This window comes from Balaenoptera ricei, chromosome 19, assembly GCF_028023285.1.
Source record: "Balaenoptera ricei isolate mBalRic1 chromosome 19, mBalRic1.hap2, whole genome shotgun sequence".
Lineage (NCBI taxonomy): Eukaryota > Metazoa > Chordata > Mammalia > Artiodactyla > Balaenopteridae > Balaenoptera > Balaenoptera ricei.
In genome coordinates this window covers 4,137,643-4,281,821 of record NC_082657.1, presented here as the reverse complement: position 1 = coordinate 4,281,821, position 144,179 = coordinate 4,137,643, and the positions used below count along the sequence as shown (strand labels likewise).

The following is a 144,179-nucleotide window of genomic DNA, read 5'->3' as shown; positions in this document are numbered from 1 at the left end:
AGGCCCGCGCACCGCGATGAAGAGTGGCCCCCGCTTGCCACAACTAGAGAAAGCCCTCGCACAGAAACGAAGACCCAACACAGCCAAAAATAAATAAATAAAGTAAACAATGCCTTAAAAAAAAAAAAAACCTAGAGACAAATGGCAATGAAAACACAACAATCCAAAACCTATGGGATACAGCAAAAGCAGTTCTAAGATGGAAGTTTATAGCAATACAATTTTATCTCAGGAAATAATAAAAATCTCAAGTAAACAACCTAACCTTACACCTAAAGCAACTAGAGAAAGAAGAACAAACAAAACTTAAAGTTAGTAGAAGGAAAGAAATCATAAAGATCAGAGCAGAAATAAATGCAATAGAGATGTAGAAAACAATAGCAAAGATCAATGAAACCAAAAGCTGGTTCTTTGAGAAGATAAACAAAAATGATAAACCTTTAGCCAGATTCAACAAGAAAAAAAGGGGGGCTTCCCTGGTGGTGCAGTGGTTAAGAATCCGCCTGTCAATGGGGACACAGGTTCAAGCTCTGGTCCAGGAAGATCCCACATGCCGCAGAGCAACTAAGCCCATGCTCCACAACTACTGAGCCTGCACTCTAGAGCCTGTGAGCCACAACTACTGAGCCCCCGAGCACAACCACTGAAGCCCACGTGCCTACAGCCCATGCTCTGCAACAAGAGAAGCCACCACAATGAGAAGCCTGCACAGCACAATGAAGAGTAGCCCCCACTTTCCACAACTAGAGAAAACCCACGCACAGCAACAAAGACCCAACACAGCCAAAAATAAATTAAATTAAATTAAAAAGAAAAACAAAAAGGGAGAGGACTCAAATCAATAAAATTAGAAATGAAAAAGGAGAAGTTACAACTGACACCACAGAAATACAAAGGATCATAAGAGACTACTACAAGCAACTATATGCCAATAAAATGGACAACCTAGAAGAAATGGACAAATTCTTAGAAAGCTACAACCTTCTAAGACTGAACCAGAAATAAATAGAAAACATGAACAGACCAATCACAACTACTGAAATTGAAACTGTGATTTTAAAACTTCCAACAAACAAAAGTCCAGGACCAGATGGCTTCACAGGTGAATTCTATCAAACGTTTAGAGAAGAGTTAACATCGATCCTTCTAAAACTATTCCAAAAAATTACAGAGGAAGGCACACTCCCAAGCTCATTCTAAGAGGACACCATCACGCTGATACCAAAACCAGACAAAAATATCACAAAAAAAGAAAATTACAGTCCGATATCTCAGATGAACATAGATGCAAAAATCCTCAACAAAATACTAGCAAACAGAATCCAACAACACATTAAAAGGATCATACACCACGATCAAGAGGGATTTCCCCCAGGGATGCAAGGATTCTTCAACACATGTAAATCAATCAATGTGATACACCACATTAACAAACTGAAGAATAAAAACCATATGATCATCTCAATAGATGCAGAAAATGCTTTTGACAAAATTCAACAAGTATTTATGATAAAAGAAAAAAAACCTATCCAGAAAGTGGGCAACCTCAACAGAATGAAGGCCATACACAACAAAGCCACAGCAAACATCATTCTCAACAGTGAAAAACTGAAAGCATTTCCACTAAGATCAAGAACAAGACAAGGATGTCCACTCTTGCCACTATTATTCAACACAGGTCTGGAAGTCCTAGCTACAGCAATCAGAGAATAAAAAGAAATAAATGGAATCCAAATTGGAAAAGAAGAAGTAAAAGTTTCACTGTTTGCAGATGACATGATACTAGACATAGAAAATCCTAAAGATGCTACCAGAAGACTAGTAGAGCTCATCAGTGAACTTGGTAATATTACAGGATATAAAATTAATACACAGAAATCTCTTGCATTCCTAAACACTAACAATGAAATATGAGAAAGAAAAATTAAGGAAACAATCCCATTTACCATGGCATCAAAAAGAATAAAATACCTAGAAATAAACCTACCTAAGGAAGCAAAAGACCTGTACTCAGAAAACTATAAGATACTGATGAAAGAAATCAAAGATGATGGAAACAGATTGAGACATTACCATGTTCTTGGATTGGAAGAATCAATATATTCAAAACCACTATACTACTCAAAGTAATCTACATATTCAATGCTATCCCTATCAAATTACCAATAGCATTTTCCACAGAATTAGAACAAAAATTTTTACAATTTGTGTGGAAACACCAAGGACCCAGAATAGCCAAGGCAATCTTGAGAAAGAAAAATGGAGCTGGAGGAGTCAGGCTCCCTGACCTCAGACTGCACTACAAGCTACACTAATCAAAATAGTATGGTACTGGCACAAAAACAGAAATATAGATCAATGGAACAGGTTAGAAAGCTCAGAGATAAATCTACACACTTATGGTCAAGTAATCTATGACAAAAGAGGCAAGATATACAATGGAGAAAAGACAGTGTCTTCAATGAGTGGTGCTGGGAAAACTGGACAGCTACGTGTAAAAGAATGAAATTAGAACACTGCTTAACACCATACACAAAAATAAACTCAAAATTGATTAAAGACCTAATGTAAGGTTGGATATTATAAAACTCTTAAAGGAAAACATAGGCAAAACACTCTGACATAAATCATAGCAATATCTTTTTTTATCCACCTCCTAGAATAATGAAAAGAAAAACAAAAATAAATAAATAGGAGTGAAAAGCTTTTGCACAGCAAAGGAAACCATCAATAAAACAATAAGACAATGCACAGAATGGGAGAAAATATTTGCAATGAAGCAACTGACAAAGGATTAATCTCTAAAATATACAAACAGCTCATACAGCTCAATAAAAAAAATAAAAAACCTAATCAAAAAATGGGCAGAAGATCTAAATAGACATTTCTCCTAAGAAGACATACAGACGGCCAAGAGGCACATGAAAATACTCAACATCACTAATTATTAAAGAAATGCAAATCAAGACTACAATGAGGTATCACCTCATACTGGCTAGAATGGCCATCATAAAAAATCTATAAACGATAAATGCTAGAGAGGGTGTGGATAAAGGGGAACCCTCCTACACTGTTGGTGGGAATGTAAATTGGTACAGCCACTCTGGAGAACAGTATGGAGATTTCTTTAAAAACTAAAAATATAGTTACCATATGATCCAGCAATCCCACTCCTGGGCATATACCTGGAGAAAACCATAATTCAAAAGGATACATGCATCCCAGTGTTCATTGCAGCACTATTTACAATAACCATGACAGAGAAGCAACCTAAATGTCCATCGACGGATGAACAGATAAAGAAGATGTGGTACATATATACAATGGAATATTACTCAGCCATATAAAAGAATGAAAGAATGCCATTTGCAGCAACATGGAGGGACCTAGAGATTGTCATACTGAGTGAAGTAAGTCAGACAGAGAAAGACAAATATCATATGATATCACTTATATGTGGAATCTTAAAAAAATGGTACAAGTGAATCTATTTACAAAACAGAAATTGAGTCACAGATATAGAAAACAAACTTATGGTTACCAAGGGGGAAAGGGAGGGAGGGATAAATTGGGTTATTGGGATTGACATATACACACTATTATATATAAAATAGATAACTATTAAGAACCTACTGTATAGCACAGGGAACTCTATTCAATACTCTGTAATGACCTACATGGGAATAAAATCTAAAAAAGAGTGGATATATGTATAACTGACTCACTTTGATGTACAGCAGAAACTAACACAACATTGTAGATCAACTTACTCCAATAAAAAAATAAGACATACAAATGTCAAACAGGCATATGAAAAGGTGCTCAACATCACTGATCAATAAGGAAATGCAAGTTAAAAATCACAATGGGATATCACCTCACACTGGTTAGAAAGGCTATTATCAAAAACACAAAAGATAAATGTTGTCAAAGATGTGGAGGAAAAAAAGGTGCCCTTGTACACTGTTGGTGAGAATGTAAATTGGCACAGCCACTGTGGAAAACAGTATTTATTGACATTCTTCAAAATGTTAAAAATAGAATGACCATTTAATTCAGAAATGAGATCACCTCACACTTGTTAGAATGACTGTGATCAAGGAGACAAGAAATAATAAATTTTGGCAAGAATATGGAGAAAGGAAACTCTTGTGCACTGTTGGTGGGAATGTAAGTTGGTGCAGCCACTATGGAGAACAGTATGGAGGTTTCTCAAACATTTAAAAATAAAATTATCATATGACGAGCAATTCCACATCTGGGTATTTATGCCAAAGTAGTAAAGTCACTATTTCAAATATATATCTATACTCCTGTGTTTATTGCTGCATTCCTTACAATAGACAAGAACACAACCTAAGTACCCATCAATGGATGAATAATTAAAGAAAATCCTACACACACGCACACAGGAATATCATCTGGCCATAAAAAAGAAGGAAATCTTGCCATCTGCAACAACATGGATGGAATTTGAGGACATTATGCTAAGTAAAATAAATCAGACAGAGAAAGACAAATACTGTATCATCTCACTTATTATTGGAATCTTTAAAAAAAAACACACACACAGAACCTGAAATCATAGATAGAGAGAACAGATTGGTGATTGCCAGAGGCAGGTTGTGAGGGGTGAGCAAAATGGAGAAAAGGGGACAAACTGTATAACGCTGTGGTAATCATTTTGCAATATATACATATTTCAAACCTTTATATTTTATGCCTAAAACTAATAAAACATTATGTGTCAATTATCAATTGTTAAAGGTAAATACACTTTGAGAATACTTCAAATATTTACACATAGAAATAAAAAAATACCTCTCCAGAAATGACATATGTGGAATTGTTATATTATTATAGCATAAAATTTATTAATGTAATAGTCATGTATTCATTTGAAGGGGAAAAATATGATTAAATTATTACAGGCAAAATTTAAAAATTTGATAGAGGTAAACACAATTATTGTGAAAGGAAAAGAAAACAAACTGCTAGAATACTATGTATTCCGTCCCTGTAATAAAACCTTATTGAAGACATGAATCTTCATGGTGAAATTTAGTGTTTCTTAAACACAGATAAACATATAAACGAGGGCTTCCTTGGTGGCGCAGTGGTTGAGAATCCGCCTGCCAATGCAGGGGACACGGGTTCAAGCCCTGGTCTGGGAAGATCCCATGTGCCGTGGAGCAACTGGGCCCGTGAGCCACAACTACTGAGCCTGCACGTCTGGAGCCTGTGCTCTGCAACACGAGAGGCCGCGATAGCAAGAGGCCCGTGCACCGCGATGAAGAGTGGCCCCCGCTTGCCACAACTAGAGAAGGCCCTCACACAGAAACGAAGACCCAACACAGCCATAAATAAATAAAAAAACAAAAAAACCCAAATACTTAAAAAACAAAAAACAAACAAAAAAGCATATAAACGAGCCCCAAATCATCATTTCTCATTAATATTGTTCTGGCAGACTCAGCCAATGTTCTGTGGAATAAAAACAGTACAACATGTAATTTTGGAAGTCACAAGCAAGTGCTTTCATTAGTGGCAGATGTGATAGTCTACATGGCAAATCTAAGGAAAAATGATACAAAACCTGTGAGAACAGGATATTTCAACAGAATTGTGGGGTGTAAGATCCATCCATGAAAATCACATATATTTCCAACTCATTAAAATATTATTTAGCATCATATTTAAATGTTTTAAGAATAAACCTCAGAAGAGCTGTGCCAAGCATTATGAAGAAAATTATATTTCTGGAAGACAAAAACATTAAAAAAGTAGAGAGTGACCCAAATCCGTTTAGGAAAAGTGATAAATAATTCTCTCCAAACCAATGTGTGATTCAATCAGTTCCAATCAAACATATCCATGAATTTTTCTGGAAAATGCCCAGATTTTTGAAAAATTAACAAAAGCAGAGGGCCAAAAATAGGAAAGAAAAATTTGAAGAAACAGTATAAGGAACTCACCCTACCATATACTGTGATCTGTTGTAACAAAATAGTAATGAAAAAAAGGTGATGATGGAATAACATTAATCCTAAGATTCATGAAATAGAATACGTAGCCCTTAAACAGGCATTCATATATAATAAATGCTGAAATATATAAAGTGGTTCTAATCAGTAAGGAAAGAATGGAATAGTAAATAATCATGAATGCATAAAACTTTAATATATTCCTACATTAAATTATTTATATAAATGAATGCTAGATGGATCAAATAATAAGAATGAAATTTGAAAACATGAAAATATTCAATGAAAAAATTTAAATGAACACTATGATTTCAGAGCAGGAGAAAATGTATTTAGGAAGATAAAAATACAAACTACAAAGGAGTAGATTAATACTCTGACATATTAAAAATAGTAAATTCTGTCTCAAAATAGTAGTTTAATCTTTAAAACAGAAGGATATATTGTAAATGCCCATCACATAGAACAAAATAAGGTCTGGAATAAATTTTTTTAATAAAATTTTATAAACAATTGAAAATTACTCACAAATAATAGAATTATGACTATGACCAGGCAATTTACAGAGAAGTAACTTCAGGTGGTGGGCAATATATTGCATTATAAACAGCACCATTAGTAATCAAAAATTGCAAATAAAATCAACAATAACATATCACACACATATAATTCATAAAAATGTGGACATTAACGAGAGGGGTGTTGATGTGGGAAAATGGAGACTCTCCTCCAGGGTTAGTGGTGGTGGGATGGATTTAACCATTTTGGAAGACAGACAAAATGGTAAGATGGAGTAAACTTGAAGATGCACAGAAATGATGCAACAGAAATTCTACTCCTCACATTCTATTTATAATGACAAAGAGATGTGCCCAAAATTATTCATAGCAGCATCACAAGGGAAAGGGAAATATTCAGCATTGTATATATGTAAGTAAACAACAATGAGACCCAATGACCTAGAGGTACATGTGTCAAGAGGGTAATTTTTCAGAAACAAATATTCGACTGAAAACAAAAAATGCAGAATTAGATAGTGTATTGACATGTACACAAAATGAGCATTAATTGGGGGAAGGGCAGAAGATTGTGGGGTGTTATTTAGTGGTCAAGTAGTATTCTATCTCATCCCCACATGGAGAAATATGTATATGAAGAACTTTTTTCTCTGAGTCTATATGAAATTTTTGCCTTTTTTCTTCTACTTCAGGAAATCAAATGATCAATGCCTGAAGGAGACTGACCAGAGGCTCAAGGACACAGCAAATATCAAGGTCATCACAAAAATATCAGCCCCACATAACCCCTAAAGCCCAGAACCTGAAGAAGCAACAGACAGGACAATCCGCCTTGCAAAGGACATTAGTCATGTATACTCCCTGCAAGAGTATATCAAAGGGCTTCTTCCCACTGATTTTAACAAGAGATACTACAAAGGCACTTTAAGTTTCCAATATAATGGGGGGTAAAACCTATTACATTGACATTGTAATGTATTTTCCCCTGACCATCATTGAGGTTGGGTGCCTCTTCATATGTAAAATAAACATTTTTATTTATTTTACAGAGAAATTTAATTTCATGTGTTTCAAACATTTTTATTTGGTCACATCTATTTTTTTTCTCTTGATTGAGAGGCAATTCAAATATATTTTATATATGTGGTGTCTTCTCCCACAGTATTCTTCCAAGCCAATTACTGTCCACACATTTAATAAAAAATTTGTCATGGAACTTGTTTTCACAGATCATCCACCACTCAACACACCTGATATGAGGCTGCCTGGCATAGCCTTACATCAAGAGATCTGTATTGATCTCTTTGCTCTCAACTTGTGGACCAGATAAAGGACAGGATAAGGATATCATTATTACCTCACAACCTGCACCCAAGCACATTTGCCAATGCTCAAACATCATTGCCATGCTGGCAGACAACAGGCCTAGTATCTATGATGTTCCCCAGCTTGCGACCAAGACATTTGGTTTGGACCATGTCCTCAACCACAAGGAACAACTCAAGTGTGTTGAAGTAGACTCAATGCTCAGACCAGAGCCTGTCAGACATAAATGTGGCCAGGACTCCAAACTGAGGCACCAGACAAGAGCTCAGCTTGAGTCTCCATCCAGACTTGCTAGAACCTCCCCCAACCTCCCCCCCTCAAGAAAAACTAAGACTCAGGTCATTTTTATCCTCTGAGGATACTCAGAGACCTGATCTGTGGAGTTGTCCATCATCTCCATTCTCTTCCCTGTACAACTGGACTTGGATACAAACAGACACACCAAATGACCATAAGGACACCTGCCCCAATGCTAGGCATTGGCTACCAGCCTCTACTCAACTCACCTCACCTGAGGCCAATCCAGGCCTGCACTGTCCCAGAGCCCCCACCATCTACGCATGTTCCAGACCAACCCTTCAGAATTGTCTTCATGAGATGGGACAAGGATGCAGGGAGGTGCTCCAGGGTCAGAACAACTCTTTCATTTCATCCTCCTGAGAAGCCTACAACTACAAGTCAGATGTTTCACATCTTAGAGGAATCTGATTGACACTGATTCATGCCCCCATCCATGTTCTCCATGAGGACCTCTGGTCTCCTCCTCTGAGGAGAGACCCCCCCGCCCCATGGCAGGGAAGGCAGCCTTTAGTCTAACAAGTCAGCTTCCAGTAAGAGAAAGAAGCAAAGAGCAGAATTTGTCTCATGAATCAATAAATCAGCACTCCCATAGCTGTGGTTTATGCAAAAATTTCAGAACACCAAATAATATTGGAGGTTTCAAAGCCCATTTCATGTAATTTTATGAATTATGTAAATTTAACTTATGTTTTAAATGGAGGTTACCAAACTGTCATATAAACTAATTAGTAAATTAGAAAAAATTTTAATTGTTTGCTAATCCTTTCACAATATATGTCAAGTCATTATGCTGTATACCTCCAACTTCTACAGTACTGTATGTCAACTATATCTCAATAAAACTTAAAGAAAATAAAGAAAAATATTATTAAATTAATAAGAAACTGAGTCAACACATTGGAAAATATTAAACTATAATGTCAGTAGGAAGTTATTAATTAATTAAAATTTATTTTATTCAGCATGCAAGTGACTGGAATTTGGGAAACTCTGCATAAAATAGACACCTGTATTTTTTAAGCTGAGCCTTTCTTGAAACTAGAATTTTTGTGTCTGAGAGTTCTACTGAAAACCATAATGGAGGATATTGTCTTCATCTTACATATTTTGCTTATTAAAAAATCACTGGAAATGATATTTGGTTAGTTTCTTCATGATAATGAGATCCTCTCAATGTCATATATTGTACAGATATTTTCACTTCCAGTCACCTCTTGTAAGATTTTTTTTGTCACCCATTTTTATTTACTTGAGTGTAAAAGAGGACCTTAGTAGTCTCAGTGTAGCCTATGTCCCTGAATTGTGTTCAGATTTCAGACTTTTAGGCATAACTCAGGCCTCCTGAATCAGAAACTGCATTTTAACAATATTTTCAGGGGACTCACATGCACTTTTTTTCCCCACTAAGTAGGGCAAGTGTACTTATTCTCAATCTGACAGCAAATTTGAATAACCTGGAGATCTTTTAAAAATACTGATGCCCAGAAACACTATTTACTGAATCCTTTTTAGTCCTGAGCATGGGAATTTTAAAATGTTTTCCAATTAATAATAATACGAGGCAAAGTATGAGAACTCCTGGAGTTGAAGAGCAAGGGAAACAGCTCCCTGACTTGTTCTTGTCTTCTTCCAGCATGGGAAGAAACTCTGACCTGGGTGAATAAAGTGTGGGTGGTTTTATAGAGAGTGGGATTGTATTAGGAGGGGCAAAGAACCTAATCATTTTTTCATGTGAGAATCTGTCTCAGAGCTTTTTTCTCTCTCTAGGGCTTCTTCCCTTAATGAGTGAGGAATGTGAGATTCCTGGTGACCTCCTGGTTGAGGTTTCAAGAACAATGAATAGATAAAAGCAAAGTAAAGGAAGCTCAGGTTGAGTTACTCAATTTGACTTGAATATATTTCAGTGAGGAGTTACATCAGCATTATGGTTGAATAAGATGTGCTTCATTATGTCCCCCTTCAACAAAAATTTGCCTTCATTCACAGACAAAGGTGTCTTTGTGGGAGCTGTGGGATCCAGCATCATACATCAAGGGGCCCAGGAGGAATCTCACCCATTTTTGCATGGGTTAATAGGCATAGAGGCATAAATCCCACCTCTGGACCTTGTGGTCATCTGTTAACCAGCTCCATACCCTCTTGGCTACAGCACAGGTACACCTGGAAAATACTGTTTTAGACAATCATTCATGAACAAGAGAGTTTTTGTGTGGATATTCAGGTTTCTAGCAGAGAAGTACCAGCACACTGTTGGAGCAATATAGATATATATGAGTTTGGATGCATTGGACAAAGTAAAAGGAATAGTTTCCCTTTCCAACATCATGCCTCCCCCAAGACTGCACAACTTAAGGCCAAGAGAGACCTTCCTGGCCAATGATTTCTCCTGCAGGGGCAAGTGAGAATATGTGAGTTAGCGTGTAGTTTCTCAAACTGTGCAGAGTGCTGCCAAAAAGGCCCGTTGTTTTCTTGCCCCATCCAGAGTGCTGAATTATGAGTTGCATGAGTGGGGGGTGGGAAAAGGTAGCAGATAGGATTCTTGGAAGGCATTAATGTGGTGCAGATTCTATTAGCTGTATCACAGACTCCATCAAGAAGACCAGCCATGAATCAGTAGGGATGCCTCAACCATGGATCCACCCAACTGGCCAGTGGGCACCCTCAGTGCTCTGCACACCTTACCAACACAAATCCCCAAACTGTGGCCAGCTCACTGTGTGTGCTCCCAACCAAGACAGTGAGAGCAAGCTTTGGCAGACAGCTTGGGAACACACACAGAATGTTGGCTCACATCTGCAGGCCAGAGACAGACCATAAATTTCTGTGTTAATACCACCCTTAGGAGAAGAAAAGGGGGACTGTCAGCAACCAGCTTATTGTGTTGCAAGATCAAAAGAGGCATATAATCTCAAGAATTCTTCCAAAAGATGTAATAAGAAGCATGATACAGGTTCATCCATAGAAGGTCTGAGAAAGCCTCAGAATCTCTAATTCTAGAGGGATGAAGAAGGTGTTTCTCTCCTGAAGACAATTAGTAAATGCTGGAGCAGGTGGCTGCTACTTCAAAAGTAAAGAGAGCAACACAAATCCCCAGGAACATTTTTAAAAATCAAAGTAATGTAACACCACTAAAAGATCACCAAAGTCTTGCAGTTATCAATCCCAAAGACTTGGAAATCTGCAATCTACCTAATATATAATTTTAAAATGCCGTTATAAGAAACCTCAGTGAGAGATGGGATCAAGATGGCAAAAGATAGGAATTGGAGCTCACTTTCTCCCATAAAAACATTAAAAATACATCTACAAGTGGAACGATTCACACAGAACATCCACTAAACACCAGCAGAAGAACTCAGACTTCCAAAAGAGCAAGAAAGGAAAAAGAAAAAGAAAGGAATCAGGATGGGACCTAGCCTCAGTGAGGTAGCTGTAAAGGAGGAAAGTTTCCCACACTCTGGAAAGTCCCCTCACTGGCAGATCAGCCTTGATGGATGGGGAGCTTCAGAGCCTAGTAGGAGAGTGCAGCAACCAGTTTGAGGAAGGCAAAATGAACAGTAACCCTCACAGAAGGTCGGCACTGTTGCCCTGTACTCCCCAGCCCGAGATGCTCATCTGTCAGTGTGGGTGGGGACTGGGTACTGAATCTCAGGCTTCAGAAGTCAGACTCAAGGAGAGGACCATGGTTGGCTGTGTGAAGACAGCCTGAAGAGGCTGTCATAATTCAAAAAAACACATGCACCCCAGTGTTCATAGCAGCAATATTTACAATAGCCATGACATGGAAGCAACCTAAATGTCCTTCAACAGAGGAATGAATAAAGAAGATGTGGTACATATATATAATGGAATATTACTCAGCCATAAAAAGGAACAAAATGGAGTCATTTGTAGAGACGTGGATGGACCTATAGAGTGTCATACAGAGAGAGGTAAGTCAGAAAGAGAAAAGGAAATATTGTATAATAACGCATAAATGTGGAATCTAGAAAAATGGTGTAGATGATCTCAGGTGCAAAGCAGAAATAGAGACACAAATGTAGAGAACAAATGTATGGATACCAAGGGGAAAGAGGTGGGATGGGAGGAACTGGCAGACTGGGAGTGACACATATATATTATTGATACTATGTATAAAATGGACGACTGATGGGAACATGCTGTAAAGCACAGGGAACTCATCTAGTGCACTGTGGTGACGTAAATGGGAGGGAAGTCCAAAAGGGAGGGGATATCTGTGTGTGTATGGCTGATTCATTTTGTTGTGCAGTGGAGGCTAACACAATATTGTAAAGCAACCATACTACTATAAAAATTAATTTAAAAATAACAATTACAGGGAAAAAAATTGTAAAGAACACAAACACGTGGAGGTTAAACAATGTTACTGAACAACCAATGGATCATTGAAGAAATCAAAGAGGAAATCAAAAAATACCTAGAGACAAATGAAAATGAAAACACAATGATCCAAAACCTATGGGATAAAGTAAAAGCAGTTCTAAGTGGGAAGTTTATAGCAACACAATCTTACCTCAAGAAACAAGAAAAATCTCAAATAAACAATCTAACCTTACACCTAAAGCAACTAGAGAAATAAGAACAAATAAAACCCAAAGTTAGTAGAAGGGAAAAAATCATAAAGATGAAAGTAGTAATAAATGAAATAGAGACGAAGAAAATAATTACAAAAGTCAATGAATCTAAAAGTTGGTTCTTTGAGAAGATAAACAAAATTGATAAACCTATAGCCAGACTCATCAAGAAAGACAGGGAGAGGGCCCAAAACAATAAAATTAGAAATGAAAAAGGAGAAGAAATAGAAAATATGAAACAGACAAACCACAAGTAATGAAATTGAAACTGTGATATAAAACATTCCAACAAACAAAAGCCTAGGATCAGATGACTTCACAGGCGAATTCTATCAAACATTTAGAGAAGAGTTAACTCCTATCCTTCTGAAACTATTCCAAAAAATTGCAGAGAAAGGAATACTCCCAAACTCATTCCATGAGGCCACCATCACCCTGATACCAAAACAAGACAAATATATGACAGAAAAAGAAAATTACAGGCCAATATCAATGATGAACATAGACGTAAACATTCTCAACAAAATACTAGCAAACCGAATCCAACAATATATAAAAAGGATCATACACCATGATCAAGTGGGATTTATCCCAAGGATGCCAGGATTCTTCAATGTCTGGAAATCAAACAGTGTAACACACCACATTAGCAAACTGAAGAAAACCATACGATCATCTCAATAGATGCAGGAAAAGCTTTTCATAAAATTCAAAACACATTTATGATTTAAAAAAAAAACTCTCCAGAAAGGGGGCATAGAGGGAACTTACCTCAACATAATAAAGACAAAACCATGGCTAACAATCAATTTCCTCTAAGATCAGGAACATGACAAGCATGTCACTCTCACCACTTTTATGCAACATAGTTCTGGAAGTCCTAGCCAGGGCAATCAGAGAAGAAAAAGAAATAAAAGGATCCAAATTGGAAAAGAAGAAGTAAAAGTTTCACTGTTTGCAGATGACATGGTACTATACATAGAAAATCCTAAAGATGCTATCAGAAAACTACTAGAGCTCATCAATCTGGTAAAGTTGCAGCATACAAAATTAATACACAGAAATCTCTTGCATTCCTATATATTAACAATGAAAGATCACAAAGAGAAATTAAGGAAACAATCCCATTTACCATGGCATCAAAAATAATAAAATACCTAGGAATAAACCTACTTAAGGAGACAAAAGACCTGTACTCTGAAAACTATAAGACACTGATGAAAGAAATTGAAGATGATTCAAACAGATGGAGAGATATACCATGTTCTTTGATGAAAGAATCAATACTGTCAAAATGATTATACTACCCAAAGTAATCTACAGATTCAATGCAATCCTTATCAAATTACCAACAGCATTTTTTTCACAGAATTAGAAAAAAAATTACAATTTGTATGGGAACACAAAAGACCCTGAATAACCAAGGCAATCTTGAGAAAGAAAAATGGAGTTGGAGGGATCAGGCTCCTTGACTTCAGACTATACTACAAAGCAACAGTAATCAAAACAGTATGGTACTGGCACAAAAACAGAAATATAGATCAATGGAACAGGATAGAAAGTCCAGTGATAAACCCATGCACCTATGGTCACTTAAGGAGGCAAGAATATGCAATGGAGAAAAGACAGTCTCTTCAATAAGTGGTGTTGGGAAAACTGGACAGCTACATGTAAAAGAATGAAATTAGAACACTCTCTAACACGATACACAAAAACAAACCCCAAACAGATTAAAGATCTAAATGTAAGGCCGGATACTATAAAACTCTTAGAGGAAAACAGAGGCAGACCACTCTTTCACATAAATCGCAGCAAGATCTTTTTTGATCTGCCTCTGAGAGTAATGGAAATAAAAACAAAAATAGGGCTTCCCTGGTGGTGCAGTGGTTGAGAATCTGCCTGCCAATGCAGGGGACACGGGTTCGAGCCCTGGTCTGGGAAGATCCCACATGCCGCGGAGCAACTAAGCCTGTGTGCCACAACTACTGAGCCTGCGCATCTGGAGCCTGTGCTCCGCAACAAGAGAGGCCGCAATAGTGAAGAGCCCCGCGCACCGCGATGAAGAATGACCCCCACTTGCCGCAATTAGAGAAAGCCCTCGCACAGAAACGAACACCCAACACAGCCAAAATATAAATATAAAAATAAATATATAAATAAATAAAGATTACTATTTAAAAAAACAAAACAAAACAAAAAACCCAAAAATAAACATATGGGACCTAGTTAAACTTAAAAGCTTTTGCACAACAAAGGAAACCATGAACAAAAGGAAAAGACAACTCACGAAGTGGGAGAAAATATTTGTAAACAAAACAACAGACAAGGGATTAATCTCCAAAATATACAAACAACTTATGCAGCTCAATATCAAAAAAACAAACAACCCAATCAAAAATGGACAGAAGACCTAAATAGACATTTCTGCAAAGAAGACACACAGATGGCAACAAGCACATGAAAGGATGCTCAACATCACTAATTATCATACAAATGCAAATCAAAACTACAATGAGGTATCACCTCACACTGGTCAGAATGGCCATCATCAAAAGATCTAGAAACAATAAATGTTGAAGAGGGTGTGGAGAAAAGGGAACCCTCCTATACTGTTGGTGGGAATGTAAGTTGGTACAGCCACTATGGAGAACAGTATGGAGGTTCCTTAAAAAACTAAAAGTAGAACTACCATATAATCCAACAATCCCACTCCTGGGCATATATCTGGAGAAAACCATAATTCAAAAAGATACATGCACCCCATTGTTCATTACAGTGCTGTTTACAATAGCCAAGACATGGAAGTAACCTAAAGGTCCATCAACAAGACAAATGGATAAAGAAGATGTTACATATACAATGGAATATTACTCAGCCATAAAAAAGAATAAAATAATGTCATTTGCAGCAACATGGATGGACCCAGAGATTATCATATTAAATAAGTCAGACACAGAAAGACAATTATCATATGATATCACTAATATATAGAATATAATTTGTAAAAAATTATATAATGATCTTATTTACAAAACAGAAACACACAGATATCGAAAACAAACTTACGTTTACCAAAGGGGAAGTGTGGGGTGGGAGGATAAATCAGGAGCTTGGGATTATCATAAACACACTACTATATATAAGATAGATAACCAACAATACCTACTGTATAGCACAGGGAACTCTACTCAATATTCTTTGATAACCTATATGAGAAAAGAAACTAAAAAAGAATGAATATATATATATATATATATATATATATATATATATATATATATATAACTGAATCACTTTGCTGTACACCTGAAACTAACACAACATTGTAAATCAACTATACTCCAATAAAATTTTAAAAAAGAAAATAAAGAATCATCAGTGAGCTACAAGGAAGACAGGAGGACAATGCAATGAAATCATAAAACAAATCATGAAGAAAGGGAAAATATAACAAAGAGACAAAAAAAAGCCATTCTGGAACTTAAGAACACAATAAGTGAGATGAAAAATTCAATAGAGAAAAATCTATGGCTATGATAGCTTTTTAACAAATGTGTGGAATAAAATGAGGTATATTGTGACATCAAAAATATAAAAGGAGGAGTAAAAGAATGGACACATTTATAGGCACACAAAGATAAATTTCTATCAGCATAAAATGGACTGTTTTAACTATGAGATGTCTCATGTATACCTCATGGCAAGCACAAAGCAAAAATTTTTATTAGAATCACGAACATTATAAAAGGAAACAGAGCATACCAACATGGTAAACCACCAATCTAGAAAGGTAGACAGAGACAGAAGGGAAAAAGAAACAATGGAAATACAGAACAATCAAAAAGCAATTAATAGATGGCAGTAATAAGTCCTTTCATATCAAAAATCACTCTAAATGTCTATGGATTAAATTCACAAATTAAAGCCATAGAGTGGCTGGCTGGATTTTTTTTTTAAGCCCAATTATATTCTGCATATAAGACACTCATTTCAGCTTTAAAGCACACATAGGCTCAAAACAAAGAAATGGAAGACTATATTCCATGCAAGTGGAAGCCAAATAATGTGGGGTAGCCATACTTATATCATGCAAAACAGGCTTTAAGCCAAAAACAATAACAAAACATAAAGAACGTCATTACATAATGATACAAAGCTCAATACCTCAAAAGAATATAACAATTGTAAATATATACACACCCAACATCAGAGCACCTAAATATATTAGGCAAATACTAACAGATATGAAGAGAGAAATACACAAGCATATGATAATAGTAGGGGACTTTAATACTCCACTCTCAGCAATGGATAGATCATCCATATAGCAAATCAACAAGAAAACACTGGTCTATACTTTATACCAAATGGACTTAACAGGCATACAGAACATTCCATCCCACAACTTGTTCTCAAGTACACATGGAACATAATCCAGGATAGAACATATGATAGAACACAACCACGTCTTAGCAAATTTAAGATAAAAATCATACCAACTATCTGAACACAATGATATAACTAGAAATCAACAAGAAGATTTCTGAAAAATCTACAAATATGTGGAAACTATAAAGAGTACACTTCTGAAAAATCAATGTGTCAAAAAAGAAATTAAAAGGGAAAATTTTTTAAAATCCCAAAACAAATTAAAAATGGAAAGACAACATACCAACACCTATGGGATGCATAGGTTCAGATAGTGAAGCAGTTCAGACAGGGAAGTTTATAGCAATAAGTGCATATGATAAGAAATTAGAAAACTCTCAAACAATCTAACTCTACTTCTTAAGGAACTAGAAAAAGAATAAATTCATCCCAAAGTTAGCAGAGGGAAGGATATAATAAAGATTAGAGTGGAAATAAATAAAATAGATACAAGAAAATCAATAGAAAGGATCAACAAACTACAAGGTGGATTTTTAAAAACATAAAATTCAAACTTTTAGGTAGACAAGGAAAAAGGAGAGAAGACTCAAATAAAATTAGAAATGAAAGAGGAGACGTTACAACTGACACTACTGAAACACATAGGATCATAAGAGATTACTATGACTAATTATATGCTGTAAATTAAGACATCCTAGAAGAAACAGATAATTCCTCTGTTTTGGTAGAAACACACCACCTACCAAGACTGAATCAGGAAGAAATAGAAAATCTGAACAGACCAATAACAAGGGATTGAATCAGCAATCAAAAAACTTCTAACACAGTAAAACTCAAGGACCAGATGACTTTACTTGTATATTCTACCAAACCTATGGAGAAGAATTAACACCAATAATACTCAAACCCTTCCAAAAAATTAAACAGAAAGGAATACTTCCAAACTTGTTCTATGAGGTCAGCATTTCCATGACACCAAAGTCAGATAAAGACTCTACAAGAAAACTACAGACCAATGAAATATTAATATCGATGCAAAAATCCTGAACAAAATATTAGCAAATCAAATTCAACAATACATTAAAAGGATTATACACTGTGATCAAGTGGGATTTACCACTGCAGTGTAAGAATGTTTCAACATACACAAATAAATATGTGGGATACACCACATTAATAGAGAAAAAATAAAAATCACATGATCATTTCAACAGATTCAGAAAAAAGTATTGGACAAAATACAGTCCTTTTATGATTAAAAACCTGAACAGATTGAGTATAGGGGAACATACTTTAACATAATTAAGGCCATATGTAACAAGTCCACAGCTAACATCATACTTGATGATAAAAAGGTAAAAGCTATATATATTTTTTAAATTTATCTTTGGCTGCGTTAGATCTTCATTGCTGCGCATGGGCTTTCTCTAGTTGCGGCGAGGGGGGGCCACTCTTCGCTGCAGTTCACATGCTTCTCACTGTGGTGGCTTCTCTTGTTGCAGGGCACGGGCTCTAGGCACGCAGACTTCAGTAGTTGTGGCTCGCGGGCTTAGTTGGTCCACAGCATGTGGGCTCTTCCCAGAGCAGGACTCGAACCAGGGCCCCCTGCATTGGGAGCACAGAGCCCAACCCACTGGACCACCCGGGAAGGCCCCTTTCCCCATTTCTTATGTTCTATGACACTCTGTCAGTCTTTCCTTGTTTTTCATGACCTTGATAAATTTGAGGAATACTGATGAGGTACTGCTGAGGATATCCGTAAAGTTGGGTTAGTGTTATGTTTTCTTCATTATTAGATTAAATTAGTTATTTTGGAGAAAAAGTCCATATCTCGTTATGTCATATCTTTTGATAATTGGCATGATCCATCATTAAGATGGTCGATCACTTGTTTAAAGTATTTGCCAGCTTTCTCCACTGTAAAGTAACTATTTTTCTTTCCATACTCTATTCTTTTCCAGGAAATCACTGAGTGCATCTCATATTCAAGGAAGGCCTGGGGTGATGAAATAAGCTTCCCCATTTATTTATTTATTTATTTGGCTGCGTCAGGTCTTAGTTGTGGCACACAAGATCTTCGTTATGGCATGTGGGCTTCTCTAGTTGCAGCGTGCTGGCTTCTCTGTAGTTCTGGCATGCGGGCTCCAGAGCGTGTAGGTTCAGTAGTCGCGGTGCATGAGCTTAGTTGCCCCGTGGCATGTGGGATCTTAGTTCCCCGACCAGGGATCGAACCTGCATCTCCTGCATTGGAAGGTGATTCTTAACCACTGACCACCAGGGAAGTCCCACTTTCCCCACTTTAAAGAGGAGTAATGCCCTATATTATTTATCATTCTTATGTAAGGAATATATTTCTTTTCTTCTTCATTTATTTCTAAAACTATTTTTCTAACATTGGTGTGGAATTCTCTGTATCTATTGAATATTTTGTATTATCATTCAATACTATGCTCTTTATTTTGTTGTTCATGTTTATCTAAATTTGGCCATTGGGTGCTTTTTCAGGTTGGCTTCTCTGTCCCTTTGAGGTGTCACCAAACTTTTGATTTGAGCATTATTTATTGCTTCTATATGATTTCCAGGCTCTTGTGTGTATTTCCAGTTTCTCAAGATCATTTCAGTATTTCCTGCTCCCTCCACATGAGACCCTAACTTTAGGATAAAGTTTTAAAAAAAAGAAAAAAAGGAGTCTCTCAAAACTCTTCAGTGGTCTTCTTGGAAATAACTAGTAGATTGTAGGTGGTTTTGGTAATTGACAACTAGTAAAATTTTTTTCACAGATATCCTCTGTTCCCCAAAACTTTCCTCTCATTGCAACTACAGGTGAAGATACTTGCTGTTCTGAGGGGAGATGAGGTCACAGAATCACAAACCTGTATCTAGGGTTTTGACTGCCCCTTTCCAACATAAGTACTGGCTGTCTTGACCATCACACTGAGCCCACCATCCTGGCGGCAGAAAGGAGTCAGATGACAATTTTTTCTTTCAATCTGAAAGAAGGAATTTGCAAGGAAGGAAGGGTATCAGGAATTTAGGGAAGTGTTCATGTCCGAAAAACTGATTCTTCAATGTTTGATTCAGGTCCAATGCCAAAGCCACAGAGGAAGATGAAATAATTCTGAAGCTTGAGCAGAACTAATAAAGAAAGATTGGGATTATAAATACAACATAAAAAAAAAAGTCCTTAACTCAACGCCACCTGTAGATTCAATGAACTCTCTAAAAAATCCAATGACATTCTCCTCAGAAATAGAAAAATCAGTTCTAAAGCTTTCTATGGAACCAGAAAAGAACTGAGTAGCCAAAACAATCCTGAGAAAGAACAAAACCAGAGGCATAACAGTTCCTAATTTCAAACTCTACTACAATCTATACTAATTAAAACAGTATGGAAGAGATCCAGATGGCAGAGGAGCAGGAAGCAGAGTTCATCTCCTCCCACAGAAACATTGAAAATACATCTACAAGTGGAATGATTCACACAGAACAGACACTGAGCACCGACAGAAGACCTCAGATGTCCGAGAAGACAAGAAAACATCCACGTAACCGGATAGGACAAAAGGAAAAAGAAAAAGAAGGAATCAGGACAGGGCCTGCACCCCAGGGAGGGAGCTGTGAAGGAGAAAATGTTCCCACACGCTGGGAAGTCTCCTCACCAGCGGGGATATCAGCCTGGATGGAGGGGGAGTTTCAGAGCCTAATAGGACAGAGAAGCAATCAGTTTGTGGAAGGCAAAACAGAGAGTAACCTGCACTGAGGGTCAGCACCACCACCTTGCACTCCCCAACCTGAGACACTCCTCTGTTGGTGGGTGGTGGGGGTCTGGTGCTGAAGCTTAGACACTGGAGCTCAGTCCCAGGGAGAAGACCAGAGTGAGGTGTGGAAACAGCCTGAAAAGGTTGGGCTGTGGCAACTGAGGGTGTGATAGGAAGAAGCCTGGGCCCACGAGAGAGGCAAGGCATCATTATTTGGAGGTGCATGAGGAGAGGGGCAGGATCACCATAAGAGCTTCTTTCCCTGTGAGTGCTCCCAGGCAACAGGACACTGCCTACAGGAGATCCATGGGCAGGCAGGAGTTGCTGCTGCCATCTTGGGCTCCATAGGTGGGCAAAGGTTACCTCTTCCAGACCCACAGGCAGCTGCCAGTCACCACCCCGTCTGACACAGAACGGTGTGGATAGCTCCCACCACTATGAATTCCACCAGAAAGCCACAGGACCTGCCCCCATTGACCTGTGAGGGTGCAGATAGGTCCAGCCACTAGGAACTCTGACAGTGGGCCCCATGACAAGCCACATTGTCCTGGGAGGGTGCAGATAGCTTCCACGACTAGGAAATCCAGTAGTGGGTGCCAGAACATGACCTGCTGTCCTAGGAGCGTGCAGATAGCTCCCCCCACTAGGAAATCTGTCAATGGGTCCCAGGACATGCCCCACTGTCCCAGGAGCGTGTGGGTAGCTCTCGCTACTAGGACATCCACCAGTGAGTGCCGGGACCTGCCCTGCGTCCTGGGAGGGCATGGATAGCTCCCCACACAAGGAAGTCCGTCAGCAGGTGCCAGGATCTGACCTGCTGTCCCAGGAGTGCATGGAAAGCTCTCGCTACCGGGAAATCACCAGTGGGTGCCAGGACCCACCCCACTGTCAAGGAGAGCACAGACAGCTCTCCCCACTAGGAAATCTGTCAGCGGGTGCTGGGACATGCCCTGCTGTCCCAGGAGGGTGCGGATAACTCCCCCCAGTAGGAAATCTGTTAGCGAGTGCTGGGAACTACCCTGCTGTCCTGGGAATAGGTGGATAGCTCTTGCTATTAGGAAATCCACCAGTGGGTCCTGGGACCAGCCCCACTACCCAGCAGTGCATAAATAGCTCTCCCTACCAGGAAATCTGTCAGTGGGTGCTGGAACCTGCCTGTGCTGTCCTGAGAGGGCATGGATAGCTCCCCCCACTAGGAAATGCACCCAGAGGAGGAGTTGAAACCACAACTGAGAAAGAAAAATGGAGCCAGAGGAATCAGGTCCCCTGACTTCAGACTATACTACAAAGCTACAGTAATCAAGACAGTATGGTACTGGCACAAAAACAGAAATATAAATCAATGGAATAGGATAGAAAGCGCACAGATAAGCCCACACACCTTTGGTCACCTAATCTATGACAAAGGAGGCAAGAATACATTGATACAATGGAGAAAGCCAGCCTCTTCAATAAGTGGTGCTGGGAAAACTGGACAGCTACATGTAAAAGGATGAAATTAGAATACTCCCTAATACCATACACAAAAATAAACTCAAAATGGATTAAAGACCTAAATGTAAGGTCAGACACTATAAAACTCTTAGAGGAAAACATAGGCAGAACACTCTTTGACATAAATTGCAGCAAGATCTTTTTTAACCCACCTCCTAGAGTAATGAAAATGAAAACAAAAATAAACAAGTGGGACCTAATTAAACTTTAAAGCTATTGCAAAGCAAAGGAAACCATAAACAAGACAAAAAGACAACCCTCAGAATGGGAGAAAATAATTGCAAACAAAGCAACTGACCAAGGATTAATCTCCAAAATATGCAAACAGCTCACACAGTTCAATATCAAAAAAAAAGAAAGAAAGAAAGAAAAAAAAACAAGCAATCCAATCAAAAATTGGGCAGAAGACCTAAATAGGCATTTCTCCAAAGAAAACATACAGATGGCCAACAAACACATGAAAGGATGCTCAACATCACTAACCATTAGAGAAATGCAAATCAAAACCACAATGAGGTATCACCTCACACTGGTCAGAATGGCCATCGTCAATAAATCTACAAACAATAAATGCTGGACAGAGTGTGGAGAAAAGGGAACCCTCTTGCGCTGTTAGTGGGAATGTAAATTGATACAGCCACTATGGAGAACAGTATGGAGTTTCCTTAAAAAACTAAAAATAGAACTACCATATGATGCAGCAATCCCACTACTGGGCATATACCCTGAGAAAACCATAATTCAAAAAGAGACATGTGGGGCTTCCCTGGTCACGCAGTGGTTGAGAACCTGCCTGCCAATTCAGGGGACACGGGTTCGAGCCCTGGTCTGGGAAGATCCCACATGCCACGGAACAGCTGGGCCCGTGAGCCGCAATTACTGAGCCTGCGCGTCTGGAGCCTGTGCTCTGCAACAAGAGAGGCCGCGATAGTGAGAGGCCCGTGCACCGCGATGAAGCGTGGCCCCTGCTTGCCACAACTAGAGAAAGCCCTTGCACAGAAACGAAGACCCAACACAGCCATAAATAAATAAATTTTTTTAAAAAAAGCTAAAAAAAAAAAAAAAGACATGTACCACAATGTTCACTGTAGCACTATTTACAATAGCCAGGACATGGAAGCAACCTAAGTGTCCAGCAACAGATGAATGGATTAAGATGTGGCACATATATACAATGGAATATTACTCAGCCATTAAAAGAAACGAAATTGAGTTATTTGTAGTGAGGTGGATGGAGTTAGAGTCTGTCATACAGAGTGAAGTAAGTCAGAAAGAGAAAAACAAATACAGTATGCTAACACATATATATGGAATCTAAGGGGGAAAAAAAAGTCATGAAGAACCTAGTGGCAAGATGGGAATAAAGACACAGACCTACTAGAGAATGGACTTGAGGATATGGGGAGGGGGAAGGGTAAGATGTGACAAAGAGAGAGAGTGGCATGGACATATATACACTAACAAACGTAAAATAGATAGCTAGTGGGAAGCAACCACATATCACAGGGAGATCAGCTCTGTGCTTTGTGACCACCTAGAGGTGTGGGATAGGGAGGGTGGGAGGGAGGGAGATGCAAGAGGGAAGAGATATGGGAACATATGTATATGTATAACTGATTCACTTTGTTATAAAGCAGAAACTAACACACCATTGTAAAGCAATTATACTCCAATAAAGATGTTAAAAAAAAAAAGAAACAAAATTGAGTTATTTGTTGTGAGGTGGGTTGACCTAGAGTCTGTCATACAGAGTGAAGTAAGTCAGAAAGAGAAAAACAAATACCGTATGCTAACACATATATATGGAATCTAACAATAAAAGGTTCTCAAGAACCTAGGGGCAGGACAGAAATAAAGATGCAGACGTAGAGAATGGACTTGAGGACACGGGGAGGGGGAATGGGAACCTGGGAAGAAGTGAGAGAGTAGCACTGACATATATACAATACCAAATGTAAAATAGATAGCTAGTGGGAAGCAGCTGCATAGCACAGGGAGATCAGCTCGGTGTTTTGTGACCACCTAGAGGAGTGGGATAGAGAGGTGCAAGAGAGAGGGGATATGGGGATATATGTATACATATAGCTGATTCACTTTGTTATACAGCAGAAACTAACACAACATTGTAAAGCAATTACGCTCCAATAAAGATGTAAAAAAAAATCTACAAACAATAAATGCTGGAGAGGGTGTGGAGAAAAAGGAACCCTCTTGCACTGTTGGTGGGAATGTAAATTGATACAGCCACTATGGAGAACAGTATGGAGGTTCTTTAAAAAACTAAAAATAGAACTACCATATCACCCAGCAATCCCACTACTGGGCATATACCCAGAGAAAAACATAATTCAAAATGACACATACACCCCAATGCTCATTGCAGCACAATTTACAATAGCCAGGACATGGAAGCAACCTAAAAGTCCATCAAAAGAAGAATGGATAGAGAAGATATGGTACATATATACAATGGAATATTACTCAGCCATTAAAAAAAGGAATGAATTTGGGTCATTTGTAGAGATGTGGATGGACCTAGAGACTGTCTGTCATACAGAGTGAAGTAAGTCAAAGACAAAAACAAATATCATATATTAATGCATATGTGTGAAATCTAGAAAAATGGTATAGATGATCTTATTTGCAAAGCAGAAACAGAGGTACAGACATAGAGATCAAACATAGGGATACCAAGGGGGAAAGGGGGTGAGATGAATTGGGAGATTGGGATTGACATATATACACTATTGATAATATCTATAAAATAGATAACTAGGACTTCCCTGGTGGTGCAGTGGTTAAGAATCCGCCTGCCAACGCAGGGGACACTGGTTCAAGCCCTGGTCTGGGAAGATCCCACATGCCACAGAGCAGCTAAGCCCATGTGCCACAACAACGAACCCTGTGCTCTGGAGCCCGCGAACCACAACTACTGAGCCCACATGCTGTAACTACTGAAGGCCATGTGCCTAGATCCCATGCTCTGCAACAAGAGCAGCCACTGCAGCGAGAAGCCCATGCACCACAATAAAGAGTAGCCCCCACTCACCGTAACTAGAGAAAGCCCACATGCAGCAACAAAGACCCAAAGCAGTGAGAAAAAAATAAAAAAGATAACTAATGAGAACCTACTGTATAGCACAGGGAACTCTACTCAGTGCTCTGTGGTGACCTAAATGGGAAGGAAATCCAAAAAAGAGGGGATATATGTATACGTATAGCTGATTCACTTTGCTATACAGTAGAAACTAACCCAACATTGTAAAGCAACTATACTCAAATAAAAATTAATTAAAAAAAAAGAAACCACAATTGAGCCCACAGAGCTGTGTAACTAAGGAAGAAGAGTTGAAATCTCTCCTCCTCACAACAGTGCAAACTGCAAAGTTACATCCCCACTGATGGCTTCCTAAATTCACCACCTGCTAAACATCTGAAAGGACAAGTGCTCCTGCCACTGAGACAGGTCTGTCATTAGCATCTGTGGGCTCTGTGGGCACATACATGCAGGGGTTGGGCCAGGTCAGAGACTGAGCTGCCTCCATACCTCCCTAGGTGGGTCCAGGTGCATGACTACTGCAGTCCTGGGAATTGACCTCAATGGATCTGCACCAGTGGCGTGGTGAAAACAACACCTGAGAGTCACCAGGGCCAATTGCCAGCATAACCACAGTTATGGCGGGATTGAGAGCAGTGCCAACAACAGCATACTCTGTGAGTCTGCACAATGGGCAAAAGGGGACACAACAAAGGACATTCATGGGTGAACAGCTCCAGAGGAGGAATATTCAGTAGCTTCTTTCCCAGTTGAGTGCTCCAATCCCACTCACCTTGCACCACAGATCAGAATCACAGCTAAGAAACAGATCTGGGGGCCTCTACTCCAACAACTAGGGAGCAGACCCCACCTCTGACAGGGTAGTCACAACCACAGAACAAAGGGGAGGTCCCACTCAATATCTAGGGCAGGCTCTTGTCACAATAACACCAATCAAACCCCCTATCAAGGGGATAACGGCACAAGCTTCTGGACCAAACTTACCCACCAGGGGGCAGACACCAGAAGCAAGAGGAACTACGATCCTGCAGGCTGTGGAAAAGAGACCACAAACAGTAAATTTGACAAAATGAGATGACAAAGAAATATGTTGTAGACAAGGAGCAAACTAAAACCTACAAGAACAACTAAATGAAGAGGAAATACGCAGTCTACCTGAAAAATAATTCAGAGTAATGATAGTAAAGATGATCCAAGGTCTCAGAAAAAGAATGGAGGCATGGATTGAGATGATACAAGAAAAGTTCAACAAGGACCTATAAGAACTAAAGAACAAGCAAACAGATGAACAACACAATAACTGAAATGAAATATACACTAGAAAGAATCAATAGCAGAATACCTGAGGCAGAAAAATGGATAAGTGACCTAGAAGACAGAATGATGGAAATCTCTGCCATGAAACAGAAGAAAAAGGAATGAAAAGAAATGAGGACAGCATCAGAGACCTCAGGAACAATATTAAATGCACCAACAATCATATTGTAGGGGTCCCAGAAGAAGAAGAAAAAGAGAAAGGGCCTGAGAAAATATTTGAAGAGATTATCATCGAAAACTTCCTTAATATGGGAAAGGAAATAGTCACCCAAGTCCAGAAAGTGCAGCAAGTCCCATACAGGATAAACACAAAAAGTAACACACTGAGACACATATTAAATCAAACTGACAAAAATTAAATACAAAGAAAAAATATTAAAAGCAACAAATAACATACAAGGGAATTCCCATGAGGTTATCAGCTGATTTTCAGCAGAAACTCTGCAGGCCAGAAGAGAGTGCCACAATATATTTAAAGGGATGAAAGGGAAAAACCTACAACCAAAAATACTATACACAGAAAGGCTCTCATTCAGACTTGACAAAGAAATCAAAAGCTTTACAGACAAGAAAAAGCTAAGAGAACTCAGCACCACCAAACCAGCATTACAACAAATGCTAAAGGAACTTCTCTAGGTAGGAAACACAAGAGAACAGAACAAAAGAGGAAGGGAAGAAAAAAGACCTACAAAAATAAACCTGAAAGAATTAAGAAAATGGCAATAAGAACATACATATCGATAATAAGCTTAAATGAAAATGGATTAAATGCTCCAACCAAAAGACATAGACTGGCTGAATGGATACAAAAACAAGACCAATATATATGTTATCTACAAGAAACCAACTTCAGACCTAGGGTCACATACAGACTGAAAGTGAGGGGATGGAAAAAGACATTCCATGCAAATGGAAATCAAAAGAAAGCTGGAGTAGCAATACTCTTATTAGACAAGATAGACTTGAAAATAAAGACTGTTACAAGAGACAAGAAAGGACACTACATAATGATCAAGGGACCAATCGAAAAAGATATAACAATTGTAGATATATATGTACCCAACATAGGAGTACCTCAATACATAAGTAAAATGCTAAAAGTCATAAAAGGGGAAAATGACAGTAACACAATAATAGTAGGAGACTTTAAAACTCCACTTACACCAATGGACAGATCATCCAGACAGAAAATTAAGGAAACACAAGTCCTAAATGACACATTAGACAAGGCAGACTAAACTGATATCTATAGGATATTCCATCCGAAAGCAGCAGAATACACTTTCTTCTCAAGTGCACATGTCACATTTTCCAGGAGAGATCCCTTATTGGGTCACAAATCAAGCCTCAGTAAGTTTAAGATAACTGAAATCATATCAAGCATCTTAATCTGCTGACAAGGCTAATCTATGAGATTAGAAACCAATTACAGGAAAAAGAAAAAGTAAAAAAACACAAACAGATGGAGGCTAAACAATATATTACTAAATAACTAATGGATCACTGAAGAAACCAAGAGGCAATAAAAAAAAAAAAACTACCTAGAGACGAATGACAACAAAAACACAATGACCCAAAACCTATGGGACACAGCAAAAGCAGTTCTAAGAGGGAAGTTTATAGCAATACATTCCTATCTCAAGAAACAAGAAAAATCTCAAACAACCTAACTTTATACCTAAAGCAACTAGAGAAAGAAGAACAAACAAAACCTAAAGTTAGTAGAAGGAAAGAAACCATAAAGATCAGAGGTAAAATAAATGAAATAGAGATGAAGAAAATAATAGCAAAGATCAGTGAAACTAAAAGCTGGTATTTTTAGAAGATAAACAAAATTGATAAACCTGTAGCCAGACTCATCAAGAAAAAAAGGGAGCGGACTCAAATCAATAAAATTAGAAATGAAAAAGGAGAAGTTACAACGGACAACACAGAAATACAAAGACTGAACCAAGAAGAAATAGAAAATATAAACAGACCAATCCAATAATGAAATTGAAACTGTGATTAAAAATCTCCCAACAAACAAAAGTCCAGGACTAGACGGTTTAACGGGTGAATTCTATCACACATTTAGAGAAGAGCTAACACCTATCCTTCTCAAATTCTTCCAAAAAGTAGCAGAGGAAGAAACACTCCCAAGCTCACTCTACAAGGCCACAGTCACCCTGATATCAAAACCAGACAAAGATAACAGACACAAAAAAGAAAATTACAGAACAATATCTCTGATGAACATAGATGCACAAATCCTAGCAAACCAAATCCAACAATACCTTAAAAGGATCCTACACCACAATCAGTGGGATTTATCCCAGGCATGCAAGTATTCTTCAATATACACAAAACAAACAATGTGATACACCATATTAACAAACTGAAGAATAAAAACCATATGATCATTTCAATAGATGCAGAAAAAGTGTTTGACAAAATTCAACACCCATTTATGATAAAAACTCTCCATAAAGTGGGCATAGAGGGAGCCTACCTCAACATAATAATGGCCATATACAACAAACCCACAGCAAACATCATACTCAATGGTGAAAAAAATGATCCTCTAAGATCAGGAAAAAGACAAGGGTGCCCACTCTCACCAGTTATTCAACATAGTTTTGGAAGTCCTAGTCACGGCAATCAGAGAAAAAAGGAATCCAAATTAGAAAAGAAGTAAAACTGTCACTGTTTGCAGATGCCATGATATTATACATAGAAAATCCTAAAGATGCTACCAGAAAACTACTAGAGCTCATCAATGAATTTGGTAAAGTTACAGGAAACAAAATTAATACACAGAAATCTCTTGCATTCCTGTACACTAACAATGAAATATCAGAAAGAGAAATTAAGGAAACACTCCTACTTACCATCGTTACAAAAAGAATACAATACCTAGGAATCAACCTACCAAGAAGGCAAAAGACCTGTGCTCAGAAACCTATAAGATACTGATGAAAGAAATCAAAGAGTACACAAACAGATGGAGAGATATACCATGTTCTTGGATTGGAACAATCTATATTGTTAAAAAGAGTATACTACCCAAAGTAATCTACAGATTCAATGCAATCCCTATCAAATTACCAATGGCATTTTTCATAGAATTAGAAAAAAATCTACAATTAGTATGGAAACACAAAGACCCCAAATAGCCAAGGAAACTTGAGAAAGAAAAACGGAGCTGAAGAAACCAGGCTTCCTGACTTCAGGCTATACTACAAAGGTACAGTCATCAAAACAGTATGGTACTGGCACAAAAACAGAAATATAGATCAATGGAACAGGATAGAAAGTCCAGAGATAAACTCGCGCACCTATGGTCACCTAATCTATGACAAAGGAGGCAAGAATACACAATGGACAAAAGACAGTCTCTTCAATAAGTGGTGCTGGGAAAACTGGACAGCTACATGTAAAAGAATGAAATTAGAACACTCCCTAACACCGTACACAAAAATAAACTCAAAATGCATTAAAGACCTAAATGTAAGGCCAGACACTATAAAACTTTTAGAGGAAAACATAGGTAGACACTCTCTGACATAAATCGCAAGATCTTTTTCGATCTACTTCTAAGAGTAATGAAAATAAAACCAAAAATCTAATTAAACTTAAAAGCTTTTGCACAGCAAAGGAAACCATAAACAAAATGAAAAGACAACTCTCAGAAGGAGAGAAAATATTTCCAAATGAAGCAACCAACAAGGGATTAATCTCCAAAATATACAAAGAACTCGTGCAGCTGAATATCAAAAAACAAGCAAACAAACAAAAAATGGGTGGAATATCTAAATAGACATATCTCCAAAGAAGACATACAGGTGGCCAAAAAGCACTTGAAAAGATGCTCAACATCACTAATTATCAGAGAAATGTAAATCAAAACTACAATGAGGTATCACCTCACACCAGTCAGAATGCCCAGAATTTAAAAATCTACAAACAATAAATGATGGACAGGGTCTGGAGAAAAAGGAACCCTCCTACATTGTTGATGGGAATGTAAATTGGTACAGCCACTAGAGAACAGTATGAAGATCCCTTAAAAAACTAAAACTAAAACTATCATATGACACAGCAGTGCCACTCCTAGGCATATACCCAGAGAAAACCATAATTCAAAAAGATACATGCAGGCCAATGTTGTTTGCAGCACTATTTACAATAGCCAGGACATGGAAGCAACCTAAATGTCCATCAACAGAGGAATGGATAAAGAAGATGTGGTACATATATACAATGGAATGTTACTCAGCCATAAAAAAGAATGAAATAATGCCATTTGCAGCAACCTAGATTGACTTAGAGATTGTCATACTAAGTGAAGTCAGACAGAGAAAGACAAATATCATATGATATTGCTTATATGTGAAGTCTAAAAAAGGGTACAAATGAACTTATCTACAAAACAGAGATAGAGTTACAGATGTAGAAAACAAACTTATGGTTACGAGGGGCTAAGGGGGGGGAATAAATTGGAAAATTAGGATTGACATATACACACCACTATATATAAAATAGATAGCTAATAAGGATCTACTGTATAACACAGAGACCTCTACTGAATACTCTGTAATGGCCTATATGGGAAAAGAATAAAAAATAGTGAATATATGTATATGTATAACAGATTCACTTTGCTGTACCCCTGAAACTAACACAACATGATAAATCAACCACACCCCAGTAAAAATTAAAAAGAAACAACACAAAACAAACAAAAACAGAAAAACAAAAATAATTGTAGGGAGAAAAAGCAATAAAGTAATAGTAGGGTACTTCAATTCCCCACTTTTAAACATAGATAGATCACCCACACAGAATTTTAATGAGAAAACCTTGACTTGTGTATCACTTTAGAAAAGTAAACCTAAGAGATATATACAGAACTTTTCATCCAAGAACACCAGAAAACATATTCTTCTCAAGGTCACATAAAACATTCCCCAGGATGTATCATTCCTGGGCCACAAAGCTAACCTTAATGCATTTAAGATTAAAATCATATCTCATAGCTTTCCAACCACAATGATATGGAGCTAGAAATCAACAGGAAAAATTTTACAAATACATGGAAATAAAACAACACACTCTGGAATAACCAATGGATCAAAGGAGAAATTGAAAGAGAAATTAGACAGTATCTTGAGAAAACAAAAATAAAAATACAGAATACCACAATTTAGGGATACATCAAAAGTAGTTATCATCCATACATTTTAAAAAATAAAAGAAAGTTTTCAAAAAATGAATTAATTTTACATATCAAGGAAGTAGAAAAAAATTATGAACAAAATTAGGAGAAGGAAGGAAACAGCAAAGATTAGAGGATAAATAATAGATAAAGAGATAAGAAAAAAAGAGAAATAAATCAAGCTAAGAATTGGTGTTTTAAAAAAATAAACCAAATTGACAAAGCTTTAGCTAGATTAACCAAGGAAAAAAGAAAGAGAAGTGAAAAAATCTGATAAATGAATGATGAGACAACAAAGAAATACAAAGGACCATAAGAATATATTATTAACAAATTATATACCAACAAATTACATAAATTATAATAAATAAATTCCCAGAAGCACAAAGCCTACCAAGACTGAATCAAGAATAGAAAGTCTGACAGACCAATAATAAATCAGGACATTAAAATAATAAACACAAACGTCCCAACAAAGAAAAGCCCAAGACCAGATGGTTTCCCTGGAGAATTCTACCAAACATTAAAAAATAATTAATACCAATCATTCTAAATGTCTTCCAAAAAAAACATTGAGGATGAGGGAACACTCCCAAGCAATTTTTAGGAGCACAGCATTACTCTGACACCAAAGCCAAATAAGGAAAACTACAAGAAAATCTATAAGCCGATATGCCTAATGAATAGAAATGTAAAAATTCTCAGCAAATGTCTAACTGAATTCAACATCAAATTAAAAAGATCATAAACCATGATCAAGTGGAATTCATCCCTGGGATGGAAGGATGTCACCATATATATGGTGAGATATAGATATAGATAGATAGAGAGAGAGAGAGACAGATATATAGATATATATATAGTGAGATATATATATGGTGACATATATATATATATCAGTAAGTGTGATAAACAATGTTAATAGAATGAAGAATAAATATACAATAGATGCAGAAAAGCAGTTGCCAAAATTCAATACCCTCTTATGACAAAAGCTCTCAACAAATTGGGAACAGAAGGAGCATACCTCAAAATAAGGCCATATAGTACACCCCCACAACTAACATTGTACCCAATGGTGAAAAACTGAAAGTTTTTCCTTTAAACTCAGGAACAGCATAAGGGTATCCACACTACTACTCTTATTAGAGGCAGTGCTGGAAGTCCTACCCAGAGCAATCTGACACACACACACACACACACACACACACACACACACACATCCAAAATGAAGAGGAAGAAGTAAAGCATTCTCTGTTTTCAGAAAACGTAACCTTATATATGACTGCCCCCCAAAATGGTAGAATAAATGAATTCATTAAAGTTCCAGGATACAGAATTGACATACAAAAAATCAGCTGCATTTCTATATACTAAGAACAAAATATCTGAAAGAAATAAAGAAAATAATTCCATTTACAATTGCATGAAAAAAATACCTAGGAATAAATTTAACTGAGAGAGTGAAAGACGTATGTACTGAAAAATACAAGACATTAAGGAAAGAAATTGAAGACAACACAAATAAATGTTTAGATAATCTTTGCTCATGAATTAAAAGAATTAATATTGTTAAAATGTCCATACTGCCTAAAGCAATACACAGGTTCAATGCAATCCCTATCAAAATCTCAATAGCATTGTTCACAGAAATTGAACAAAAAATTCTCAAATTTGCAAGGAACCACAAAAGATCCCTAATAGCAAAAGCAATTATGAAAAAGAAGGAAAAAACTGAAGGCTTCATGCTTTATGATTTCAAACTCTATTTCAAAGCTATGATAATAAAAACAGTATGGTATTGGCATAAAGACAAACACATGGCTCAATGGAAAGAATAGAGAGCACAGAAATAAACCTAAACATAGGTGATCAATTAATTTATGAAAAGGAGCCAAGAATATACAACGGGAAAATATAAAAATCTCTTTAATAAATGTTGTTGGGAAAACTGGGCAGCCACAGACAAAAGAATGAAACTGGACCACTATCTTACCCCATACAAAAAATAACTTAAAAGGGGTTGAAGACTTGAATGGAAGACATAAAACCATAAAACTCATATAAGAAAACATGGATGCCATAAATTCCTTGATTGGTCTTGGAAATGATATTTTGAATCTGACAGCAAAAGCAACAAAAGAAAAAATAAACATATGGGAGAACATCATATTAAAATCTTATGCACATCAAAGGAACCATCAAAAAATTAAAAGGAAACATAATGAATGACAGAAGATATTTGCAGATCATATACAGATAAGGGGTTAATATCTAAAATATATAAAAACTCATACAGCTATGGAAAAACAAGCAATCCTGCTAAATAATGGGCAGAAGATCTAAATATAAGTTATTTTTTCCAAAATAGATGGCCATACAGATGGCCAACAGGCACATGAAAAGATGCAGTAATAATTAGGGACATGCAAATCAAAACCACAATGAGATATCACCTCACATCTGTCAGAATGGCTATTATCAAAGCACAAGAAATAACAAGTGTTGACAAGAATGTGGATAAAAGGGAATCCTAGTGCACTGTTGGTGGGAATGTAAATTGGTGCAGCCACTATGGAAAACAGTATGGAGATCCCTCAAAAATTAAAAATAGAACTACCATACAATCCTGCAATTCTACTTTTGGGTATTTATCTGAAAAAAAAAAAAAAGAAAACACAACTGGAAAATATATATGTACCCCTAGTTTCATTACAGCATTATTTACAATAGCCAAGATATAGAAACTACCTAAGCATCCACTGATAGATGAATCGATAAAGATGTGAGATATATATGTGTGTGTGTGTGTGTGTGTGTAAATATATATCACAAGATTTATATGTGTGTGTGTGAATATGTACATACACATATATACATACAATGGAATACCATTCATCCATAAAAAAGAATAAAATATTGCCATTTGTGACAACATAGGAGGTTCTTGGGGTTATTAGTTTAAATGAAGTAAGGCAGAGAAAGACAAATACTTTCTGATTTCACTAATACATGGAACCTAAAACACAAAATAAAACAAAACTTATAGACATAGAATAGACTGATGGTTGTCAGTGGGGAGGGGTGGTAGGGGGTTGGTGAAATGGGTGAAAGGGGTCAAGAGCTACAAATTTCCAGTTATAAAATGACTGTAGTCAAAATTATTTTATTGCAAATTTGAAATATGCTAAGAAAGTAAATCTTAAAAGCTCTCAATAAAAAATATTAATTTTGTAACTTTATATAGTGACAGGTGGTAACTAGACTAATTATGGTAATCATTTTGCAGTGTATACAAATGTTGAATCATTGTGTTGTATTCCAGAAATTAATATAATTTTGTATATCAATTATACTTCAATTAAAAAACACTCTAGGGGCTTCCCTGGTGGTGCAGTGGTTGAGAATCTGCCTGCCAATGCAGGGGACACGGGTTCAAGTCCTGGTCTGGGAAGATCCTACATGCCGCGGAGCAACTGGGCCCGTGAGCCACAACTACTGAGCCTGTGCATCTGGAGTCTGTGCTCCGCAACAAGAGAGGCCGCGATAGTGAGAGGCCCACGCACCGCGATGAAGAGTGGCCCCCACTCGCTGCAACTAGAGAAAGCCCTCACAGAGAAATGAAGACCCAACACAGCCAAAAATAAATTAAAAAAAAAAAAAAAACACTGTATAACACACCAAGATAATGATGCCACAAAATTAGCTAAAAACTCCCATGTGTTAGGTCATTTCAGAGAAAATTTACAAGTTCAAAGATTAAATCTCTGCCAAAAAAAAAATTCAAAACTACAAGACACTGGAGATCTGGCAGAAAATGGTGGAGTAGGTAAACCCTGATCTCACCTCCTCTCACAGACACAACAAAAGCACAATTATTTGCAGAACAAACATCAGTGAAAAGACTGGAACCTACCAGAAAAGACCTTCTACAACTAAAGATATAAAGAAGGAATGACAAGATGTGTGGTGGTAATGGAGTTTCGATATAGTCAACTCCCATAGCCCCAGCGTGGGCGACCACAAATGGGAGGATAATTACAATTGCAAAGGTTCTCTCAAAAGAGAGAAAGGTCCAAGCCCCACAACGGGCTCCTCAGCCTGGGGATCCTGCACCAAGAAGATGAGCCCCCAGAGACTGTGGCTTTGAAGGCCAGTGGGTTTAATTTCAGGAGTCCCAGAGGGTTGGGGGAAACAGAGACTTCACTCTTAATGGGCACACACAAAAATCGGACACCCTCTGGGACCCAGGATAGAAGCAGTAATTTGATAGAGCCTGGGTCAGACCTACTTGCTAATCTTGGAGAGCCTCCTGGAGCGGCAGGATGCAGCTGCATCTAACCCTGGGGACGTAGATACTGGCAGCAGCCATTTGGGGAGATCATTCTACCACGTGGACACTGGTGCTGGCAAATGCTGTTTTGGAATCCTCCCTCTAGCTTATAGCCTCAGTTCCCAGCCATGCCCCGACCAAACAGCTTATAGGCCCCAGTGCTGGGACACGTCAGGACAAGAAACTAACATGGCATGGACACAGCCCCACCCACTGCCTTAAGAACCTGTGAGCCCACAGTCACCCCTGGACATGGCCCTGCCCATCAGAGGGCCCAGGACCCGACCCCACTCTCCAGTGCACAGGCACTAAACCCAAGACTCTCAGGGCCCTCCAGCCAGAGAACCTGGGACCAAGTTCCAACCAACAGTGGGCAGGCACCATCTCCAGAATCCCATGGGGCTGAGACACACCCTGCAGGGAGCCTGTCTAGCCTCAGGACCAGCCTCCCCATTAGGGAACAGACACCAACCACAAGAAAACCACAGCCCTGCAGTCTGTGGATCTGACCCACCCATCAGGAGGCCAGACCATGCCCTGGAACTGGCTGGGCTCCAATGCCACCAATCAACAAGCCTGCTCTAGCCTTAGGCCCAGCTTCACCCACCAGCAGGCAGACACCAGCTGCAAGAAACTTGTAACCACACAGCCTACAGACATAGCCCACATGCTAGCAGGCCAGATCCATCCCTAGGATCAGCTAGGCCCTTGACCCAAACACTAGCAGTGCAACGGAAGTTTCAATATACCTTAGGCCCTGCAGCCAACTGTGTCAGAAAGCAGCCCCACCACCAGTGATCCAGCACAAGTTCTGGACCTCTGGGCCACATGCAACCAGACTCCAGGACCTGACTTCACCCACAGTGGGTGGGTAACAGCCCTGGAGTTTCCTGGACCCTCACTCCACCCACGAGTAATACAGCACTAGCCCCGCCCAGGGTTCTGCAGTAAGCCACCTCCTGACACAGTCCTAACAACCAGTACCCAGCCAGAAGCCTCTGCACAGGTGGTACCCAGCAACCAACCAGACCAGGGACCAACGAAGTCAACCAGACCACCCACATAGTTAGACCACCACAACAGAAAGACCCATGCAGCCATCATAGGGGAAACCTCTAGAGCATATAGCTCTGGTGACAAGAGGGGAGTGCAGTGCTCAGACACATAGGACATCTCCTGCAAAAGGCCACTTCTCAAACATCAGGAAAAAAACATAACCAACCTATGTGATACACAAAAATATGAACAACAAATTAGGCAAAATGAGGAACAGGTTCCTAACCAAGGAACAAGATAAAACCCCAAAGAAGAATTAAGTGAAGTGGAGATAGGCAGTCTACCCAAGAAAGAGTTCAGGGTAGTGATCATAATGATGGTCAAAGAATTCTTGAGAAGAATGGATGCACAGAGAAGTGAGAAATTTGGGGGGGGGGGGGTTAGTATAATTGCTTTACAATTTTGTGTTAGTTTTTGCTGTACAACAAAGTGAATCAGCTATATGAATACATATATCCCCTCCCTCTTGAGCCTCCCTCCCACCCTCCAATCCCACCCCTCTAGGTCATCACAGAACACTGAGCTGAGCTCCCTGTGCTATACAGAATCTTCCCCCAGCTATCTAATTTACACATGATAGTCTATATATATCAATGCTACTCTCCCATTCGTCCCACCTTCCCCTTCCCCCATGTCCACAAGTCTGTTCTCTATGTCTCTGTCTCTATTCCTGCCCTGCAAATAATAAAAATTTTTTAAATATGAAGAACAACCAGAGATGAAGAATAAAATAACTGAAATGAAAAACACGCTAGAAGGAATCAACAGTAGACTAAGTGATACAGAGGAATGGATTAGTGAGTGGGAAAACAGAATAGTGGAAACCACTGATACTGAAAAGAGAAAAGAAGCAAAAGGAATGAGGACAATTCTTTGTTCTCTGTAACAACATCAAGGACACTAATATTTGCATTATAAAGGACCCAGAAGAAGAAGAGAGAGACAAAGGGCTGAGAACATAATTGAAGACATAAGAGCTAAAAACTTCCCTAACCTGGGATAGGAAACAGACATCCAAATTCAGGAAATGCAGAACATCCCATACAGGACTGCCCACAGAGGAACACTTGAAGACACACTGTAATCAAAATGGCAAAAATTAAAGAGAGAACATTAACAGTAGCAAGGGGAAAGCAACACGTTACTTACAAGGGAACTCCCATAAGGCTATCAGTTTTTAGCATAAATTCTGCAGTCCAGAGGGAGTGGCACAATATATTCAAAGTGATGAAAGGGGAAAAAACTTACAACCAAGAATACTCTAACAAGCAAGGCGCTTGTTCAGATTTGATAGAGAACAAGCAGAAACTGGAAGAGTTCAGAACCACCAAACCACCTTTATAAGAAATGTTAAAGGAAATTCTGTAAGCGAAAAAGAAAAGGCCACACTAGAAACATGAAAATTATGAAAGGAAAAAAAGCTCATTAGTAAAGGCAAACATATAGTAAGGGTAGGAAATCATCCACATAAAAATCTAGTAGGAAGATTAAAAGACAAATATAGTAAAAATCATCTATATGAACAATAAGCAGTTAAGGGATACACAAAACAATTACATATAAAATATGGTATGAAAACAGTAATCGTGAGGGGAGGAGAGTACAAATGCAGTGTTATAAATATGCATTTTAAATTAAGAGATCAGCAACTTAAAATAATCACATATGTATATAGATTGCTAATATATAAACCTGATGGTAACCATAAATCAAAAATCTATAATAGACACATACACAAAAAAGTAAAAGGAATCAAAACATAACACTAAAGATAGTCATCAAATCACAAGAGAACATAAAGAAGGAACTAAAAAGACCTACAAAGCAACCCCAAAACAATTAACAAAATGACAATAAAAACATACATATCAATAATTACTTTAAAATTAAATGGAGTAAACGATCCAATCAAAAGAGAGACTGGCTGAAAGAATACAAAAATAAGACCTGTATATATGCTGTCTATAAGAGACACACCAGATCTGAAGACACACACTGACAAAGTGGGGGGATGGAAAAAGTTAGTCCACACAAATGGAAACCAAAGGAAAGCCAGGGTAGCAATACACATATCAGACAAAATAGACTTTAAAATAGAGACTGTTAAAAGAGACAAAGAAGGACATAACATAATCACCAAAGGGTCAATCCAAGAAGAAGATATAACAATTGTAAGTATATATGCACCCAACATAGGAGCACCTCAATACACAAAGCAAATATTAACTGATATAAAGAGAGAATTAGACAATGACACAATAATAGTAGGGAACTTTAAAACCCCACTTTTATCAATGGACAGTTTATCCAGACAGAAAATCAATAAGGAAACACTGGCCTTAAATGACACATTAGACCAGAGGGATTTAAAATATATGTACATATAACATTCCATCCAAAAGCAACAGAATACACAGCCTTTTCAAGTGCGCATGGAACTTTCTCCAGGATAGATCACATGCTAGGCCTCAAAACAACCCTCAGTAAATTTAAGAAAATTGAAATCACATCAAGTATCTTTTCCAAACACAATACCATGAGACTACAAATCAAGTAAACAATGACACAATATTTTCTTCTCTCCTTTTGGAACACCAGGTGCAAGGTGTCACCACAGAGGGGACATGTGGAAACCACCAGTATGACATAGATTCCGCCTAGCACCTGAATGGTCCTGGAAGTGGATTCTCCCCTGGAGGCAGCAGATAAGAACCCATGTCTCAGGAAACCTTGATTTTTGACCTTGTAAGACTCTAAACAAAAAGCCCAGCCAAGATCACTGGAATTCTAACTTATGAACTTTACAATATTTTTTCAAGTGCTAAATGTGTGGTTATATGTCACAACAATGATAGAAAACTACAATACAGAGGAAAAAAATAAATTATAATAAACGTTACAAAATATAAAATTATAAATTATTTAAATAATGAAGTCAAATTAAAATGCCCATTAATTACCCCCCAAGCAATAAAAATTTTTTCTCCAAATATGACTGTTTTCATTAGTTGCAGGTATATCCTGCAATTTCAATGTGTAACTTAGACTGATTTAAACTGGTATAATGCACATCCACACATACACAACCACTAAAATATTGTGTATATGGTTCAATAGTTACATATATATTGTTGAATCAAAATTTCTGTCAATCAAATTGCTTTCCTTAACCAATGATATATGAAGGTGATAGGTAGTATCACCTTTTCACATAGGTAGTAATGGACCTACTATATTTCCTAACAAACAACATTGTATTCCATGGTAATTATGAATGAAATGAATTCACTTAAATATTCCTTCTGAAACTCTTCCCAAAAATTACAGAGGAAGGAACACTCCCATGCTCATTCTACGAGGCCACCATCACCCTAATACCAAAACCAGATAAAGATATCACAAAAAAAGAAAATTACAGGCCAATATCCCTGATGATCATAGATGCAAAAATCCTGAACAAAATACTAGCAAACCAAATCCAACAACAAATTAAAAGGATCATACACCACAATCAAGCAGAATTTATCCCAGGGATGAAAGGATTTTTCAGTATCCACAAATCAATCAATGTGAGACACCATATTAACAAACTGAAGAATAAAAACCATATGATCACCTCAATAGCTGCAGAAAAAGCTTTAAACAAAATTCAGCACCCATTTATGATAAAAACTCTCCAGAAAATGGGCATAGAGGGAACATACCTCAACATTGTAAAGGTCATACAAGACAAACCCACAGCAAACTTCATTCTAAATGGTGAAAAACTGAAAGCATTTCCTCTATGATCAGGAAAAAGACAAGGATGTCCACTCTCACCAATTTTATTCAGCATAGTTTTGGAAGTCCTAGCCATGGCAATCAGAGAAGAAAAAGAAATAAAAGGAATCCAAGTTGGAAAAGAAGTAAAACTATCACTGTTTGAAGATGACATGATACTACACATAGAAAATCCTAAAGATGCTACCAGGAGACCAGTAGAGCTCATCAATGAACTTGGTAATGTTACAGGATACAAAATTAATACACAGAAATCTCTTGCATTCTTATACACTAACAATGAAAAATCAGAAAGAGAAATTAAGGAAACAAACCCATTTACCATCCATCAAAAATAATAAAATACCTAGGAATAAACCTACCTAAAGAGGCAAAAGACCTGTACTCAGAAAGCTATAAGATACTAATGACAGAAATCAAAGATGATGCAAACAGATGGAGAGATATACCATATTCTTGGATTGGAAGAATCAATATTGCCAAAATGACTATATTACCCAAAGTAATCTATAGATTCAATGCAACTCTTATCAAATTACCAATAGCACTTTTCACAGAATTAAACCAAAAAATTTTACAATTTGTATGGAGAAACAAAAGACCCTGAATAGCCAAAACAATCTTGAGAAAGAAAAAAGGAGGTGGAGGAAGGAGGCGCCCTACCTTCAGACTATACTACAAAGCTACACTAATCAAAACAGTATGGTACTGGCAGAAAAACAGAAATATAGATCAATGGAACAGAATAGAAAGTCGAGAGATAAACCCACGCACCTATGTTCACCTAATCTATGACAAAGGAGGCAAGAATATACAATGGAGAAAAGACAGTCTCTTCAATAAACGGTGCTGGGAAAACTGGACAACTACATGTAAAAGAATAAAATTAGAACATTCTCTAACACCATACACAAAAGTACTCAAAATGGATTAAAGACCCAAATGTAAGGTGAGATAGTATAAAACTCTTAAAGAAAAACATAGGCAGGGACTTTCCTGGTGGCACAGTGGTTAAGAATCCATCTGCCAATGCAGGGAACACAGGTTCAACCCCTCGTCTGGGAAGATCCCACACGCCGCGGAGCAACTAAGCCTGTGGGCCACAACTACTGAGCCTGTGCTCTAGAGCCCATGCATCACAACAAGAGAAGCCACTGCAATGAGAAGCCCGCGTACTGCAACAAAGAGTAGCCCCCACTTGCTACAACTAGAGAAAGCCCGCATACAGCAACAAAGACCCAACGCAGCCAAAAGTAAATAAAATAAATAAATTTTATTAAAAAAACATAGGCAGAACACTCTCTGACATAAATCACAGCAAGATCTTTCTTGATACACTTCCTAGAGTAAAAAAATAAAAACAAAAATAAACAAATGGGACCTAATTAAACTTAAAAGCTTCTGCACAGCACAGGAAATCATCAAGAAAATGAAAATACAACCTTCAGAATGGGAGAATATATTTGCTAACGAAGCAACAAAGGATTAATCTCCAAACTATACAAGCAGCTCATACAGCTCAATATCAAAAAAACAAAAAACCCAATCCAGAAATGGGCAGAAGACCTAAATAGACATTTCTCCAAAGAAGTTACACAGATTGCCAAGAAACACATGAAAGGATGCTCAACATCACTAATCATTAGAGAAATGCATATCAAAACTACAATGAGTTATCACCTCACACTGGTCAGAATGGTCATCATCAAAAAATCTAGAAACAATAAATGCTGGAGAGGGTGTGGAGAAAAGGGAACCCTCTTGCACTGTTGGTGGAAATGTAAATTGATACAGGCACTATGGAGAACAGTATGGAGGTTCCTTAAAAAACTAAAAATAGAACTACCATATGACACATCAATCCCACTACTGGGCATATACCCTGAGAAAACCATAATTCAAAGAGAGGCATGTACCACAATGTTCATTGCAGCACTATTTACAATAGCCAGGACATGGAAGCAACCTAAGTGTCCATCAACAGATGAATGGATAAAGAAGATGTGGCACATACATACAATGGAATATTACTCAACCATAAAAAGAAACGAAATTGAGTTATTTTTAGTGAGGTGGGTGGACCCAGAGTCTGTCATATAAAGTGAAGTGAGTCAGAAAGAGAAAAACAAATACTGCATGCTAACACATATATATGGAACCTAAAAAAAAAATGGTTCTGATGAACCTAGGGGCAGGACAGACATAAAGACGCAGATGTAGAGAATGGACTTGAGGACACGGAGAGGGGGAAGGGTAACCTGGGACGAAGTGAGAGAGTAGCATCGACATATATACACTGCCAAATGTAAAATAGATAGCTAGTGGGAAGCAGCTGCATAGCACAGGGAGATCAGCTTGGTGTTTTGTGACCACCTAGAGGGGTGGGATAGGGAGGGGATATGTGGACATGTGTATACATATTGCTGGTTCACTTTGTTATACAGCAGAAACTAACACAACATTGTAAAGCAATTATACTCCAATAAAGATGTTAAAATAAATAAATAAATAAAATAAAATAAAGCACTTGGGACTCCTTAAATAAATAAATAAATAAATAAATAAATAAATGCACACTAGAAGAATTATGCACCACAAAAAATTAGGAAGTATTTGTACAGTTAAAACCTGTTTAAAAATGTAAATTAAAAAGGTCACATCCACAGAATGAAATTCATACCACATAATTACATAAGGATGCAGATAAATTGATAATATTTAATATTTCATGATAAAAAAACTCAAAATTGGAATTGATGGAATCTACTGGACTGTAATAAAGATCATAAATGCTAAGCCCAGGGTTTCATTACACTCAACAGTGGAAGACTGAAGGCTTTTTTCTGTATTCAAGAAAACTTAAGAATGCACACCATCACCACTTTGATTCAACATAGTATTGAATTTACTAGTCAAAACAGTCAAGCAAAGAATAGAAAAAGGCATCCACATCCAAGCCAGAAAGGAAGGAGTAAAGCTCTCTCTTCACAGATGACAAAACCTTATGTAAAAATCCCTAAAGCATCCACATTAAAATACAAATACAGAACTCGTAAATATAGCAAAATTCAAAGTACAAAATCAAACATAAAAATTAGTTGTGTTGTTATACACTAACAGAAAATAATTAAAGAAAGATATTAAGGATACACTTACATTTATACTAGGATCAAAGACAATAAAATTCTTAGAAGTTAATTTACAGATGGAGGTAAAAGTGTTTTCTGATGGATATTATAAAATATCATTGGCAGAACCTAGAGAAGATATAAATAAATAAACACACATTCCATGTTCCCAGACTCAAATGCTTAATATCATTAATTGTCAATACTACCCAAGGTGATCTATAGATTTGAAGCAATCACTTTCGTAATCCCAATGAAAACTTTGGCAAAATAGAAAAGTTCCTTCTAAAATATATGTGAAATATCACAAAACAGTGAATATCCAAAATAATTTGGTAAATAAAGTGGAAAGTTACAGGCAAGACACTTCTATATTTTAAAACATATTACAAAGGTGTAGTTATCAGAAAAGAATAGTAGAAACATACAGAAAGACAACAGTGGATCAGCATACAGAACACAGACATAAGCTCTCACGTTTATGGTCAAAGAATCTTCACCAAGAGTTCTATACCACACAATGGGACGAGGATAATCTCTAAAACAAATGATGCTGGGAAAGTTGGCTGTTCACATGTGAAGGAATGAAGTTGGATCCTTACTTAACATCACATACAAATATTAACTTAAAGGGATTGAAGATTTATATATAAACCTATAAATCAAAATCTCCTGGAAGAAAGCATAGGGGGAAAGTTTTATGACATTTGATTTGGCAATAATTTCTTGCATATGAAACCAAAAGCTCAGTCAACAAAAGCAAATGGGATTATGTCAAATGTAAAAACTTGTGCACATTACAAGAAACAATCAGCAGGGTAAAAAGTCAACCTTTGGAATAAGAAAAAATTACTGCAAGGCATATATCTGATAAGGAGTTAAGGCCCAGAATATATAAAGAACTCGTACAACACAACAACATCATAAAACAAATAACATAATGTATGGGCAAAGGATTTAATAGACATCAATCCAAGTAAGACATACAAATGGACAACAAAAATGTGAATGATTCTCAAAGTCAGTAATCATTAGAGAAATAAAAAACAAAACCACAATGAGATATCAGCTAGCACCCATTAGGAGGACCACTAACAAATTTTTTTATACAATAACTTTATATATAATTACATGAAATTTGGCAAAGATGTGGAGAAACAGAATCATTACACACTGTTAAAGGAAATATTAAATGGTGTAACCACTATGGAGGTTTCTCAAAAATTAAAAATAGACTTATGAAATTATGATCCAGTCACCCTGCATCTGGGTATATACACAAAAGACTTCAAAGGAGGATCTGCAAGAGCTATGTGCACAGGGCTTCCCTGGTGGTGCAGGGGTTGAGAATCTGCCTGCTAATGCAGAGGACACGGGTTCGAGCCCTGGTCTGGGAAGATCCCACATGCCGCGGAGCAACTAGGCCCGTGAGCCACAATTACTGAGCCTGCGCGTCTGGAGCCTGTGCTCCACAACAAGAGAGGCCACGATAGTGAGAGGCCCGCGCACCACGATGAAGAGTGACTCCCGCTTGCCACAACTAGAGAAAGCCCTTGCACAGAAACGAAGACCCAACACAGCCAGAAATAAATAAATTAATTAAATTAAAAAGAATTTAAAAAAAAAGAAACGTGTGTATATCATCCATATAAAATAACTTCTAAGATGTTTAAATGTTTATAAAGTTGTCTATTATTTTAAAAAAAAAGAGCTATGTGCACATTCAGGTACATTGCAACATTATTCACAAAACCATTAATAGATGGACGCAACCCAATGTTCATGGATACATGAAGTGATTAAAAGAAGACATATAGGGTTTCCCTGGTGGCACAGTGGTTGAGAATCTGCCTGCCAATACAGGGGACACGGGTTCGAGCCCTGATCTGGGAAGATCCCACATGTTGCAGAGCAACTAAGCCCGTGTGCCACAACTACCGAGCCTGCGCTCTAGAGCCCACGAGCCACAACTCTTGAGCCCACGTGCCACAACTACTGAAGCCCGCATGCCTAGAGCCCGTGCTCTGCAACAAGAGAAGCCACCGCAATGAGAAGCCTGCACACCACAACGAAGAGTAGCCCCCACTCACCGCAACTAGAGAAAGCCCATGTGCAGCAATGAAGACCCAACACAGCCATAAATGAATGAATGAATGAATGAATTATGGAATCAGTTTTTCAAGATCAAAATTTTCAGATTCAATGGCAAAACAATGTGAATGTACTTAAAACACTGGAGTATACAGTTAAAAATGTTTAAAGTGAATAACTACCTGTGTTTTTTTCTCAGAATTAAAAATGAAAATAATACCTAAAATAGAATTATAAACTTTTTCAAAGATTACTTTCAACTTAAAAATGTCTCTCACACAAAAAATTCATTAATAATTAGATATGAAATTAAGACAATTTCTATATCTACTGACCAAGACAGTATAAAACAAACATTGTTTATTAACCAAGAAGAGAAATAAAGTAGGTAAGTCATGAACACAGTAGGGGAAATAATTAAACAGACAAGCACATAATTCTGTTGGCTGTAGACACATTGGAGATTCAAATCTGAATTAAACAACAAACTTTCTTACGTACTGGGTTGCAAATTGTCATTTATATCCATGATATAAATAAAAACGAAAATGCAAACAAGTAATTTTTTGGAACCTATCATAAAATAGGAAGCAAATTGTCATGGAATTACTAAACAAAATAAGAGGAAATTATCCCCTCACATTCTGAATACAAAATATATGTACTATTAAGAAAGAATAGAGACTTCCCTGGTGGTCCAGTGGTAAAGAATCCACCTTCCAATGCAGAGGACGTGTTCGAGTGAGCCCTGGTTGGGGAACTAAGATGCCACATGCCATGGGGCAACTAAGCCCGCACACCACAACTACTGAGCTCACACGCCTCAACTAGAGAGCCTGCCTGCCACACACTACAGAGCCCACGCACTCTGGAGCCCGCGCGCCACAATTAGAGAAGAGAAAACCCACACACCACAACTAGAGAGAAGCCCACGCACCACAACAAAGAGCCTGTGTGCTGCAATGAAAGATCCTGCATGCCTCAACAAAGATCCTGCCTGCGTCAATGAAGATCCCATGTACTTCAACTAAGATCCCATGTGCCGCAACTAAGACCCAACACAGTCCTCCCAAAAAAAGAATAATAATAAATAAATAAAATATTTTTAAAAAAAGAAAGAATACTTCTAAATAATGGTAATTTTCAACTGTGACTGTACTTCCATAAAAAGCAACAACTTTGAATCACTGGCATGTACTGCAAGGCAGGAGAATTTCACAGAAAACACATTACAATCATTCATAAAAAGCTCTAATAAAAACTTTGAATGAATAAACATTTAAAGACAGTAACAAACTTTATTATCTTTTTTTTCATTTATGTATTTATTTATTTATTTTTGGCTGAGTTGGGTCTTCGTTGCTGTGCGCAGGCTTTCTCTAGTTGTGGTGAGTGGGGGCTACTCTTTGTTGTGGTGCATGGGCTTCTCATTGCGGTGGCTTCTCTTGTTGCAGAGCACGGGCTCTAGGTGTGCAGGCTCAGTAGTTGTGGCACACGGGCCTAGTTGCTCCACGGCATGTGGGATCCTCCAGGCCCAGTGCTCGAACCCGTGTCCCCTGCGTTGGCAGGCAGATTCTTAACCACTGCGCCACCAGGGAAGCCCCGAAATTTATTATCTTTTTAATTATATATATGCACACACAGAATATCAAGGCTGTAATCCATCTTTTAGAAGAAAAATACTTTATAAATAAAGGAACAAGATGAAAGTTGTAAAACATGCAGAGAATCACTGATATATAAAATAAATGTTTGGGCTTCCCTGGTGGTGCAGTGGTTAAGAATCCACCTGCCAATGCAGGGGACAGGGGTTTGAGCCCTGGTCCAGGAAGATCCCACATGCCATGGAGCAACTAAGCCCGTGTGCCACAACTACTGAGCCTGCATGCCACAACTACTGAAGCCCACGCGCCTAGAGCCTGTGCTCCACAACAAGAGAAGCCACCGCAATGAGAAGACTGCCCACCACAAACGAAGAGTAGCCCCCGCTCACCGCAACTAGAGAAAGCCCAAGTGCAGCAACAAAGACCCAACACAGTCAAAATTAAATAAATAAATTTATAAAAAATAAAATAAAATACAACAAATGTTTGTGTGTCAATTATTATGATTCAGATAAACGTGAAAAGTGGATGAAAAACCTAGTGATTACTTTTTAACTGAAATAATCTTATATTTATAAACCAAACAATTTACAAATATGTTATGCCTACTAATTAATTCAATTCTTACCAAACATCTGTTCATTTGAGCATGTTTTATTAGATCTTTTGAATCTAAAATCATAGATGATTCTGATATATAACTAATCAGAAAGTGAAAACATATAGGAAACAGGCCCTGAAAGCTTCGTCTTAAATATGACAAACTTATGAAATGATAGTTATTAAAAAATTAAATTAGATTTGAGACTTTAAAATAAAGTGGGCAAGGTTCTAAGCTCCCCTAGGTTATTAGTCTTAAAATTCTATGAGTTAACTGGATAAATTATTTTAGCACTGATGAATTGGTGCAAGATACACTTAGAATATCTAATGTTAGTTTGTACAAGGAAAGGGAAATTTTGAAGTAAAATTAAAAATTACATGGTCACATTTTAGGAAGGTGCTTGACAGTCTGAAGGAATTACCAAGAATGAAATTTGTAGGGTGATGTTTGAAGTGTCCATAAGATTGGATACTATAAAGCAGAAAACATATAATAGCTGTCCCCAGTATTCCTGGAATTTGGGTACCAAACCCCAGTATCTTCAGGACTCCTCTCATACTCTTCTGACTTGAAGCAGAAATGGAGCTTAAAAAAATAAATGGCTTAGCATAGAGTTACTCAGAAATGTGCACAGTTTTTCATAGATTCCGTTTAGCAGTGGAAGAACAGGCAGATCATGTAGTTCCTCAAAGACCAAGAGGAGGATTTTGGCTCTCAGTGAATCAGAGGGATAATCACTGGAGCTGAAAAGAATACATGGAGGACTTAAGACCACAAGATTAAGGTAGGAGGTATGCCTCTATGACAACAGAAATAAACTAGGCTTATCAAAAATAATTTCTACTGAAAAAGATCTTCCCAAACCTTATTATAAGATTTGACTTCCTCCATGATCTTTGGAGGTCTCACCTGTGTCATCTGCTTCATCTATTCACAAGAACCTGGGTGTATGGCTGTTGTCTCCTTTCCCTTCACATCCCCGGGATCCTTCTTTTGCTCCAAAAATGTGACTAGGTCTGGCTTAGAGACAATAAGACCTGTTCATTAGAAAAAGCAACATAAGTTTTGCTGGATATTCTACAATTTCCAATACAGTACTGTGCCCTTGGGAGAAGAGAAGACACTGTAGAATGTTAAAATGTTCTGGAAAATAATTTCAAAAAATACTGTTTTTGAAAGCACATTTAATATCCCTAGGCAACAGGTAAAAATCAGTTCCTGGATCGACATTTAATTACTACTGAGTCAAAAATAAGGGGTGGAAGTCTGATTTTAAGAGGAGGGAAGCATGATTTTATACCACTGAACTTATAGAATTACCACTAATCTAGAGTGAAGGATGGCGATTACCTCAAAAAAGAGGAAGGTTAGAATCATGTTGAATCATCATGAAGGCTTTCTTTCTATACCCACAAACTCCCATTTTTCCCTTGAAGATAGTGATCTGAAACACTATTGTAGGAAGGAGAAGATTCCAGGAGATATTCTACAAATGAAGGAACCCAAAATCTGCGAGTAAGGAATTCTGGAAGTTATCTTCACCCGAGGAGACTAGGTTCCTATAGTTCCCTAACATCACATCCCTGTACAATTTCCATTGAGTGACATTCAGAAATTCCCACTCGTCCTGAGAAAATCTGATGGCCACATCCTGGAATGTCAACTCTCTCTGAAATAAAAAGTACATTTACAAAGTGGCTAGGGGAGATTGGAACCAAGATGGCGGAGTAGAAGGACGTGCTCTCACTCCCTCTTGCGAGAACACCAGAATCACAACTGGCTGCTGGACAATCATTGACAGGAAGACACTGGAACTCACCAAAAAAGATACCCCACATCCAAAGACAAAGGAGAAGCCACAATTAGACGGTAGGAGGGGCGCAATCACAGTAAAATCAAATCCCATAACTGCTGGGTGGGTGACTCACAGACTGGAGAACACTGATACCACAGAAGTCCACCCACTGGAGTGAAGGTTCTGAGCCCCACGTCAGGCTTCCGAACCTAGGGGTCTGGCAATGGGAAGAGGAATTCCTAGAGAATCAGACTTTGAAGGCTACTGGGATTTGATTGCAGGACTTCGACAGCACTGGGGGAAACAGAGACTCCACTCTTGGAGGGCACACACAAAGTAATGTGTGCATCAGGACCCAGGGGACCGAGCAGTGACCCCATAGAGACTGAACCAGATGTACCTGCTAGTGTTGGGGGGGTCTCCTGCAGAGGTGGGGGGTGGCTGTGGCTCACCATGGGGACAAGGACACTGGCAGCAGAAGTTCTGGGAAGTACTCCTTGGCGTGAGCCCTCCCAGAGTCCGCCATTAGCCCCACCAAAGAGCCCAGGTAGGTTCAAGTGTTGGGTTGCCTCTGGCCAAACAACCAACAGGGAGGGAACTCAGCCCCACCCATCAGCAGTCAAACGGATTAAAGATTTAGTGAGCTCTGCCCACCAGAGCAACAGTCAGCTCTACCCACCACAAGTCCCTCCCATCAGGACACTTGCATAAGCCTCTTAGATAGCCTCATCCACCAGAGGGCAGACAGCAGAAGCAAGAAGAACTACAATCCTGCAGCCTGTGGAACAAAAACCACATTCACAGAAAGATAGACAAGATAAAAAGGCAGAGGTCTATGTACCAGATGAAGGAACAAGATAAAACCCCAGAAAAACAACTAAATGAAGTGGAAATAGGCAACCTTCCAGAAAAAGAATTCAGAATAATGATAGTGAAGATGATCCAGGATCTCGGAAAAAGAATGGAGGCAAGATCGAGAAGATGCAAGAAATGTTTAACAAAGACCTAGCAGAATTAAACAGCAAACAAACAGAGATGAACAATACAATAACTGAAATGAAAACTACACTAGAAGGAATCAATAGCAGAATAACTGAGGCAGAAGAACGGATAAGTGACCTGCAAGACAGAATAGTGGAATTCACTGCTGCAGAACAGAATAAAGAAAAAAGAATGAAAAGAAATGAAGACAGCCTAAGAGACCTCTGGGACAACATTAAATGCAACAACATTCGCATTATAGGGTCCAAGAAGGAAAAGAGAGAGAGAAAGGACCAGAGAAAATATTTGAAGAGATTATAGTCAAAAACTTACCTAACATGGGAAAGGAAATAGCCACCCAAGTCCAGGAAGCACAGAGAGTCCCATACAGGATAAACCCAAGGAGAAACACACCGACACACATAGTAATCAAATAGGCAAAAATTAAAGACAAAGAAAAATTATTAAAAGCAGCAAGGGAAGAATGACAAATAACATACAAGGGAACTCCCATAAGGTTAACAGCTGATTTCTCAGCAGAAACTCTACAAGCCAGAAGGGAGTGGCATGATATACTTAAAGTGATGAAAGGGAAGAACCTACAACCAAGATTACTCTACCCGGCAAGGATCTCATTCAGATTTGATGGAGAAATCAAAAGCTTTACAGATGGGGCTTCCCTGGGGGCACAGTGGTTAAGAACCCGCCTGCAAATGCAGGGGACACAGGTTTGAGCCCTGGTCCGGGAAGATCCCACATGCCACGGAGCAACTAAGCCCGTGTGCCACAACTACTGAGCCTGTGCTCTAAAGCCCGTGAGCCACAACTACTGAGCCTGTGTGCCACAACTACTGAAGCCTGCATGCCTAGAGGCTGTGCTCCACAACAAGAGAAGCCACCACAGTGAGAAGCCCATGCACCGCAACGAAGATAGTCCCCACTTGCCGCAACCAGAGAAAAGCCCACGTGCAGCAACGAAGAACCAACACAGCCAAAAATAAAATAAATAAAAATTAAAAAAAGAAAAAGCTTTACATGGACTTCCCTGGTGGCGCAGTGGTTAAGAATCCGCCTGCCAATGCAGGGGACACGGGTTCGAGCCCTGGTCCGGGAAGATTCCACATGCCGCGGAACAACGAAGCCCGTGTGCCACAACTACTGAGCCCACGTGCCACAACTACTGAAGCCTGCACACCTAGAGCCCGTGCTCTGCAACAAGAGAAGTCACCGCAATGAGAAGCCCACGCACCGCAACCAAGAGTAGCCCCCACTCGCTGCAACTAGAGAAAGCCCGTGCGCAGCAACGAAGACCCAAGGCAGCCAATAAATAAATAAATAAAATTAAAAAAAAAAAAAAAGAAAAAGAAAAAGCTTTACAGATAAGCAAAAGCTAAGAGCATTCAGCACCACCAAACCAGCTCTACAACAAATGCTAAAGGAACTTCTCTAAGTGGGAAACACAAGAGAAGAAAAGAACCTACAAAAACAAACCCAAAACAATTAAGAAAATGGTCACTGGAACATACATGTCGATAATTACCTTAAACGTGAATGGATTAAATGCTCCAACCAAAAGACGCAGGCTTGCTGAATGGATAAAAAAAAAAGACCCATATATATGCTGTCTCCAAGAGACCCACTTCAGACCTAGGGACACATTCAGACTGAAAGTGAGGGGATGGAAAAAGATATTCCATGCAAATGGAAATCAAAAGAAAGCTGGAGTAGCAATACTCATATCAGATAAAATAGACTTTAAAATAAAGAATGTTACAAGAGACAAGGAAGGACACTACATAATGATCAGGGAATCAATCCAAGAAAAAGATATAACAATTATAAATATATATGCACCCAACATAGGAACACCTCAATACATAAGGCAACTGCTAACAGCTATAAAAGAGGAAATCGACAGTAACACAATAATAGTGGGGGATTTTAACACCTCACTTACACCAATGGACAGATCATCCAAACAGAAAATAAATAAGGAAACAGAAGCTTTAAATGACAAAATAGACCAGATAGACTTAATTCATATTTATAGGACATTCCATCCAAAAACAGCAGATTACACTTTCTTCTCAAGTGCGCACAGAACATTCTCCAGGATAGATCACATCTTGGGTCACAAATCAAGCCTCAGTAAATTTAAGAAAATTGAAATCATATCAAGCATCTTTTCTGACCACAACGCTATGAGATTAGAAATGAATTACAGGGGGAAAAAACGTAAAAAACACAAACACATGGAGGCTAAACAATACTTTACTAAATAACCAAGAGATCACTGAAGAAATCAAAGAGGAAATCACAAATACCTAGAGACAAATGACAATGAAAACACGATGATCCAAAACCTATGGGATGCAGCAAAAGCAGTTCTAAGAGGGAGGTTTATAGCTATACAAGCCTACCTTAAGAAACAAGAAAAATCTCAATTAAACAATCTAACCTTACACCTAAAGGAACTACAGAAAGAAGAACAAACAAAACCCAAAGTTAGCAGAAGGAAAGAAATCATAAAGATCAGAGCAGAAATAAATGAAATAGAAACAAAGAAAACAATAGAAAAGGTCAATAAAACTAAAAGCTGGTTCTTTGAGAAGATAAACGAAATTGATAAACCATTAGCCAGACTCATCAAGAAAAAGAGGGAGAGGACTCAAATCAATAAAATTAGAAATGAAAAAGGAGAAGTTACAACAGACACTGAAGAAATACAAAGCATTCTAAGAGACTACTACAAGCAACTCTATACCAATAAAATGGACAATCTGGAAGAAATGGACAAATTCTTAGAAAGGTATAACCTTCCAAGACTGAACCAGGAAGAAACAGAAAATATGAACAGACCAATCACAAGTAATGAAATTGAAACTGTGATTAAAAATCTTCCAAAAAACAAAAGTCCAGGACCAGATGGCTTCATAGATGAATAGATGAATTCTATCAAACATTTAGAGAAGAATTAACACCCATCTTTCTCAAACTCTTCCAAAAACTTGCAGAGGAAGGAACACTCCCAAACTCATTCTATGAGGCCACCATCACTGTGATACCAAAACCAGACAAAGATACTACAAAAAAAGAAAATTACAGACCAATATCACTCATGAATATAGATGCAAAAATCCTCAACAAAATACTAGCAAACAGAATCCAACAACACATTAAAAGGTCATACACCATGATCAAGTGGGATTTATCCCAGAGATGCAAGGATTCTTCAATATAGGCAAATCAATCAATGTGATACACCATATTAACAAATTGAAGAAGAAAAAACATATGATCATCTCAAAAGATACACAAAAAGCTTTTGAAAAAATTCAACACCCATTTATGATAAAAACACTCCAGAAGGTGGGCATAGAGGGAACCTACCTCAACGTAATAAAGGCCATATATGACAAACCCACAGGAAACATCATTCTCAATAGTGAAAAACTGAAAGCATTTCCTCTATGATCAGGCACAAGACAAGGATGTCCACTCTCACCACTACTGTTCAACATAGTTTTGGAAGTCCTAGCCACGGCAATCAGAGAAGAAAAAGAAATAAAAGGAATACAAATTAGAAAAGAAGAAGTAAAACTGTCACTGTTTGCAGATGACATGATACGATACATAGAGAATCCTAAATATGCCACCAGAAAACTACTAGAGTTAATCAATGAATTTGGTAAAGTTGCAGGATACAAAATTAATGCACAGAAATCTCTTGCATTCCTATACACTAATGATGAAAAATCTGAAAGAGATATTAAGGAAACACTCCCATTTACCACTGCAACAAAAAGAATAAAATACCTAGGAATAAACCTACCTAGAGAGACAAAAGAACTGTATGCAGAAAACTATAAGACACTGATGAAAGAAATTAAAGATGATACGAACAAATGGAGAGATATACCATGTTCTTGGATTGGAAGACTCAATATTGTGAAAATGACTATAGTACCCAAAGCAGTCTAGAGACTCAATGCAATCCCTATCAAATTACCAATGAAATTTTTTATGGAACTAGAACAAAAAATCTTAAAATTTGTATGGAGACACAAATGACCCCGAATAACCAAAGCAGTCTTGAGGGAAAAAAACGGAGCTGGAGGAATCAGACTCCCTGACTTCAGACTATACTATAAAGCTACAGTAATCAAGACAATATGGTACTGGCACAGAAACAGAAACACAGGGCTTCCCTGGTGGCGCAATGGTTGAGAATCTGCCTGCCGATGCAGGAGACACAGGTTCGAGCCCTGGTCTGGGAAGATCCCACATGCCGCGGATCAACTAGGCTCGTGAGCCACAACTACTGAGCCTGCACATCTGGAGCCTGTGCTCCACGACAGTGAGAGGCCCGCGCACCACGATGAAGAGTGGCCCCCGCTTGCCCCAACTAGAGAAAGCCTTCGCACAGAAACGAAAACCCAACACAGCCATAAATAAATAAATAAATAGATAGATAGATAGATAGATAAATAAATAAAACAGAAACACAGATCAAGGGCACAAGACAGAAAGCCCAGAGATAAACCCACACACCTATGGTGAACTAATCTATGACAAAGGAGGCAAGGATACACAGTGGAGAAAAGACAGTCTCTTCAATAAGTGGTGCTGGGAAAACTGGACAGCTACATGTAAAAGAATGAAATTAGAACACTCCCTAACACCATACACAAAAATAAGCTCAAAATGGATTACAGACCTAAATGTAAGACCGGACACTATAAAACTCTTAGAGGAAAACATAGGAAGAACACTCTTTGACATCAATCACAGCAAGATCCTTTTTGATCCACCTCCTAGAGTAATGGAAATAAAAACAAAAATAAACAAATGGAACCTAATGAAACTTCAAAGCTTTTGCACAGCAAAGGAAACCATAAACAAGACGAAAAGACAACCCTCAGAATGGGAGAAAATATTTGCAAACGAATCAACAGAAAAAGGATTTATCTCCAAAATATATAAACAGCTCATGCAGCTCAATATTAAAAAACAAACAATCCAATCCAAAAATGGGCAAAAGGACAGTTACAGAAAGATAGAGAAGATGAAAAGGCAGAGGGCTATGTCGCAGATGAAGGAACAAGATAAAACCCCAGAAAAACAACTAAATGAAGTGGAGATAGGCAACCTTCCAGAAAAAGAATTCAGAATAATGATAGTGAAGATGATCCAGGACCTTGGAATAAGAATGGAGGCAAAGATTGAGAAGATGCAAGAAATGATTAACAAAGACCTAGAAGAATTAAAGAACAAACAAACAGAGATGACCAATACAATAACTGAAATGAAAACTACACTAGAAGGAATCAATAGCAGAATAACTGAGGCAGAAGAACGGATAAGTGACCTGGAAGACAGAATGATGGAATTCACTGCCGCGGAACAGACTAAAGAAAAAAGAATGAAAAGAAATGAAGACAGCCTAAGAGACCTCTGGGACAACATTAAACGCAACAACATTCGCATTATAGGGGTCCCAGAAGGAGAAGAGAGAGAGAAAGGACCAGAGAAAATATTTGAAGAGATTATAGTCGAAAACTTCCCTAACATGGGAAAGGAAATAGCCACCCAAGTCCAGGAAGCGCAGAGAGTCCCATACAGGATAAACCCAAGGAGAAACACGCCGAGACACATAGTAATCAAAGTGGCAAAAATTAAAGACAAAGAAAAATTATTGAAAGCAGTAAGGGAAAAACGACAAATAACATACAAGGGAACTCCCATAAGGTTAACAGCTGATTTCTCAGCAGAAACTCTGCAAGCCAGAAGGGAGTGGCATGATATACTTAAAGTGATGAAAGGGAAGAACCTACAACCAAGATTACTCTACCCAGCAAGGATCTCATTTAGATTTGATGGAGAAATCAAAAGCTTTACAGACAAGCAAAAGCTAAGAGAATTCAGCACCACCAAACCAGCTCTACAACAAATGCTAAAGGAACTTCTCTAAGTGGGAAACACAAGAGAAGAAAAGGACCTACAAAAACAAACCCAAAACAATTAAGAAAATGGTCATAGGAACATACATATCGATTATTACCTTAAACGTGAATGGATTAAATGCCCCAACCAAAAGACATAGACTGGCTGAATGGATACAAAAACAAGACCCATATATATGCTGTCTACAAGAGACCCACTTTAGACCTAGGGACACATACAGACTGAAAGTGAGGGGATGGAAAAAGATATTCCATGCAAATGGAAATCAAAAGAAAGCTGGAGTAGCTATACTCATATCAGATAAAATAGACTTTAAAATAAAGAATGTTACAAGAGACAAGGAAGGACACTACATAATGATCCAGGGATCAATCCAAGAAGAAGATATAACAATTATAAATATATATGCACCCAACATAGGAGCACCTCAATACATAAGGCAACTGCTAACAGCTATAAAAGAGGAAATCGACAGTAACACAATAATAGTGGGGGACTTTAACACCTCACTTACACCAATGGACAGATCATCCAAAATGAAAATAAATAAGGAAACAGAAGCTTTAAATGACACAATAGACCAGATAGATTTAATTGATATATATCGGACATTCCATCCAAAAACAGCAGATTACACGTTCTTCTCAAGTGCGCACGGAACATTCTCCAAGATAGATCACATCTTGGGTCACAAATCAAGCCTCAGTAAATTTAAGAAAATTGAAATCATATCAAGCATCTTTTCTGACCACAACGCTATGAGATTAGAAATGAATTACAGGGAAAAAAACGTAAAAAGGACAAACACATGGAGGCTAAACAATACGTTACTAAATAACCAAGAGATCACTGAAGAAATCAAAGAGGAAATCAAAAAATACCTAGAGACAAATGACAATGAAAACACGACGACCCAAAACCTATGGGATGCAGCAAAAGCAGTTCTAAGAGGGAAGTTTATAGCTATACAAGCCTACCTAAAGAAACAAGAAAAAGCTCAAGTAAACAATCTAACCTTACACTTAAAGAAACTAGAGAAAGAAGAACAAACAAAACCCAAAGTTAGCAGAAGGAAAGAAATCATAAAGATCAGAGCAGAAATAAATGAAATAGAAACAAAGAAAACAATAGCAAAGATCAATAAAACTAAAAGTTGGTTCTTTGAGAAGATAAACAAAATTGATAAGCCATTAGCCAGGCTCATCAAGAAAAAGAGGGAGAGGACTCAAATCAATAAAATCAGAAATGAAAAAGGAGAAGTTACAACAGACATTGCAGAAATACAAAGCATCCTAAGAGACTACTACAAGCAACTTTATGCCAATAAAATGGACAACCTGGAAGAAATGGACAAATTCTTAGAAAGGTATAACCTTCCAAGACTGAACCAGGAAGAAATAGAAAATATGAACAGACCAATCACAAGTAATGAAATTGAAACTGTGATTAAAAATCTTCCAACAAACAAAAGTCCAGGACCAGACGGCTTCACAGGTGAATTCTATCAAACATTTAGAGAAGAGCTAACACCCATCCTTCTCAAACTCTTCCAAAAAATTGCAGAGGAAGGAACACTCCCAAACTCATTCTATGAGGCCACCATCACCCTGATACCAAAACCAGACAAAGACACTACAAAAAAAGAAAATTACAGACCAATATCACTGATGAATATAGATGCAAAAATCCTCAACAAAATACTAGCAAACAGAATCCAACAACACATTAAAAGGATCATACACCACGATCAAGTGGGATTTATCCCAGGGATGCAAGGATTCTTCAATATACGCAAATCAATCAATGTGATACACCATATTAACAAATTGAAGAATAAAAACCATATGATCATCTCAATAGATGCAGAAAAAGCTTTTGACAAAATTCAACACCCATTTCTGATAAAAACTCTCCAGAAAGTGGGCATAGAGGGAAGCTACCTCAACATAATAAAGGCCATATATGACAAACCCACAGCAAACATCATTCTCAATGGTGAAAAACTGAAAGCATTTCCTCTAAGATCAGGAACGAGACAAGGATGTCCACTCTCACCACTATTATTCAACATAGTTTTGGAAGTCCTAGCCACGGCAATCAGAGAAGAAAAAGAAATAAAAGGAATACAAATTGGAAAAGAAGAAGTAAAACTGTCACTGTTTGCGGATGACATGATACTATACATAGAGAATCCTAAAACTGCCACCAGAAAACTGCTAGAGCTAATTAATGAATATGGTAAAGTTGCAGGATACAAAATTAATGCACAGAAATCTCTTGCATTCCTATACACTAATGATGAAAAATCTGAAAGAGAAATTATGGAAACACTCCCATTTACCATTGCAACAAAAAGAATAAAATACCTAGGAATAAACCTACCTAGGGAGACAAAAGACCTGTATGCAGAAAACTATAAGACACTGATGAAAGAAATTAAAGATGATACCAACAGATGGAGAGATATACCATGTTCTTGGATTGGAAGAATCAACATTGTGAAAATGAGTATACTACCCAAAGCAATCTACAGATTCAATGCAATCCCTATCAAATTACCAATGGCATTTTTTACTGAGCTAGAACAAATCATCTTAAAATTTGTATGGAGACACAAAAGACCCCGAATAGGCAAAGCAGTCTTGAGGCAAAAAAATGGAGCTGGAGGAATCAGACTCCCTGACTTCAGACTATACTACAAAGCTACAGTAATCAAGACAATATGGTACTGGCACAAAAACAGAAACATAGATCAATGGAACAAGATAGAAAGCCCAGACATTAACCCACGCACCTATGGTCAACTAATCTATGACAAAGGAGGCAAAGATATACAATGGAGAAAAGACAGTCTCTTCAATAAGTGGTGCTGGGAAAACTGGACAGCTACATGTAAAAGAATGAAATTAGAACACTCCCTAACACCATACACAAAAATAAACTCAAAATGGATTAGAGACCTAAATATAAGACTGGACACTATAAAACTCTTAGAGGAAAACATAGGAAGAACACTCTTTGACATAAATCACAGCAAGATCTTTTTTGATCCACCTCCTAGAGTAATGGAAATAAAAACAAAAATAAACAAGTGGGACCTAATGAAACTTCAAAGCTTTTGCACAGCAAAGGAAACCATAAACAAGACGAAAAGACAACCCTCAGAATGGGAGAAAATATTTGCAAATGAATCAACGGACAAAGGATTAATCTCCAAAATATATAAACAGCTCATTCAGCTCAATATCAAAGAAACAAACACCCCAATCCAAAAATGGGCAGAAGACCTAAATAGACATTTCTCCAAAGAAGACATACAGATGGCCACGAAGCACATGAAAAGATGCTCAACATCACTAATTATTAGAGAAATGCAAATCAAAACTACAATGAGGTATCACCTCACTCCTGTTAGAATGGGCATCATCAGAAAATCTACAAACAACAAATGCTGGAGAGGGTGTGGTGAAAAGGGAACCCTCTTGCACTGTTGGTGGGAATGTAAATTGATACAGCCACTATGGAGAACAATATGGAGGTTCCTTAAAAAACTAAAAATAGAATTACCATATGACCCAGCAATCTCACTACTGGGCATATACCCAGGGAAAACCGTAATTCAAAAAGACACATGCACCCGAATGTTCATTGCAGCACTATTTACAATAGCCAGGTCATGGAAGCAACCTAAATGCCCATCAACAGACGAATGGATAAAGAAGATGTGGTACATATATACAATGGAATATTACTCAGCCATGAAAAGGAACGAAATTGGGTCATTTGCAGAGATGTGGATGGATCTAGAAACTGTCATACAGAGTGAAGTAAGTCAGAAAGAGAAAAACAAATATCGTATATTAACGCATATATGTGGAACCTAGAAAAATAGTACAGATGAACTGGTTTGCAGGGCAGAAATTGAGTCACAGGTGTAGAGAACAAACGTATGGACACCAAGTGGGGAAAGCGGCGGTGTGGTGGCGGTGGTGGTGTGATGAATTGGGCCATTGGGATTGACACGTATACAGTGATGTGCATAAAACTGATGACTAATAAGAACCTGCTGTATAAAAAAATTAATAAAATTAAATTCAAAAATTAAAAAAAAAAAAATGAAGTGGCTAGGGGAAGAGTTCATAATGTGACCCAAGATGAAAACAGAGAGTTAAGAGAATTGGTTTTGATTTAGGAGAGTGTCTTGAATTATCCAATAAGAGAATTTTTTACACAGTAATATTCTGTATCGTATTTCTAACTCGGAGAAAAAGGACAAAATATGATCAACAAAATCAGAGTAGAGACTATTCTTATATGGAAAGAAATTATAAAATGATGGTATGAACACAAATGCATGGACTTTTGAATGTCGTACTTATAAGGGATAAATTATGTATATTTCTTAGATTAAAAAGTCCTGGTGAGTTACAAGTGTACATTCCAATTTTTAATGAGTATACAGACAACCTGGGGATATTGTAAAAATGCAGATTCTGATTCAGGAGTCCTGGGTTGGGGCCTGATTTCCAGATTTTTAACAAGCTCATTTTTAATCTAGTGATGTCAAAGTTTCTAGTCCATGCAGGATAATTTTGAACAGCACAGAGGCAGAACAGCAAGCTAAGTATTCATAGTTAACTTTGAACTGAAAGTGTTTTATGGATTTTTCAGGTCTAATAGAATAGTAAGTATAACAACAATTCTTTCTGAATATATACTATACACTGCATAGCTTTCTATGGGTTTTTTTTGTTTGTTTGTTTGTTTTTAGATAGTACTGAATACACCATACAAAGAAATTAAGAAAAATAACATTACTGTTCTTATATTTGGAGATATTTTGTCTTAGTAAATGTTAAAGCATAGGTTTTACTCCAGTTTACCAGAACTAAAATTTATCTAAAAAGAACACAGAGAAGTACACACAGACAACCCTAATGAATGTTTAAGGAAATTTCTGTAACAGAGAATAAGAGAAACAAGAAAAAAATAGATCAAATATTGTTGACATTTCATGCATAGAGATATACATTATAATGGGCACTTTGTACTTATTAAAACTGATACTGAAGAAAATATACATGTCAAAGAAATCAAGATTATTTTAAATAGGTAAAATCTATTTGTGGAAGACACTTTGAATTTTTATTTTTTTTTAATTTTTTAAAAATTTTATTTTATATTGGAGTATAGTTGATTTACAATGTTGTATTAGTTTCACGTGTGCAGCCAAGTGATTCACTTATACATATACATATAAGTATTCTTTTTCAGATTCTTTCCCCATTTAGGTTATTACAGAATACTGAATAGAGTTCCCTGTGCTGTACAGTAGGTCCTTGTTGATTCCCTATTTTATATATAATAATGTGTATATGTTAATCTCAAGCTCCTTATTTATTAACTTTGAATTTTTACATGCAATGGACTGTAAATATACACAACAATATAAAATAAGTGCTATTGGTTTTGAATCTTTTATTTCATTGAAAATCTTTATATGTGCTGAGCATTATTTTAGAAATTTGACACAGTTAAATATATATTACTAATATTACTCTTCTAAACATTTGAAAACTACAAAGAAGAAGAGTATGTCTATTACATGACTGTGGAGTATAATAGATACTATCAAAACCTAGGCTTCACTGATGAAAACCTCCACATATAAAACCCAATCGCTACCAAACGCAGTTGAAAGTTATTTCAAAGCCAACTACAAGCAAAGAGAAACTAAGAAGAAATGAAGTTCCCACACTTACTGTGATGGCTTATGAACATCTTCACTAAATCTTTCCAAGACCCTTACTAAAGATAAAGGGAAAAAATATGACCTTCATGATGCGGGAATCTCAGAGATCTCACGGAAAACACCTGTATCAGTGAACATGAGTTGTAATGGGATAAATGGATATCAGGTGACTGAAGCACTCAGAAGGACACATTATCACTGCTTGGGTATTTTTGGCAAAAACAGGGAAATCATAATCTGAATGTATCATGAAAATGTCATTTTAATGCAAGTTTCTATCAATACATACCTCCCATGCTTGATTTCCTAATAGTGTATTTAAATAGTAAGTTTTTCTTACCTATATAGGGAATAGTTTCTTACTTCGTTTTTTTTTTTTTTTCAGTACTTTCTGAAGAATTCTTGACCACTAAGGTCCTCCTGATATATATGCATTTCCTTATTCCTGTTATAAAGAGTAGATGCTGTATCCATACGTAAACTAATCACTTCATTTTCCCCTTCTTCCCTATGATCCCCAGACCCAACCCCATCCCTGTGGGAATCTTGGATAGCAATGCTTTCCCATGTTAATCTCTCACAAAGGGAATATATCCATTGCTTGTAAGTCATTAATTCTTGGTGAGAATTATTCATGCTCTAAAGGGAGCCTGGAAGCAGAAAATGGAAGAAAGCCTCTGGGGCATGAAAGAGTATTGTATGCAGCTGATCTTGATTATCATAAAAATAAAAGGAAAGGAAATAACTAGTAAAAAAAAAAGAAAAGAAAAAAAAAAAAAACCTCCCTAGGCAGGAACATGAGAAACAGAGAATTAAATTAGTGTATTCTCAATCCACAGCATTTCAGGAGGAAAAGGAGACACAGCCTCTGACCCAGGACTGGACATTTACCTGAGAAGTTGCCGTTTCCTTCTTTTCTTCCTCCTGCTCTGGTTTGTTTACTCACCAATATTATGTTGAGGAATCACACCAGCATCTTGAGAATATACCCTCAATAGTGTAAGCACAGCTCCTTCACCTGCTTCCAACACGCTCACAGGCAAAAGGATCTTGAAATGGTGAAAATGCCAAGCTCTCCTGTCCTTTGTCTCAGGAGAGATTCAGGAAAAATAAGCTCTTACATGGAGACCAAACTGGGAATTTCTTCTTTGTTGTCTACACGTGTTCTCTCCTCATTTGATGTCCCCAAATTCTGCTAACATGGGGTATGTGGGCTGCACTGACGTTCCCCTTCCAACCCCACATACAGCAGACCCTGCTATGCCTCTCCTAGGGCTGGCGCTTGGTCTGAACTCGTACAAATGTAGCCGGGAGCCCACGTGCTTAACCCTGGGCTCACCTTAGAATCACCTGGAGCACTTAATACAAACAACACTGACCCTCCCACAGCACCAATAGCCGGACTATATGTGGGGAGGGCACAGGTGATGTGATTTCTTAACACTGGTCACGTACTCCTGATTAGAAACCAGATGGAAACCCCCTAGCCAACTGTTTTTTGTTTTGTTTTGTTTTGTTATGTTTTTCTGAAGCTTTAAAGCAAATACAAATCGGTTTGGGATCAGCTCCCACTCTAAGAAGTCATGAACCTGCAAGTTTGAGGTGGGGTCCGTAAATGACACCTTTAACAAGTTTCCTGTTGGTGCTTATGTTGTTCCGCCAAGACCCATTTTCAGTAGCACTGACCTAGAGATATCACACAACACACCTGTGATGTCTGAGTAGTGTGATGATTTGGGGCGGGAACTTCTAGAAGCTCAGGCTCTGTCAGCCTAATTCCCTGGGGAGGGGCTCTTCCTAGAATGGGCGTGGCCCTGTCATTGCCTAGTGCATCTCTGCTTGGAGAAGGGGAGATGGGAAGTGAGTGGTTGGCAATATCACATGGTGGCATCAGGGTTGTCTGAGGCTTTGCTCTCAGAACTCTTCCCAAGGTTACCCCAAGTCCTTGGTCTTCACACCCCCTCCCCTGCATGGGGCCCCGTGGAATCACAAAATGATTTGCAGGTGAGGGAGCCTCCAGTTTCAGAAACCAGGAGACTGACGGTGTTTACATCACAGCTCTCTTTGAAAATAAACCAAAGGCAGCAATGGAGGATGGATCAAAAGTGTGTGTTTGGAAGGGACAAAAGCCTTTAAAATTATGCCATAAATGCATATTTGATGATACACAAAGAAAGTCATGAACTATGTTAAGTATTATGGCACATTATAAGTGAATTAACAGATGAGATTTTTTTGTTGTGGTTGCTCTAGTAGGTGTATGTTTCTGTTTTTATAAATTCTGCTGCAGTTTGTTCTCTTCCCCTTATGAGTCACTTATATTTTATCACATTTTTAAAGTGCATTGATGGAGGTAAAAACTAGTGATGTGTATTCATTTTTCAAATGTTATTTGAGAGCCCTGAATTATTAAAATATCTTAAGTGTGCATGCAGAAATACCAATATTTTTTAAATTTTTAAAGATTTTCTTGGGCTTCCCTGGTGGTGCAGTGGTTGGGGATCCGCCTGCCAATGCAGGGGACACGGGTTCGAGCCCTGGTCCGGGAAAATCCCACATGCCGCGGAGCAACTGAGCCCGTGCGCCACAACTGCTGGGCCCGCGCTCTGGAGCCCGCGAGTCACAACTACTGAGCCTGCATGCCACAACTGCTGAAGCCCGCGCGCCTGGAGCCCATGCTCCGCAACAAGAGAAGCCACTGTGATGAGAAGCCCGCGCACCGCAACAAGGAGTGGCCCCCGCTCGCCGCAGCTAGAGAGGGCCTGCGTGCAGCAATGAAGACCCAGCGCAGCCAAAAAATAAATAAATAAATAATTTTAAAAAATAAATGGATATTAAAAAAAAGATTTTCTTATAAAAGCTTTAGTGTCACAGCAAAATTGAGAGTAAGGTACAGAAATTTCCCATATACCTCTTGCTCTTGCTACGTACATAGCCTCGCCCATGATCATCATCCCCCACCAGAGGGGTGCATTTCTAACCATTGAGGAACCTCATCGACATCATAAACATTTAAAGCCCATAGTTTACTTTGTTTCGCTTTTAGGGATGTGTAATTTATGGCTTTGGACAAACGTATAATGACATGTATCCATCATTATAGTTTTGCCCAGATTATTTTCATTGTCCTGAAAGCCCTCTACCCTTAGGATAGTCATAGCCCCACCTTTGCCAACCCTGGCAAACAATGAAATTTTTACTCTCTCACACATATGCCTTTAACAAATATCATGTTGCTAACATCATACATCATGAAGCCTTTTCAGACTGGCTTCTTTCAGTTAATGCATTTAAGGAGCTTCCATATATTTTTGTACCTGGATAAATTCCTTTTATAGTGCTGAATAGTATTCCACTCCCAGAATGTACCAGAATATATTTATCAATTCACCTACAAAGGACACCTTGGTTACTTTCAAATTTTGGCAGTTACGAATAAAAGTGCTATAAATATCCAGGTACAAGTTTTTGTGCAGAAGTAAGTTTTCAACGTTTTTCAGGAAATATCATTGTAGACCACTGCTGGATTGTACGGTAAGAGTATGTTTACTATTGTAGAAACTGCTAGTCTGTCTTCCAGAGTAGCTGCACTGTTTTGCATTCCACTAGCAATGAATGAGATTTCTTCTTGCTCCACATCCACCACAGCATTTGTTATTGTCAGTGTTCCAAAATTTGGCCATTCTAAGAGTTATATCAGTTTGCCCATACTAGTGTTATATCATTGAATTTGTAATTTATATTTTACTGATGACATGTAATGTGTTTCATCTTCCCATATGCTTATATGTTAATTGTCCATCTTCTTTGATGAGATGTCTGTTAAATTTTTTGGTCCATGTTTTCATCAAGTTGCTAGTTTATTAATTTCTTCTACCCAATCTGTATTCGTTTTATTTTCTATTCTTGTCTAATTGCATTAGTATGGACTTCTTATACAATACTGAAAAAGAAATAGTGAAAGGGGACTACCTTGCTTCCTACCTACCTAGTAAGAAAGATTTTCTTACCTTTAAGTGTGATGTAAGCTTTTTTTTGTAGATTATCTTTATTAAGATGAGAAAGCTCATTTCTATTCCCAGTTACATGAGAGTTTTTATCTAGAATGGGTGTTGGAGTTTGTCAAAAATGTCCACATGATGTCCACATTGTCCACATCATATAATGTCCACAATGTCCACAAATATATGATGATATATTTTGCCTTCATTACCATGTTGATGACATGTATACAAGTAATTAATTTTTGAGTGTTGAAACAGCCTTGCTTAACTGGGATAATTCCTCTTGGTTGAGTGTACAACTCTTTTATAACATTTTGGATTCAATTTGCTAATTTTGGGTTGTGGATTTTTACATCTTTTTTTCCCTGAGAGATACTGAACCATAGTTATAAGTATTATTAATGTTTTTTGTCTGGATTTAGATATTCTGGTTTTGATGTAGACATTTGGGAAAATTCTCAGTCACCATCATTTTAAATATTTTTCATTCCTTTCTCTCTTTAGTCTCCTTCTGGTATACCCCTTACATATATGACACACTGTTTTAATTGTTGCTCAATCTTTACATATGCTGTTCTGTTTATATTTTTCTCAGCTCACTTTCTCCCTTCCTTCACCTTTGGAGGTTTTTATTGATATGTCTTCAAGCACAGACATATTTTTCCTTACTTGTGTCGGGTCTACTAATAAGCCACTCAAACACATTCTTTATATCTGTGAAGCATTTCTTATCTTTATCAGTATTTTCTCTCTTGCTTATATTGCTATCTGTTCATGCATGTTGCATATTTTATCCCTATAGCACTTAGTATATTAACTGTACTTGTTTTAAATTCCTGGCTGAGAATTTTCCAAATTTTAAGTTCTGCTTCTGTTTTGATTAACGATTCCATATTTACGTTGTTTCCCTCTTCCCCCAGTTTACTACAAGCATTTAAGAGAAATCAGGCTGCTCCTCCCACGCTTTGCTTAGAACTTTCTTGAGCCAAAGTTCCATCACTCACAAGAAATACATTGCAGAGAATTTTAGGAGAGAACCACAACTCAGCCAAGCTCTTTGCCATATTAAAAGAGCAATCACCTTTCCTCCACTTTCAAATAAGCTGTTCCTCATTTCTGTCTGTGATTTCATCAGATTGGACTTTAGAGTATATATTTCTCCCAAAATTTTGTTGATGGACACTTAGGTATTCTCTAAGACAATTGAGGTTCTCTCTCCAGCTCTACTATTTTCCTTCTGAGCTTTCACCAAAATTGCCCTTAATAATTTTTCCCAGTAATGCAGGCTTTTTCTAGCATGCAGTTCCAATCTCCTCCATACTCTAACCATTATGCAGTTCCAATACCACTTCCACAGTTTTAAGTAATTTTTTTCAGGTGTACCCTTACTTCTTAGTACCAGTTTTTGCCTTGATCTCTTTGATTTGCTAAAAATAATACCAAAGACTGGGTAGTTTATGAACAACTGATTTTTTATCTCACTGTGGCAGAGGCTGGGAAGTTCAAGATCAAGGCATCAGAAATTCAATGTCTAGTGATGGCACAATTTCTGGCTCATAGAGAAGGTCCTCTAGCTATGTAGTCAAGTGTGACCAGGGGCAAGTGAGATTTTCTGGGGTACTATTATGAGGGCACTAATCCCATGTATGAGGCAGTGTAGTCAGGGTTCAAACCTGTGTAGGCTGGTTGCAGTGACATTGGTGACCATCATTGTACTGTACCCATATCTACCTGATATTTGTTTTCTAAATATTAATAACATGATAGTTAAAATAATATAAGGGCTTCCCTGGTGGCGCAGTGGTTGAGAATCTGCCTGCCAATGCAGGGGACACGGGTTCGAGCCCTGGTCTGGGAAGATCCCACATGCCGTGGAGCAAATAGGCCCATGAGCCACAACTACTGAGCTTGAGCGTCTGGAGCTTGTGCTCCGCAACAAGAGAGGCCGCGACAGTGAGAGGCCCGCACACCGCGATGAAGAGTGGCCCCCGCTCGCCGCAACTAGAGAAAGCCCTCGCACAGAAACGAAGACCCAACACAGCCAAATAAATAAATAAATAAATAGCGTTCCCTTTAAAAAAAAAAACTAATAATAATAATATAAGGGCTTCCCTGGTGGCGTAGTGGTTAAGAATCTGCCTGCCAATGTAGGGGACAGGGGTTCAAGCCCTGGTCCAGGAAGATCCCACATGCCATGAAGCAACTATGCCCATGCGCCACAACTACTGAGCCTGCTCTCTAGAGCCCACAAGCCACAACTACTGAGCCCACATGCCACATCTATTGAAGCCCGCATGCCTAGATCCCGTGCTCCGCAACAAGAGAAGCCACTGCAATGAGAAGCCTGCACACCGCAAGGATGAGTAGCCCCCACTTGCCACAACTAGAGAAAGCCCGTGCACAGCAACAAAGACCCAACTCAGCCAAAAGTAAAAAAATAAATAAAATAAATTTATAAAAAAAATAATAATAATATAAAATATTTCTAAGTTATAGTTATATGTAAATTTTTAATTTATTTTATTTTATGTAAGTTTTCTTGTAATATTTTTCTGTTAAGTCTATGTATTTATTTTAGGCTCTAATATCACATTTTAATCAAGGTTAAAAGAGCTTACTTAAAGGTTAATATATTGCATAGTTTTCCATGACTTAAATGAACTTACTTATGGAAGATGAAGCAACATATGGATAGTAATAGAAAGTCTTAATTTATTGCTAGAAACAAGAGTATGGTGTAATAATCATAGAAGTTATTTTTTTTAATTTACTGGACAAAACTATAATTCAAAATGATATGTGCACCCCTATGTTCATAGCAGCACCATTCACAATAGCCAAGACATGGAAACAACCTAAATATCTGTCAACCGATGAAGGGATAAAGATGTGGTACATATATACAATGGAATACTCCTTAGCCATAAAAAAGAATGAAATAATGCCATTTGCAGCAAGACAGATAGGCCTAGAGATTACCATACTAAGTGAAATAAGTCAGAGGAAGACAAATATATGATATCACTTATATGTGGAATCTAAAATGTGACACAAATGAACTGATCTACGAAACAGAAACAGACTCAGAGACATAGAGAACAGACTTGTTGCCAAGGGGGAAGGGGAAAAGGAAGAAATGCATTGGGAGTTTTGGATTAGCAGATGCAAACTATTATATATAGAATGGCTAAACAATATAGTGTATATCACAGGGAACTATTGATATATTCAATATCCTGTGATAAACCATAATGGAAAAGAATATGAAAAAGAATGTATACATATGTGTACCTGAATCACTTTGCCATACAGCAAAAATTAACACAACATTGTAAATCAACTATACTTCAATATAATAAGTTAAAAAAAAAAAAAAGGAACACTGATGTTACCACCCAAACTGATAGAATATATGGGAGAGGGCATAATTAATGATTGTTCTCAAAATCTATGTGATCCTCTTTGCAAGCCTGAGTCAAGAAACTTTTATCTAAGCTTTACTTCTCAAGCGCTAATGTACATACAAATCACTTGTTGTTCTATACCACACTCTAAAGTACTGTGATTCTGCAAGTTTGGGGTAGGGTCCATGAACTGGCATTTTTAACAAGTTCCATGTCAGTGCTGACACTGTTCCCTCTAGATTTATTACAGGCACCACTAAGCTAGAGAAAGAAGACACAGCATACTTGAGCCCCCTACTCTCAACCATCTTATCCCAACATTAATACTGTAGGTTCACAGTGAAGACCAAAAATCTCTGCCTTGCAACATCACATTTATTAGCCCTTTAACATTTACATAAGGCTAGAGAGGCAGTAATGTCGGAGCAATTCTGTATTAAAAAAAGAAAAAACATGCATTCATGCATTCATTAATGCAATGTTTATAAAAACATCTACTATGTGTTTACAAGTAGGTAAGGTGGTTGAGACCTTCATACACATTATGTGAATTAATCCTCATAATAACCTGTGAGTTTGATACTAAATGTCCCATATTTCTAAAGAAGATGGATATACTGAGACCCGCATTTCTATCTTTTCCCCTGTGTACATATCATTAGTTTAAAATACAAAAAATGTTTCTATAAAACATCAACTAAATAGAGATGGATGGAAGGAACACAGAAAGAGTGAAGTAGCAATTCAGAGGAGTTGTGTAAATTTACCTTTCTTGTGGGGGGTGGGGGTAATAGGTAATGTTTGTTATAAGTCAATGCCAAAGGTTTTCCACACCCAACAGCAAGATATGAGAATTCAAATTTTACCATATTCTCACTGAAATTTAATGTCAGCCGTTTTTTATTTTTAATTGTAGACATTAAAGAAAATATAAAGAGGTAGCTCACAATAGTTTCCCTGGTGAATATGCTGAAATAAAGTGTGATATATATTCCAATCTTAAAAAAAGAAGTAAATCTTTCTATTTACAAAACATGGATGAGGCTGGTGGACATTATGCTAAGTAAAATAAGCCAGACACGTGAAGGCAAATACTGTATGAACTCACTGATATTTGAATTCTAAAATGTTGAGTTCATAAAAGCAACGAGTACAATGGTGGTTGTAATTTATTACCTGGTGAAAATAGTTAATAAAAATGTACCGTGTCCACCTCGAAAATAAAGATAGCCAGTTATATAGCCAGCAAAATGGATTTTTTCAGGAATAGCAAAGAATTGCAATTCAGGACAGGCAAGCTGTGAAGAATCATAGTCAAGTCCAAAGAACAAAGAGAGAGACTTGCCCTTATTAGATTTTAGAAGGAACTTGGTGAGGGTTGTTTTGAACAAAGTCAGTGGAGAAGAAGATAAATTCAAGGACGTGCTGTTTTCTCATGGTTGCAAGTGGTTTAATGTATGGCTGAGGCAGGAGGAAATCGTTCTTCTTTTTGTCATAAGCGGGAGATTAAGTTCTCTTGTACTAGAAGAAAAGCGACATACTTCTCAACCTTCTCCCTGCAGGTTATGTAAACTGAAAGCGTGGGATGTACAAGAGAGCTCCCACTTCAATGCTTTCTGATCAAACTTAAAATGAGGTTTTCTTGATTTATTTTTACAATTGTATATTTGAAATTTGCTAAGAGACTATATTTTAAGGTTTCTTACCACAAGAAAAGGTGACAACTATGTGCTGAGGTAATGGATTTGAACATTAATAGGATTGTGAAACTTATTCTTCAAAGTATATGTACAGGTGTACAGCGCTTCTGCCCACGACCCATGGGCTGAGGTCTCTATGAGGCCATTTTGCCCCAGGAACTCTGGTCTGAAGCGTCAAGTTCGAGGCCTCTGCATGCAGCCCCCTATGAGCAAGTGACACCAGACTAAGCACAAAGGAAAAAAAGGGGGGGAAAGGAGGAGACAGGGGCCTGCCCTCCTGCTCCCCAGACATAAGGTCCCTGCAGTCACCATGCACCCCCACCCCGGGAACCCCTCCGCTGCTGCTGAGTTCCAGCCACGGCTTAACAGGTCCCCAACTTTTCCATCAACTCCCTGCCAACTTTTTAGAGGGAGGATACAGCTTCAAGATGGCAGAGGAGTAAGACGTGGAGATCACCTTCCTCCCCACAAATACATCTACATGTGGAACGACTCCTACAGAACACCTACTGAATGCTGGCAGAAGAACTCAGACTTCCCAAAAGGCAAGAAAATATCCACGTACCTGGATAGGGCAAAAGAAAAAAGAAAAAAAAAACAGAGACAAAAGAATAGGGACAGGACCTGCACCTCTGGGAGGGAGCTGTGAAGGAGGAAAAGTTTCCACACACTAGGAAGCCCCTTCACTGGCGGTGATGGGGGCGGGGGGGGGGAAGCTTCAGAGTCACAGAGGAGAGCGCAGCAACAGGGGTACAGAGGGCAAAGCAGAGAGATTCCCACACAGAGGATCGGTGCAGACCAGCACTCACCAGCCCAAGAGGCTTGTCTGCTCACCCGCCAGGACAGGTGGGGGCTGGGAGCTGAGGCTCGGGCTTCGGTTGGATCCCAGGGAGAGGACTGGGGTTGGCCACGTGAACCCAGCCTGAAGGGGGATAGTGCGCCACAGCTAGCTGGGAGGGAGTCTAGGAAAAAGTCTGAACCTGCCTAAGAGGCAAGAGATCATTGTTTTGGGGTGCACGTGGAGGGGATTCAGAGCACCACCTAAATGAGCTCCAGAGACAGGCGCGAGCCGCGGCTATCAGTGCGGACCCCAGAGACAGGCATGAGACGCTAAGGCTGCTGCTGCCGCCACCAAGAAGCCTATGTGCAAGCACAGGTCACGATCCACACCTCCCTTCCTGGGAGCCCACGCAGCCCACCACTGCCAGGGTCCCGTGATCCGGGGACAACTTCCCTGGGAGAACGCACGGTGCGCCTCAGGCTGGTGCAATGTCACGCCGGCCTCTGCTGCCACAGGCTCGCCCCGCATCCGTACCCCTCCCTCCCCCTGACCTGAGTGAGCCAGAGCCCCCTAATCAGCTGCTACTTTAACCCCGCCCGTCCTGTCTGGGTAGGGAACAGACGCCCTCAGGCGACCTACATGTAGAGGCGGGGCCAAATCCAAAGCTGAACCCCAGGAGCTGTGCGAAAAAAGAAGAGAAAGGGAAATCAGTCCCAGCAACCTCAGGAGCAGCGGATTAAATCTCCACAATCAACGTGATGTACCCTGCATCTCTGGAATACCTGAACAGACAATGAATCATCCCAAAATTGAGGCAGTGGACTTTGGGAGCAACTGTAGACTTGGGGTTTGCTTTCTGCATCTAATTTGTTTCTGGTCTTATGTTCACCTTAGTTTAGTATTTAGAGTTTATTATCATTGGTAGATTTGTTTATTGATTTGCTTACTCTCTTCCTTTTTTTTTAATATATAGATATATATATTTCCCCTTTTTTCTCCCTTTTTCTCTTTTTGTGAGTGTGTATGTCTATGCTTCCTTATATGATTTTGTCTGTATAGCTTTGTTTTCACCATTTGTCCCAGGGTTCTGTCTTTTTTTTTTTTTTTAGCGTAGTTTTTAGTGCTTATCATTGGTGGATTTGTTTTTTGGTTTGGTTGCTCTGTTTTTTCTTTCTTTCTTTTTTTTATTACTGTTTAATTTTTTTGTTTTCAATAATTTTTTATTTTTTATATTAATAACTTAATTATTTTTCTTCCTTTCTTTTTTTCTCCCTTTTCTTCTGAGCTGTGTGGTTGACAGTGTCTTGGTGCTCAGGCTTGGTGTCAGGCCTGTGCCTCTGAGGTGGGAGAGCTGAGTTCAGGACATTGGTCCACCAGAGGCCTCCCAGTTCCACATAATATCAAACAGCGAAAACTCTCCCAGAGATCTCCATCTCAATGATAAGACCCAGCTCCACTCAATGACCAGCAAGCTACAGTGCTGGAAACCCTATGCCTAACAACTAGCAAGACAGGAACACAAACCCACCCATTAGCAGAGAGGCTGCCTAAAATCATAATAAGGTCACAGACACCCCAAAACACACCAACAGACATGGTCCTGCCCACCAGAAAGACAAGATACCGCCTCATCCACCAGAACACAGGCACCAGTGCCCTCCACCAGGAAGCCTACACAACCCACTGAACCAACCTTAGCCACTGGGGGCAGATACTAAAAACAACGGGAACTACAAACCTGTAGCCTACAAAAAGGAGAACCCAAACACAGTAAGTTAAGCAAAATGAGAAGACAGAGAAACACACAGCAGATGAAGGAGCAAGGGAAAAACCAACCAGACCAAACAAATGAAGACAAAATAGGCAGTCTACCTAAAAAAGAATTCAGAGTAATGATAGTAAAGATGATCCAAATTCTTGGAAATAGAATGGAGAAGATACAAGAAACTTTTAACAAGGACCTAGAAGAACTAAAGAGCAAACAAACAATGATGAACAACACAACGAATGATATTAAAAATTCTCTAGAAGGAATCAATAGCAGAATAACTAAGGCAGAAGAACAGATAAATGACCCGGAAGATAAAATAGTGGAAATAACTACTGCAGTGCAGAATAAAGAAAAAAGAATGAAAAGAATTGAGGACAGTCTCAGGGACCTCTGGGATAACATTAAATGCACCAACATTCGAATTACAGGGGTCCCAGAAGAAGGAAAAGAAAAGTTCTGAGAAAATATTTGAAGAAATGATAGTTGAAAACTTCCCCAATATGAGAAAAGAAATAGTCAATCAAGTCCAGGAAGCGCAGAGAGTCCCATACAGGAAAAATCCAAGGGGAAACACACCACGATACATATTAATCAAACTATCAAAAATTAAATACAAAGAAAAAATATTAAAAGCAGCAAGGGAAAAGCAACAAATAACATACAAGAGAATCCCGATAAGGTTAACAGATGATCTTTCAGCAGAAACTCTGCAAGCCAGAAGGGAGTGGCAGGACATATTTAAAGTGATGAAAGGGAAAAACCTACAACAAAGATTACTCTACCCAGCAAGGATCTCATTCAGATTCGATGGAGAAATTAAAACCTTTACAGACAAGCAAAAGCTAAGAGAATTCAGCACCACCAAACCAGCTTTACAACAAATGCTAAAGGAACTTCTCTAGGCAGGAAACAAAAGAGAAGGAAAGACCTACAATAACAAACCCAAAACAATTAAGAAAACAGTAATAGGAACATACATATTGATAACTACCTTAAATGTAAATAGATTAAATGCTCCAACCAAAAGACATAGACTGGCTGCATAGATACAAAAACAAGACCCATATATATGCTGTCTACAAGAGAGCCACTTCAGACCTAGGGCCATGTACAGACTGAAAGTGAGGGGATGGAAAAAGATATTCTATGCATAATGGAAATCAAAAGAAAGCTGGAGTAGCAATTCTCATATCACACAGAATAGACTTTAAAATAAAGACTATTACAAGAGACAAAGAAGGACACTACATAATGATCAAGGGATCAATCCAAGAAGAAGATATAACAATTGTAAATATTTATGCACCCAACATAGAAGCAACTCAATACATAAGGCAAATGCTAACACCCATATAAGGGGAAACTGACAGTAACACAATGATAGTAGGGGACTTTAACATCCCACTTTCACCAATGGACAGATCATCCAAAATGAAAATAAATAAGGAAACACAAGCTTTAAATGACACATTAGACCAGATGGACTTGATTGATATTTATAGGACATTCCATCCAAAAGCAACAGAATACACTTTCTGCTTAAGTGCACATGGAACATTCTCCAGGATAGATCATATCTTGGGTCACAAATCAAGTGTTGGAAAATTTAAGGAAATTGAAATTGTATCAAGTATCTTTTCCAATGACAACACTATGAAGCTAGATACCAATTACAGGAAAAAAAACTGTAAAAAATACAAACACATGGAGGCTAAACAACACACTACTTAATAAGCAAAAGATCACTGAAGAAATCAAAGAGGAAATAAAAAAAATACATAGACACAAATGACAATGAAAACACGGTGACCCAAAACCTATGGGATGCAGCAAAAGCAGTTCTAAGAGGGAAGCTTATAGTAATACAATCCTACCTCAAGAAACAACAAAAATCTCAAATAAACAACCTAACCTTACACCTAAAGCTATTAGAGAAAGAAGAACAAAAAAGAACCCAAAGTTAGCAGATGGAAAGAAATCATAAAGATCAGATCAGAAATAAATGAAAAAGAAATGAAGGAAACAATAGCAAAGATCAATAAAACTAAAAGCTTTTTGAGAAGGTTCTTTGAGAAGATAAAATTGATAAACCATTAGCCAGGCTCATCAAGAAAAAAAGAGAGAAGACTCAAATCAACAGAATTAGAAATGAAAATGGAGAAGTGACAACTGACACTGCAGAAATACAAAGGATCATGAGCGATTACAAGCAACTCTATGCCAATAAAATGGACAACCTGGAAGAAATGGACAAATTTTTATAAAAGCACAACCTTCCAAGACTGAACCAGGAAGAAATAGAAAATATGAACAGACAAATCACAAGCACTGAAATTGAAACTGTGATTTAAAATCTCCCAACAAACAAAAGCCCAGGACCAGATGGCTTCACACGTGAATTCCATCACACATTTAGAGAAAAGCTAACACCCATCCTTCTCAAACTCTTCCAAAAGATAGCAGAGGGTGGAACACTCCCAAACTCATTCTATGAGGCCACCATCACCCTGATACCAAAACCAGACAAAGATGTTACAAAAAAAGAAAACTACAGACCAATATCACTGATGAACATAGATGCAAAAATCCTCAACAAAATACTAGCAAACAGCATCCAACAGCACATTAAAAAGATCATACACCATGATCAAGTGGGGTTTATCCCAAGAATGCAAGGATTCTTCAACATATGCAAATCAATCAATGTGATACACCACATTAACAAACTGAAGAATAAAAACCATATGATCATCTCAATAGATGCAGAAAAAGCTTTTGACAAAATTCAACACCCATTTATGATAAAAACCCTCCAGAAAGTAGGCATAGAGGGAACTTACCTCAACATAATAAAGGCCATATATGACAAACTCACAGCCAACATCATTTTCAGTGGTGAAAAATTGAAACCATTTCCACTAAGATCAGGAACAAAACATGGTTACCCACTCTCACCACTATTATTCAACATAGTTTTGGAAGTTTTAGCCACAGCAATCAGAGAAGAAAAAGAAATAAAAGGAATCCATATCAGAAAAGAAGAAGTAAAACTGTCACTGCAGATTACATGATACTATAGATAGAGAATCCTAAAGATGCTACCAGAAAACTACTAGAGCTAATCAATAAATTTGGTAAAGTAGCAGGATACATAATTAATGCACAGAAATCTCTTGCATTCCTATATGTTAATGATGAAAAATCTGAAAGAGAAATTAAGGAAACACTCCCATTTACCATTGCAACAAAAAGAATGAAATACCTAGGAATAAACCTACCTAGGGAGACAAAAGACCTGTATGCAGAAAACTATAAGACACTGATGAAAGAAATTAAAGATGATACAAACAGATGGAGAGATATACTATGTTCTTGGATTGGAAGAATCAACATTGTGAAAATGACTCTACTACCCAAAGCAATCTACAGATTCAATACAATCCCTATCAAACTACCAATGGCATTTTTTACAGAACTAGAACAAAAAATTTCACAATTTGTATGGAAACACAAAAGACCGTGAATAGCCAAAACAATCTTGAGAAAGAAAAATGGAGCTGGAGGAATCAGGCTCCCTGACTTCAGACTACACTACAAAGCTACATTAATCAAGACAGTATGCTACTGGCACAAAAACAGAAATATAGATCAATGGAACAGGATAGAAAGCCCAGAGATAAACCCATGCACATATGGTCACCTTATTTTTGATAAAGGAGGCAAGAATATATAATGGAGAAAATACAGCCTCTTCAATAAGTAGTGCTGGGAAAACTGGACAGGTACATGTAAAAGTATGAAATTAGAACACTCCCTAACACCATACACAAAAATAAAGTCAAAATGGATTAAAGACCTAAATGTAAGGCCAGACACTATAAAAGTCTTAGAAGAAAACATAGGCAGAACACTCTATGACATAAATCACAGCAAGATCCTTTTTGACCCATCTCCTAGAGAAATGGAAATTAAAAACAATAAGAAACAAATGGGACCTAGTGAAACTTAAAAGCTTTTGCACAGCAAAGGAAACCATAAACAAGACGAAAAGTCAACCCTCAGAATGGGAGAAAATATTTGCAAACGAAGCAACTGACAAAGGATTAATCTCCAAACTTTACAAATGTATGGCTTTTAATTATACTTGCGTGACTTTGCTAAATTAACATTTGTTAAACGAGTTCCCAGCAATGGATGATGAGTCAGGGTTCAACAAAAGACCACTAGGGAAATTGAAGTAGATGAGTTTATTACTCACAGGTCCTGAAATAATTAATAGCAAGCCTTGAGGACCCACTCATGGAGGCCAAGGCAAGATGCAGGAAGACAAAGTAGCAGTACTTGGGGCACATGCCTTTATTAGAGAACATTGGTGAAGTGCTATGGGTTATCTGGACTAACTGTGGATTGTTCACTTCAAACTAAAGTGAGCAAGATTTGGGTGAGCTCTGAGAGGTCTCACTGAAGGGGTACATGAGAAGAAGAACCTGGAATTCAGGAAGGCAGTTGATCACAAGTGCTGCTGGAGAAGAATATCAGGAACTTATATTTTCTTGTGATTTTGAAAGCTGTTATCTAGTGTATGTGCTCACAGGAATGGCTAGTGCCAGTTCAAGGCACCTGCAGGCTGGCTGGCTACACAAAACTGATCTCAGGGCAGGAATATCATGGAATAGTTTAGGTAAACTCTCAACAATATTATATATAATCCTTATTATAATCATCACAATGTCCAAGTAGTTACAAAAAGGAGAAAACAATACAATATACAAATTTTGGTAAACACAATCTCAAATTATTTGAGGTTTAAGGCCAGTAGGAAAAGGGATTACTAGACATGTCATCTCACTGATAGTAACTTTACTGTTACTATCTTTTACCTACAACTTTAAATAATGTGGGAGAGGTTAATGTTGGTTGCAGGGTAACACTTGACTAATTACACAAAACTATTCAGTTTTATTAATTAACATATATTAAGTACACACATACTCTAAATAAAGCCTTTCAAAGTCCACTATATGATCCTGAATCAAAATACAGATTACAAGCATTCAAAAACATCTTGTTCTTTTGATAAGGATCTGAGAATTGGGATGTCTATAATTAACAAAACTCAGGCTAATCATTAGTAAACATGGACATAAATTAATTTTATGACCTTTTAGTAAAGAGTTGCCTATACTTTTCTTGGATATCTGTGAAGATGTCTTTATTTCAACCATATCAACTAATATTCATGACTTCTGTTTATTGATATATTATGAAGATACTTCACAATTTTAATGAACTACAAGATTTTTATCCTTAAAAAACAACTAATACAACTATTTAAAATTTAGAATGATCCTCTGTCTTACTTTAAGACAAGGAATGATTCCCTGAACGCTTACCTAATGGTGACATATAAGAATGTTTTAAATTAATGACAAGCATTATCTCCATTTAGATTTTCATTGTACATTTTACATTTCAGCATCCTTAGTCTTCTATGGAAAAGTAGATATAAGTGATTCCCACCTAATATAGGAGGGTTTCTCTAATCTTTGAGGCAGCAATAATCAAAACCATGAGTTCACACTAGAAATAAAGGCATAGCATGTAGCAATTTGAGAGTTGAATTATATTAAATTTTATTTTCAAATAATGTCAATATAAATAAGGATACAGTGATAATAATTATACCTATCAAACAGCTCTCCCCTTGATCCTGTGATCCATACTAACAAATAATTTTTCTAAGTGTTTTAATTTTGGATTATTTTCTATAATATCTTGATTTAAAGTAATACCAGAAAAGAGTTATTGACTAGAAGGTATCTACTATGAATTCTCTGATATTTATTTAGATCTGATTTTTTAATTAAATACTTTCCTGCATTTTTTTACATCATCAAACATTCTTCCTAGTATGAACTCTCTGGCATTTTCTAATGTGTATATTTAGGACAAATGTCATTCATCACTTATTACATTTGTAGGGTCTCCCTCCACCATGCACTACCTGATATTGAGTGAGGTGACAGCTCACTTAAAGGCTTTGTCACATTATCTATATTTGTAAGGCTTCTCTGCAGTATGAATTATCTTATGTCGAATAAGGTTTGAGTGGCAATTAAAAGCTTTGCCACATTCTTTACATTTGTATGGTTTCTCCCCTGTATGAATTATCTCATGCTGGACAAGGTTTGAGTGCCAGTTAAAGGCTTTGCCGCATTCTTTACATTTGAAAGGTTTCTCTCCAGTGTGAGATCTCTGATGCTGAGTAAAATATGAACGCCTGTTAAAGGCTTTGCCACATTCTGTACATTTATATAGTTTCTTCTCAGTATGAATTCTCTCATGACGGGTAAGACTCGAGGGGCAGTTAAAGGCTTTGCCACATTCTTTCCATTTATAAGTTTTCTCTCCAGTATGAATTCGCTGATGCTGAGCAAGATATGAACGCTTGTTAAAGGCTTTGCCACATTCTGTACATTTGTAAGGCTTCTCTGCAGTATGAATTCTCTGATGTCGAGTAAGGCTTGAGTGTCGGTTAAAGACTTTGCCACATTCTTCACATCTGTAATGTTTCCCTACAGTATGGATTTCCCTATGTCTATTTAGATTTAATAATTGATTAAAGACTTTCCCACATGTACTACACTTGTAACGTTCCTCCCTAGCATGAATATTCGGATGCTGACTAACTCTTGAAGACTGGTTAAAAACTTTACCACATTCCTTAATTTGTAATTATTCTCTCCAATATGGATATTCTTATCTGTAATAAGATTTGAGCTTTGATAAAAGACATTTCTACATTCATTCCCTTTATAACGGTTCTCTGAAAATTGAGTTCTCTGATGTTTCATGAGTCTTGAGTCTTGGTCAAAGTTAGTCCCAGATTCAATGTATGGATAGATTCTCGCTCCATTATAAATACTGTTGTAATTACTGAAGATAGAGCTCTCACTTAAGGCCTCACTCATTTGATTACATGTGTTGCTCCATATTATCTATACTGTAATACCCATTGAATGACGATGGTTGGATAAAGACTCCCCCATTATTATCAACATTACAGATATTGGAATAGGGAGAAAATATTTGTTAGTTGAAAAATAATGAGCCCTTGCTAAAGGATCTCTCAAATTGGTCATAATGAGATTTTTTTCCTTCATTTTCAAATCTCTGACTTTCAGACATGTTTGAATGACTGTTTAATTCAAACCTATATTCATAATGGTTTGAATGATTATTTGTAGCATAGACTAGATGACTTTCCATATTTTCCAAATTTCATTTCAGAGAATATACATATATTTTTTTAAATCATGTGTGTCCTTGCTTACAAAAACATATTTTTCTGGCAAAGTTACAGACTTAAAATGGAATTTTTCCCAATTTGATTTGTATCCTCAATTTCTTTCAGCAATGATGTTTTCATTATGGGTAATTGTCCCAATTTGGTTACATCCATAATAACATCCTTTTTGCCCTTCATGTGCCTCCTTACATCCCCAGTCTTTCATTAAGTATAAATTTCCAAGGTGACAGCTCTCATAATTTCCCAGCACATTTACAAATAAATCTTCTATGCAAGGCTTCTTTGGCAACAAACCCTGGATGTCATGAGAAAATACAGCTGAAAGATAACAAATAACCAAGTATTCCACTTAGCACTTTGGGTAAATATACTTTACAATTTTATATAATATTAACAAACCCTTAGCTAGATTAAGAAGAGGTAAGATGCAAGTAAAATCAGAAGTAAAAGAGACATTATAAATGATACCAAAAAACAAAAAGTAATTATACAAGGCTACTATGAACAATACTACACCAAAAAATTGAACACCTCAAAAAAAAGAAACAGATCGAATTTCTAGAAACACAGAACCCCTTAGATTCTAGCATGAATGAATTTAAAAATCACGACAAACCTACAACTAGTAAGCAGACTAAAAAACTAATTTTAAAAAACCCTGGAGTAGGGGCTTCCCTGGTGGTGCAGCGGTTGAGAATCTGCCTGCTAATGCAGGGGACACGGGTTCAAGCCCTGGTCTGGGAAGATCACACATGCCACGGAGCAACTAGGCCCGTGAGCCACAACTACTGAGCCTGCGCATCTGGAGCCTGTGCTCCGCAACAAGAGAGGCCGCGATAGTGAGAGGCCCATGCACTGCAATGAAGAGTGGCCCCCGCCTGCCACAACTAGAGAAAGCCCTTGCACAGAAACGAAGACCCAACACAGCCATTAATTAATTAATTAATTAATTAATTAAAAACCCTGGAGTAGATGAATTAACTGGATAATTCCAGAAGCATTTCAAGAAAAATTAACATCAATTCTCCACAAATATTTCCAAAGTATGAAGAAAAGAGAAATTATCAAAACACTTTCTGGAACTTCCCTGGTGGCACAGTGGTTAAGAATCCACCTGCCAATGCAGGGGACACGGGTTCAATCTCTGGTCCAGGAAGATCCCACATGCCACGGAGCAACTAAGCCCATGTGCCACAACTACTGAGCCTGCGTGCCACAACTACTGAAGCCCTCATGTCCTAGAGCCCACATGCCTCAACTACTGAGCCCACATGCTGCAACTACTGAAGCCCATGTGCCTAGAGCCCGTGCTCCACAACAAGAGAAGCCACCACAATGAGAAGCCCACACACCACAATGAAAAGCAGCCCTCGCTCGCCACAACTAGAGAAAACCCACGTGCAGCAACAAAGACCCAACGCAGCCAAAAATAAATAAAATTTAAAAAAAAAGAAACACTTTCTATGAGGTCAGCATTACCCAATATCAAAACCAAAGACACTACCAATTTAGGAAAAAAAAAAAAAACTACAAGCCAATATCTGTGGTGAATATTGCTGCAAAAGCTCTTAATAAAATACTAACAAGCTGCATTATAAAGCACATTAAAATAATTATATGCCATGAAAAATTCAGGATTATTTGTAGAATTCAAGGGTGTTTCAGCAAATGGAAATTTTAAAAGTAAGACTAATACACAGAATGAATGTTATACCATATAATCATATCAAATGATGCAGAGAAATAAAGTGACAATATTCAACACACTTTCATCATAAGAACACTCATTCTAGGCATCGATGGAACTCACCTGAATATAATAAAGATCATATATGAAAAGCCCAGAGTTATCATTATACTCCATAGTGGAAGACTGAAAGCCTTTCCTCTACAATAAAGAAAGGCAAGAATGCACTCTCTCAACACTTTGACTCAACACAGTACTGGATTTCCTAGTCAAAACCATCTGGCAAAAAAAAAAAAAAAAAAGCATGCAATTCCAAAAAGAAGATGTAAAGTGATCTCTGTTCACATTTGACAAAATGTTATGTAGAAAACCCTAAAGAATCCACATGAAAAAACAAACACAGAACTCATGAACAAATTTAGCAGAATTCAAAATATAGAACATAAAAATTAGTTGTGTTTCTATAAACTAATGGGAAAAAATCTAAGGAAGATATTAAGAATATATGCACATTTATACTAGCATTAAAGAGAATAATATTCTGTAAGAGTTAACTTAATGAAGGAGGTTAAAGACTTGTATGAAAAAAATTATAAAATACAGTTGGAGGTAAATAGAGACTCTATAAATAAACAAAAATACATTCCATGTGCCGGGACTGGAACACTTAATATCATTAATTTGTCAATACTACCCAAGGTGATCTATAGATGCAAACTAATCTCTAACAAAATTCAAATTCAACTTTTGACAGAAACACTCCTTCTAAAATGTATATGAAATAACACAAAACACGAAATATCCAAAATAATCTGGTAAAGAAAGTGTAAAGTTGGAGACATGACACTTATTGATTTTTAAAACATGCAACAAAGCTATAGCTATCAGGAACTTCCCTGGTGCTGCAGTGGTTAAGAATCCACCTGCCAATGCAGGGGACATGGGTTCGAGCCCTGGTCTGGGAAGATCCCACATGACGCGGAGCAACTAAGCCCGTGTGCCACAACTACTGAGCCTGCACTCTAGAGCCCAGGAGCCACAACTACTGAGCCCACGTGCCACAACTACTGAAGCCCACGCACCTAAAACCCTTGCTCCACAACAAGAGAAGCCACTGCGATGAGACGCCTGCGCACTGCAATGAAGAGTAGCCTCTGCTTGCCACAACTAGAGAAGACCCATGCACAGCAACAAAGACCCAATGCAGCCAAAAAGAAGAAAAAAGAAAAAAAAAAGCTATAGTTATCAAAAAGGATACTACAAATATACAGACAGAAACAGAATAACAAATTAGCATAGAGAGCACAGATATAAGCTCTTATGTTTATGGTCAAATAATCTTCAACAAGGGGGCCTACAACACAAGATGGTGTTGGGAAATTTGGATGTTCATATGTAAAAGAATGAATTTGGACTCTTACCTAACACCACTTACAAAAATTATTTCAAAAGAGACTGAAGATTTAAATATAAACCTGTACCTGTATATTTCCTAAAAGAAAACAGAGGGGGAAAGTTCTAAGATGTGATTTAGCAATGATTTCTTGGATATGAAACCAAAAACTCAGGCAATAAAAGCCAATATAGTCAAATGGAATTACATCACATGTAAAAACTGGTGCATATTTAAGGAAAAAAAAAAATCAATGCTGTGAAAAGGCACCAGGTGTAATGAGAGAACATTTTTGAGAAGCATGTATCTGATAAGGAATTAAGGTACAGAATATATAAAGAACTCCTACAACACAACAATGTTAAAAAACAAATAACACAGTATATGGACAAAGGATATAATAGACATTAACCTAAACAACATATACAACAAAAGTACAACAAAAATGTGAAAGAGGGGCTTCCCTGGTGGCGCAGTGGTTGAGAATCTGCCTGCCAATGCAGGGGACACGGGTTCGAGCCCTGGTCTGGGAAGATCCCACATGCCGCGGAGCAACTAGGCCCGTGAGCCACAATTACTGAGCCTGCACGTCTGGAGCCTGTGCTCCGCAACAAGAGAGGCCGCAACAGTGAGAGGCCCGCGCACCGCAATGAAGAGTGGCCCCCGCTCGCCGCAACTAGAGAAAGCCCTTGCACAGAAACGAAGACTCAACACACCCAAAAATAAATAAATAAATAAATAAATTTATTTTTTTTTTAATTTGAAAGATACACAAAATCAGTAATCATTAGAGGAAAAAAAAACAAAACCACAATGAGGTATCACCTCACACCCATTAGGAAAAGAAAGAAAAAGAAAGAAAAGAAAGAAAGAAAGAAAGGAAAGAAAGAAAGAAAGAAAGGAAAGAAAGGAAGGAAGGAAGGAAGGAAGGAAGGGAGAAAGGGAGAAAGGAAGAAAGGAAGAAAGGAAGAAAGGAAGAAAGGAAGAAAGGAAGAAAGACAGGATGTGGAGAAATTGGAATCCTTATGCACTGCTTAAAAATATATAAAATAGTGCAACCACTCTAAAAAATACAATATGGAGGTTTCTTTAAAAATTTAAAATAGAATTATGATCCAGTCATCCCACTTCTGGGTATATATTAAAAAGAATTCTAATCTCCAAAATTTACAAGCAGCTCATGCAGCTCAATATCAAAAAAACAAACAACCCAATCCAAAAATGGGCAGAAGACCTAAATAGACATTTCTCCAAAGAAGACATACAGATGGCCAAGAAGCACATGAAAATCTGCTCAACATCACTAATTATTAGAGAAATGCAAATCAAAACTATAATGAGGTATCACCTCACACCAATCAGAATGGTCATCATCAAAACATCTACAAATAAGAAACATTGGAGAGGGTGTGGAAAAAACAGAACCCTCCTACACTGTTTGGTGGGAATGTAAATTGGTGCAGCCACTGTGGAAAACAGTATGGAGATTCCTTGAAAAACCAAATATAGAACTACCATATGATCCAGCAATCCCACTCCTGGGCATATATCCAGAGAAAACCATAATTCGAAAAGATACATGCACCCCAATGTTCACTGCAGCACTATTTACAATAGCCAAGATATGGAAGCAACATAAATGTCCATCAACAGATGAATGGATAAAGAAGAAGTGAATATATATATATATATATATACAGCAACATTGTTGAACCTAGAAATTAACACACTATGTGAAGTAAGTCAGACTGAGAAAGACAAATATCATATGATATCACTTATATGTGGAATCTAAAAAAATGATACAAACAGACTTCCCTGGCAGTCCAGTGGTTAAGACCCCTCACTCCCAATGCAGGGGGCACAGGTTCGACCCCTGGTGGGGGAAGATCCTGCATGACACGTGGTGTGGCAAAAAAATGGAATGGAATGGAATGGAATGAATTGGAATGAAATCTTATTTACAAAACAGAAACACACTCACAGACAGAGAAAACAAACTTATGGTTACCAAAGGGGAAAGGCAGGGGGAATGATAAATTAGGAATTTGGGAGTAACATATACACACTATTATATACAAAATAGATAAACAACAAGGACTTATTGTATAGCACAGGGAACTATACTCAATATTTTATAATTACCTATATGGGAAAATAATCTGAAAAAGAACATATATATCTGTCTCTGAATTACTTTGCTGTACACCTGAAACTAACACAACATTGTAAATTAACTATACTTCAATTTAAAAATTAAAATAAAAAATGATAATAATATAAATTCATCAATAAATAGATGTTAAATTAAGACTATTTCTATAACTTCTCACCAAGGCAGAATAAAACAAATATTGCTCATTAACCAAGAAGACAAATAAATTAAGTCATGAATGCAATAGAGGTAATAATTAAAAGACACAGACACACATAATTTTATTGGTAGGAGACACATGGGAGATTCAAATTTGAATTCAACACCACACTATCTTAAGTGTACTGAATTAAAAATTATCATTTACATTCATGAAATATAGGTAAAAACAAAACGCAATTAACTAACTTCAGGGAACCTATCATAGGAAAAAAAAGAAAATTGTTATGAAATAGCTAAACAAGAATAAGACAAATTTTTTCTCCCCAATTCTGAATATAACATATATATACTATTAAAAAATAATCCTTCTAAATAAGTATATTTTCAACTGTGACTAAGCACCCACTAAAGCCACCATTTTGAGTCACTGGTATGTGTTGCAAGGCAGGAGAATTTCACGGAAAATGCATTACAATCACTTATTAAAAGTCTCTAATGAGGGGCTTCCCTGGTGGTGCAGTGGTTGAGAATCTGCCTGCTAATGCAGAGGACACAGGTTCGAGCCCTGGTCTGGGAAGATCACACATGCCACGGAGCAACTAGGCCCGTGAGCCACAACTACTGAGTCTGCGCATCTGGAGCCTGTGCTCCGCAACAAGAGAGGCCGCGATAGTGAGAGGCCCATGCACTGCAATGAAGAGTGGCCCCCGCCTGCCACAACTAGAGAAAGCCCTTGCACAGAAACGAAGACCCAACACAGCCATTAATTAATTAATTAATTAATTAATTAACTAACTAAAAACCCTGGAGTAGATGAATTAACTGGATAATTCCAGAAGCATTTCAAGAAAAATTAACATCAATTCTCCACAAATATTTCCAAAGTATGAAGAAAAGAGAAATTATCAAAACACTTTCTGGAACTTCCCTGGTGGCACAGTGGTTAAGAATCCACCTGCCAATGCAGGGGACACGGGTTCAATCTCTGGTCCAGGAAGATCCCACATGCCACGGAGCAACTAAGCCCATGTGCCACAACTACTGAGCCTGCGTGCCACAACTACTGAAGCCCTCATGTCCTAGAGCCCACATGCCTCAACTACTGAGCCCACATGCTGCAACTACTGAAGCCCATGTTCCTAGAGCCCGTGCTCCACAACAAGAGAAGCCACCACAATGAGAAGCCCACACACCACAATGAAAAAAGGAAAAAAAGAAATAAGCCTAGGCCTCTCAAAAATAATTCTAGGGCTTCCCTGGTGGCGCAGTGGTTGAGAATCTGCCTGCCAATGCAGGGGACATGGGTTCGAGCCCTGGTCTGGGAAGATCCCACATGCCACGGAGCGATTAGGCCCGTGAGCCACAACTGCTGAGCCTGTGCATCTGGAGCCTGTGCTCCGCAACAAGAGAGGCCGCGATAGTGAGAGGCCCGCGCACCGCGATGAAGAGTGGCCCCCGCTTGCCGCAACTAGAGAAAGCCCTCGCACAGAAACGAAGACCCAACACAGCCAAAAATAAATAAACAAATTAAAAAAAAAAAGTCTCTAATGAAAAATTTGAATGAATTATTATTTAAATGACAGTAGAGAAATTTATCATATTATTGATATATTGTTGCTATACATACACAAAATATCAAGTCTGTAACCCATCCTTTAGAAAAAAAATAAAATCTTATTTATAAATAAAAGAACACGAAAGTTGTAAAATATGCAAAGAATCACTGATACAAAAAATAAACTGTTGTGATTAAATTATATCACGATTCTCACACGTTGAGAAAAGTAAATGAAAAATCTGACTACTTTTTGCTTGAAGTGAACCAAACATTTTCATAAATATGGATACCTACTAATTATCTAACTCACTTCTTTCCAAACATGTTTTTATTTGAGCTTGTTATATTAAATCTTTTGAATGTAAAATCATATATGATTTTGACATGGAACTAATCAGAAAGGGAAAAAATAGGATACAGTATCCATAAGCTTCATACTAAATAAGAGAAACTTATTTAATTTCTTAATAACTATGATATGATAACAATTGAGACTTTAAAATATGGTGGGCAATGTTACAAGTGTCCCTATGGCATTAATATATTTAAGAATTCTATAAGTTAATAGGTTTATTAAATTAATGAATTGGGGCAAATACACTTAAAATGTCTAATGTTCTTTCAAAGTAAAAGAAAATTGGGAAGAGCCAGACCATGCAGGTCCTCACAGGCCAGGAGGAAGATTTTGGCTTTCATTGTGAATGTGAGGGAAAAAATCACTGGAGCTGAAGAATACATGGAGGATTTAAGAGCACAAGGATGGGGCTGGACATGTCCCTCTTTTGCAGCAACAGAAATAAACCTAGGAGCGGGAAAAGGCATTCCAGCTTTGCTACTGTAACTACACGTTTACAGAGCTCCAAAACAGAGATGGATAAAACTGCCCTGCCCCGGGGAACGTACGCACCGCCTGTCTGGGAAGACCCTGTGATGGGCAATATCTGGCAAGATCAAAGCTGCAGGAGAACAGACAGTGAGGTACAGAGAGATGGAAGGATCTTGGATTTGACTGACGATGCTAGGTGAGAAGACAAGCTGCCTTATGAGGATGTTGCAATACCACTGAATGAGCTTCCTGAACCTGAACAGGACAATGGCGGCACCACAGAATCTGTTAAAGAACAAGAAATGAAGTGGACTGGGACCTCCCTGGTGGCGCAGTGGTTAAGAATCCGCTTGCCAATGCAGGGGACACGGGTTCAATCCCTGGTCCGGGAAGATCCCACATGCCACGTACAAACTAAGCCTGTGCGCCACAACTACTGAGCCCGCATGCCGCAACTACTGAAGCCAGCATGCCACGAGCCCACGCTCCGCAACAAGAGAAGCCACTGCAATGAGAAGCCCAAGCACCACAATGAAGAGCAGCCTCTGCTCGCTGCAACTAGGGAAAGCCTGCGTGCAGCAATGAAGATCCAATGCAGCCAAAAATAAATAAATTAAATAAATTTTTTTTAAAAAAGAAATGAAGTGGACTGACTTGGCCTTACAATACTCCATGAGAACGTTCCCCCCATAGGAAACTGATGCCTGGCTCATTGTTCATCGACAGATTTTTTTAAAATACACAGATACAAAGTGTTTTCTTTCAGTCTCCTAATTTGAATCTTTTAGTGGTAGATCAATGCGCAAAAATGTACAACTAGTTTTGTGGCCGCAAAATGCAATGTGAAAATACTCAACCAGAATGAGAAGCTGATTGCGATTTCTTGGTAATGCAGAATATCTGGCCCTTCGAACCTAAAGTTCTTCACTGACTAGCTTGTGTTTGAACATGATTCATTAAACATTTGCCTTTAACTCTGATTTTGCTTTACTGTCAGAGTTTAACACTTCCCAGCTACTTATATGTGTCCTGTGACACAGGTGATTGAAGATATGAGAGGGAAAGGCAAAGAACGATGAAGCCAGACATGAGAATTAACTTCCCATATACCCGCATTCTGAGAATCATCTGAGCGGGTGTGTGTGGAGTCTGTAGATGTAATGGACATACAGATAGCCCATTCACTGACTACTGAGATTCCTAAGATTTTCCATGATGTTTTCAAACTTTGGATAAATTTACACATTAAAAGCTGTCTTGGCAGTTAACCTCTGCTCTCCCTACAACTTCCTTTGGTGCCACTGGAAAGGCGAGATGGACCACTGATTTTACCCAGTAACAGGATTTCTTATTTTCTCAAAGCCCTTTCAGATAGAACTGAAGCACCATGGAGTCAGTATTTAGTTACACGTTTGTGAAAGAACTTGTATTTTGAAAAACGCATTGATGGACATTTATCTCCTAGAATTATTTGTCTCTTTTATGTGGTATCTCTCTTGTTCTCTCCCAAGATTGTAAACTCTGTGGGAAGAGGCCCTGGCTTTTACTCCTGTATCCCTCATTGAAAAACTGGAAACAGTGAATAATTGAACTCTCTAAAAAAAAAGAAGAAAAAGAAAAAAAAGAAATAAGCCTAGGCCTCTCAAAAATAATTCTAGGGCTTCCCTGGTGGCACAGTGGTTGAGAATCTGCCTGCCAATGAAGGGGACATGGGTTTGAGCCCTGGTCTGGGAAGATCCCACATGCCGCGGAGCAGCTGGGCCCGTAAGCCACAATTGCTGAGCCTGCGCGTCTGGAGCCTGTGCTCCGCAACAAGAGAGGCCGCGACAGTGAGAGGCCCGCGCACCGCAATGAAGAGTGGCCCCTGCTTGCCGCAACTAGAGAAAACCCTCGCACAGAAACGAAGACCCAACACAGCCATAAATTAATTAATTAATTAATTAAAAAAAAATTCTAGTGAAGTAGATCTTTCCAGACCATATTAGTAAGTCTGGCTTCCTCTGTGATCTTTGGACCTCTCACCTGCGTCATCTACTTCATTCAGTCACACCTAGCCCAGGGATTCTTCTTATACTCCAAAAGGGGGGCCTTTTCATTAGAAAAATAAACATAATTAGGAGTTTGGGCTTAACATATACACACTACTTATATATAAAATAGATAGCGGTGCTTCCCCAGTGGCGCAGTGGTTAAGAATCCACTCTGCCAATGCAGGGGACTCGAGTTTGAGCCCTGGTCCGGGAAGATCTCACATGCCGCAGAGCAACTAAGCCCATGCGCCACAACTACTGAGCCTGTGCTCTGCAGCCCGTGAGCCACAACTACTGAGCCCGTGTGCCACAACTACTGAAGCCTGCGTGCCTAGAGCCCATGCTCTGCAACAAGAGAAGCCACCACAAAGAGAAGCCCATGCACTGCAATGAAGAGTAGCCCCTGCTCGCCACAACTAGAGAAAAGTCCACGTGCAGCAACGAAGACCCAACGCAGCCAAAAAAATAAAATAAATCAAATAAATTTTTTTAAAAAAAGATAAAATAGGGCTTCCTTGGTGGCGCAGTGGTTGAGAATCTGCCTGCCAATGCAGGGGACATGGGTTCGAGCCCTGGTCTGGGAAGATCCCACATGCCGCGGAGCAACTGGGCCCGTGAGCCACAATTACTGAGCCTGCGCGTCTGGAGCCTGTGCTCCGCAACGAGAGAGGCCGCGACGGTGAGAGGCCCGCGCACCGTGATGAAGAGTGGCCCCCGCTTGCCGCAACTAGAGAGATCCCTCGCACAGAAACGAAGACCCAACACAGCCAAAAATAAAAAAATAAATAAATAATTAAAAACTTAAAAAAAAAAATACTAAAAAAAAAAAAAGATAAAATAGATAACCAATAAGGACCTACTGCATAGCTCTGGGAACTATACTCTATATTTGTAATAACCTACAAGGGAAAACAATCTGAAAAAAATATATATGTATGTATAATTGAATCACTTTGGTGTACACCTGAAACAAACACAACATTGTAAATCAACTGTACTTCAATTAAAAGAAAAAGACATAAGTTTTGCTAGAGATCCTCCATATTCCAATCCAGTATTGTGCCCAGGTGAGAAGAGAAGGCATTGTAAAATTTTAAAATATTCTAGAAATTGATTCCCCAAATACTGTTCTTTGAAAGCACCTTTAGTATACCAAGCAACAGTTAAAACTCATATTCTGAGATTCTGTCCAAGTACAAATAAATCAAAAATAAGGGATGAAATTCTGTTTTTAAGATGCAGACAGCAATATTTATCTATTTATTTGCCGCACCGCGCTGCATGTGGGATCTTAGTTCCCCGAGCAGGGATTGAACCCGTGCCCCCTGCAGTGGAAGTGCAGAGTCTTAACCACTGAACTGCCAGGGAAGTCCCGGGCAGCACTATTTTATACCACTGAACATTTATAGAATTACCATTAATCTAGAGCGAAGGATGCAGATTACCTCAAGAAAGAGGAAGGTTAGAATCACGATGAATCATCATGAAACCTTTCTGTCTATACCCACAAACTCCCATTTTTTCCTTGAAAGCAGGGATCTGAAACTCTACTGTAGGAAGCAGAAGATTCCAGGAGACATTCTACAAATGAAGGAACCAAAACCCTGTGGGTGAATAAAGAATTCTGGAAGGAAGCTATCCTCACCCAAGGAGACCAGGTTCCTATAGTTCTCTAACATCACATCCCTGTACAATTCCCCTGGAGGGAGTTCAGGCATTCTCACTCATCCTGAGAAAATTCTATGGTCACATCTCTGAATGTCAACAGGCCCTAAAATAAAAAGTACATTTGTTGAGTCACAACAGGAAGAGTTCATAATTTGGCCCAAGAGAGTATTAAAAGGAGTGGTTTGATTTAGGAGAGTGTCTTGAATTATCTGATAAAATAATTTTTACACAGTAATATTCCCTACTGTATTTCTAACTCCAAGAAAAGAGGATGACATACGATCCACAAAACCACTATAGAGACTATAATTATCTGGAAGAGAAATTATAAAATGATGGCATCAACACAGGCATATGCATTTTTGAGTGTTGTACTTTTATTATACAGGATAAATTGTGTATATTTCTCAGTAAATATACATGATGAGTCAGAAGTAAAACTTTCCAATTTTAATGTGTAAACAAGCAAACTGGAGATACTGTTAAAATGCGGAATCTGATCCAGGAATTCTGGGGTGGGGCCTGAGTTCCACATTTTTAACAAGTTCATTTTTCACTAGTGGTGTCAGTGTCTCTGGTCCATGTACCACATATTTTGATAACATAAAGGTAGAACAGCAAGGTAAGAATTTATAGTTAATCTTGAACTGAAAGTGTTTTATGGATTTTACAGGTCTAATAGAATAGTAAGCACACCAACAACAATCCTTTTTGAATATTTACTGTATACTTTCTAGCTTGTTTTTTTTTTTTTTTACATAGCATTGAATGCACCACATAAATAATTTAAGAAACATGACATTACTGTTCCTCTTTTCTTGAGCATATTTGTCAACCATTCAGTAAATGATAGAGCCTGGGTTTTACTCCAGTTTACCTGAACTAGAATTTATCTACAAAGAACACAGACAAATACACAGAGACAATCCTAATGAATGTTTATATCAGTGTCTGTAATTAGGAAGAATAATAGAAATAAGAAAAAATGGATCAGATAATGTTAACACGATGTACACAGATATACATAAAAATGGCGACTTTGTACATATTAAAAGTTATATAGAAGAAAATATTCATAGCAATGAAATTAGTATTATTTTTTACTGAGTAAATCTTATAAATCTATTTGTGGAAGATATCCTTTGTATTTCTAAAATACACCATGATGCAAACGTATACAACGATATAAAATAAATTAGAGTTATTGGTTCTGAATCTTTTATTTCTTTACAGATCTTTATAATTTGTGCTGGGCTATATTTATGAATATTGATACAGTTGAACATATATTAGTAATACTATCCTTGGAAACTTTTTGGAGAACACAAAGAAATGATAAAGAAGAATATGTCTGTAACGTGAGCATGGAGTATAATGGAAACTATCAAAACCTAGGCTTGACTGATGAAAACCTCTGCTTACAAAACTCAATATCTCTACTAAACACAGTTGAGTGTTCATATTTCAAAGCAAACTAGAAGCAAAGAGAAACTAAGAAGAAATGGAGTTGCCATATTAACTGGGACATCCCTCACTATATCTTTCCAAGAACTTTATTAAAGAAAAAAGGGAAAAAATAGGAACCTCATAGTACAGCAACCTGGCAGAAAACACCTGAATCAGTGAACATCAGGTATAATGGGATAAATTGGTATCAGGTGACTGAAACACTCAGGAGGACATTGTCAGTGCTTGGGTATTTTGGGCAAAAATAAGGAAATCTGAATCTATCTTGAAAAAAATGTCAGTTTTATGCAAATTTCAATCCATATATACCTCCCTTGTTTTGTATCCATAATAGTGCATTTAAATAATAAGTCTTTGTTACCAATGTAGAGAATAGTCTATAATTTTTTTCAGAACTTTCTAAGGAATTCTGGACCACTAAGATCATCCTGTTTATACGTGCATTTTCTTAATCCTGTTCTAAAGAACTGATGTTGCATCCAGATGTAAGGTAACCACTCCACTTTCCCCAAATTCACTTAGATACCAACACCCAACCCCATCCCAATGGGAATCTTGGGTACTAATGCCTTCCCATGTTGATCTCTCACAAAGGAAATATTTTCAATACTTGAAATTCATTAAATCTTATTGAGACTTCTTCATGCTCTACAGGGAGCTTGGATGCAAACAATAGAGAAAAGTCTCTGGGACATAAGGGAGAAGTAGTCTAAAGACATGATCTTGACTATCATAAGAATACATGTTTAAAAATAAGTAGTTGAAAACAACCTCGCTAGGCAAGAACACCAAAAGTAGATAATTAAAGGTTTGCAGGTTCTCGATCCATGACATTTCAGGAGGAAAAGCAAACCCAGCCTCTGACTCAGGACAGGACACTTACCTGAGAAGCTGCCAATCCTCCTCTTCTTCCTCCTGCACTGGGTCCTTTTCTCATCAAGATTATATTGAGGAATCACATCAGCATCTTGAGAATATGCCTTCAACGGTGTCGGCACAGCTCCTTCTCCTGCTCCCAACACACCCACAGGCAGAAGGGCCTTGAAATGCTGAAAAGGCCAGTCTCTCCTGTCCTTTGTCTCAGGAGAGATTCAGGAACAATCAGCTCCTACATGGAGACCAATCTATGAGTTTTTCTTTGTTGTCTACAGTTCTTCTCTCTTCATATAACTGTCCAAAATTCTGCTAACATGGGGTATGTGGGCTTCACCGACTAGCCCCTTGAAAGCCGACGCAGAGCAAAACTTACTGCCTCTCCTTGGACTAAAGCTTGCTCTGAACTCTCACAAATATACCCAGAAGCCCACGTACTTAACCCTGGCCTCACCATAGAATCACCTGGAGCACTTAATTAAAATAACACTGATGATCTCACAGGACTAATAGATGAACTCTGTGGGGAGGACACAGGTGATGTTATTTCTTAATACTGGTCATCTGATCCTAATGGGAAACCAGATGGGAACCACTTAGCTAAACATTTTTTTCTGAACTTTGAAAATGAATACAAATCTCTTTGGGATCAGGACTCCATTCTAAGAAGTTGTGAATCTGCAAATTTGAGGTGGTGCCCATGAAATGACATCTTTAACAAGTTTCCTGTTGGTGCTGACGTTGCTCCCCCAAGACCCATTTTCAGTAGCACTGACCTAGAGATACCACACAACACACCTGAGACCTCTGAGTAGTATGAGGATTTGGGGCTGGAACTTCTAGAAGCACAAGATCTGTCAGCCTGATTCTCTGAGAAGCTTTGAACATTGTAAGTTTGCTTAAATAGTCCCAATAAACCTTGATTGGTAAGCAGGACTCCCAATTTTGTTAAGTTTCAGGAGCTACTCTTACTGGCAGACATATGATAACACTTTTTGATAGAGATGTTGAGATCAAGCCATCTGAATTGCCAACAAGTCACCTATAGGGTGAAAACATGGGATGTAAAAGGATGGAGGTACTCAGGCTACATCCTATTCTATCACGCCCACGGTTGGCAGACAGTGAGGGAGTTGGTCTCACTAACACTCCTCTACCTGCACTTCTCTGTAATGAGGACACTCCCTCTAAAACACATAAATCAGGGAAATACATCATGGAACACATCAATTCCTGCTATAAATTCTGAAGCAGCAAAAAATAACAGGATGTTGAATTCATCTAAAAAGTTCTGTCTGCTTTGTTATGGTAGCTTCCTCCCCTGGTGTGAACCCTTTCCGAAAACAATAAGTTGAATATATTTTGGGTTTTCTTTTTCTTTTCTAAGTGGTCACCATGGATTTTAACATCTGAAAATGTCAGCTGCTCTAGCAATATTACAATCACCAAGTGTGTAAAAGGATTCAAAGGGCTAGTTACAGGAGGTTACCATGAAGGGCTGCTTAAGGGAACTGGGAGATTTCATTTTCCTTGGGCTCTTCACCCTGACATCTCTGTTGCCTGTTTCTCTTTGTAGCTACCACCATCTAGAGAGTGACCAGGATAAGAGGCTTCACTCTATCTGCCCATGAGTGCAACCATGCTTAACCCCACCATCCTTGTTGCTTCCAGACTCCCCTGTTCCTAGTATCCCCTCCATTCACGACATAGCATAAAATAGGATGGTAACATGTATAACTGTATAAAACAAGCTAAAATATTTCAGTTTTTCCCTTCCTCATAATTCCAATGAATAGATGTGGCTTTTTGATGAATATACCTGAAGTCGGTGTATACGTATAGCGAGGTATCAGAGTACACCAAGAAGACGGTAACTACACACAAATACCAGCAAGATACATTTCTGTTTAGTTTCAAGCACTCTATTGGCTAATTGCAGCTCAACCAATAAACTTGCAATATTTTTGAATCACCCAAAACTCTACATCAACGTTGGTAACTCATTGTCCTACTCCTTCCACCAGTAGGACAACAAACAAAAATTAAGTACATTTAGGCTGCTTGTTTCATCCTTACCTTATATAATCAGCTGTATTAACATATAGGACAATGGAAGGCACATATTCCCGACTCACACACTACTTGGACTAGAGAATTTGCTACTTTTTACTGGGACTATTCTCCGAGTCCTCAACCAGTTCTATGAAGAGGCCTTATTTACTCTGTTTAAGGAAGTCACGTCTCTAGCTCCCCACCTCCACCATAAACCCCCAGAGGGCATAATTGTGTCTTCTATCCCCCACAGTCTGTGTGTCAGTGCCTCATAACAAGGTGCTCCATAAATATTCTTCACGTTGAACTGAACAAGGTGTGAGCAAACAGGAAGTGCCCTGGTGGCTATTGGAAGGGGAGTCTTCCACTGGTTCATTTAAAGGGGAAATATTACCTATTGCTGCAGGTGATAATTAGGGTTTATTAGAGTGAAGAAAAAGAGAAAAGAGAAGAAACATTATCCCCTCTAATTTGCATTTTTTTTAAATCTTGGAGAAAATGGAAAAAAAGAAAAAAGAAAGTCATGTCTCTCTGGGTATCCCATTATCACCAAAGAAAAGAAATTTGGAGAATCTGGAAAGAAATTTGAGGTGTCTTTGATTTTACCATATTTGCAAAGACAACATGTTAGCCTGATAATTTCATGGGTTTGGGCAAAAATAAATAATAGTTAAGTGCCTTAATATGAGACAAAATGCTTTATCTTTCATGACATAACAGGAAGCTAGAGTTTCATGATTATCTATGTTCACCTTGTCCACCCCAAATTCCACAGGGTGATGCAAAGAGATCCAGGTGGATGCTGTGCATGGGAGAGGTTTGGATCACAGCTGAGGATTCCTTAGTTCAAGATACCCCAATCTCTTAAAATCAGTTGCAAGCAATCCTGCCCAATATTTGATCAGAGGGAGTCATTATCTTTATTATATTAGTTAGGCAATTATTCTGCCCTGTGCCCCAGTGAGAGACACTACTTACATCTTCCAATTCAGTGTGGTAAAAAATTCTTGAACAGAGAATGTAAGCAGACATTGTTTCTGTCAAGGACCCGAAACTTACTACATATGAGGAAAAGCAAAGCCTGGTATTGTCCCTCTGGACAGAATGTTTAATCCAAGTAGTCTAGTGTCTTTGCTTCTTTTTTAATATGTATATATAAAATAGTAGACTCTTGATTCTGCAAAGATTTACGTGCTAGGGAGCCCCTGTTGCTTTGAACCAAGGACATAATGAATGTAATTTTCCTTACCTGTGTATCTAATAACATGAGACCTACCTGTTACAGGTGACCAGTTGGCCATAGGTGCTAACAGAGGTACACAGAAGAAAGAACAGCAAATTACTAAATGTCCCAGAAGGTAACAAAAACCGTACTTCTTGACAAGTTTATTTAATCCAGTGTGGTAGAAAAACCACAGCTCAATAAATGTATCATTTAAATTAAAAAAAAAAAAAAAGAAAATCAATAGGCAACAATGGCCTTAAATGACACAATATATCAGTTGGACTTAGTAGATATATTACAGGACATTACATCCAAAAACAGCAGAATATACATTATTTTCAAGTATATATGAAACATTCTCCAGAACAGATCACATGCTAAGCCACAGAAAATATAGGTCAATATCTGTAATGAATATAGATGTAAAAATCCTCAACAAAATATTAGCAAACTGGACTCCAACAATATATTAAAAGGATCATACACCATAACCCAGCTGAATTTCTTCCAGGGTCACAAGGATGGTTCAACTGTCACTATTTGCAGATGACATGATACTTTATATAGAAAACCCTAAAGTCTCCACCCACAACTATTAGAACTAATAAATGAATTCAGCAAGTTGCAGGATACAAGATTAATATACAGAAATCTATCGCTTTTCTATATACTAATAATGAACTATCAGAAAGCTAAAGTAAAAAAAAAAATCCCATTAAAAATCACAACAAAAAGAATAAAATATCTAGGAATAAACTTAACGAAGGACGTGAAAGACCTATATTCTAAAAACTATAAAACACTAGTGAAGGAAATTGAAAATGATACAAAGAAATGGAAAGATATACAGTATTCATGGATTGGAAGAATATTGTTAAAATAGCCATACAACCTAAAGCAATCTACATATTTAAGGCAGTTTCTATCAAAATACCCATTACATTTTTCACAGAACTAGAACAAATAATACTAAAATTTATGTGGAACCACAAAAGACCCTGAATAGCCAAAGCAATTCTGAGAAAATCGAACAAAGCTGGAGGTATCACACTACCTGACTTCAGACTATACTACAAAGCTGCAGTAATCAAAACAGTATGGTAGGGACGTCCCTGGTGGTGCAGTGGTTAAGAATCCACCTGCCAATGCAGGGGACATGGGTTCGAGCCCTGCTCCAGGAAGATCCCACATGCCACAGAGCAACTAAGCCCATGCACCAAAACTACTGAGCCTGCGCTCTAGAGCCCACAAGCCACAACTACTGAGCCCACATGCCACAACTACTGAAGCCCATGCGCCTAGAGCCCATGCTCCACAACAAGAGAAGCCACCACAATGAGAAGCGCACACACTGCAATGAAGAGTAGCCCCCACTCGCCACAACTAGAGAAAGCCTGCGCACGGCAACGAAGACCCAACGCAACCAAATAAATTTTAAAAAAACCAAAAAACAAAAAACAGTATGATACTGGCACAAAAACAGACACATAGATAAATGGAATAAAATAGAGAGCCCAGAAATAATCCCATGCATATATGGTCAATTAACCTATGACACAGGAGGCAACAATATACAATAGGGAAAAGACAGTCTCTTCAATAAGTGGTATTAGAAAAACTGGACATCTATATATGTAAAAGAATGAAATTAGAACATTTGATCACACCATATACAAAAATAAACTCAAAATGGATCAAAGACCTAAATGTAAGACCAGAAACTGTAAAACTCCTGGAAGAAAAACATAGAACACTCTTTGACATAAGTCGTAGCAATATTTTTTGGGGGTCTGTCTCTTCCAGCAAAGGAAAGAAAAACAAAAATAAAGAAATGGGATCTAATTAAACTTAAAAGCTTTGCATAGCAAAGGAAACCATCAACAGAATGAAAAGACAACCTACTGAATGGGACAAAATATTTGCAAATGATATGTCTGAAAAGGGGTTAATATCCAAAATATATTAACAACTCATACAACTCAATATCAAAAACAACGACAACAAGAACTCAATTAAAAAATGGGCAGAAGGGCTTCCCTGGTGGCGCAGTGGTTGAGAATCTGCCTGCCAATGCAGGGGACATGGGTTCGAGCCCTGGTCTGGGAAGATCCCACATGCCGTGGAGCAGCTGGGCCCGTGAGCCACAATTACTGAGCCTGCGCATCTGGAGCCTGTGCTCAGCAACAAGAGAGGCCATGATAGTGAGAGGCCCGTGCACTCGATGAAGAGTGGCCCCCACTCGCCGCAACTGGAGAAAGCCCTCGCACAGAAACGAAAACCCAACACAACCAAAAATAAATAAATAAATAAGCCTACACCTTTAAAAAAAAAAAAAAAAATGGGCAGAAGACCTGAATAGACATTTTTCCAAAGAAGACCTACAGATGGCCAAAAGGCACATGAAAAGATGCTCAACATTGCCAATCATCAGGGAAATGCAAATCAAAACTACAATGAGATATCACCTTACACCTGTCAGAATGGCTATGGTCAAAAAGACCACAAATAGCAAATGTTGCCAAGGTACGGAGAACAGGGAACTCTAGTACACTGCTGATGTGAATGTAAACTGGTGTATGTAGGCATTATGGAAAACAGTATGGAGGTTCCCCAGAAAACTAAAAATAGAACTACCCTATGATCCAGCAATTCCACTCCTGGGTATATATCTAAAGAAAATAAAAACACTAATTCAAAAAGATACACGCACCCCGATATTCATAGCAGCATGATTTACAACAGCCAAGATATGGAAGCAACCCTATGTGTCTATCCACGGATAAATGGATAAACAAGATGTGGTTTATATATTCAATGGAATATTACTCAGCCATAAAAAAAGATGAAATTTTAGCTACTTGCAACAACATGGATAGACCTGGAGGGTGTTATGCTTAGTGAAATAGGTCAAACAGAGAAAGACAAACACTGTATGCTATCACTTACATGTGGACTCTAAATAAGAAAACAAATGAATAAATATAACAAAACGGAAACAGACACATATAGAAAGAACAAACTAGCGGTTATCAGTGGGAGGAGTACTGGGGGAGGGGCAAGATAAGGGTTGTGGATTAAGAGGTAGAAAGTACCATGTTTAAAACAAATAAGATACAAAGATATATTGTACAGCACAGGGAATATAGCCAATATTTTAATAACTTTAAATGGAGTATAACCTATAAAAATATTATATCACTATGTTGTACACCTGAAATTAATATAATATGTAAATCAACTAGAATAAAAAATAAAGAAAAGATTAGAATAATCTAGGGAAATGCCATCCCTACACAAAAATGCATAAACAATTGAGAGTACTGGTTTATGTATGTGTTTCACTTGGTCCCATTAGAAGATCAATAAAACCTGTTTGAAAAACAACAATAACAAAAACAATTTATGGGAGGCAGGTAAACCCCCAGGATAGAAACTGAGCTCTTTCATAGTAGAGGTGTTAATAAGATGGGGTGAGATCTTAGCACAAAATTCGTAGGCACCTTAGAAAGTAAATATGAGTATTACTGACTCACAGCAAATAAACCTAAATTAAACTAATACATAAACAGTATAAAACAGCATGATATACAAAAAGAGAACACTTACTGAAAGATCTCATGGCCTTCCTTACTGCAAGCAATGCCTGTATCATAATTGACGGAAACCAGGTATGTCAGCCTAAAATATGCCTCTTTGACATAAAAATTATTTTGAGCTGAAGGCAATTAAGAAGCGGTAAACATGCAGAAAGATCCCCCTTCTCTGTCCAAAGGCAGGAAATAAATTCTTCTTTTAATGGAGATAGACTCTTACCAGTCCACAGATGGCACCAGAGGAATCTGCAAACAAACCTCATTAAATGAAGATAAGGATTACCAGGCCCTAATCGGACTATCACTAGCCCATTGCACTGTCAGTACTTCACAAATTTATCCTTTCTTTGTCTAAAAGGTATAAAAGCTTCCTGCTCTGGTTACTTCTTCAGGGCTTCATTCTCTTCTGAAAGCTCCCATGTACATGTAAAAATTTAATAAAATTTGTATGCTTTTCTCCTGTTAAAATAATAATAATAATAATAATTTTAAAAAGAAAAGAAATCTGAACGGCTGGTACGTCTCCCAGCATTTACAAATTCTGCGACTCTGAAACACGCTCCCTCCCAAGTCACAGCTCCTCTAGAGGCAGGGAGAGAAGCCTTCTGACGGCCTGTGTATTACCTGAGATGCGAACTACATTTCCCAGAAATCTCTGAGGCACAGCTCTATTAGTGCCGTTGTGGAGTTGCATGCTGGGAAAGAGAGGCCGTGCGTTTTCAGCCCCGCGGATTCCCGGGTTTCCGGACTACGTTTCCCAGAGGGCTCTGGGGCACGGCCCCATTAGCAGCTCGGGGAGTTGCATGCTGGGAGGTGCGCTTTCTGCGAGAAGGATTTTTATTCAAGCTCTGGTTTCCTGGTGACCCTGTCCGGAGTTAACCTCAACGCCGGCGCGCCCTCCCGACGCCGTCGGTTGCTGGGCCCCAAACGGTGAGTAATTAGCATCCCAGGAGGAAAACAGAGCGGAATACGGCGGGCGATGGCGATGAGGGAGGAGAAGAGGCCCGAAACGGAGCCTCGGCCTCTGGCTTCGGGAGCGCTGCGGAGAAGTGCGAGCGTGTGCGTGTGTGTGTGTCTGTGTGTGTGATCAGGGGCTCGGCCATGTCTACAGACTGAGATGTGCGCGTGGGCGTCGGTGAGGGAGACAGGCCAGGTCCCTGTGGTTGTGACGCACTTGCGCGTGAGTGTGTGTAGGGGGGGACGAGACGCGGCCCCCTCCCGGTTTGTGTGCCTCCCGTGCGTGTGAGCATATGTAGGGGTGACGCGGCCGGGCTGTGACTCCTCCACTGTGCTCTGTGTGAATTACATGCGTGTGGGCTCTGTGGGGGTGGCGGGGCCCAGATGTGTCCCCGAGGCTATGAGATGCGCCGTTGCATTTCTGTGGGGTTGGCGCAGCCGTGTACCATGTCTCTGGCGTGGGTGTCAGCCGGTGTGACAGAGCCGACGTGTATGCGATTGTTCAGCTGTGACAGGTGCAGGACTGTATTTGGGTGTGTGGCCCCGGATTGAGTGTGTGTAACCTGTAGCTCTGATGTCTCTGCTGCTTCCTCTCCCTTCACGTTCCAACCATGCTGGTACTTGTTTGGGCACAGTGGCCCCAAAGGAAAGTCACAGCCTGAACGCTGTAGTGAAAATGACAAGAATGGCACAGACATGGTCATGAGATGGCCGTTTTAGAGCTAGAGGTGCTCTCCATCTAAAATTCAGGCTACCTGAATGACAGAATGGAAGGGCCTCCGGAATAAGATTCTTTTCTGGAAACGAGAGGTCCCTGACCTAGGAGGTGGGGGTACCCCAATTACTAGAGTCTAGTTTCCACGAATCTCTGAAATACTCAGATGTGGGTGCCCTCTTATTTCTGATTGGTTTTAGATAAGACATGGGAACAGGTGTGGCCTCGGAGCGCATTTTCGGATGTAGTCTGTGCTCCAGAAAAGCCCTAGTGTCTCATTCTGACCTCTCTTTCCTCCAGGCCAGCTGTCCTCCAGAAAAAGCATCCCAAGGAGAAAGAATCATCATCACAGATCTTGAAATCAAGGTTCAGATGAGTTACTTTCTTGTTCAGTAAATGATTTGTGTTTATAGCACTTAAGAATATTTGCTTTCCTTGCCCCAAAATATCCTCTTTAATAGCGACTTGACCCAGTAATTTCTTCCCAAGTGGTGTGACAAGAGTCATGAATGTGTATTCCCCATTGACCAACCCTCTCCAATGAGTACTCACATATTCAGTAAGCAAATTGTTCACATCCTCCTGCGTGGTCTCCTAAGACTCCGCTAGGATCGAGGAATACTACTGGGAGGTTAATGTGAGAACTTCTAGTGTGTGATTTGGTAAGGAGGATATTAATCTTTAGGTGGAATCAAAGGCTAGATATCTTTGGTCTTTTCCACAGGGCTGACTTTCAGAGCACAGTAAGAAAGGAGAAGGTTTGATTGTTTTAGTCAGTCAATGACAAAGTTATCAGCTTTGTGAGGCTTTTTTTTTTTTTTTTTTTTTTGCTTTGTGAGGCTTTTAAGAGTGGGGTTTGAGCAAAGGTCTTTGTCATCAAAGGCAAGGATTTTTTTTTTTTCAGTAATCAATAAATAGAAATTTGTTGTATTAGCCAGGTCTTATTTGAGGTCTGACAGTTTCAACATGTTTTGGTTATATCTTTGTATGAACTGTGAGAAGCAGTATAGTTTAATGCTGATTATGAGTTCTGGATCCAGAGCAGGGTTTGGCAAACTTTTTCTCTAAAGGGTCACATATTAAATATTTCATGCTCTGTGGGCTACATATGGTTGCATGTTGTTCTTCTTTAATAGATTTTATTTTTTAGAATGGTCTTAAAGAAAAATTGCAAAGATGATACAGAGAATTCCCAGGTACCCTGCACCCAGTGTCTTCTATTATCAACAACTCAATTCTGAACCATTATCATCAAGTGATGTCTTTGCTTTATTCAGATTTCCTTACTTTTTACATAATGGTTTTCATCTGTTCCAGGATCCCATCCAGGATACCACATTACATTTTGTTGTCATGTTTCCTTAAGGTCCTCTTGGCTGTGCCCATTTCTGACTTCCATTGTTTCTGATGACTGTGACATTTTTAAGTGGTACTGGTCAGGTATTTTGTAGGATGCCCCTCTATTGGAATGTGATGTTTTTCCTCATGATTAGACTGGGTTTATGGGTTTGGGGGTGGAAGATCACAGCAGTAAATTACCACTTTCATCACATCATAGCAAGAAGGCATACTATCAACAAGATTTATGATTGGTGAGGTTGAACTTGATCATCTGGCTTAGGTAGTGTTTGTCAGTTTCCTCCATTGTAAAGTTACTCATTTTTTTCAAAGACTGTGTCACCCTGAGTGAGGGCTACATATTTCAAAACCCCAAGTACTACAGCCTAGTCCCTCTGACTCTGCTTCTGTCCTCACATCTTTCTCTCCTCTTTCATCCCCCTTACTTACTTTTGAGGACCTTCGTGATTACACTGGGCCCACCTGGCATAATTCAGGATAATCTCCCTATTTTAAGGCCAGATGGTTCGGGACTTTAAGTCCCTCTGCAACCTAACTCCCTTTTGCTGTGTAATGTAACATATTCACAGGTTCCAGGATTAGGACATGGACATCTTTGGGAGACTGTTCTTTTGCCTACCACAGACCTATCTATTCAAAGTTCACTTAATGGCTGAAACATACCTGCCCCCTCATAACTGTAGTCCTTTTCTTTGTTAATTTTTTTTTTAATTTGGTACTATCTTAAGGTATATTTCTTATAATGGGATTAATGCAGGCCTGCTGAAAAAAATTTCAGTCCTCTAAAGCACTTATAAAGAAGAAACAGGGGGCTTCCCTGGTGGCACAGTGGTGGAGAATCTGCCTGCCAATGCAGGGGACACGGGTTCGAGCCCAGGTCTGGGAAGATCCCACATGCCACGGAGCAACTAGGCCCGTGAGCCACAATTACTGAGCCTGCGCGTCTGGAGCCTGTGCTCCGCAACAGGAGAGGCCGCGACAGTGAGAGGCCCGCGCACCGCGATGAAGAGTGGCCCCCACTTGCCGCAACTAGAGAAAGCCCTCGCACAGAAACGAAGACCCAACACAGCCATAAGTAAATAAATAAATAAATAAATAAATAAATAAATAAATAAAATTTTAAAAAAAAAGAAGAAACAGAAAACTACCCATTACTGTACCTTCCAGAGATAATTACTGTTGATATTTTGGTAGGTATGTTTCCAGTCCTCCCCTCCCCCTCTAAGCATATGTGTGTGTTTTATTTCTGGAACACTGAATCCTGCTAATTGGTCTGTAAGTGAGCCCAAGACTTTACAAATCTTAGTTTGTAAAAGGAATCCAACTCAGCCAAGGGTCACATTATACCTTGGTGCATGTGGAGAGGGGAGAGGTGTGCCCAGTGATCCCCTTCTTGCTTTGAAAAGAATCTCTCACATATTTACACCTTAAAGGATTAGAGAGGCACCATTTGAAACTAATCCCATGGCAACAAGTTATCAAGAAAGACAGACTTTTGGGACTTCCCTGGTGGCACAGTGGTTAAGAATCCGCCTGCCAATGCAGGGGACATGGGTTCAAGCCCTGGTCCGGGAGGATCCCACATGCCGCGGAGCAACTAAGCCCGTGTGCCACAACTACTGAGCCTGCGCTCTAGAGCCCGCGAGCCACAACTACTGAGCCCGCGTGCCACAACTACTGCAGCCCGCGTGCCTACAGCCCGTGCTCCGCAACAGGAGAGGCCACCGCAATGGGAGGCCTGTGCACCGCAATGAAGAGTAGTCCCCGCTCGCCACAACTAGAGAAAGCCCACGAGCAGCAACAAAGACCCAACGCAGCCAATAAATAAATAAATTTTTAAAAAAAAGAAAGACAGACTTTCAAAATTAGATTTTCTAGGAGTTGAGTATTGCCTTCACAGAACAGGACAGTGATCACTGATACATAGTAAATGTGGCCTGCACAAGTGACATTTCCATGGGCAGATACGTGAACAAGAGATGACAAGTTTAAAATGTTCACCTGAATCTCCCATGTCACATAGAAGACAAGATTCAACCACTTACTAATGTTCTCAGTTTGGCATCTTCTCAGTTTAGATTCTTTGAGCTGGAATTGGGTACAGAAATCGTGTCTGGCCCTCTCTTTGCTGGTGGCAAGGGAACATTTCCTCGTTATCTGTCTCAGAATCTTTTTTTGCTAATGCTGTTCATTGGAAAGAATTTCATTTTTAAGGGGATCTTGAAAGTTTTTAGTCAGCATTGATTATATAAACAAACAGCAGTTTTGAGAAATACATATTTTAGCATAAGAAAAACGGGAAACAGCAGGCTTGAGTTTGTTTTATAAAAACGAATTAAGGGATGTGTAATGTTATTGATCTTAAACCATAACAGCTAACTTGTATTAAATAATTGTTACATGTTTTTGTGTTTTATGTGGATTATCTTCTTAGTAGTCGAGAAAGTCATACCTGGTAGGCACGATTTTTATCCCTGTCTTAACCTGTCAGGAAATAGATACTGTGAAGTTAGTAACTGTCAGAGCAAAGATCCATATCCTGAAAGTCAGACCACGGAGCCTTGTTCTTAAATTCGTGAAGACCTCTTGTCCCAAATTACCTGTACCTTTTTTTTTTTTTTTTTTTACTAATTGTAAAGTCTGCAGTGGGTATATAGGTGTTCAACGTTTTTTCCAGATTTTATGTTTTTGGTTTTGTTTTAAATTTTTTAATTTATTATTTATTTATTATTTTTATTTTTGGCTGTGTTGGGTCTTCGTTTCTGCGCGAGGGCTCTCTCCAGTTGCGGCGAGCGGGGGCCACTCTTCATCGCGGTGCGCGGGCCTCTCACTATCGCGGCCTCTCCCGTTGCGGAGCAGAGGCTCCAGACGCACAGGCTCAGTAGTTGTGGCTCACGGGCCCAGCCGCTCCGCGGCATGTGGGATCCTCCCAGACCAGGGCTCGAACCCGTGTCCCCTGCACCGGCAGGCAGATTCTCAACCACTGCGCCACCAGGGAAGCCCCTACCTGTACCTTTTTAAACATGCCTTCTCCGCTGGGTAATTCATCTTAAATTTTTTTCTCAATTAATGTTAAGTCAATATCATTATTGGTAAATGTATAGTATGCCATTGTAACAGACTGCAATCTATTTAATCTATCCTCTACTGGGAGATATTTATATTTCTACTCTTTTCATTTGTTAAAATGATCCTCTGGGAAATCTGAATAAAACTGATGGATTGTATTGACGTCAAGGTCCCGGCTGTGATATTGTACTATAGGTTTGCAGTTGGGGTATTGCCCTTGGGGTAAACTGGATAAAGGGAACACAGGATCCCTCTCTGTAATTTCTTACATCTGCACATTGAATGTACAGTTATCTCAATTTTAAAAAAAAACAAAAAACTATCCAATAAAAAAAATTCTCTGGGGTCTTCCCTGGTGGTCCAGTAATTAAGACTCCACGCTTCTACTGCAGCGGGCACGGGTTCGATCCCTGGTCGGGAAACTAAGATCCTGCATGCTGCACGGTGCGGCCAAAAAAAAAAAAATTCTCTGAACATTCTTGTGCATTTATTTGTGTACTAGTATAGCTGTTTCCTTGGGATAAATTCCAAAAAGTGGAATTTTGAGTCAAAATCATACTTCTGTTAAGTGCCTACAATAGTACTTAGAAGGACAGATGACTAAAAGGCATTGTTGCCTGTACATTGCTGGTAGTCCAGCAAGGAAGGGACACTGAATAGAGAAGAAGTACAAGACGGCCTGTGGTCAAGGCCTGCGGAGAATTCCAGGTGATGTGGCCTGAGAAGTGCTGGGAAGGGGGTATCATTCTCACGATAGCTGCTGATGTCAGGTCACGACCAAGTGATTCTGAATGCACAGGCTCTACGTAGGGATAAATGAAATTTATTTTCTAAGCTTTATGCCTTACATATTTTTTTCTAATAGTGTTGGATGCAAAGTGAAGACTAGCGGGGTCAGGTGATTTAGCAGTTATCTACAGGACACTGGCTGAAAGGACAAGTTCAAAAGCAAAATTCACCCTTGCATCAAGACATAAAACTAAGCAGTGTCAAGATAACTGTCAGTATCTACAGGCCATCACTTGGCATTGTAGTCATTTTTTTCCAGTCAGTACTGCAGCACATGTGGGCATATTTAGACATCAAAGAGTTGGTTTAGGTATTAGGTAGTGAAAGGAAACCAAGAGAAGTTATTCAGTAAAATAATCCAAAGATAATATATTCTGAGCCTTTTCTGCAAGTTCCAGAGGAGTCTTTTTAAAAAAGAGAGTGGAACTTTATCTCTTGAGAATCTAACTGTCTCTTAATAACTTTAAAATAAATAAATGCACACACATTTATATACGTTAAGCCAATGCATGACTGTTGTTAAAACACCTAACAAGGTATACTTAAAAAGAAGAAAATCAAGATCAAAGGGTGTCCAGGGTTGCCAAGACCACCACCAGGCTCAGTCATTCTCTAGATAATGATTCAACATATCATCCTTCTCATGGCTAAGATTTGTTAGTGAAAGGATATACAGCAAAATCAGCAAAGGGAAAGACACGCAGGCAACATCGGAGGAAAGCAGGCCCAAGCTTCCGAGAGTCCTCTCCCGGTGCGGTCACACAGGACATGCTTAATTGCTCTAGCAACGAGATGTAACAACACATATGCAGTGTTGTCTACAGGAGCAACTCGCCTGAGCCTGGGAGTCCAGGGTTTTTATGGGGGAGTCACATAGGCACCCTCTGCCCAGCACATGCCCAGATTCCAGGCTCTCGGAGGAAGGCACGTGTTCAACATAAACCACGTGGCTTGTACAAAACAAATTTAAGAACAGCGAGCCACTCTTACCAGTCGGGGAATGGTTGGAACACACTGGAAAGCCAGCCAAGGGCCCAGTCTTGCAAGCGGGCCTAAGATTAGCGGTTTCAGAGCCACTTTGTGGCTCTTTTCTGCACATGGGATATATCTTTCCAGGCTTTTTCTGTTTCTCTCTTTCTGTTTTTATCTCTCTCTTTCTGTTGCTGGCTCATGGGTTGTTTGTGTATGTGTGTGCCTCTGTGTGTATTCATATATCTTGTATGTGTGTATATATCTACATAGATATAGATATCTGTATCATGTTATACATATATATGAGTAGGTATATATATCTATATTTAGAATTTTACAAATGTATTATTGTAACATCTTTCCCACTGACAATATACCTAAAACATCTTTCATGTCTTTAAGTATTTCTTCCAACTTAGCATTTAATAGCCCACTAATACATTTTTTTTTTTTTAATTTTTTGGCCACACCGTGCGGCATGCGGGATCCTAGTTCCCCGACCAGGGATCGAATCTGCACCCCCTGCGTTGGAAGTGCAGAGTCCCAACCACTGGACCTAATACATTTTTACACTGATATTCTGCGTGTATTTATGCAGCCAGCTTTCCTGGATTCAGAGTGCCAGACGCTACCTGGGCAGTTCCTTCTCCACACTGCCCACCTGCCCAGTCTTGACTGACGTCACACTGTCTAGAGGCCAGAAGGATGCAGCCTCTCCCCACCCTGGATGCTGTGACCAAAGAGAGCGCGATGTGCTCAGAGTGAGACTGAGCTCCCTAAACACACCCGGTCTCAATCCAGGTCACCGTCCCTCTGTCCCGAGTTAGCCAGCTTCACACAGTGAGGTTTGAGGGTGCAGTCTCCACACCAGAACCCCCCCTCAGTTCTCACACCACCTGCAAGTTCAGGAGTTTCCCGAAACCACCCTCAGATTTCATAATTCAGGACCAGAAGGACTCCTAGAACTCACTGAGAGCCGTTCTACCCCCAGATACAGTTAATGACAGGGAAAGGATACAGATTAACCTCCGACAAGGAAACAGGTGCACAAGGCGAGGTCCAGGAGGGTTCCCGTCCTGGGTCTTACGGTGTCTCCTGCCCGTGAAGTCAGGACTCGTGATTCTGCCGACGTCAATGTGTGACGGTATGCTCAGGGTATTGCCAACCAGGGAAGCATACCTGAGCTTCAGTGTCCAGAGTTTTCACTGGGGCTTCATCACATAGGCAAGATTGATCGATCACGTAGGCAAGATTGATCGATCACGTAGGCAAGATTGATCGATCACGTAGGCAAGATTGATTGATCACGTAGGCAAGATTGATCGATCACGTAGGCATGATTGATTGATTTGTTGTCCCGATGTTAATCTCAGTCTCCAAGTCAACTGATATCCCATGACCCAGAGTTCCCCCAACCCCACCCATCACCTGGTTGGTCTTTCTGGTGTGGCCAGCTTCCACCCTAAGATGCAGTGCGCCCTGCCCCTACCCAAAACAAAGACATTCCTGTCAGGTATGATGTAGGTTACCTCTCAGAAGCTGAGGGCAAAGGCCACACACCTCTCTTTGGTCAAGGCCAAATTCTTAATCCATATTCCCCCCAACAGGGAGCTGGCCAGGAATCCTCCCACTGAAGTGTCTGGATCTGACTTCAAGACAAAAAATAAAAGTTCCTCTGTCCTGTCTGTGCAGCTGGGTTTCCTGGGGTTTCAGGGAAAGCTTGTTTTGTTTTTTTCCAGAATCCTTTTAATCTTCTCCAGATGCGTTGTGTTTACGTGGGGGGCCTTGTGGCGGAAGAAGATGAGGGTTCTTTGGAAGAAAAGATGGAGGAGTGAAAAGGTTGTATTAAGTCATTTGGGGACCAAGGTGCACTTATTTTAATGCCTCTTTTTCCTTGTCTAGATCTGACTTCTCTGGATTTTGTGTCTTCAGTAAAGGAGACCCCAAGAGGACCGATCAGTTCTTGAATTCTAAAACCATGGCCCACGTAAGTATGTTTTTCTCTTTCCTTCTTGAATTGTGATATTTAGGTCCTGTGGATACTTCTCTGAAATATCATGAAGTCTCCTGCCCAAGTGAGTCCCATCCAAGTACCTACTTCCCAGCTCTTCCTGTTCCAGTGAATAATAGTGCCACATAGCCTGTTGCCCACCTCTGTGACTAATGCTCACTTAACCCTTGAGCTAGTTACTCAGTATCTCTTATGTACTCACTTTTTTGTCAGGAGTAATTGGAACAATGGAAGCAGAAACTACCTTGGGAGAAATATTTGAGTCAAGTCTACGATTTGATGAGTTGGAGACATTGGTCCCATTTGACCACATGAGAAAACTAGAATTCCTCACTCGTCTCCACTGATCTTTTTCCCAGGCAGATAAGAGGGAACATTCATATTCTGTGGTCTCAGTCTTAGTGTGTAGTGAAAGCTCACACTTTATGAAGCTTTTAGAATTGTGTAGAGCTGTGATTAGGGCCTGTGGACTCAGAGATCATGGTCCGACCAGGGGACCCGGGAGATAAATTTTGTTCTGCCCAGACCTGTCTGTATGCTCCTGAATCATTTGATACCAGTTTCCTCTAAATCAGGAACAAAGAAAAGGCAAGGCTAGCGGATGGTAACAGGTAAGAAGGTCATTTCGTACAAGAGTAATAAATGATCATATACTCCTGGAACTGGGGAAACTTTAGACATTTTGCTCAACCTAAGTGTGTAACTATCATAGTTAAATCTAATCCTTCCATACGATGGAATAAAAAAAATGCTTTTGTCATTACAAAGGTGGACTGCTTAAAAGATAACCTGGCAAAATGATGAACCTGAGACTTGAAAACATTCAAACATGCAAACCCAATTTTCTAAGATAAAAGATCTTATATTACATTTGGGAAGCAAACCCCAGGCATTTTTTTTCTTTCTCCTTAAAGAGAAAAGGATGCTCTAGGAATCCATGCTTGCTGAGAATTCATGAGACAGGCCCATTAGCAGGCTCTGTGCTTGTGCAGCAGAGGAAAACTGGGATTGGTTTATCCATTTCCTGACAGGTTGGCATGATTAAGAATTCCCCAGGGTAGGGCTTGCCTGGTGGCGCAGTGGTTAAGAATCCGCCTGCCAATGCAGGGGATACCGGTTCGAGCCCTGGTCCGGGAAGATCCCACATGCCGCGGAGCAACTAAACCCTGTGCGCCACAACTACTGAGCCTGCACTCTATAGCCCACGAGCCACGACTACTGAAGCCCGCACACCTAGAGCCCATGCTCTGCAACGAGAAGCCACTGCACTGAGAAGCCTGCACACTGCAACGAACAGTAGCCCCCGCTCGCCGCAACTAGAGAAAGCCCGCGTGCAGCAACGAAGACCCAACACTGCCAAAAATAATAAATAAAATAAATAAATTTAGTAAAAAAAAAAGAATTCCCCAGGGTGTAGGTGGTTTCCCCTGCAGCAGGAGGGGCTCGGCTTCAGCCACAGTCGTGTCCTCGCTGGCCCCTCCCCGTATCACAGGTTTTTAATCTACTTGCTGTATCCACCCCTGCACGGGAGCGTAGCCCTTCCTCCCGCCTCCTCCATCTGGAAACCGTGTGCTTTCGTTTCATCAGGGACGTATGGGTTTGCGTTTCCAGGGTTTGGTGACATTCTCCGATGTAGCCATAGACTTCTCTCAGGAGGAGTGGGCATGTCTCGACTCTACGCAGAGAGACCTGTACTGGGACGTGATGCTGGAGAACTACAGTAACTTGGTCTCGCTGGGTAAGTTGCCTGCCTCAGATAATCTGGACTCTGCTCCCTGCACAGTCAGCTCTCTCCTTTCAGGACCACCTTTCAAGATACTAGTTGAATTTCTTTCTTCCTGCACCCAAGGGACGTTTTGAGCTTTGTCCAGTTGGAAATGGGCGTTACGTAGGCACCTTCACCTCCTCATCCATCAGGGCTCTTCCCACCTCTGTCTGGCCCCTCCTGTAATTACCTCTCTTCCTTACTGGCCAAAGGACTGATTAGAGTTATTTAATATATTAGAATAAATGTATTTATTTTATTTCATGACCATCTTCAAAGAAACCAAGCTTCATGCTGCGAGCCTATGTTTACACCCAAATTGCTGTCGATGGTACTTTGGGGACCCACCTTTAGGGGAAATGGCTCTACACAGTGACTTGATTTTCTCTAGCAAACCAGACTCTATGTTTGATGTAGAGGTGGGATGAATGAACAGAATCTGTGTAAAACCACACTGAGCATATTGCATTCCCTACACATTGTACCTGAAGTGAGGTTGAAAGTTATAATCTATGAATTCTGAGTTAAATATTGGATGATAATATCTTGTATATATGTAAGGAAATTTCTTGTTTTTCTGTTAGCAAAATAACAGCCATAATATTAATGGCTAATAAATACTGTGCTTGCTCTGCACCAGAAAACATTCTGAGCCTGCTGTGTATGTATATGTACAAATACGTTTCATTCCATTCTCACAAGTTTATGAGCTAGGAAATTATTACGTCTAATTTGTAGATGAGTATACTGGGGCACAAAGTGACTTAATCAAGGAAGCAGAAGCAAACCTGGAACCTAAGAATTCTGGCCCCAGAATCTGTACTCTCAACTGCCAGGTTCTACTTGCCTCCAGAAGTTTAAATAAAGACCTTTTTGGGAATTCCCTGGCGGTCCAGTGGTTAGAACTCAGCGCTTTCACTGCTGTGGACCTGGGTTCAATCCCTGGTCGGGGACCTAAGATCCTGCAAGCCTCAACACAAGACCAAAAATAAATAACAATAAAAATAAAAATTTTAAATTTTTTTAAAAAATAAAATAAATGTAAAATAGAATAGAATAGAATAGAATAAAATAGTCCTTTTCCCTACCCATCTGGTTTCCTGTTCATCCTTCAGGCCTTTCTCTTTTCCTGAAGTCATTTTTAGGCGGTTACATATTTGACTAAAGCTCAATCAAAAAATCTTGAGCCAACAATTTTCTCCTAAGTTCTACATCATGTGGCATTTCTTTTTTTGAAAGCAAGACATCTCATTTCTAAGCCAGACACAATTGTCTTATGGAAGCAAGGGAGAGAGCTTTGATAGTTGAGGGGAAAAGACACTGAAGTGGTGCAGAGGAGAGTGACAGCCAGCCCGGCTCGGGCAAGCCATCATTACCACAAGCGGCCCAGCTGGGCAGGGGGCAGCTGCACCCCTGAGGTGTTCGCAGAGCTCCCTACAAAGGTCTCAGGCCCAAGGCCTCTGAGGAAGAAGTCACTCCCTTGAACTTTATCTTCACCCCATTCCCTTCTCAGTTTGTTTTCCTTCTCATGTTTCACCCCTACTGAGTAACAAGGGCATAGAAAACAGGACCCTGTGCCATTCGTAGTTTCTGAAAGTTGGTTGTTATCCTAGCTTCATGTGCTTTCTTCCTTTTTATCTATTTTTTGGTGATACTGCTTCCTGGGTTCTCTGTTCTTCCATCACGAAGCAATATCTGCTTATGTCTCTTTTGATGCTGTGTTAGCAGTCACTGACACTCAGTACCTAGATTCACTATTTCATTGGGGGTTCAAAATGGTGGTATTCTATCATTGCCTCTTCATTTATTCACTATAAATAATTCTTTAAAGAGAAACTGATCCACCTATCAGTTTTTAATAACAAAGGGCTGGTTTCCTAGCATGCTCCAAAGTTGACCATTTAACATTTTTTTAGTATCTGTATGAACTCATGAATTTAAGCATGTTTGACGTTTTACAGTCCCTTGAGTTGGCATCCTTATTGATGTTCAGATTTTTCTAAACATTTCCTCCTAAGTGTTTCACAATTTTTATTATTAAATTTAATTCTACACATCATCTTTTGAATGTTGGATCTTTGTATCCAGAATTACTTTTAATGATATTACTTGTGTCTCTGTGTGTATACACAACTATCCAACTGTATATTTTTATTTTCCTACAGTAGTGCTATATTTGATTTTCTTGGTTTTCCAGGTTTATCATCACATCTACAAATTGTACTCTTTTTCATCTTCATTTTTGAGATTTGTCCCTCTAATTTTTTTTGCTTAATTGTTTCAGCTGATAGGAAATAGTAGAGCTAATAGTAAATGCCTTTTTTGTTTGATTTTAGCAGGGATGTCTCCAGTGTTTCCTCATTAAGTATTGTGATGCTAGACGTGGAATCTAGATTTTAATAAGAGCCCTAGGTGATTCATATTTTTCCCACTGGAGAAGTTTTATTTCTGTTAGAGAAGGTTTTAGTTTGTGATTAGGTTTGTTTTTGTTTTCTTAAAAAGAAACAAAATATGTTGGGTTTTTTGGGTTTTTGTGTTCGTTTCGTTTTGTTTTTTTCAGATTTGGAATCACCGTATGAGACCAAGAGTTTACCTACACGGAAGGGCACTTATGAGATAAATTTTTCCAAACAGAACTCAAATAGAAAAAGTAAATCCCTTGGCCTTGACTGGATGTGTGAAGGTGAATTTGAAGGACCACAGGTCCCTCAAGAGGGATATATCAATCAAATCAACTGTGGGAAAACGCCCACTTGCAGAGAAAATACCTCTGTCCGACCACATCAGAGACTTCATAACAGGGAAAATTCCTATGAATGTAAGGAATGTGGGAAGGCCTTTAGCCGAGGCTATCAACTTACTCAACATCAGAAAATTCACACCGGTGAGAAACCCTATGAATGTAAAGAATGTAAAAAGGCCTTCCGTTGGGGTAATCAGCTTACTCAACATCAAAAAATTCACACTGGTGAGAAACCTTATGAATGTAAGGACTGTGGGAAGGCGTTTCGATGGGGTTCAAGCCTCGTTATTCATAAGAGAATTCATACGGGTGAGAAGCCCTATGAATGTAAAGACTGTGGGAAGGCCTTCAGACGTGGTGATGAGCTCACTCAGCATCAGAGATTTCACACTGGTGAGAAAGACTATGAATGCAAAGACTGTGGGAAGACCTTTAGCCGAGTGTATAAACTAATTCAGCATAAGAGAATCCACAGTGGTGAGAAACCCTACGAATGTAAAGACTGTGGGAAGGCCTTTATTTGTGGTTCCAGCCTCGTTCAACATAAGAGAATTCACACCGGTGAGAAGCCCTATGAGTGCCAAGAATGTGGGAAGGCCTTTACTCGTGTCAATTATCTCACTCAGCATCAGAAAATTCACACTGGTGAGAAACCTCATGAGTGTAAGGAATGTGGGAAGGCCTTCCGTTGGGGTTCGAGTCTCGTGAAACACGAGAGAATCCATACAGGTGAGAAGCCATATAAATGTACAGAATGTGGGAAGGCCTTTAACTGTGGCTATCACCTTACTCAGCATGAGAGAATCCACACTGGCGAAACACCTTACAAATGTAAGGAATGTGGAAAGGCCTTTATTTATGGGTCAAGCCTTGTCAAACATGAGCGAATTCATACAGGGGAGAAACCCTATGAGTGTAAAGAATGTGGGAAGGCCTTCAGTCACGGCCATCAACTTACACAGCATCAGAAAATTCATACTGGTGAGAAACCCTCTGAGTGTAAGGAATGTGGAAAAGCATGTAAACATGTAAACCATCCTCCAGAACATCAGAGAATTCATGCTGTTGAGAAACCTTTTGGGTACAAAGAGCGTACAGAGGCCTCTATTCAACATTCATTTCTTCCACGACAAGAGGAAAATCCGTGATAAGACTTAACACAAGAAAGCCTTCACTGGTCACTCTTCTGCTTATAGAATGTCAGAAGTCATATGAGAGGTGAATTTGGAGAACTGGAGAAATCACTTTTTCTTATTGATCACAACATACTCAGTTGTAGACTATTTTCTACTGGATAGGTTAGTTTCCTGAATGCATAGAAACCTTCCAATACCATTTCATCTCTGTCGTATTTCAGATTTGTTCTGAGGTAAAACTCTGCTAATGCAGCATATGTGGGAGAGCTTTTCTCGTGGTACATACCCCTACCTGTTTCCATCACCGTCCCACCTCTTTACTCCCTGTGAGGCACTGAGAAAATTAGCTATTACTCCCTGTGCATTATCTGTGAAATGGGGATAATCACACCTACCTAATACTGCTGTTGTGGTGATTAAATGAGTTTGGTACATGTAAGCTCCTTGAACGTGTATCTGAAATATTGTGTAAGCTCAATAAATATTAGCTGTTGTTGTTGTTCTCATTACCATTAACGTTGCTATTAGTGAATTTTTACAAGACCCCCTGCGGGTGCAGTGAGCTGAGAAAAGACTATCAAACTTCTAGAAGAAAACATGGGGAATTCCCTGGTGGTCCAGTGGTTAAGATTCCATGCTTCCACCACAGGGGGGCACAGGTTCGATCCCTGGTCGGGGAACTAAGATCCCACAAGCCGTGCGGCGCAGCCAAAAACAAACATAGAAGAAAATTTAGGAGATTGTTGTCACAGCATTGGGGTAGGCAGCATTTCTTAGTATACAGAAGACATTAAACAGAAAGTAGAAAGTTATTAAGTTGGACTTCATCAAAAGTACAAAGTTCTGATCATCAAATGACACCATGAAGGTGGTGAAAAAGCAAGAAGACTGGGAGAAGATATTTACATAAACCTGACAAAGGATTCACAAAGAAAGGATAAAAAGAATCCTTCAAGTCAATAATAAAACAACAGGGCTTCCCTGGTGGCGCAGTGGTTGAGAATCTGCCTGCCAATGCAGGGGACACAGGTTCGAGCCCTGGTCTGGGAAGATCCCACATACCGCAGAGCAACTGGGCCTGTGAGCCACAACTACTGAGCCTGCGCATCTGGAGCCTGTGCTCCGCAACAAGAGAGGCCGCGATAGTGAGAGGCCCGCGCACCGCGATGAAGAGTGGCCCCCGCTCGCCGCGACTAGAGAAAGCCCTCGCACAGAAACGAAGACCCAACACAGCCAAAAATAAATAAATAAATAAATAAATTTTAAAAAAAATAATAATAATAATAATAAAACAACAAATCAATTAAAAGGTGGAGGGAGACTTACATAAGCACTTAAGATCACCAAATGGCAAATAAGTAAGTGCAGATATATTAAACGTCATCACTCCTCAAGGATATGCAAAGTAAAATCATCATGTGATGTCACTAGACACACACCAGAATGGCTGACGTTAAAACTGCTTATAAGCCAGTGTCTTTGTTGGATGTTCAAACATGGCCTGTTCAAGAAGGAACAGCGGCTTCCCTGGTGGCACAGTGGTTAAGAATCCTCCTGCCAATGCACGGGACATGGGTTCGAGCCCTGGTCCGGGAAGATCCCACATGCCGCGGAGCAACTAAGCCTGTGAGCCACAACTACTGAAGCCCGCGTGCCACAACTACTGAAGCCCATGTGCCTAGAGCCCATGTTCCACAACAAGAGAAGCCACCGCAATGAGAAGCCCACGCATCACAATGAAGAGTAGCCCCCGCTCATCGCAACTAGAGAAAGCCCGCGCACAGCAACGAAGACCCAACACAGCCAAAAATAAATAAATTTATAAAAAAAAAAAGAAGGAATAGAACCAGCACACTGGACCTCTCCAAATCCTGGAGGTCCCGCAACAGGGATGGGAAGGTGATGCTCAAGGGAGGCAAGTGGATTTTCCCTGGGGAAGGGGCCAGGGCCTAGCATCAAGTCCTTGAGAGAGCTGAGGGAGCAGTTAGACTCCGGAGGGACCTGAGCTGTCTTAAGAGGGTCAGTCCTAGAGTGAAGAAAGTGGGTTGTCTTGGAGAAAGGACTTGAGCCCATGGTGGGGAATCAAAGAGTATGGGTGGGAGAGGACTAGAGCCCATGGGAGTGAGTTTGAAAAGCTAGGGGTGGGGCTGATGGCCATGGGAGGGCCTGGTGCATTAGGAGGGAGAGGCTTGAGCTCAGACAGGTCCTGGGAGACTGGAGAAAAGGAGAGAGTCCAGGAGGGGAGCCTCTGAGAGCTGGAGAACTTGAATGCTATCCATGAATGTGGCCTGGGAGATCTAGGGTGGGTGCTACAGCCAGTGGGAGAACTGTGGCACAGGGGATGGCAGTGTGGTTAGAGCCCAGAGGAGTGCCTTATGAAGGCTGACAGAGGGTCCAGAATCAGGTTGATGTAGGCCTTATGTTTGGTTTATCTCAGGGTTGGGGTTACATTTCAATTCAAGTTACTTTGTCCTTGGATTACGTATACCTTAGTGTTAGGGTTAGGTTAAGGATTTGGATCCTCGGCAGGGAGGGAATGAGGGAACATGGAACATATTTGGGGGGAGGGATGCCAGACATATACAGACCATTCCACCAACAACAGAACACATAGAACATTCTCCAGGATAGACCCTATGTTAGGCCACAAAATAATCTCAACAAATTGAAAAAATTAAAAGCACAGATTGAAACCTGACCACAATGTAATGAAACTAGAAATCAACAGAAGGAAAACAAGAATACTATATGAAAATTAAACCACACACTCTTAAGCAACAGATGGGTGAAAGAAGAAATCATAAGGGAAATTAGAAAATACATAGGAGTGAAAATCAAAACAAACCACAACTTACAGGATGCCATGAAAGGCACGCTCAGAAGACAGTTTATGGCAGGAAATGCCTACATTGAAAAAGAAGAAAGATCTCAAATCAATAAACTAACTCTACATGGTAAGACACTAAAAAAAAGAACAAACAAAACCAAAAGCAACAGAAGGCAGAAAATAATAGGGATTAGAGTGGAGAAAAATGAAATAGAGAATTGTTTTAATGATACAAAGAATCAACAGAACCAGAAGTTGGTTCTTTGAGAAGATGAACAAAATGAGCAAACCTTTAGCTAGATTGACCAAGGGGGGAAAAAAGCGATTATGCAAAGAGAAGTCAAAGATCACTAGAGATGCTTCCAGTCTCTTCTAGGTATGTGTGGCTAAAGTGAAACATCACAAAAGCAAAGAAACTTGAACGCATTGACATTGCAAATAAACAGAATAAACCTGAGTGCATTCAGTTACGCCAGACCAGGGTTCGCCAGAGTTTTTCTGTTGAGGGCCAAATAATGTTTTAGGTTTTGCAGGCCACATATGCTCTGGACCACATGTTCCTCTTTATTTTATTATTATTATTATTTTTACAACCTTTTAATAAAAACCACTCAGCCTCTAAATCAAACAGAATCAGAGCCACAATCAAGATTTGAGCTATGGACCAGAGTTTACCTGACTGCTGCACTAAACCAATAGGTAAGCATGGGAAAAGATTCTAGGTCAGCATTATCCAATTTGGTAACAAACAGCCACATAAAATCTTGAGCACTTGAAATGTGGCCAGGTGGTAAAGTAAGTGTAAAATACACACTGAGATTTGAAGACTGTTCAGAAATAAAAAAGGTGAAATATCTCATTAGTGATTTTTACATTATATGTTTAAATGATAACATTTTGGATATTTTGAACTGAATAAAGTGTATTATTAAAATTAACTGTATCTGTTTCTTTTTCCTTTTTTAATGTGATACTAGGAAAATTTTAATTACATGTGTGGATGTCATATTTGTGTCTTCTGCAATTTGGCAACATTTGTCGAAAATTTTAAATGTGCATGTCTTTGACTCAACATTCCCACTTAAAAGAATATACTATTTTATAGCATTAATTAAACATTTTCAGGGCCTCTCTCACCTTCTGAGATGGCCCACACTCTGTCTGTGGACTGTGTTTCTCTCTATAAATAAATCCACTTCTTACTATCACTTTGTCTCTCACTGAATTCTTTCTGTGATGAGACATCAAGAAACTGAGCCTCATTAAGTCCTGAGACCAGGTGTGTGATCTCAGTTAAAAGACCTTGGGTTCAAGGCCCAGTCTGGGTTTTGGCTGGGTTCAGTTCCTGGTGCGTGGGTTCAAGTCCCAATCTGAGTTCCACGGTTTCAGCTGGCAAGCCACGAAGGGGCAGTGATAAGCTAGACCAACTCCCTCTCATCGTCAACACCACTGGTGACACATTCTGTGCCGTTTCTCTGAGACAGCTTTTTGGGCACTCTAACACCTGGTTGGGAGACTGCCTTGGAAGGGACAGCATCTAAAATCTCTTGTCATTTATAGATAGATATTTTTGTACTCTGATGCTGTTACAAAAAGTGCTTCATCATCAAGGAGATTCATAGAAAGGTTATGGAATCAGTTACAGCAGTTCCACACCAAGATGTATGGCTATGTGAGGATTCCAGCCCATACCGACTTAAAACAAGGAGCTGTCCTGTCCCTGGGCCCCTAGATCAGGCATCCAGAGATTTTTACTCCCTGACAGGCAGGGTCGATATTCCTACTCAGCCTTGAAGCAGTTATAGATGACCATCACCCCTCTGCTTCCCATAAGAATATGGGAGTAAGATCTCTGAGAGGGGAATGAAATAGGAGGGAAAGGGGCAGGGCATAACCTTTGAAAGAATGACATAGCCCGAGGACATGACATAAACTGACTAGAGCCAAATCGCTCCAAGATAGTGGACAAGTCAACTTCCACTAGACCTTGAGCCTCAGTATACAGTATACCCTCACGGTAACACATCAGCAAGCTAAATGACACACCCACAGACACCGTGACAGCTCCAACACTGATAAGGATCAAAAAGTGGGCAGTGGCCCAATTCCTGGAAATCCCCACCCCTTCCCCAAAATAGCTGGAATACTCCTCCCACTCAGCCTATGAAATTACCCACCCCTATAAAAACCGACAACCCCGTATCCCTGATGCCTCTCTCACCTTCCAAGATGACCCATAGTCTGTCTGGGAAGTGTGTTTCTCTCTAAATAAATCCACTTCTTACCTAAAAAAAAAAAAAAAAAATTTGGAATTCCCTGGCAGTCCAGTGCACTTTCACTGCCAAGGGCCCAGGTTCAATCCCTAGTCGGGTAACCATGATCCCACAAGCCGTGCAGCGCGGCCAAAAACAAAATTTTTTTTAATCACTTAAAATTTTCCAATGACATCGACACATATCACCTTTCCCAAAGAACCTCCTCTTATTCTCAGGAGCTCCTTAGTGAAAATTACATTGTTGACTTGCTGTGGAGTTGTTTTGTTTTTCGTTTTCTTTTGGCAGGGTGTGGGGATTATTCCAGTATGCGTATGAAGCAAAACTCATGCACAAATCCATTGAAAACTTCCACATCTAGGTTATACGTGGTTATCCTGGAGGAACAGGCCATCTTTTGCTAGACAGAATTCATATTCTTTAAATTATTATGTAGGGAGTTCCCTGGTGGTCCAGTGGTTAAGAATCCACCTTCCAATCAGGGGCCTCGGGTTTGATCCCTGGTCGGGGAACTAAGATCCCACATGCCACAAGGCGACTTAGCCTGCATGCCACAACTACTGAGCCCGCACACTCTGGACCCCATGCGCCAGAACTAGAGAGCCTACGCACTGCAACAAAGAGCCCACCCGCCACAACAAAAGATCCCACATGCCACAACTAAAACCCGATGCAGCCAAATAAATATTTTTTTTTAATTTTTTAAAATTATTATGTAATGAGTGACCTAGCCAACTGTGAAATGTCAAATAAGGGAAAAAATTAAGAGTATTTAAATACTTTGACAAAAGTCTTAGCTGGAATTAACCAGACTGGCCCATAGGCAGGACCTTTGTGGACATGGAAGACAAAGAGTGTACAGTTGTGCTTCAAGCCTGCAGGTAAACAGAAGAGATGAGGCACTGAAGATGGGAAGCGAATGTCTACTGAAGTTGGTGCAGCCGCTGTGGAAAACAGTATGGAGGTTTCCCAAAAAGTAAAAAAGAATACTACTATATGACCCAGCAATTCCACTCCTGGTTATACATCTGAAAAAAGCAAAAAACACTAACTCAAAAAGATACATGCACCCCAGTGTTCACAGCATTATTTACAATAGACAAGATACAGAAGCAACCCAAGTGTCTGTCAACAGATGAATGGATAAAAAAAGGTGTGGTATATAAATACAATAGAATACTACTTGGCCATAAAAAAAGAATGAAGTTCTCCATTTGCAGCAGGATGGACCTGGAGGTTATTATACTTCGTGAAATAAGTCAGAGAAAAATACTGTGTAATATCACGTGTGGAATCTAAAAAATAAATGAATGTGTACAAAAGAGAAACAGATTCACAGATAAAGAGAACAAACTAGTGGTTACCATTGGGGAGAGAGAAGGGTTAGGGCGAATAGGGGTGAGGGATTAAGAGATACAAACTACTATGTATAAAATAAGCTACAGGATATATTGTACAGCACAGGAAAATAAAGCCATTATATATAATTACTTTAAATGGAATATAATCTATAAAATATTATATCACTGTGTGGTACACCTGAAACTAATATTGTAAATCAACTATAGCTCAATTTTTAAAAAATGAATGAATGTGTGAAGACAGCAGATGTGTATTAAAATATCCCAGTGGAAATATGGAGGTATCAAAAATCCAATAAGTTTAAGAATCACTGTATGATGTTATCTTAAAAATGAATGATGAATGGGATAAAGTCATCCAATTTCCCTATTTGTATTCCAGCTTTACTGAGGTATGACTGTAAATTAAAATTTGTATATATTTAGTTTTTTAAAGAAAATTTTAAATAAACACACAAAATTGTTTTTCACTTCACCAGTAACAAAAAGAAGAGAAAAAATTATAATAGCATTGGGAGTTCCCTGGTGGCCTAATGGTTAGGATTTCGGGCTTTCACTCCTGTGGCCCGGGTTCCATCCCTGTTCTGGGAACTGAGATCCTGCAAGCTGTGTGGTGCAACCAAAAAAATAATAATAATACAACAGCCTCAAAATTTTAAAATATTTAGGAATAATTTCCGCTCAGCTCTTTGGCAATAATAACAAAGTTATTGAATGTCATTAAAGAAGATTAATAAAATGGAGAATCACACCACAAAAAAAGGAAATACAGTGCAACTCTTAACACAATATATATTTACCTATGTTTTCTTCCCATGTGGCCATCTATGTGTTTTTGCTGGAAAAAGGCACAAGAAGGCAATTCTTACCTGCAGGTTAATATTTTATTTTTTCTCTAGTTTCTGGTTACCTTGTACTTTCTTTGTGAAAATTCATCTTGCTGCACAGGTATGAAGCATGCACTTTTCTGAGTGTATATATATATGTATATATATATATATATATATATATATATATATATATATATATATATATATATATGTAATGCTTTGAAATGGTTACTTAAAAATTATACAACATAGAAGTCATTTTGTCCACTGGCATTAAATATAGGGCTGTAAGTTCATCCCACCTTCACACACCATAGAGCCTCAAAGTGCCCCCTTGAACCAGAAGATACCTCCAGTCATGGCGGGATTCCACACAGCATCTATGGCCTGTGGTTAAGATGATTCAGCACCAGGGATGTTTTTATCAAAAGTCTGGGAGTTGGAGGCTGGCGGCTGTCGATTATTCTCCTCCAAGCTGTGTCGGATCCCATATCCAAAGTATATGACAAATCCTAGTAGAGAAATAAGACAATGAGAAGGAAAAGCAGGTGCCCTCCCTGCTTACACGTGCCCAACAGTCCCGCTATTATGGCGTCTGACACAGTTTGCGGGGAGAGGTAGTAGAAAGAGGGTTGGGTTCAGTCACTCAAGAGGCCTTTTAATCCCAGAAAGCCACTTACCAATCACCATCCAGACACCAAATTGGGCCCAAGTCCCAGACGTCATCTGCATCATCAAGTAGACATTCACAAAGATGCTCATCAGTGGGAGAACAGGCAAAGCAGGGACCTGTGGGCAAAGTCAGTTATTCCCTGAACACACCACAGACGTCTGAGAGGCAGGCCTCTGCCCCACATGCTCGAGAAGGCTCCAGTCCTATTCAGGCTGTGCGTTCAGTGCCTACTGAGGTTGGGTACGTAAAGCACTGAGTGTGGATCAGGGAAGGGTCCATTAGTTTTAATGACTCCCCTCCTTCCCTGGTCCAGCAAAGGATGTTGAGATCTCAAAGCATGCAGACTTCACGCACTCAGCGTGGATAGTTGGGCGCATAAGGTCGCCTACCTTGAAGTGAAGAGGAGTGGGGCTCTGGGGCTGCCTCCAGATGATGACAGTGACCCCAGTGACGAACAGTAGCAGCAGCACAGCCGCTGTTGTGTACACAGGGTCTCCAGAGAACACACGGCTGGGCCACTGGGCCAGGATCAGGCTCAGGACCGTCAGCAGGAGAACTGCAGGGGTCAAGGCGGAGGAGAACAGGTTCAACTCCAGAAGCCAAACAGCTCACAACCTTGGGTCACACCCCTCCCCAAAACTGCCCGCGTCACGAAGGGCCGTCATATCTCCAAGACGCCTCAACCGCCAAAATACACACTCCCACCCTATCCTCTCAATTTCAGAATACCACCAAAGAGAACTCCCAATGCTCACCAAGCAGTGAGGCACATCCATAGATAATCTGGCCAGATTTCCGAGTGGGGATGGTGTTGATAGGGTCACACAGACTCTTTAGAATCTTTGAGGTTCCTGCTTCAGGAACAGATTCCAAAGGGCTTTCTTTAACTATGGGCTTCATCTCAGTTCCTTTCTCTGTTTTCTCAATCTTGCTTAAATTCTGGTCTGGTTGGTACCTGAATTAGAGGTATTAAGTCAATATTAACAGCAGCCCCTACTCATCCAACATCAAGCAGTCTAATCCATCTCTTTCCCAACTTAAGCCTAGCGGGACATTTAGAAGGCAGCATGAAGACAAATGACGATTATCTCCCCTTCAATCCCCAAGAGCCAAAGACCCCCAGCCAAGGTGTAGCGTAGTCTCACCTGAGGACAAGAACAGAAAAAGACACCAGGGAATAAGCAAGCAGGGTCCCGATTGACATGAGGTCCACGAGATCACTGAGCTCGAAAAGTAATGCCATGACCCCTAGAACGAGGGCACAAACAAGGTGGAGAGGGAGTGAAAAACCAGTAGAAATATCCAAGTTAAGAAAATTGATCAAAGAAGGAATGGGTGGGCTTCCCTGGTGGCGCAGTGGTTGAGAATCTGCCTGCTAATGCAGGGGACACGGGTTCGAGCCCTGGTCTGGGAAGATCCCACATGCTGCGGAGCAGCTGGGCCCGTGAGCCACAACTACTGAGCCTGCGCGTCTGGAGCCTGTGCTCCGCAACAAGAGAGGCCACGATAGTGAGAGGCCCGCGCACCGCGATGAAGAGTGGCCCCCGCTTGCCACAACTAGAGAAAGCCCTCACACAGAAACGAAGACCCAACACAGCCATAAATAAATAAATAAATAAATTTAAAAAAAAAAAAAAAAAGAAGAAGGAATGGGTATTGTTTATTTACCTGCAAGAGTTCCAGAAGCCAAGGTGGCCATGATGGGGGTGCGTGTACGGGCATGGATCCGGGCAAGTCCCCGGAAAAGGAGCCCGTCATCTGCCATTGAGTAGATGACACGAGGCATAGGGAACATGGCACCCAGGAGGCTGGAAGAGAAAAGGGGAACATGTGTGAGGACGTGGAGAAGCAGAACAGACTGGGGTGTCTGCTCCGTAGTCTACGTGGGGTAAGGTGTCTTTCCCTCTTGTCTCTCAATCCCAAGGGCTGGGATACCTGAGCATCTGACAGTAGATGGGGAGAAAGCTTTGACACTGACCTGGATGTAAGAGCACAGAGGGTGCCAACAGCCACGACATATCTGGCAGGGGCCCAGCCGACATGCAGGAAAGCGTGTGGTAAGGGGCTGTCGGGATGAATCTGGTAGTAGGGCACCATGAGGGTGAGTGCCGCCGAGACCCCAGAATATGCCAGAAAGCAGATGCAGAGCGAGATCACAATGCTCAAGGGGATGGATCGCTGAGGATTCCGGGCTTCTTCCCCTGCAGGATGGGAGGAAGTATTGGGCCAGGAAAACACACTGTGATGAAATCACAAAATCCCCTTTTTGGACTTCCCTGGTGGTGCAGTGGTTAAGAATCCGCCTGCCAGTGCAGGGGACACGGGTTCGAGCCCTGGTCCGGGAAGATCCCACGTGCTGTGGAGCAGCTAAGCCCGTGTGCCACAACTACTGAGCCCGCGTGCCTAGAGCCCGTGCTCCCAACAAGAGAAGCCACCGCAATGAGAAGCCCGCGCACCGCAACGAAGAGTAGCCCCCGCTCACCACAACTAGAGAAAGCCTGCGCACAGCAACGAAGACCCAACGCAGCCATAAATAAATAAATAAATAAATAAATTTTTTTTTTTTTTTTAAATCCCCTTTCCTCCTGAACCTCCAAAAGAAACCCTTATGCCCAAGGGCAGCCTCATCTGTGCCCAAACCCCTGATGGGACACACAATGACCATTTTACCTGTAGTGGCAATGGCATCAAAACCAACAAATGCGTAGAAACATGTAGCTGCTCCTTGGAAAATCCCATTGAAGCCAAAAGGCACAAACCCTCCAGAACCCAGAGGGCCCAATCTATGGTGAAAGAAAGAGCAAGAAAGAATGTGGGTGAGCTGTGTTCAGCCATCTGTACTGGACTTTTTGGTTAATACCACAAGTTCTGGGCTCCAGGACCCCGTCACCTGGATCCATCACCTCAGATCTCTTTAGTTCCCACCATATTCCCAGCTCTGCACACGTGCCCCCACAAGCATTACTAGGGCCAAGGATACCCTCCTAACCTAGAGGTGTCATTGGATCCAGATGTGACCAGTTTGTAGTCCTGTTCTGTGAGCTGCCAATTGTGCAGATCTCCCTTGACGAAGCCAGAGATGATCATGAAGCTGAGAACCAAGAGGTTCAAGCCTGTGAACACTTTGTTAACCAGGGCCGACTCACGAGCTCCCAGAACCAGTACTCCTGAGGGCAAGACGAAATATGAAACATGCAAAATAACCAAATGCATAGACACAGAAAGCAGACACGTGGTTGCCAGGGGCTGGGGTACTGAGGAGTTGGACGGTGAGCGCTCAGCGGGTATGGGATTTCCTTCTGGGGTGATGAAAATGTTTGGAACTAGACAGAGGTGATAGTTACACAACATCGTGAATGTACTAAGGGCCACTTAATTGTACCCTTTCAGATGGTTAATTTCTTATTGTGACAATCGTCGCCCAGTAGACAGGTCTATCAAATCATCACATTGTACACCTTAAACTTATACAATGTATATCAATTATATCTCAATAAAGCTGGGGAAATAACAAAATGGTTAATTTTATGCTATACGAATTTCCTCTCAATTAAAAAAAAATCTTTGGGCTTCCCTGGTGGTGCAGTGGTTAAGAATCCGCCTTCCAGTGCAGGGGACACGGGTTCAAGCCCTGGTCCGGGAAGATCCCACATGCTGCGGAGCAACTAAGCCCGTGCGCCACAACTACTGAGCCTGCACTCTAGAGCCCGCGAGCCACAACTACTGAGCCCGTGTGCCGCAACTACTGAAGCTCGCGTGCCTAGAGCCCGTACTCCGCAACAAGAGAAGCCACCACAATAAGAAGCCCGTGCACCGCAACAAAAGAGTAGCCCCCACTCACCGCAATTAGAGAAAGCTGCCCGCAGCAACAAAGACCCAATGCAGCCAAAAATAAATAATAAATAAATAAATTTTTTAAAAATATTTTTGATCTCAGTACAAAGGAAGAAACTCATTGGTCTAAGTAAATGATTCTCCCCTGGGGTGATTTTGCCCCCCAGGGGACTTTTAGCAATGTCTGGAGACACTGTGATTGACACAATTTGGAGGGTGGGCGTCCCTAGTATTTAGTACATAAAGGCCAGGGATGTTACTCAACATCCCACAGTGATTTAAAAAGCAAAACAACAACAACCAAAAAAAATCTGGGACTTCCCTGGAGGTCCAGTGGTTAAGACTCCACGCTTCCACTGCAGGGGGCACAAGTTTGACCCCTGGTTGGGGAACTAAGATCCCGCATGCCACGCAGCGCGGCCAAAAAAAAAAACCCTCAAATGCACAGAACAGCCCCACACACCAAAGAATGATCCAGCCCAAATTGTCAGTGGTGCCAACAGTGGGAAATGATGGTCTATGTCTTGCCTTCCTGTGTCTCATATCACAGACCCCTCTTTCCAGTCATAAGACCCCCACCATTCTTCCATCCCAAGCCTTTCCCACCCCAGCTCCCCCTCCACACCCCACTCTTCCCATCCTATCACTGAACCCTGTCTCACCCGTGAGCAGCAGTACCAAACCCAGAGCAAAAAAGTCTGGGTACTTGGCCAGGAAGTAGGGCACATGAAGAGAGAAAGTTCCCCGTAACACCTGAGAGATGTAGTTCCCAATCAGGCTGTCAAAAGCGGAGCTCCAGGCCCGGGCCACGCTGGCAGTGCCTGCAGCAACAGAAGAAGGAATATTTATAACAAACATTAATTGAACCCCTACCACGTGTCATGGGATGTATTTGGGAGAGGTGGGGGGACGCATACAAAATACCTAATCTCTAAGAGTTTCTTTTCATGGGCTGGGGACAGTAGACCCAGATGATCTACAAAATAGGTCAACTGTTTAATGTTAGGAGATCAATGTTATGCAAAAAAAAAAGAAAAAGAAAACAGGTTAAGTGGGAGTGAAAAGTCTGGGAGATGAGGGTTGAAATTTTAAATCAAGTAGCAAAGGAAGCTCCCATGAAGGCAACAACTGAGGAGAGACTTCCACATGGTGAGGGGGTGAGCCTGAGGGACACGCCGCCCTCTCACCCACTCCCTACACTTTCCTTTCCTTCTTTGTTCTAAGCCCCATAATCTAAGGAAAATAGGATAGAGCAGAGTAGAATGAAGTTGTGGGGTTTTGCTGCCACTATTACCCACTTCACCCCACAAGGTGGAGAACAAATTCCTCACGAATGAGTCAAGACCTAAACGCCACCTCCTAGTTTCCTGCTCTTAAGCCTCACACCTTCCTCCCACCCCCATCATCTCACCGATGACATAGGACAGTATGAGGTTCCAGCCAGTAATGAAGGCACACAGTTGTCCCACTGTGACATAGCTGTAGAGATACGCAGAACCAGAGCACGGTACCCGGGCCCCAAACTCGGCATAGCAGAGCCCAGACAACACAGAAGACAGGGCGGCCACCAGGAAGCAGATGACAATCGCTGGCCCAGCTTTGTCCTTGGCCACTTCTCCAGCCAGGATGTACACACCAGCTCCCAGGGTGCTGCCCACGCCCAGGGCCACCAGGTCGAGGGTGTTCAGACAACGAGCCATGCGACTCTCAGACTCTTCCCTGGGCTCCAGAGGCCGCCTGCGGATCAGCTTCTGACCAAATTGGTAAACATCCTGACACAGCATCTTAGACATAGTTGAGGAGGCTACAATCTGCGGAGAAAGCAAGACACAAAGCCATCAAGAGCGTCCATCCACCCCTGGCCCTGGGAGTTCAATTCCACAGAACAATGGAGTTATGGGGAGCAGGTGGTAAAAGTACACATTGGGCAAGTTCTCTGTCTCTGAGCTTTGGTTTCTTCAAACATAAAGAAGACTTTTAATGTATTTCAAAGGTATTGGAAGAGTTGCTTCAAGAGAAGTGAGGGGGAGCAGATTATGTATCCCCAAAATGTGCCATTTGGGGATGTGGACTGTCTTGAGTTGAAGGCAATTAAGACCCAGCAGACTGGACTTCCCTGGTGGCGCAGTGGTTAAGAATCCACCTGCCAATGCAGGAGACACGGGTTCGATCCCTGGACCAGGAAGATCCCACATGCCAGGGAGCAACGAAGCCCGTGTGCCACAACTACTGAGCCCACGTGCTGCATCTACTGAAGCCCACGCGCCTAGAGCCCAAGCTCCACAACAAGAGAAGCCACCGCAATGAGAAGCCCACGCACTGCAACGAAGAGCAGCCCCCGCTCGCCACAACTAGAGAAAGCCCACGCGCTGCAACGAAGACTCAACACAGCCAAAAATAAAAATAAATAAAATAAACTTAAAAAAAAAAAAAAAACAGCAGACTCAGGAAAAGCTCCTTGCCTCTCCCTTAACTGCTCAAAATAATTTAGATTAGGAGGCTTATGCCAGGAAGAGAGATAACTTTTTTTTTAACCAGAGAGAACTTTTTATCTCAGAAAAACTTACCTGCATGGAGTGGCAAACATTTGCTTACCAAGCATTTGCTTTTCCCATCTTTCTGTGAGTTGTCTTCCCCTTGAAGCCCCAGATCCATACCCCCTTCTCCTTAGCTCAGGGTAGCATATAAGCCTCAATTGCCTGTCTTTGAACCTCAGAGTTTTTATGGGGCTCCCGTACGTAGGAAATTATTTAATCTGTCGTATATCAATTTAATTATTAGACTCAGCAAAGAACCTAGAAAGAAAAGTTTTCCACCCCTATAGAAGCAAAAACTTCCAGCACAGTGCCTGGCACACAGTAGCTGCTTAAATACTATTAGGTCAATGGATAAGAATGTTGATTCTTAAAGTGAAATCAACCAGCTTGGGACTTCCCTGGTGGCTCAGTGGTTAAAAATCCGCCTGCCAACGCAGGGGACATGGGTTCGAGCCCTGGTCCGGGAAGATCCCACATGCCGCGGAGCAACTAAGCCTGTGCGCCACAACTACTGAGCCTGTGCTCTAGAGCCCGTGTGCCACAACTACCGAAGCCCACGCGCCTAGAGCCTGTGCTCTGCAGCAAGAGAAGCCACCGCAGTGAGAAGCCCGCGCACTGCAACGAAGAGTAGCCCCCGCTTGCCGCAACTAGAGAAAGCCTGCGCACAGTAACTTAGACCCAACGCAGCCAAAAATTTTGTTTTAATAAATTAATTGCAAAAAAAGAAAAGAAAAGACATCAACCAGCTCTGCTGGTTCAAATCTAGCACTGTGGTGTGTAGCTTGTTTGATTTTGCATGAGCTATATGCCACTTTGTCCTCCTTTCTTCTATAAAACAGGGAAATTTATTATTATCATCTTTATTCCCTCTCTTCCTTGATGTGAGTGAAGTGACAGTTTAAGGGGCTCGGTGATCAGAGCAATGAAACCAAGTCCCTGTAAAACTGAATTCCCCTGCTGAGTTTATGATTCACCTCTCCATCCAAAACTTTATTCCCTTTCTTGTCCCAACCCTGTTCCCCTCAGGATTGAGGGGTATCAAAGAAAAGGGGGATTGAACTCAGGCAGGACACTGCAGGACCCTCCTCGTACAAAAGTTTTTCTGTGTCCCCTCATTGGTTTGTAAAGAAAGGATTTAGTCTCCTAGGTCTTCCCAAGTTCCAAAGAGCAGACTCAAGCAGTTACTAGTTAGGGAAGTGAGAGTATGCAGAAACAAAGGAAAAGCAGTACCAAATGGCCTTAAAGGAAAAAACAGCAGGGACCAACCTGCTTGACATTCTTAACTTGTCACGTAGGCTCTAAGTAAATAACAAAATGCCTCAACCATTGTTTTTGCTCTCTTCTAGAAAGAGGTTAAGGGATCACAAGACCTTGACGTACTAGTTTGCTTTGCAGGAACACGTAGATCAATCACAATCACCAATGACCCACTGAGTCACAAAAATGCTGTCAGGAAGTCTGCAACTGAGATCTTATCCAGAAACTAAAATCACAAAGATCACCTCCCCTTTACTCTTCTTTCCTTTAGAAACCTTGCAACCTGGCCAGCCAGCAAGGTGGATTTGAGATCAGCCTATTTCTCCCAACTTCTCAAGAGGGTGGCACCCTCGCAATTGATAAACCTTTCCCTGCTCCAAACACCAATGTTTCAATTTGTTTGGCCTCACTGTGCGTCAGGCACATGAACTTGGATTTCACAACAATCTCACACTCCACACATTTATACACCAAGGATCCTGAAACCTGAAGCTTTCTCTTTCACGGCTTGCGGAGTGAAATTGAACTAGAACTCAGAGTTGGGGCAAAATGAGATGGAATTTGCAGGGAGGGACAGACTGTAGCCCAGCCCAGGGAAAGCATTAAACCAGAGTGACTCCCAACTGCCTGGAGGGAGGGAGGACTAATCTTCATTCTGAATCAGAAATGATGGAACTCTGTTTCCTGCTCCTCTGGGGCATGAAATGTCTCCTCACTACAAGGCTGTAGGGCTAGGCTGACCCAGTGAACAAAAGTTATCATCGGTTGCTTCCGTACCTGATACTCCAAATTTGCATTTTGGTTAAGAGCAAGCATTCACACAGCCAAGAAACTCTGATTAGAATCTTGGCTCTGCCAACACCCCTGTGCCTTTGAACAAGTCACTTACTGCTCTGGACCTCTGTTTTCTTCTTTTTCAAATGCTGCTGATGAACCCTTGGACACTGTTAGTAGGAAAGTAAAATGGAGCAGCTGCTGGAGATAAAGTATGGTGGTTCCTCCAAAAACCAAAAAATGGATTTACCATATGATCCATCAATTCCCCCTATGGGTAACTACCCAAAAGAACTGAAAATAGGGTCTCAAAGAGATATCCGTACACCCGTGTTTATAGCAGCATTATTCACAGTAGCTGAAAGATGGAAGCAGCCCAAATGTCTATCCACAAAGGAATGGATAAATACAATGGGGTCTATACATACAGTGGAATGTCATTCAGCCTTAAAAAGACAGGAAAGGGAATTCTCTGCTGGTCCAGTTGTTAGGACTCCAAGGTATCCCGTGCAGGGAACACAATTTCGATCCCTGGTCTGGGAATTAACATCCTGCATGCCGATCGGCACGGCCAAAAAAAACCAGGAAATTCCGATGCATGCTACAACATGGAAGAACCTTGAGGACATTATGCTAAGTGACATAAGCCAGTCACAAAAAGACAAAAAATGTGTGATTCCACTTCTATGAAGTACCTAGAGTAGTCAAATTCATTTGATTAGAGACAGAAAGTAGAATTGTGGTTTTCTAGGGTCTGGGGTGAGGGGGAAATGGGGAGTAATTGTGAAACGAGGACACAGTTTCAGTTTTACAAGATAATAAGAGCTGTGGAGATTGGTTGTGCAACAACGTGAATATACTTAACATCACTGAACTGTACACTTAAAAATGGTTAAGGTGGCAAATTTTATGTTATGTGTATTTTACCACCATTTTTTAAAAGTTCAGCCAAGGACTTCCCTGGTGGCGCAGTGGTTAAGAACCCGCCTGCCAATGCAGGGCACACGGGTTTGAGTCCTGGTCCAGGAAGATCCCATACGCCATACAGCAACTAAGCCCCGTGCACCACAACTACTGAGCCTGTGCTCTGGAGGCCGCGAGCCACAACTGCTGAGCCCGAGTGCCACAACTACTGAAGCCCACGCGCCTAGAGCCCGTGCTCTGCAACAAGAGAAGCCACCGCAATGAGAAGCCCGTGCACCGCAACGAAGCGTAGCCCCCCGCTCGCCGCAACTAGAGAAAGCCCGCGTGCAGCAACGAAGACCCAGCGCAGCCAAAAATAAAATAAATTAATTAATATTAAAAAAAAAAAAAGTTCAGCCAATGATAAATAGTAGAGCCAGCTTCACAGAGTTGCTGGGTGTAACGAACCCAAAAGCGATTTAATGTAAATCACCATACAGTCCTCCTCCTCGGCGCAAAATCCGCAATGCTCAAGTTTCTTACAGTCTCCCCTTGTACCCCCAGAGGAGGAATCCACAGATACGGAGGGCCAACAGTATACAGGAGACTGACATCAGTGGTCCACATGTCATAAACCCTATATAAGGGTAAGCTTTAATATTGTTTGAACACCAATCAAGAAAACCTGAGTCAGAGCCTCCAGACACTGATGCAACCTCCCCCTACCCCACCTCTTCTTACACAACCACACACAGCTCCCAGCTCCTTCTGCTTTCATCTGGAACATGGGTCTTGCCACCCTCAGGCTGGAGCCAGACCGACCCAACTGCACACTTGGAATGCAGAGGTCTCTTTAGGAGGATCTGAACTCAGCGCCCAGTCTCCTGCAGAAGAGGGGTTGCCCAAGACTTACCAAATTCTTGGAGCAGGAACCGAAGCACTGGATCAGAGTCAGTGAGGTTCCGTTTAAGCTGTGTAGGGCTGGAGCGGATACATCTCTAACAACCAAATCTGGGAACGCTTCCACAATAAAAGACAACTCAGTCCCTGGGTGGGGACGGGTGGGGACGCTCGGGGATGGGCGGGGCAAGCTTGCAGGGATACAATCAGCCAGTTGAGCGTGTGTGGTTACCCTCAGGCGACCGTTCTGAGATGTGGAGTCTGTGTGTGGTAAAATACACACAACAGAAAATTTACCGTCTTAACCATTTTTAAGCATGCAGTTCAGTAGTGTTAAGTACATTCACATTTTGTGCAACCAAACAAGTTTTTCACCTTGCAAAACTGAAACTCTGTACCCATTAAACTACAATTTCCTCTTTCTCCTCCACCGGTTCCTGGCGATCACCATTCTACTTTCTGTCTCTATGAATCTGATGACTCTAGGTACTTCATTTAAGTGGAATCAAACAATATTTGTCCTTTCCTGTCATGCTTATTTCACTTAGCAGAATGTCCATAAGGTTCATCCATGTTGTAGCATGTGTTAGAATTCCCTTCATTTTAAAATAGATAGCTAGTGGGAAGCAGCCGCATAGCACAGGGAGATCAGCTCGGTGCTTTGTGACCACCTAGAGGGGTGGGATAGGGAGTGTGGGAGGGAGATGCAAGAGGGAGGGGATATGGGGATATAGGTATGCGTATAGCTGATTCACTTTGTTGTACAGCAGAAACTAACACAGCAGTGTGAAGCAATTATACTCCAATAAAAACGTTTAAAAAAATAAAACGCATTAAACATCATAACACACATTTTTCTTTATATGTGCGTTTACCTGGAAGTGAAATTGCTGGGTCATCAGGTATCTATAGGTCTGTTTTACTAAACATTGCCACCTTGCTCTCCAACGTTTGTGTGCCAGTTTACACTCTATATTCTGCAGGATATATGAATTCCTATCTTGTCAAATCTTGTCAAATCCATTTAGTATTCTCAGACTTTTACAAATTTTGCCAATCTGATGGGTGAGAAACATCATTAAAATTTTAAATTGCATCTCTGGGCTTCCCTGGTGGCGCAGTGGTTAAGAATCCGCCTGCCAATGCAGGGGACACGGGTTCCAGCCCTGGTCCAGGAAGATCCCACATGCCGGGAAGCAACTAAGCCTGTGTGCCACAACTACTGAGCCTGTGCTCTAGAGCCCGCGAGCCACAACTACTGAGCCCGTGTGCCGTAACTACTGAAGCCCGTGTGCCTAGAGCCCGTGCTCCGCAACAAGAGAAGCCACTGCAATGAGAAGCCCGCGCACCACAACGAAGAATAGTCCCCACTCACCACAACTAGAGAAAGCCCACGTGCAGCAAGGAAGACCCAACACAGCCATAAATAAATACATAAAGAAATAAATTTATAAAAATAAAATAAATAAAATAAACTGCATTTCTCTGATTAATGAAGTTGGGCATATTTTCATCTTTACTGGCAATTCCAGCAACTCTTCTATGAATAACATGTTCATATCTTTGCTTGCTGGTCAGCTGAATTATTTTTCTTTTGCGGGGGGAGGGACACAATTCTACATAGTGGTTAGCGGCAGACAGGCTGAACTGCATTAGTTTCGATTCCAAATGTGTCATTAACCGTTGTTTGTACTTGGAAGTTACCTAAACTCTCTGTGGCTCAGTTTCTTCATCTGTAAGACAAAGATAAAAATAGTATCTCATAGGATTACTCTGGTGGTTAAGGGAGTTAATACATGCTAACCACTTAGAACAAACAGATCCTGGCATATAGTAACTACTTAATAAATGTTAGCTACTCTCATTATCCTACTGGTGGTAAAGTGTTCTTTATATATTTTGGAGAGATTCTTTGTCTGTTATGTATGTTGCAAAAAATCTTTGTCGTTTGGCTTTGTTACCTTTTGTCATGCAGGCATTTTAAATTTTAATGTAAATGAATTAATTTTCTTTACAATTTGTGCTTTTTTTCCATGTATCTAAACATATTTTTCTTCACAGGATCATAAAATTGTCCTCTTGTATTTTAAAACTATTTTTTAACAAATTTAAGCCTTTAATCTACCTGGAATTTATTTTTTTTATATAGAGGCAATGATCTAATTCTCTTTCTTGCCATACAGATAGCCAAATATTCCAATAAGTTTCCATTTTTGAGGTCAGTTTTCTCATAAACCAAATGTACATATAAGCCAGAGTCTATTTCTAAGCTCTCGAGTTTGTCTAATTAATCTATTTTTAACCCTACAAAATTCCATACTGTTTTAATTACTATAGCTTTAAAATAATTCTTGATATCTAGAAGAGCAAATTCTCTTAGTTCTTCTCATAGCTGCCCTGCCTATTCCTGAACATCTTCTCATACACAGGAATTTTAAAGTAAGTTCACCAAATTTCATGAAAAAATCTATTGAGATTTTTATTGGAATTACATTAACTTTGTAGGTCAGTTTGGGTAATAATTTATAGTACATGTCCCTGATATAGAGCTTGTAGATGCAGTAAAATGTTCTTATCTTGTTTGATTTTATCATTTTCTTCCATAAAAGTATTAAATACTATTTTCTAAATTTTTTTCCTTGGATACCATGTAAATTTGAATGTAATTGTGAATGGAATTTTTTTTTTTTTTTATGCAGTGTTTCACAGAACTAACCCCCAAGGTTTTTTTGTTTTTTGTTTTTTTTTTAATAATTCTACAGCATTTCTATTGATTGATTGATTGAATGATTGATTGGCTGTGTTGGGTCTTCGTTGCTGCACGCAGGCTTTCTCTAGTTGCGGCGAGCGGGGGCCACTCTTCATCGCGGTGCGCAGGCCTCTCACTATCGTGGCCTCTCTCGTTGCGGAGCACAGGCTCCAGATGCACAGGCTCAGTAATTGTGGCTCACGGGCCCAGTTGCTCCGCAGCATGTGGGATCGTCCCAGACTAGGGCTTGAACCCGTGTCCCCTGCACTGGCAGGCAGACTCTCAACCACTGTGCCACCAGGGAAACCCGTGAATGGAATTTTTAATAACATTTTCTATTTTCCAATAACTGTTAAATAAAATCTTACATTATAATCAAAAAAACAAAAAAGGAAAAGGAAATGTAGTGTGTATATATAGACAATGGAATATTATTCAGCCATTAAAAGAAGGAAACCTTGCTGTTTGTGAAAACGTGAATGGACCTGAGGACATTATGCTTATTGAAATACATCAGACAATGAAAAACAATGTATGATTTCACTTATATGTGGAATCTAAGTAAATTAAACTCATAACACCATAAATTCGAACTGTAGTTGTAAGGAGTAGGTGGTGGAGAAAGTGGGGAGATATTGGTAACGGGTACAAACTTTCAGTTAAAAGATGAAAAAGTTCTAGGTATCTAATATATATCATGTTGACTATAGTTAATACTGTTGTATTGTATTTTTGCTATCTAGTATGAGAGAACTGCTTGTGTTCTCAACACACAGACACACACAAATAGAAGCTATGGGAGGTGACAGTTAATTAACTTGATTGTGGTAATCATTCACAGTGTCTATGTGTATTAAATCATCACTTTGGACATCTTAAAGAAATCTTCACTTTGTACAGTCTAAATATATGCAGTTTTGTGAATCATACTTCAGTAAACTGGAAAAAAGGAAAACCAATGAAGTGGTATTATCAGCCTACTACAGAATAGATTCCAAACAAGAAAGAGTGGCCTCACACATTAGACATTTACTGAGAATGTACTGGGTTGAAACAAATAACCCTCTATTAAAAATATTCGACTGTTTTTAAAAAAAAATTTTTATTGGGGTGTGGTTGATTTGCAATGTTGTGTAGGCTTCAGGTGTACAGCAAAGTGAATCTGTTATACATATACATATATACACTCTTTTTTACATTCTTTTCCCATATAGGCCATTACAGAGTATTGAGTAGAGTTACCTGTGCTATACAGTAGGTCCTTGAATTTTGTTATTGTTTAATCTTTTTTTTTAATTAATTAATTTATTTATTTATTTTTGGCTGTGTTGGGTCTTCGTTTCTGTGCGAGGGCTTTCTCCAGTTGTGGCAAGCGGGGGTCACTCTTCATCGCGGTGCGCGGGCCTCTCACCATCGCGGCCTCTCTTGTTGCGGAGCACAGGCTCCAGACACGCAGGCTCAGTAGTTGTGGCTCACGGGCCTAGTTGCTCTGCGGCATGTGGGATCTTCCCAGACCAGGGCTCCAACCTGTGTCCCCTGCATTAGCAGGCGGATTCTCAACCACTGCACCACCAGGGAAGCCCATTGTTTAATCTTTGACAGATGCTCTGTACACTAACGCCATCATCGTAGTCACCAATGCTGTATGATGATGTGCTTTCAACTAAACCACACTTGACTGAAATTCGAAGGCCACCAAAGCCAACGTTATAAAGTATATACTCAATGACTTTAAAAACACAACCCTGGGCTTCCCTGGTGGCACAGTGGTTGAGAATCTGCCTGCCAATGCAGGGGACACGGGTTCGAGCCCTGGTCTGGGAGGATCCCACATGCCGCGGAGCAACTAGGCCCATGAGCCACAATTACTGAGCCTGCGCATCTGGAGCCTGTGCTCCGCAACAAGAGAGGCCGCAATAATGAGAGGCCCGCGCACCGCGATGAAGAGTGGCCCCCACTTGCCGCAACTAGAGAAAGCCCTCGCACAGAAACGAAGACCCAACACAGCCATAAATAAATAAATAAATAAACCCAAAGTTTAAAAAAAAAAAAAAAAAACACAACCCTGATATTTGAGTAATCACTTATTTCATTAAAGAGGGAAGACCGAAAAACCAAAGAATGATACAACTCTGAAGATCACATAAAAATGTTTTCTGATTATGAACATTCATCTTTTTTTTTTTTTTTTTTTTTAAATTTATTTATTTATTTATTCATTTCTGCCTGTGTTGGGTCTTCGTTTCTGTGCGAGGGCTTTCTCCAGTTGTGGCAAGCGGGGGCCACTCTTCATCGCAGTGTGCGGGCCTCTCACTATCGCGGCCTCCCTTGTTGCGGAGCACAGGCTCCAGACGCGCAGGCTCAGTAGTTGTGGCTCACGGGCCTAGTTGCTCCGCGGCATGTGGGATCTTCCCAGACCAGGGCTTGAACCCGTGTCTCCTGCATTGGCAGGCAGACTCTCAACCACTGCGCCACCAGGGAAGCCCTGAACATTCATCTTTAATTTAGAATCTAGATGACACAGTCTTGCATTTCAGAGAGTGTTTGTAAATATTCTAAATGAAAGAAATGTTTAGAATTGTATTTGAATAAAATATTGTTTATATAAAAAAAAAAAGGAATTCCCTTCATTTTTAATGCTGTATAATACTCTACTATTTGTACATACTACATCTGGCTTATCCATTCGTTGGTCAATGGGCACTTGGGCTGCTTTCATGTTTTAGCTATTGTGAATAGTGCTGCTATCAACAAGAGTCTATAAATATCTCTTCCAGAGTGTGCTTTCAATTCTTCTGGGTATATCCTCAGAAGTAGAATTGCTGGATCCTATGGTTTTAAAATTTTTGTCTGCTTGTGATGGAGAAAATGAACACATATTGAGGTATGGGGAAGTCATTTTGGCTTATACGTGGTTCAGCCTGAACTCTGTGTGAAGTAAAACAGCCTGTCCAACCCTCGCAGCACATCTGCTTTAACCATTGAGGCAAAGAACGTCTGTTTTGAAGATAAGGAGGAGCAACTCCCTTCTCATGGCGTCCATGTTAACAGTCCCTGGAAGATAAGGTTCCCCTCCTAGACTCCAGGGTCCTGCTGCCTCACTGTCTATGTACTAAGTCTGTCTCTTTTGAAACCTTGATGGAATATACCCTGTCATTTTTGATGTATGTTCTCTGTTAGGATAAGGTATAAAACTGTGCTGAAAACCATGCTCCAACAGAGCAGTTCCAGGAATTCCCAGGAAGTACCCCGAGCTTCCACTGCAGGAGGCACGGGTTTGATACCTGGATCCCTGATCAGGGAACTAAGACCTAAGACCCCCAGATGCCGAGCAGCGCAGCCAAAAAAACAAAAACAAAAACAAACAAAAAAAAAAAAACAGAGCATTTCCTCAGACGTATGTAAGAGGCTATACTACTGGGCTATAGTGCCCAGTTTGGCTCAAATAAAACTCTTTTCTATTCCTATTATAGATTGTTTATTAATTATTTCCATGGACGCTTGAACTCATTTGATCATTAAGGACCCTGAGAAGTAGGGGCTGTAAGACTGGGGACCCCACTCCCAACCCTGCTGTCTCCGGTACTCTTACACTACTCGACTTTGCACAGCCCGCCCATGGCCTGAGACACTCAAATGCGGGGAACCCCCAAGCCCACCTGGGCCCCAACCAGGAGGAGGGGAGCTTAAAATCTCTGATGTTAACTCAAGCAACAAAAACATTTAATAAGCATGGTGCCTGCATCCAGCCTTGCACAAAGGGATGGAAGAAGATAAAGGGGAGTGCGACTTAGTCCTCTTCTTCAAGGGCCCCTTCTGCAGGGAGAGCTGAGAACCCAGGCAGGGAAGGGAAATAGGATGTAAGAGGTAAGGAAGGAAAAACCTGGGAGTGAGAGGGGAACGTTGCAGCTGGGTGGCTGCTGGTGGAGGCTTGACAGGATTATGACATGCATCAAATAACACACATGCTAAAACACTGGGCACACACCACCAACCTGGGATTTAACTGTCATGATTGACTGTTACATTAACTTTCTTTTCTTTTTTTTTTTTTTTTTTTTAATTTTTGGCTGCGTTGGGTCTTCATTGCTGCGCGCAGGCTTTCTCTAGTTGAGGTGAGCGGGGGCTACTCTTCGTTGCGGTGCGCGGGCTTCTCATTGCAGTGGCTTTTCTTGTTGCGGAGCATGGGCTCTAGGCACGTGGGCTCAGTAGTTGTGGCGCACGGGCTTCGTTGCTCCGTGGCATGTGGGGACTTCCCAGACCAGGTCTCGAACCCATGTCCCCTGCATTGGCAGGCGGATTCTTAACCACTGTGCCACCAGGGAAGCCCTATGTTAACTTTTGAAGGGCCAACCACATAAGATGGAATGAACTGGCTTAAGCTGTTGAGCGTTTTAGCTGGTTGTGTTGGGGACCCGCTCAAAACCCAAGAGCTGGTAGAAAGATGATTTCAGAGGGAAGACATTGAGATGCAACAGATGCAGAAAGACTTCTCAGAGCTTCCCTTGTCTGACTCAAAGCAGAAAATTCTGGTAAGTAAGGCTGCCAGAAACTCCCACTTGGGGAGAGGCCACTCCCAAAGAGGCAAAGGTGAGTAAACCTATTACTGTAATTCTCTTCTCCCAGAGTCTTATAGCCTGAAGAAGGAGGAAAGACCACTCACATCTGCACAAACATTACTGCAAACTTTCTCATCTCCGGTTTCTTCTCTTGATTTATTTGTCTTTCCCAAAGAAACCCATTTGTTCTTCCCATAGAAGCTTTTTCTCCCTACCCCCTCCCCCTACTAAGTTGAGTATATAAGCCTGTAACTTTAATCATTTAGCAAGTTATACTTTTGTTAGGTCCTGTAAATAATCCTTTCTCCTGGTAATTTGCCTTTGGTCTGTCTTTTTTGTAAGCTCCAGTCAAAGACCCTAAGAGGATAGAGGGGGAAAGTTTTTCTGCTCCAACAGCGGCAAAGTTTAAATGCTTCAACGGTGTGATGCTGCTACTGAATAAGATGTGTGGCCAAGGGCTTCCCTGGTGGCGCAATGGTTAAGAATCTGCCTGCCAATGCAGGG

The 144,179-nt window shown here is 39.7% G+C and overlaps 4 protein-coding genes across 5 annotated transcripts; 1 reads left to right on the top strand and 3 right to left on the bottom strand.

The window, feature by feature from the left end:
• Positions 1-49,459: 49,459 nt before the first annotated feature.
• Positions 49,460-50,219, bottom strand: LOC132353913 (KRAB domain-containing protein 5-like). Its single transcript, XM_059905404.1, has 2 exons — positions 50,075-50,219; positions 49,460-49,569 (listed from the first exon to the last, which is right to left on the bottom strand). Exons 1-2 carry the CDS (start codon positions 50,217-50,219, stop codon positions 49,460-49,462), a joined length of 255 nt encoding a protein of 84 aa, XP_059761387.1.
• A 30,427-nt stretch (positions 50,220-80,646) lies between these two features.
• Positions 80,647-81,655, bottom strand: LOC132353912 (zinc finger protein 724-like). Its single transcript, XM_059905403.1, is given in 3 exon segments — positions 80,647-80,714; positions 80,717-81,412; positions 81,415-81,655. Coding segments are annotated over 3 exon segments (1,005 nt in total).
• Positions 81,656-103,467: 21,812 nt separating this feature from the next.
• On the top strand, positions 103,468-121,934 carry ZNF331 (zinc finger protein 331). 2 transcript variants are annotated; one of them, XM_059905712.1, is made up of 5 exons: positions 103,468-103,612; positions 104,655-104,720; positions 112,446-112,530; positions 114,166-114,292; positions 116,880-121,934. In XM_059905712.1, the coding sequence occupies exons 3-5, from the start codon at positions 112,522-112,524 to the stop codon at positions 118,208-118,210; spliced, it is 1,467 nt and encodes a 488-aa protein (XP_059761695.1). In that variant the 5' UTR covers positions 103,468-103,612; positions 104,655-104,720; positions 112,446-112,521; the 3' UTR covers positions 118,211-121,934. The 2 variants fall into 2 exon arrangements, with proteins under 2 accessions (XP_059761695.1, XP_059761696.1); XM_059905713.1 differs by lacking the exon at positions 104,655-104,720.
• A 3,948-nt stretch (positions 121,935-125,882) lies between these two features.
• On the bottom strand, positions 125,883-136,094 carry LOC132353911 (cationic amino acid transporter 3-like). Its single transcript, XM_059905401.1, has 12 exons — positions 136,011-136,094; positions 131,408-131,807; positions 130,659-130,817; positions 129,152-129,329; positions 128,833-128,945; positions 128,141-128,363; positions 127,831-127,970; positions 127,308-127,410; positions 126,918-127,117; positions 126,552-126,718; positions 126,170-126,278; positions 125,883-126,001 (listed from the first exon to the last, which is right to left on the bottom strand). Exons 1-12 carry the CDS (start codon positions 136,092-136,094, stop codon positions 125,883-125,885), a joined length of 1,995 nt encoding a protein of 664 aa, XP_059761384.1.
• Between the last annotated feature and the right edge of the window lie 8,085 nt (positions 136,095-144,179).

Bases quoted from the DNA above. Each gene is read 5' to 3' on its own strand.
- LOC132353913 (XM_059905404.1), bottom strand. From the start codon at position 50,219: ATGTACTTTTTATTTCAGAGAGAGTTGACATTCCAGGATGTGGCCATC. The intron at 49,570-50,074 runs GTGAAGATAACT...TCTAATGAACAG, and splicing joins TAGGAACCTAGTCTCCTCGG to GTCTTATTGTCTCTAAGCCA.
- ZNF331 (XM_059905713.1), top strand. The intron at 114,293-116,879 runs GTAAGTTGCCTG...TGTTTTTTTCAG, and splicing joins CAGTAACTTGGTCTCGCTGG to ATTTGGAATCACCGTATGAG.
- LOC132353911 (XM_059905401.1), bottom strand. From the start codon at position 136,094: ATGTGGACCACTGATGTCAGTCTCCTGTATACTGTTGGCCCTCCGTAT. The intron at 128,946-129,151 runs GTTAGGAGGGTA...CTTTCACCATAG, and splicing joins GGATCCAATGACACCTCTAG to ATTGGGCCCTCTGGGTTCTG. The intron at 128,364-128,832 runs GTAAAATGGTCA...CCCATCCTGCAG, and splicing joins TGATGCCATTGCCACTACAG to GGGAAGAAGCCCGGAATCCT.